This window comes from Lithobates pipiens, unplaced genomic scaffold (assembly GCF_037356315.1).
Source record: "Lithobates pipiens isolate NorthernLeopardFrog02 unplaced genomic scaffold, aLitPip1_a1.2 Scaffold_23, whole genome shotgun sequence".
Classification (NCBI taxonomy): Eukaryota; Metazoa; Chordata; class Amphibia; order Anura; family Ranidae; genus Lithobates; species Lithobates pipiens.
Window position 1 is genome coordinate 4,325,293 of NW_027507785.1, and position 133,784 is coordinate 4,459,076.

Genomic DNA, 133,784 nt, shown 5'->3' on the forward strand with positions numbered 1-133,784 from the left:
GCTGCCGAAAAGAAGGACAAGCGTGTCCCATGGCCACGTGCTGATGACAATGCACCGCGTCCACGACCAGCACTGTTGTCTCTAGACACAAAGCCTGCTTTCCCTCTTTTATCGGCTCGCGCCTGTCTGCCTCTCCTTGTTGGCCTTCCAGACATGGTAAAACAGCAGTGTAATGGAGTCACACAACACCCACTAAGCCCTGCAGATGGCTCTATTAGAGAACAGCAATAAAGGGTAGATACAGGTGTATATTGTGCTGGAGGCACAAAAAACCCACTAACTCCTGCAGATGCCTTTATTATAGAACACCAGAGATAAAGGGGTATATACAGATGTATACTGTGCTGTGCTGGAGGCACACACAACTTCCAATAACTCCTGCAGATGGCAAGTGGGCTCAAATAGAGAAGAGCTATGTAGGTGGATATAGCGGTATGTACTGGGTACAGAGCACGCAGACAGCACGCACTATCTCCTAACACTACTGACTGCAAGCTCTATTATAAAAGATAGATATACTAGCTATATAGGTGAGGTGAATATAGCGGTGTATACTGCGGTCAGGGCACACAGACAACAACCACTACAGAAGAGCAAGATCGAAAATCGGCCGATAACGATCGGTGTATACTGTGTTGAAGGTACACAGAACACCCACTAACTGCTTCAGACGCCAACACACTACACAAGGCCGCTGCGCTGGCGGCCTTATATAGTGTGGGGCGTGTACTACACAGCCTGAGCTATGATTGGCCACAAGCATCCTGCCTGTGGCCAATCATGGCTCTCCTCGCTGCTGGCGCTGTGATTGGCCAAGCATGCGGGGTCACAGTGCATGCTTGGCCAATCATGAGCCAGCAATGCACTGCAATGACACAGTGCATTGTGGGCCGTGAGCGCCACACGAATTTGGCGCGAACGGCCCATAATGTTCGGATTTCGCCGAACGGGCGAACAGCCGATGTTCGACTCGAACACGAAGCTCATCCCTAGTGTGTGTGATTTTTCTAGCAGAAAATACAGGATTTTTAACTTATAAGTAGGGATGAGCCGAACACCCCCCGGTTCGGTTCGCACCAGAACTTTCGAACGGACCCCGCGTTCGTTACGAACGTTAGAACCCCATTGAAGTCTATGGGACTCGAACGTTCGAAATGGAAAGTGCTAATTTTAACGGCTAATATGCAAGATATTGTCCTAAAAAGGGTTTGGGGACCTGGCTCCTGCCTCAGGGGACATGGGTCAATGCAAAATAAAGTTTTAAAAACGGCCGTTTTGGCGGGAGCACTGATTTTAATGAAGATTAAAGTGAAAAAAAAAAAAGTGAAATATTCCTTTAAATATGGTGCCTGGGGGGTGTCTGTAGTATGCCTGTGAAGTGCCACATGTTTCCCGTGTTTAGAACAGTCCCTGCACAAAATGACATTAAACGGAAATAACACCATTTAAAACTGCTTGCGGTTTTAATGTTATATCTGGTTCCTGCAATATGGTTGAAAATCATTCAGAAAAATGGCATGGGTAGCCCTCCCTGCCCATTACCAGCCTATTTGGGTCTTGTACGCATATTAAGGGGAACCCCGTACCCATATTAAAAAAAGGAAATGCGTGTGGCCCCCAGGCCCTATATACTCAGAACAGCAGTATACAGGCGGTGCAAACAAGACAGGGACTGTGTAGGTTTGTTGTGTTAAGTTGAATCTGTTTGTAATTTTCAACTGGTACATTTTTAAAGTGTAGCTCCAGTCAAACAAACTATTTTTAAGCTTTTTGGAAAACATAGGGAAGGGTTATCACCCCTGTATAATTTGTTTTGTCGTCCATCTTTTTTCATCTCACTTGCTGTTGTCTCCTTCCGTTTGCAAGTAGGAGATGTTTGTAAGTTGGATGTTTGAAAGTAGGGGCCTGCCCTATATGCTCTGCAGAAATGGCGGAACAAGGTGTTGGTTTTGCCACAACATTGTAAGCCCTCAAAGTGACTCTTGGTGGGCGCTGGAGCGCCCTGCTGTGAACGATTATATCAAGAATTGTAATTACATGCCATTGTTGAACAGTGGTAGAAAAATTGACCTTTGGTGGTTGTGGTGCTGGTGCCACAACACTATAAGTCCTCACCGTTACTCTGGGTGGGCACAGGAAGGGGCCCTCCTGTGAAATATTATATCAAGAATTGTAATTACATGTCCCTGTTAAACAGGGGCAGAAAAATTGGGCCTTAGGCACTGGTGCCATCACACTGCAACCTCTGCCATATACTCTAGTTTTATTGCAGGAATTAGCCCTGCTGCAAAGCATTGCATCAAAAATTGTACTTAAACGCCCCTGTTAAACAGGGGCAGAAAAATTGGGCCTTAGGCACTGGTGCTGGTGCCATCACACTGCAACCTCTGCCATATACTCTAGTTTTATTGCAGGAATTAGCCCTGCTGCAAAGCATTGCATCAAAAATTGTACTTAAACGCCCCTGTTAAACATGGGGCAGAAAAATTGGGCTGCTGGCATCACCCAGAACCAAAAATGTTCTTCCAACATATCAGCGGTGGAGGAAGAGGATAGACAATCAACATAACAGGACAGTCACTCAGCTTGAAGGGATGTGATATTTCAAAAAAAATTATTCGGTTACATCAGCTTCAGGTGCTTGGTAGCTGTGGGTGATCCAAGACTGATTCATCTTGATGAAGGTCAGTCGATCAACTGATTCGGTGGACAGGCGCACCCTGTGATCGGTAACAAAGCCACCAGCAGCACTGAAGGTGCGTTCCGAAAGAACGCTGGATGCAGGACAGGCCAGTGGCTCAATTGCATACTGTGCAAGCTCTGGCCAGTGATCCATCCTCAAGACCCAGTAAGCCAGAGGATTTTCGGTGGGAAAGGTGTCCAAGTCTGACCTTGCCCCTAGGTATTCCTGCACCATGTAAATTAGACGCTGGCGATGGGTGCTGGAACCAATCATACCTTGGGGCTGCGGACTAAAAAATTGTCTGAAAGCATCAGTCAGACGGCCACCTTCTCCACCGCTCCTTCTGACTGATGCCTCAGCAACACGTTGTCCAGGACCAGGAGTTTGTGACCTCCCAGTCTCTGGGAACGCGTTGCACAGAGCTTTCTGCAAGGCCTCCCGGAGATGTCTCATCCTCTGCTCCCTCTGCGATGGCAAGATAAGGTCGGCAACCTTACCCTTTTACCGTGGATCAAGGAGAGTGGCCAGTCAGTAATGGTCCCTCTCCTTGATCCGAAGAATACGAGGATCCTTCCGCAGGCTTTGCAGGATCAGGGAGGCCATGCAGCGTAGGTTAGCTGAGGCATTCGGTCCGGAGTCCTCTGGGTCACTAAGGACAACATGATCCGCAGCTACCTCCTCCCAGCCACGTACAAGTCCACGTGTTTCTTGGGACTGTAAATCATCCCTTTAAGACTGCTGCTGCTGATGCTGAGTGCCAGCCTCCACCTCCATGCTGACACAATCATCCTCCTCTTCCTCCTCCTCACCCTCTTCCTGTGTGATGGGTGGCACAGCAGGAACACTGTCTGGATAAAGGGGGCCTTGAGAGGCAAGGAAGTCCTCCTCTTCCTGCCTCTGTTCTGCCTCAAGTGCCCTGTCCATTATTCCACGCAGCGTATGCTCCAAGAGGTGGACAAGAGGTACAGTGTCACTGATGCATGCACTGTCACTGCTCACCATCCTTGTGGCCTCCTCAAACTGTGACAGGACAGTGCATGCATCCCTGATCATGCCCCACTGGCATGGTGAGAAAAAACCAAGCTCCCCTGACCCTGTCCTGGTGCCGTAGTCGCACAGGTACTCATTGATGGCCCTCTGCTGCGTGTGCAGCCGCTGCAGCATGGCCAATGTTGAGTTCCATCTGGTGGGCATGTCACATATAAGGCGGTTCTTGGGCAGGTTCAACTCCTTTTGGAGCTCAACCAGCCGAGCACAGGCATTAAATGATCGGCGGAAATGCACACAGACTTTCCTGGCCTGCTTCAGGACATCATGTAAGCCGGGGTACCTGCCCAAGAACCGCTGCACCACCAGGTTAAGGACGTGAGCTACACAGGGCACATGGGTCAGTTGTCCCTGTCGGAGGGCGGAGAGGAGGTTGGTGCCATTGTCGCAAACCACCATTCCTGGCTTAAGCTGGCGTGGCGTCAACCACCTCTCGGCCTGCCCCTGCAGAGCTGACAAAACATCCGCCCCAGTGTGGCTCCTGTCCCCCAAACAAACCAGCGCAAGCACGGCATGGCATTGTTTTGCCTGCGTACTTGCGTAGCCCCTGCAACGCCTACGGAGCACCGCTGGTTCTGAGGACAGAGCACTGGAAGAGGCCATGGAGGAAGAAGAAGAGGAGGGGGTTGAGGAGAGAGGCGTGTCACAACCAATAGTAGCATTTTGGAGGCGTGGTGGCGGAACAACCTCCAACACTACTGCACCTTGTCCTGCATCCTTCCCAGCAGCCAGAAGAGTGACCCAATGGGCCGTGAAAGACAGGTAACGTCCCTGTCCATGCCTGCTGGACCATGAGTCAGCGGTAATATGCACCTTACCGCTGACCGCCCTGTCCAGCGAGGCAAGGACATTGCCTTCCACATGTCGGTAGAGAGCCGGAATCGCCTTCCGTGAGAAAAAGTGGCGTTTGGGGACCTGCCACTGAGGAACCGCACATTGTACAAACTCACGGAAGGGGGCCGAGTCTACCAACTGAAAAGTCAGCAGTTGAAGTGCTAGCAATTTAGCCAAGCTAGCATTCAACCGCTGGGCATGTGGATGGCTGGGAGTAAACTTCTTTCGCCGGTCCAGCAGCTGGGGCAGGGACATTTGCTTGCTATAATCGGACGTGGATGTACCACTAGCAGAGTTCCCGGAAGCACTTGGCTGTGACACACCTAATTCTACACCTTCATTCCTCTCAGAGCAGGTTTCAGAGAGGACTTAAGGTCTAGTGGGGTTGGAGATGCCAGCTGATGAGGGGCAAGGAGAGGTCCGCTTTGTTCTTTGGTGTGGGTCTTTGAGGTACGCTTGCCAACGAGCTGCATGGCAGGTCAACATATGTCTGGTCAAGCATGTGGTGCCCAAGCGGCTGATGTTTTGGCCACGTGAGATACGTTTGAGACATATGTTGCAAATAGCAGCGGTGCGATCTGATGCACTCGTCTCAAAAAAGGCCCACACCAAAGAACTTTTAGAATAACGCGCAGAGGAAGCGCTCTGCGCAGGCGGAGCTCTGCGGTGTGATTCAGTCGGTGTGCTGCCCCTAAGCTGGCCCCCGGAGGGCATCCTGCCTCGTTGGACATGTGCCTCCTCCTCCTCCTCCTCCTCCTCCTCCCTCCTTCCAGGCACCCACGTGGAGTCAGTGCCCTCATCATCCCCTCCCTCTTCATCGCTGTAGCAAACCTGGCAGTATGCTGCAGCTTGTGGAACATGACTGCCAGATTGCTGTCCTTCTTGAGCATCCCCTCTCTCTGCGCTCACGCTACTGCCTTCCTCTAGCTGAGTGTCATCATCAGAGCCTACAAAACACTGGGCATCCTCCTGGAGCATGTACCCAACACTGTGCTCAAAGAGTTCAGGAGACTCCTCAGGAGGACATGGTGGGTCTAGGGAAGGAGTCACTGATGATGACATTGAGAGGAGGGAAGACGATGTGTTGGCAGCTGCTTTGCTACTACCCTGAGACTGGGTGAGAGAGGATGAGGAGGATGAAGAGGGCTTGGTCATCCACTCTACCAAGTCGTTGGCATGTTGCGGTTCAACATGTCCAGCTGCAGAAAAGAAGGACAAGCATGTCCCATGGCCACGTGCTGATGACAATGCACCGCGTCCACGACCAGCACTGTTGTCTCTAGATACAGAACCTGCTTTCCCTCTTTTATCGGCTCGCGCCTGTCTGCCTCTCCTTGCTGGCCTTCCAGACATGGTAATGGCCTGAAGGGAGTTGGGTAAAACAGTAGTTGGGTAGTTTATATTGTGCTGGAGGCACACAACACCCACTAACTCCTGCAGATGCCTTTTTTATAGAACAGCAGAGATAAACGGGTATATACAGATGTATACTGTGCTGTGCTGGAAGCACACACAACTTCCAATAACTCCTGCAGATGACAATTGGGCCCAAATAGAGAACAGCTATGTAGGTGGATTATAGTGGTGTGTACTGGGTACAGAGCACGCAGACAGCACGCACTATCTCCTAACACTACTGACTGCAAGCTCTATTATTAAAGCTAGATCACTAGCTATATAGGTGAGGTGAATATAGTGGTGTATACTGCGGTCAGGGCACAGACAACAACCACTACACAAGAGCAAGATAGGAAATCAGCCAAAAACGATTGGTGTGTAACTGTGTTGAAGGTACACAGAACACCCACTGCTTCAGATGCCAACACACTACACGAGGCCGCCTCAAAGGCAGCCTTATATAGTGTGGGGCGTGCACTACACAGCCTGAGCTATGATTGGCCATAGGCAGGATTTCTGTGGCCAATCATGGCTCTCCTCGCTGCTGGCGCTGCGATTGGCCAAGCATGCGGGGTCACAGTGCATGCTTGGCCAATCATGAGCCAGCAATGCACTGCGCCATCGCAGTGCATTGTGGTCCGCGCGCGCCATACGAATTTTGACGCGAACGGACCAAGAGTTCGGATTTCGCCGAACGCCCGAACAGCCAATGTTCGAGTCGAACGTACGTTCGACTCGAACACGAAGCTCATCCCTACTTATAAGCAATTAGTGTCAAAAGATTTGGTCTTTAACCACATTCAGCCCCGGACCATTTTGCTGGCTTAAGACCAGACCACTTTTTGCGATTCGGCACTGCGTCGCGTTAACTGACAATTGCGCGGTCGTGCGACCTGGCTCCCAAACAAAATGGGCGTTTTTGTTTTTTTTTGTCCCCCCCCCCCACAAATAGAGCTTTCTTTTGGTGGTATTTGATCACCTCTGTGGTTTTTATGTTTTGTGCTATAAACAAAAATAGAGCGACAATTTTGAAAAAAACACTTATTTTTATTTTTATTTTTTTTTTTGTTATAACAAATAACCCCCAAAAATATATAAAAAAAAATTTTTTCCCTCAGTTTAGGCCGATACGTATTCTTCTACATATTTTTGGTATAAAAAAAATCGCAGTAAGCGATTATTGATTGGTTTGTGCAAAAGTTATAGCGTTTACAAAATAGGGGATAGTTTTATGGCATTTTTATTAATAATTTATTTATTTTTTTACTAGTAAGGGCGGGCGATCACAGATTTTTTTTTTTATTTTTTTTTTATTTTTTTTATTGTGAGTGCGACATTATGGCGGACACTTTTGACAAATTTTTGGGACCATTGTCATTTATACAGCAATCAGTGCTATACAAATGCACTGATTCCTGTGTAAATGACACTGGCAGTGAAGGGGTTAACCAGGGGTGGCAGTGAAGTGGTTAAGTGTTCCTAGGGGTGTGTTACTAACTGTGGGGGGCTGGGCTTTGTGTTTGTGAACACCGATCTCTGCTCCAATCACATGGAGCAGAGATCAGCGTCACTTGTTGCTAGGCAGAACGGAGAGATGCTGTTTACAACGGCATCTCCCCGTTCAGCCGCTCCGTTAGACGATCGTGGGTATGCACGCGGCGATCGAGTCCGTGGGACCCGCAACTGGACTTTTAAAAAATGGACGTACCTGTACGCCAATATGCCTGCTCGTGCCATTCTGCTGACGTACATCGGCGTGCGCCGGTCGGGAACTGGTTAAATGGGTTAAACTGAGAACTCCTCCGAGTTCAGACCATTAAGAAGTATAAACATTGTATCTCTTGGCAGCCTGTCAAGTTCTGAGAAAAAGAAGCAAACGTCGCTCCAATGGAAAGACTTCAGGCAACTCGCATTGACTTCAGAAGTCATTTGTAAGTCGCACTGAAGTTTTAAATCCGCCTTTTTTTTTTTATCAGCACAATCGGCCGATGCCAATTAATTAAAAAAATACCAAATATCAGTTGACCTCTAGTGTTTTGTATACACTCTCTCTCCTCTACGTTTTTTTTTTTTTTTTTACCACTTGCCCGACCAGCGCACGCCGATGTACGTCGGCAGAATGGCACGGGCAGGCAAATGGGCGTACCTTTACGTCCCTTTTAAATTTGCTGCCCTGCCATCGGGAGCGTGCCGCCGGCTGCATGCTCCCGCGCTGGTCGGGACCCCCGTGAGTCCAGTCGCGGGACCCGCGGACTCGATTGCCGCGGGCATCCCCGCGATCGTCTCACGGAGCGGCCGAATGAAGAAATGCCATTGTAAACAGCATTTCTCCATTCTGCCTAGCAACTAGTGACACTGATCTCTGCTCCATGTGATTGGAGCAGAGATCAGTGTTCACTAAATTAGAGCCCAACCCCCACACAGTTAGTAACACGCCCCTAGGAACACTTAACCCCTACACTGCCACCCACTGGTTAACCCCTTCACTGCCAGTGTCATTTACACAGGAATCACTGCATTTATATAGCACTGATTGCTGTATAAATGACAATGGTGCCAAAAATGTTTCAAAGATGTCCGATGGGTCCCCCACAATGTCGCAGTCACAATAAAAATCGCTGATCGCCGCCATTACTAGTAAAAAAAAAAAAAATAATAAAAAATTTATAAAAATGCCATAAAACTATCCCTGTTTTGTAAACGCTATAACTTTTGCGCAAAGCAATCAATAATCGCTTATTGCGATTTTTTTTTTTTTTTTTTTACCAAAAATATGTAGAAGAATACGTATCGGCCTAAACTGAGGGAAAAAAATGTTTTTTTTATATATTTTTGGGCGATATTTATTACAAATATTTATTATTATTATTATTTATTATATTTATTAACAAAAAGTAAAAAAATAATGCGTTTTTTTTTCAAAATTGTCGCTCTATTTTTGTTTATACCGCAAAAAATAAAAACCGCAGAGGTGATCAAATACCACCAAAAGAAAGCTCTATTTGTGGGGGGGAAAAAAGGACGTCAATTTTGTTTGGGAGCCACGTTGCACGACCGCGCAATTGTCAGTTAAAGCGACGTAGTGCCGAATCTCAAAAAGTGGTCTGGTCTTTGACCAGCAAAATGGTCCGGTCTGTAAGTGGTTAAATGCAGCTCCCACAAGCACATATTATATAAGTAGAAAAAACACAACTCCCCCGAGCGCTCATCTTGTCTGCCGTTTTTATAGGGCTGTGAAGACATTGGCTAGCGTGGGAGTCAAACGGGAGAGGGAGAGAATATTGGACGGGTGATTGGTCTATTGAAGTGCCCAGACAAGGGGGGAGGGGCTGTATGTGACGGCGCGTGGCCGGGAACGCGCAGCGATTGAAATGAAAGCTGTGATCAAACAGGTGGCGGAGGCGGCTCTCCTCTCTCTTCCCTGCAATGGCTGGCTGCAAAATGGGGCACACGCTGGCTGCATTGATCTCCTGTACCATGTCTTCAGTCTGTCAATCTCCTGTATAAAAAAAATATTTTTTTTAAAGTTTCAGTTTTTCAGCCTAATGTATTTTTCATTTTCGGTATCGGTTTCGGCACCAAGAAACGATTCGGTGCACCCCTAGTAGCAATTATTATTTGCGCTTTTTGTACTATAACCACTTGCCGACCGCCGCAGGCCGATGTACGCCCTATTTTTGAAGAGGGATATCTCGGTAATGGGAGCAGCTGCTGCCACAACCGAGATATCCATCTCTTCAGGCGCCGGTCGGCTGTACGATAACGGTGGTCTCCACGGCGGATTTGCCGCGAGATCACCGCTACTGGCGACGGGAGAGGTGCCACCCCCCCTCCCGCACCATCCGCCGCTTACCGGAGCCGTCGGTAGCGTCAGAGGCGATCGGGTCCTTTTCCTAGCTGGGTATGGAGATGAGTGAGGCTAAGATGGCCCCCCCACTCGTCTCTATACCATAGTCGGGCGGAAGCGACGTCAAAACGTCACTTCCGCCCATACCTCTTAAAGGTATATTTTTTTTTTTAAATGTCATTTTATTTTTATTTATTTTTATTTTTTTGCATTTTAGCCCAAATATGAGATGTGAGGACTTTTTGACCCCCCAGATCTCATATTTAAGAGGACCTGTAATTTCTTTTTTTCTATTACAAGGGATGTTTACATTCCTTGCAATAGGAATAAAAGTGATTCTTCTTTTTTTTTTTTTTTTTTTTTTTTTTTAAACAGTGTAAAAATAAATAAAATCAATTAAAATAAATAAGAAAAAAAAAAAAGTTTTTTAAAAACACCCCGTCGCGACGAGCTTGCGCACAGAAGCGAGCGCATACGAGAGTGGCGACCCCACATATGAAAACGGTGGTCAAACCACACATGTGAGGTATCGCCGTGATCGGTAGAGCGAGAGCGATTAATTCTAGCCCTAGACCTCCTCTGTATCGCAAAAAATGCAACCTGTAGAATTTTTTTTTAAATGTCGCTTATGGAGATTTTTGAGGCTAAAAGTTTGACGCCATTCCACGAGCGGGCGCAATTTTGAAGCGTGACATGTTGGGTATCAATTTACTCGGCGTAACATTATCTTTCACAATATAAAAAAAAAAAATTGGGCTAATTTTACTGTGGTCTTATTTTTTTATTAAAAAAAAAAGATTTTTTTCCAAAAAAAGTGCGCTTGTAAGACCGCTGCACAAATACGGTGTGAAAAAAAGTATTTCAATGACCGCCATTTTATTCTCTAGGGTGTTAGAAAAAAATATATAAAGTGTTTGGGGGTTCTAAGTAATTTTCTAGCAAAAAAAAAACTGTTTTAAACATGTAAACACCAAGTCTGAAAAAGAGGCCTGGTCCTTAAGTGGTTATTAAAGGGCTAATTTTAGTTTTGTTAACCCCATTATGTTACTGGCCGATTAATTGATTATGAAAATAGTAATCGATTAGTTGTTTCAGCCCTAATATATATATATATATATATATATATATATATGTATATATGTATATATGTATGTGTGTGTGTGTGTGTATATACACACACATTTATATTTTATAAATAGTATGTAGCGGTCCCCCCCCCCCATGGGGGCTTTTGATTTTGTTCATTCACCTTTTGCCAGCCGGTTCCGATTCCTCGTGCAATTCTAGGACACAACACTCCACACTCTGAATTATTTAAGTTTCTCTATTTTGGGAATAGCAGTCATAGGGCTGTCCAATGAAGCATATGAGATGCCCTATTAACACCCAACTTTGAAGTGAAAGGGGTAAATAGCCGTGGCTTTGATAATTGGATTCCCTTCCAGCGATCCTTTATTTGGCTCCATTTCTCTATCTAATGCACTCTGAATATGGGTAGGTGAGCATCACTCTGAATAATGCTGTGGATGTTGAAACTCAAAGTCCCAGGCCTCGCCGCCTATCTCCGTGACTTGCGGTGTCCAAACCCCTTCCCTAATCCCAATAAGTGCTTGATACTGTGGTCCTTGGATACACAGCATACAGTTTTCTGAATAGATACACTGGGTTTGCACTCTCCCGAACAACAGTCTACGCTCTACTCACAGAAAGTTGTTTCCCAGTCTTCTTCTTCCTCTTGGTTCCTACTTCCTCCTCCTGTGCAATCCGGTACATCCCCGCATGGGACATCCGGTATTCCTCTAGTGCTACATGACTGCTGATCCAGGGGCCCGACTTTGGCCTCCCTGGAGCTACCTCCGGCTATCCGGCTCCGGGATCTCTGAACGCCCGGGCCTCAGCCTGAACCCGCACCAGCCCCTGAACTTGGGCCTCTGCTCCTCCTCCCGAGAGCATCCTCTCGTGACCACTCAAATTAACGATTGGTCAGCTCTCTCACATGGGGTTTCCTGCCACTCAGGTCTCAGTCCATCCTCTGTCCAGCACACCCAACGTCCAACAGAGGAGGCATCCCTGAGCCCAAGTGTAGGTGGCCATCCCTCCCTTTTTATGTGTCCTGACACTCCCAACACTGAATCCACAACCAGACCCAGTAAAATACATGGCCCTGGCCAAATTTACCTACCTCTATACCCTATTCTATCCAACAAAAAAAAACACCACTAGGGAGGGAGATATATAGATATATAAATTAAAAAGCCAAAATTTGTTTTTAGGCTAGTGTGGGTACAAATAACATAAATATATGTGGCATTGCTGCAATCTTCACGAGCAGAATTTATTTTGCGGTGTTCTTTGGTGATGGGTTACACTAGTGTAGCACTGACCCCCGAAGGAGCTGCTGGGTTTATTCGGGGTTACCATTTCCTTCTTGGCCTTGTCTCCATCTAGGGGTTTCCCGTGGTAGATGGCCCAAAGAACTGCAGAAACTGACACTGGATCCTCTTTTGGGGATATTTAGAAGATAACAGTCTATTAATGGAGAGTAGGGGGTTAGGAAGAAAGTTCAGGTACTTTTGAAACTGCAAATATATGAAGTCTCTCACAATAGAAATCCAGAGAATTACCGTTTCACAGCTGGATTCTCACCACCACCGGATAGACCTCCTCTCACTAGGCCTAGCAGCCGGTAGAGTGTTAAGGAAAACAAAGTCTCTGCCACAGACTTGGATGTAGAAAACTTGAGAAAAGTCTCTGCCTCAGACTTGGGTGTAGAGCTGAGGGATGTAGACAAATTTAGAACGCTATCATACGGTACCCAGTATCTCGCAGCCAGTCTGGCGATTACCGTATGAGTGTAGATCCATCTAGTGTCCTTCAACTGAGCCTCCAGGCTCTTTCAGAGAAGCCAGCCTTGTGCGCGGCCTTCTCCCGAAGAGTCCTCCCCTGGATGCTTCTCCAGTTGCTGGGCCTCTCCTTAGATGAGACGGCACCGGACCACCTTTTGAACCTTCAGGCCTGTCCCTGCGGTTACTTCGCCTCGGGCCATCCAGCCCCGAGACCCGGAATTGCATGGATACGCACTCCGGGCCACGAGGGCCATGGGGGCTGGTCTGAAGGACCTGGACTAAACAGACAGAAGATCTCTTGTGGGCTGGAACCCAGAAGCGCGTGACGTCAGTACCTTAAATACCAACTCTCAGAATGCACAGCAGGATTACACTCCCACGGGGCTGGTTCTGAGAAAGGGATGGGACTCAATACGCCCAGCTAAACTGCATTCTCACACTTGACAGCACCACCTGTGGTCAAGGAGAACCCAGTGCAATGCAGCTAGACTGGCACTGAAACCATAATTAGCCCTAAAACCCAATTATTTTTATTTTATTTTTTTTAACTTTTTTGGGCCAGTTTTTCTTTTAATATAGTAGGAGAGGAAAGGGTTTATAGACTCCAGATCTCTCCTTTTTTAAAGAGGGCCTGCCCTATTCCTATTGCAAGGGATGTTTACATTCCTTGTAATAGGAATAAAAGTGATCAAAAAATAAGGAAAAGTGTAAAAATAAACAAAACAATAATAATAATTAAAAAAAAAGTTTTAAAATGCCCTGTCCCCTCGTGCTAGCACGCAGAAACAAATGCATGTGTAAGTCATGTCCGCATATGTAAATGGTATTCGAACTACACGTGTGGTATCCCTACAATCATTAGTGAGAACAATGTTTATAGCACTAGATCTTCCCTGTAACCCTAAACTGGTAATCCTATAAAAAAAAATAAAAATAAAAAAATGACAGTTGCCTATGAAGTTTTTTTTTTTTTTTATGTATTTTGGCGCCATTCCAGGAGTGAACGCAATTTTCCATGTTTGGTATCTCTTTACTTGGTGTAACATCGTATTTCATGTTTGGGAGTTCTGAGTAATTTTCTAGTAAAAAAAAAATTATGATTTTTTTTTTCCCGTTTATATATTTGGAAAGAAGTGTCAGAATTGGCTTGGGTGGCAAGGGGTAAACAATTCAATCCAATACAGCAGCCTGGAGGTGTTTTGCACACAGTTGATGTATGAAACTGTCTGACAGCTCATCACCTGGTAAAAGGTTGGGATCGACCCTTTACTCCGATCTGTGATCAGCCGAGGACTTGGTGATCACAGGCTGTGCCACAGGGGGCACGCGGGCAGCCCAAGCACAGGAGGACATCCATGTACGCCCTCCTGGCAATTTAAGCTCATGCCGTAGCTGTCTTTCGCCTATAACGTGGGCTTCAAGTGGTTAAGGCATCCTCTGGAACAAAATTATTATTTAATTTTCAAAATTTAAAAGGATTTGTGACCTGTCCCAACCATGATTGTGCATTGGCGAGCCTCCATCCCTAGATCTGGGTAGAAAAAATTGCATTCAAATGAGGCTGGTCAATGATTGATAAGCTGTTTGTAATGCCTAGGTCAGTGATGGCGAACCTTGGCACCCCAGATGTTTTGGAACTACGTTTCCCATGATGCTCTTGCACTCTGCAGTGTAGCTGAGCATCATGGGAAATGTAGTTCCAAAACATCTGGGGTGCCAAGGTTCGCCATCACTGGCCTAGGTATTAGGGTCATATTGAACCATGTTCTAAAGAAACATAATCATATCAATAGATTCATATTACATATAATACCATAATCACGTGATTTACATAGTAATATTTGTATAAATTAATATAAGTAGTTATTGGACATAATGATACAGTCAATAAAAATAAGTCATACAAAAGGCATATAGTGTAATGAATACAGCCATATCCACATATAAATAATAAACAGGGCATTAGATTTGACAATATTATGAAACGATAAGTGCATCCATTAGATGTTAACTCTACGCGTTTCATGGTTTTATACCAATCGTCAGGAATCGGATGCATGTCAATATGAATAGGCAACCAAAAATCATCAAGGTTCCTGAGGTGAAATCACGTTGTTGTCTGGAATCCATTTAATCTCAACCGGGGTTGAGGTAGAGAACACTCCTCAAAAAAGAGTAAACCCCGGACCGGGGGACACCAACCGATATAGTCGCCGGAGCAGTACAGCGCACCATCGCTCGGGAATGTGCAAAAATAAGTGAGGGAGGAGTGGAATTAATGTGTGTGTATACTAGTGATGCCAAGAAGTTGTAGTAATTTATAATTGAGATCATTGAAAATAATAAAAGTGTTGGTGCTGAGAAGATGTATGTGTAATGGCAACAGAAACAGGGGTACAAAGAACCAAAATGTAGCAAGTAAAGTGTAAAAAGATCTAAATTTAACAGATGTACCGTATATACTCGAGTATAAGCCGAGATTTTCAGCCTCTTTTTTGAGGCTGAAAGTGCCCCCCTCGGGTTATACTCGAGTCATCGCCGTCTGCCTGCCCGATCAGCGTGTCGAGCAGACAGACGGCGGCCATTCTACTATTCAAAAGCCGCGCCTCCGTCTGTGATAGGCGGAACACTCAATTTCCCAGCAGTCAGTGGTCCGCCTATCATGGACATCCGCTCATCCTAATACTACGGACGAGGATGAGAGGATGTCCGTGATAGGCGGAACACAGACTGCTGGGAAATTGAGTGTTCCGCCTATCACAGACGGAGGCGCGGCTTTTGAACAGTGGAATGGCCGCCGAGGCGCCGACGCCGTCTGTCAGACGAGAAGAGCGGTGATCCTGGCATGGCAGAAGCACGGAGGCTCGGGACGGAGGCTCGGGACGGAGGCTCGGGACGCAGGCTCGGGACACAGGTAGGCTGGACACACAAGGCTGCACGGACACACACACACAGGGATGGATGGACACACACACAGGGATGGATGGACACACACACACAGGGATAGATGGATGGACACGCACACAGGGATGGATGGACACACACACAGGGATGAATGGATGGATGGACACACACACAGGGATGGATGGACGGACACACACACAGGGATGGACGGACACACAGGGATGGGCAGGCATGTCTCACCCTCGGCTTATACACGAGTCAATAAGTTTCCCAGTTTTTTTGGGGTAAATTGGGGGCCTCGGCTTATATTCGGGTCGGCCTATACTCGAGTATATACGGTAATTACCGGAGGTATTGTAATGTGTTGTGCAGGTTGAATTTTTATTTTTTATTTTTATTTGAGATATTCTCCAAATTTTTATCCATTCATAAGATGCCTACACTGGAAATTTCTATGTTTGATCACGACAAGTGCATCAGCTGAATAATAATGAAAGATTCACACTAATTCAGGTTCACTTTGCACATCAACATAGGCAAACAGCTTTTTCTTCCAATCGGAAAAAGGTAAGAATTTGCAACAAGGTTTGTAATAATTCCCAGTAATGTACATTGGTCACCCAGAGGGGATTGTTTGTTTTGTTTTTTTCTTTTTTGTTTTCAACAAAAGTGGAGTTACTCGTTAAATAACACTTTATTCATCCTTTTTTATATAGAATTCTGACTTATGGTTTTTTTTTTTTTTTTTTTGTATAGGTGGACTGAAGAATCAATTTATTTTGTCATGTTGGCCTTCATAAGTACAACTAAATCCCAAAGGTAACAAGCCATATGGGTGTTTTTAAGGGACTGAAAGTCTTTTATTACAGTTCACTGGAGGATCCCCACAGCACTCAAGCCATATTGGAGTTCTTAATGTCGTAAATGTTTTGGATGCTCTTCAACATCGATCCAGCTTCAGAGGACAACAGGAGAGAAGTTGATTTGGCGTTCTGGAGTTGACGATCGCTTTACAGCCCATTCATACATCAGAGAAATCATTTCAAAAGCTATTTCTTGTTTGGACAAAGTTTTTATCATGAAGGCAAAACGTATCGGACGCCAGACGTCTCACACTGGAGAGAAGCCGTTTCAGTGTTCAGAATGCGACAAAGCTTTTCCAGTGAAGTCCAGGCTTCTCGTACATGAAAGGCTTCACACGGGAGAGAAACCATTTCAGTGTTCCGAATGTGGCAAAGCTTTTAAAAACAAGTCGCATTTTATCACGCACAAGTTTCTCCATACTGGAGAGAAGTCCTATCGGTGTTCTGAATGTGACAAATCTTTTACGACCAATGGTAATCTTGCCAAACACAAAATGGTTCACACCGGTCAGAAGCCGTTTCGGTGTTCTGAATGTGACAAAGGTTTTATAGCGAAGGCAGATCTGATCAAACACCAGAGGGTTCACACGGGAGAGAAGCCATATCGGTGTTCTGAATGTGACAAAACGTTTAAATACGAGGAAGGCCTTAATGTACACAAGAGGATTCACACAGGAGAGAAACGTTTTCAGTGTTCCAATTGTGACAAATCTTTTCCACGGAAGGCACAGCTCATCTCGCACCAGTGGGTTCACACTGGAAAGAAGCCACATCAATGTTCTGAATGTGATAAAGCATTTACTACAAAAGCGGGTCTTATCATACATAAGATGATTCACACTGGAGAGAAGCCCTATGGGTGTTCTGAATGCGATAAAGCTTTTCATTTGAAGGCTATTCTTCTCTCCCACCAGAAGATTCACACCGGAGAAAAGCTCTATCAGTGTTCTGAATGTGATAAAGCTTTTTCACAAAAGGAAAGCCTTAAACACCACCAGAGGATTCACACTGGAGAGAAGTCGTATGAGTGTTCTGAATGTGGGAAAGCTTTTGCAATCAAGCAAAATCTTATCCGACACCAGAAGATTCACACTGGGGAGAAGCTGTATCGGTGTTCTGAATGTGACAAAGCTTTTACACTGAAGCCAACTCTCATCAGACATCAGAGGATTCACATTGGCGAGAAGCCATATCAATGTTCCGTATGTGATAAAGCTTTTCGACATAATGAAAGCCTGATCACACACCAGAAAGTACACACCGGAGCGAAGCCACATCAGTGTTCTGTATGTAACATGACCTTTGCATTGAACTCGGAGCTTCTCGTTCACCAGATACTTCACACTGGAGAGAAGCCATATCGCTGTTCTGAATGTGATAAAGCTTTTTCACACAAGTCGCAGCTTTTCAGACACCAGAAGATTCACACTGGAGAGAAGCCGTTTCAGTGTTCAGAATGTAAAAATGCTTTTACAGTGAAGTCAAGGCTTCTCGTACATGAGCGGATTCACACCGGAGAGAAGCCGTTTCAGTGTTCTGAATGTGACAAAGCTTTTCCCGGCAAAAAGGAGTATATCAGACACCGGAGGATTCACGCTGGGGAGAAGCCATATCAATGCTCCGAGTGTGACAAAGCTTTTACAATGCGGCCAGAGTTTATCAGACACAAGATGGTTCACACCGGAGAGAAGCCTTATCAATGTTCTGAGTGTGGCAAAGATTTTTCACGTAAGGAAAGCCTTGTCAGACACCAGAGAGTTCACTCTGGAGAGAAGCCATTTCAATGTTCAGAATGTGATAAAGCTTTTAAACACAAGGAAAGCTTTATTGTACACCAGAAGGCGCACAAGGGAGAGAAACCATATCGGTGTCCGGAATGTGGCAAAGCTTTTACAGTGAAAAAAGGTCTCATCAGACATCAAAGGACTCACACCGGAGAGAAGCCTTATGAGTGTACTGAATGTGATAAAGCTTTTAAATACAAGGAGAGCTTTATTGTACACCAGAAGGCGCACAAGGGAGAGAAACCATATCGGTGTCCGGAATGTGGCAAAGCTTTTACCATGAAAAAAGATCTCATCAGACATCAAAGGACTCACACCGGAGAGAAGCCTTATGAGTGTACTGAATGTGATAAAGCTTTTACTCAGAAGATGGGTCTTATCAGACACCAGAGGGTCCACACTGGAGAGAAGCCAGAATGAGACCAAGCTAGGGACAAGGGGTAAGCTAGGGACAAGGGGTAAGGTAGGGACAAGGGGTAAGCCCCAATGAAAGAGTTGTAGGTGTCTCGTTAGGTTCGCGCCCCATGTCATCCCACAAACTAGTGAAAAAGTATAACCCTACTTTAAAATCCAAACTAAAAACTGAGTAAATAAGAATGTAATGAATGGATTCTTTGGGATTAGTGCTCATCTCCATCTGCACACACCTATAACATTTTACCATTTTTGATAATTTTTCTCGGAAAAGCACCAATAACTGAACTGTTGCCTCACGATTCTCCTCTTACTGATCTCCTGTTTATGGAGATTTTGTTGAACATTTAATGCATTTTTATCCTTCACTAACTGAGCTGTGTTCCCAAGTGCCTTATCATTGCCAGATCCTGAGTTCATGCAATAACACTGGCACAGTACCAGAGACGAGTGGTCAAGTGGCATCTTTCCAAGCCTTTAGAGTGTTAGGGGAAAGTCCTTTCCGCATTCTCCTGACTGTTGAGGCATCATCAGTGATGCTTGAAGGTTCAAGCTAATTCCACCTTGTCTACAACATTTCAACATTCCACCCCCTCTCATTGACCTTTTTACAGGCAGGTCTCCAGCAGGGACATCAGCCAATGAGAATTCTTTGTTCAGTGAGAAAGCAACTTTCTAAGTTGCTGTAAGCTTTCCAATAGTGAGTTGCTGCTGTTTTTTTTTTAGAATGAGGTTGACAGTACAACTTAAACCCAGCTGGTCGCATGTCTTGCATCCAGTTTTTCTGCAAGTCTAAAGCCTCGTACACACTATCTGATTTTCCAACAACAAATGTGTGATGGCAGGGTTTTGTTGGGAAAATCCGACCATTTGTATGCTCCATCAGACAATTGTCGGATTTTCCAACAACAAATGTTTTATAGCATGCTTTAAAACTGTCCAACAACAAATGTCTTGTCGGATTATCCGATCGTGTGTACACAAGTCTGTCGGGAAAAAAATCCAAAGTACAAACACACATGCTCCGAACCAATGCTAACCGTTGCCCAAAGGGTGGCGCTAAAGAGCTGAAAAACCACATTGTTTTGTGTGCAGCAGCAGATCACTTCCAACCATGATCTATTGTTGGCTGCAGCAAGTATCTCTAGAGTGGATATGTTTTATACAGTAAACTATTCATAAATGGGATGGCATGGGTAAGGGGGAGTAAGATGACCCAGTATACTGGAGTTATGGATCAGATAACCAGTGAAACCATTGATGATATAGCAGATCTGACAGCAGAAGCGACTCAAACACTTAAGGCCAGCCATACACACTTTGAATCTCAGCCAGTTCCTGCTGAACCAACCTTTAAAGGGTAGGCGGAATGTACCAAGTTGATCAATTAACTTGGGTACAACCAACCTACCAGAGTCTTTAGCTATAGATGCTAGCAATTTCTCACTGTCTTCTACTGGCGACGACGGCTTCCCTGGGAGCAGACAATAGCTCGGCACGAGGGACTCCCCTGTCAGCACTGTCCGCGCTGATGGGGGGGAACCGTGCACATTTCTTTTCCTGCAACCCATGGTGTATGGTCTGCCTAAGAGGGTGTCACAGAACTACATGGCTGCTGACTAGCTCTCAGATACCCAAGGTGGAGTCTACCAAATGGTGTCCAGAGTGTTGTACATTCATTTCAGATCATGAGGATCTCATATGCGGTCATCTACACAAGATAAAGGAGTTCCAACCGGCAACTGATTTGGGATTAATTAGGATCCATTTTCTTGTATGGGCTGAGTTGGAACTTGATTGAATAATATGGTGGATTTGCTTCCAAATCCTTTAGTTGCTACTATAGTATTTTTCCACATTGCTTGTTTTTTTTAGAGGAGTTTGTCGTTTTATTTTTTATTTTTATTTTATTTTTTATTTTTTTTGAACAATGCACATTTTAGGCCTGAAGACCAGCTAAAACCCAAATCATTAATCTGGTTGTAGGAAGACACAAGTCCATCCAGTTCAACTCGCAGAAAAAAAAAAAAAATACCAAAACACACACAAATAGAAAACCTCCCATATATTTCCACAGTTGATAGCAAAAAAAAATCCCCAATAAAGCATGATCCAATTTGCTCCAGCAGGGGAACAATTCCTTCTTGATTCCCCCCCCACCGAAAGGCAATCGAATATTCTCTTGATCAACTTTACTTATAAAGGTTAGTACCCAGTTATATCATGTACATTTAGGAAAGAATCCCGGGCTTTTTTTTTTTTTTGTGTGTTAAAACCAGAACCAGCTCTCGACATTATGGTGGGAATTTTTTTCAGAACCAGAAGCTGGAGCAGCTTTGAATGGCTATCGATCAGCTTCCGTCTTCATCTCGTTCGGTTATGCTTTGAAAATTTAAAGATGGAAGCTAATTGGATGCCTTGCGTGCTTGATCCAGATTCTGGTTTTGATAAATCCCCCTCATATATATATATATATCTATATATATATTTTTTTTTTTTTCTGAAAGCAGAGACTGAAGATTAAAATGGTGGTAACTGCAATCGATTTATGTCCCATGATATCGGTGCAAATGTTTTCTCAAACCCACTAAGTTTAGTGTGCACAAACATGGTACGTTACCCATTTTTTTTTTTTTTTTTTGGTGGAATATAAAAGATGAGTTTAAGTCGAGTAAATGGATACCAAACATACCTTTAAAAGTTTACGTGCCCATGATATAGTGACAATCTTCAATACCCTAAAGTCTTCATAGCTCATTAGTTTAGAGTGAGTGGATTGCGGTTGTTGGGTTTTTGTAGGTAGCCACATGCCTTTTACATTTTGTATGTACATGGCAGCTTTAACATTTGTGTGTGTATGTTTTTGGTTTGGTTTGGTTTTGTTTTTATTAATTGAATACTTCTTTCTTTTTTTCTTTTCTTTCTTTCTTTCTTTCTTTCTTTCTTCTTTCTTTCTTTCTTTTTCTTTCTTTTTCTTTCTTTTTCTTTCTTTCTTTTTCTTTCTTTTTCTTTCTTTCCTTTCTTTTCTTTCTTTCTTTCTTTTTCTTTCTTCTTCTTTTTCTTTCTTTTTTTTCTTTCTTTTCTTTTTTCTTTCTTTCTTTTCTTTTTCTTTTCTTTCTTTCTTTTCTTTCTTTTTCTTTCTTTTTCTTTCCTTTCTTTCTTTTTCTTTCTTTTTATTTCTTTTTCTTTCTTTCTTTCTTTTTCTTTTTCTTTCTTTCTTTCTTTTCTTTCTTTTCTTTCTTTTTCTTTCTTTTTCTTTCTTTCTTTTCTTTCTTTTCTTTCTTTCTTTCTTTTTCTTTCTTTCTTTTTCTTTCTTTCTTTCTTTCTTTCTTTCTTTCTTTTTCTTTCTTTCTTTCTTTCTTTCTTTTTCTTTCTTTCTTTTTCTTTCTTTCTTTTCTTTCTTTTTCTTTCTTTTTCTTTCTTTCTTTTTCTTTCTTTTTCTTTCTTTCTTTCTTTTTCTTTCTTTCTTTTTCTTTCTTTCTTTCTTTCTTTCTTTCTTTCTTTCTTTCTTTCTTTCTTTCTTTCTTTCTTTTTCTTTCTTTCTTTTTCTTTCTTTCTTTCTTTTTCTTTCTTTCTTTCTTTCTTTCTTTCTTTCTTTCTTTCTTTTTCTTTCTTTCTTTCTTTCTTTCTTTTTCTTTCTTTCTTTTTCTTTCTTTCTTTCTTTCTTTCTTTCTTTTTCTTTCTTTCTTTCTTTCTTTCTTTCTTTCTTCTTTCTTTCTTTCTTTCTTTCTTTCTTTCTTTCTTTCTTTCTTTCTTTCTTTCTTTTCTTTCTTTCTTTCTTTCTTCTTTCTTTCTTTCTTTCTTTCTTTCTTTCTTTCTTTCTTTCTTTCTTTCTTTCTTTCTTTCTTTCTTCTTTCTTTCTTTCTTTCTTTCTTTCTTTCTTTCTTTCTTTCTCTTTCTTTCTTTCTTTCTTTCTTTCTTTCTTTCTTTCTTTCTTTCTTTTTCTTTCTTTCTTTCTTTCTTTCTTTTTCTTTCTTTCTTTCTTTCTTTCTTTCTTCAAAAATTTTTATTTTATGTTAAAATAAATTACATGTACAGAATATAAGACAAATTATGTGATACCAGAAATAAAAAGTAGACATATTGAAGTACGGATGATACAAAGCAAAGAAGAATTTCAAGATATTCTCGTGGGAATGACAATAAATGGCCTTATATATTTTAGAATTTGAAAACATTCTTATAGCTGAGTTTTAAACATTTTAATCCCAAGAAAATATAAATATGTCTAAAAGAAAATATATGATTTTAAAGTTTTGACCATAACTTCTAAAGTATGTTTATAGTAAGTATTATATAGTAAGGGAAGAACATAAAAGGTATATAGGAGGGGAAGGGGAGGGAATAATTCTCCGGAGGAGGTTTTATATATCATCTAATGTTGTAATTCTATAAAAAAAATCTTAATCACCATAACAATAAGACTCGGTTGTCAATATTTTCTGACGTATAATATTTAATCCAGGGTTTCCATATGATATCAAACTTTGTCATCTGGATTTTATCTATAGCGTCCATTTTAGCATGGATGAAAGATTGATTCATTCTACGTTTGGTTTCTGCAATATTCACCACGTCTGTTTTCCACGCATTGGCTATATTCTGCTTTGCGGCTATCAGGAGTGTAAGAACTAATTTGAATTGTTTCTGATTCAGAAAGGCTGGTTTTAAATTAAGGAGAGCTATAATTGGGTCTGGAAAAATTGGACGATCAAAAAATTTTGTAATTATCAGAAAGATCTTTTTCCAAAATGATTGTACAATTGAGCAATGCCACCAGGTATGTATATAGGTACCTTTTTCTGGACAGCCACGAAAGTAGAGGCCAGTGTTGTCTGTTGAGAATTTGGTGATTTTCGCAGGAACCAAATACCAGAGTGTGAGAACTTTATATGATGATTCAGACGCCAATATATTTATAGAGGAAGATTTTGTGAAAGACCATATGTTGGACCAAGACCTAGAATCGATCGTACAATCAAAATCTTTTTCCCACTTGGTCACATATTTAGGTATAACAGTATTAGAATTAGATATCATTTGTGTGTACAATGATGTAATACGACCTTTAGCATGTAGTTCCTTGAGACAAAATCTTTCAAATTGAGAAATATTATGTAAGTTTACATTTAAATTGAGAAGAGGAGTATAAAAATCTTTGATTTGGAGATATCTGAATATTTCTGATTGTGGAAGCTTATATAATTCACATAGATCTGTAAAAGATTTTATTGATGTAGTTGAAGTTAAATTATATAGACAAGTGATACCAGCCTTAGACCAAGCTTTAAAGGTTTTGGGATATTTCCAGGCTGGGTAAAAAGTCGGATTCTTGTGGAAAGATAATAGCGGATTTTGTGGAGATTGCAGACCATGTGAATTTCTATACCTATCCAATATAGATAGAGAGTGCTTAGAAATGGGGTTATTTATAGACTTACGATCCGCAGGTTGTAACCATAATATATTGTTTATAGGAAGAGGATCACAGTCTACAGCTTCAATGAGGACCCATAAAGGAATCTCTGTAGAAGAGTGATATTTTGTTAATTGAGATAATTGAGCTGCCTTATAATATATGTTAAAGTCTGGGAATCCCAAACCACCCAAAGCTTTGGGGAGAACAAGTGTTTTTTGTGAAGTCTGGGTTTTATTTTGCCCCAAGTAAATGTCGTTACTTTTAGTTGAATCAGCCTAAGAAAATATGCAGGAATATGATATCTCTCTCTCTCTCTCTCTCTCTCTCTCTCTCTCTCTCTCTCTCTCTCTCTCTCTCTCCCTTTCCCTTTCCCTTTCCCTTTCCCTTTCCCTTTCCCTTTCCCTTTCCCTTTCCCTTTCTCTTTCCCTTTCTCTTTCCCTTTCTCTTTCCCTTTCTCTTTCCCTTTCTCTCTTTCCCTTTCTCTCTTTCCCTTTCTCTCTCTCCCTTTCTCTCTCTCCCTTTCTCTCTCTCCCTTTCTCTCTCTCCCTTTCTCTCTCTCCCTTTCTCTCTCTCCCTTTCTCCCTTCTCCTTCTTTCTCTCTCTCTTTCTTTCTCTTCCTCGTCCCCCATATGCTAGAATATTGCTGACCACAGGTCCTCTTCCTCTTTCTCGTCCCCCATATGCTAGAATATTGCTGACCACAGGTCTTCTTTCTTCTTTCTTCTTTCTCGTCCCCCATATGCTGGAATATTGCTGACCACAGGTCTTCTCCCTCTTTCTCGTCCCCCATATGCTGGAATATTGCTGACCACAGGTCTTCTTCTTCTTTCTCGTTTTTCTCCTCCCTTTTTCTCCTCCCTTTTTCTCCCTCCATATGCTAGAATATTGCTGACCACAGGTCCTCTTTCAGGAGATATAATAGGTATATTGGACCCTTACTGTCGCCTCTGGACCCCCAAAAACTATGGTCAAGGACAGATTATGCTCCTTTCCTGGCCACAGCAGCTGGGGACTAATAAAGCTGAACCCAGAGTCATGTCCTAAATGGGTCTGGCTGGTAGTAATGAGGAGAGTGTCGTATGTTAATCAGTTTCTTAGCATAGATGATATAAATGCTATGAACATCCTTGAAACATATCCTGTTATTAAAATGCAATGTGTGTGTGTGTGTGTTTTTCAATAAACTTGGATTAAATTTTCACTGCACAACGGTGTTCTGGTTTCTTCTACAACACATCCATCCACAATGTCATATTTAAGTTAAAGAAGTCTGATGGAATGGATTGTAAGCTAATTGTATCACTTAAAAGCACTAAGATGCAATGCTACTTATTTAAATATTACCTCTGGTCTTCCCTTTTTTAGACCCCTTTCACAGTCTAGTCTTTCACAGTGGCGCTTTACTGTCGTCTTTTGGTTTTGACCCCTGCCAGCGACCGAAAAGGGGTTAAATCTGCCCACAAAACGCAGCTGCAGCGGCATTTTGTCGGCGGTATGACAGCGCTGCCCCATTGATTTCACCGCTCCTAAGAAGCTGCTGGCACGACTTTTTCTGATGCCCTTCCAGCGCAACACTCCAGTGTGAATGGAGCGGCTGTTTTAGGGCAGTTTGCGGGCACTATTTTTTTTTTTTTTTTTAACACTATAGCGCCTGCAAAATGCCCCAGTGTGAAAGGGGTCTAATGCCTTTTGCACATGGTCAGAAAGTCCGATGGAAAAAGTCAGATCGGATTATATTGTCGGGGAAAATCTGATCTTGTCTGACTTTTTCCGTCGGAAAAAAATTTGAGAGCAGGATCTCAAATTTTCCGGAAAAAAAATAAAATCAGATTGGACAAAGTGCCACACGTGCTCAGATCAAATTACGAGACCAAAGCTATTGGTTAGTAGCCTCAACATAGTCCCGTCGTAAAGAACGAATGGCATCACGTTCTGAACGATCAGATTTTCTGACAGTGTGTATGCAACACCAGTTTTGGAGAAAATCAGTCGGAAAAAAAATCTGACGGTTTTTGTGGTCGGAATGTCTGACCGTGTGTACAAGGCATTAGTCTTGCACAGCTGTACCAGCTCTTCTCTTGTACTGAAATGGCTTACTCTGATTTCACTGCACACCGAGCTTCTCCCACAATGTGCCCTAGAAGCTACAGCAAGTCAAATAGAGCCCCACCCTTATTTCCTGTCTGGAGTAAGTCCAGCATCATCTAGCCTCTTCCTCCCCAACCGGACTGTCCCTGGCACGCCCCTTTCATTAATTGGGTGTCAGTTCTTTTAATCACGGAGTCTCAGAATGACAAGTGGAGAGTGCCCCAGCCTTGGGTTGGCTAAATTTTAGTGTTATAGCTGAGCTGTACCCAGTTGACCTGCACTCTATTTTAAGGTCTGCTTGGACATGGTGGGGGTGGGGGGGGGTGTCAATTGTTCCTGTCTGCTGTTGGAAGAAGGTTCTAGCCATGGTGCAAGAGGACTAGTCACTGGGGTTGTGAATGTTTATTGGACCTTCGCTAATCCCTGAGAGACTGACGCAGAAGACACGGCTGGAGAGACTATAAATATTTGGGTGGATCTGATGAGTACTCTCTCTCCCCGGGGTCTTCTCCCCAGGAATGTGTGTATTTTAGAGAAACCACTACTAGACCTCCAGCAGGTGCTATGTGCTGGAGGCCTTGGGAAATGTACCTGTTGAAGCCGGGGGGCTGGAGAAGGAAACCTTCACAGAAGAATGTTGCAGGAGAACTTGGCAGAAACTGCTGAGAAAACATTGTGAGTAGGACCTTTTTTTTTTTTTTTCTATAGCTCCAGATGCTAAAGTACTCATCGAAAGTTAAACGCCAGGAGTTGTTACAGAAGAACTGTGACTGCTCTCATAGGGTCATTGATTTAGTTGGCTGTACCCTCTGCATCAGCATTGGTTTTAAACCTGCTACTAAAGGGCCAGATATTGCTGGAATAATATTTCTCATTAGAAGAAGCACACATACACGCTATTGGTATAATGTTCAATGCTAAACCATCTGATGATGAAGGTTTAAATGAGAGAGCATGAAGGTGCAACCATGTAAAAAAAATAAAAATAAAGTTCAGGGGGTTCAACCCCTAGAGTCTACAAGTGAAGTCTCGGAATGGGCGCTGCAAGGGGAGTGAGGATGCTTCAGGCACAGGCTGGGGTGACCAGATTACTATGAAAAGAGGAGAGAGATGCACCAAGCCAATCCTTAACCAATTAAGCCCTGGACCAATTTGCACCCAAAGGACCAGGCCCCTTTTTGTGATTCGGCACTGCGTCGCTTTAACTGACAATTGCACGGTCATGCGATGTGTCTCCTCTTTTCCCCACAAATAGAGCTTTCTTTTGGTGGTATTTGATCACCTCTGCGTTTTTTATTTTTTGCGCTATAAACAAAAATGGAGCGACCATTTTGAAAAAAATTCATTTTTTTTTACTTTTTGCTATAATAAATATCCCCCAAAAATATATATAAAAACATTTTTTTTCCTCAGTTTAGGCCCATACGTATTCTACGTATTTTTGCCAAAAATATGTAGAAGAATACGTATCGGCCTAAACTGAAGAAAAAAATGTTTATTTTTATATAATATATATATATATATATATATATATATATATATATATATATAAAAATTTGGGGGGGATATTTATTATAGCAAAAAGTAAAAAATATATTGCTTTTTTTTTTTTGATTGGTTTACGCAAAAGTTATAGTGTTTACAAAATAGGGGATATTTTTATAGCATTATTTATTATTATTATTTTTTTTTACTAGTAATGGCGGTGATCAGCAATTTTTATTGTGACTGACATTATGGTGGACATTTTTGACACATTTTTGGGACCATTGCCATTTATACAGCAATCACTGCTATTTAAATGCACTGATTCCTGTGTAAATGACACTGGCAGTGAAGAAGTTAACCACTAGGGGGCAGTGTAGGTGTTATGTATGACGTTATGTGTTTTTTTTTTATTGTAGGGGGCGTGGCCTGGCATGTGACGTCCATGATCGTCCTTCCCTATAAAAGGGAACAGGCGATTGGTGACAGCCACACAGGGAAGCACGGGGGAGAGGTTTGTTTACACAGTCCTCTCCTCATTCTTCAGCTCTGTAACCTGATTGTGTGACACCAGCGGCGATCGGGTCCGCTCGTCCTGCAGCCACGGTCACGGAGCTCAGGACCGGGTTGCGATCGCACCATCGGCGCGCTCCCGACGCACGGCTGGTCACTTAAAAAGCAATGTACAGGTACGTGCTTGTGCCCAGCCGTGCCATTCTGCCGACGTACGCCGGTGGGAGCCGGTCCTTAAGTGGTTAAGTAGTATAAAATGTATTCAGTAAAAACACTTGAACTTGTGTGAACAATATGGGGTGCACTGAGACACGTTATGAAGACCGTATAACGTAATAATGTTCCTGTTTATAAAACAAAAAGTTTGGTTTACTGGATGTTACTTGTTCTTACAATTCAATACTGTAGCAAAAAAAAAAAAGAAAAAACTGTGGTGATCAAATGGCACCAAAAGCTCTATTTGTGTGAAAAAAGATATACAATTCATTTGTGTACAGTGTTGCATGATGACGCATTTTCCGGGTTAAAGTATTACAGTGTCAAATAGAAAAAAAAATGGCCTGCTCATGAAGGGGTAAAACCTTCTGGAGTTCAGGGGGTTAATGCCACACAGGGGCTCAACAACAAAACGGTAGCCTGCAGAAGGTGTAAATTTGGGCTACAATTGGAGGCACTAAAGAGATTATCTTATGCCGCGTACACACGACCGGACTTTTCGAGGGACTAGGTCCGACGGTCTTTCCGACGGACTTTCGGCGGAGTTCTGGCGGACTTTCTGAATGAATGGACTTGGCCACACACAATCACACCAAAGTCTGACTGATTAGAACGTGATGATGTACGACCGGACTAGAATAAGGAAGTTCATAGCCAGTAGCCAATAGCTGCCCTAGCGTTGGTTTTTGTCCGTCGGACTAGCACACACACGAACGGATTTTTCGGTCCGGCGGAAAAATTTAAAACCTGTTCTATTTCTAAAGTCCGCTGGATTTTTGGCAAGCAAAGGTCCGATGGAGCCCACACAAGATCGAATTGTCCGACGGACTCGTTCCGTCGGACCTTTTGCTGTCAAAAAGTCCGGTCGTGTGTACGTGGCATTAGATAAGGACTTTAAAATATTACTATGTCATCTACAGAAGCTTTGAGGCAGGGCCCAGGATGAGGGACTGTCTACAAAATATTTTCTCCTATCATGTGCACCTATCTCTGAGATCTCCAACAGACTACAGGAGGCGCTAAAAATACAATAAAACCTGGTAGTATGACTCTCTTGTGGATTGAAGAAATGACTAATGCAAGGCATGCTTTGATTAGGTGAGGTGTAGATTGTGACACGAGCCACCACTCCACCTTGGACAATTAGAGTAAGCCTTGTATTCATAGAAAAAAAAATACGAGGCTCTTCCGGAATGGCCGAGGTACCATGTAAGTGACTTTTTTTTTCTTTTGTGGCAGCAGAGGGGAAGACTCTGATACCCATATACCTAGGGTAATGAGTCTAGTGGTTTATGTGGAGTTCTTACCAGGGGCAAATGCCACTTTTTTTTTTCTAGAGACTGGAAAGACCCAAAGAGGCTGCAAATCATGTCTGGGATGTCATACCCAAAAGTAAAGACTATTGTTCTAAATGTCTTGTTGTTACGATCCAGCTTTTTACAAGTTACCCAACTGTAATAACAGCCAGCTAGACAGTGGCATGTTGCCACCTACTGGAAGCCAATAATTCTTTCACAAACTTTTATTAGTACACAACAGAATGAGTACACGGTAACAATGTGGTAAACAACATAACAACATGAATACTACAGTTGTGAAGTATCGTCCGTGAATACTAATGCCTAGTCGGAAGGACTAGGTTATTGCGGGAGGGTCTGAACTTAGATGAGAGCACATTGTAAAATACACTGCGGAGGTCAGGGAGGGTTTCCGGAGTAGCCGGGACCAGATGCCTTTGGTACTCTCTAGATTGAGAGTTCAGTCTAACTTGGGAATACGGGTACTACGTAAGTAGTAGTTTTAAGTGTAGAAAGAAGGAGAGGAGGAATAAATTAAGAGCTAAGAGGAAAAGAGGAGAGGTGCGTGGTAAAGATTAAGGTTTGGGAAGGAGAGGAGGTCGGCTGGCCCGCCCGGGCCCAGGGCATTATGCGCTAAGGCGGGTCTGTTGGAGGGGGGGCATTCTCAAGGTTCCAAAAGAGTGGGATTGAGGTGGGGGGGTAAAAAGGGCCTAACCCACGGCTGCCATATCTTGCTATGTTGGGGAAGGCGGTCCAGAATTGTAGCTTCGATTTTGCTATGTATCATAGCTTGGGTAACCCTATTCTTAACTGGGGGTATGGATAATGTTGGCGTCTTCCAGGCTCTCGCTATTGTTTGCTTAGCCGCTGTGGTTGAGGAGCTAGAAATCCATATTTAAACTTTCACTTGGATGGTGAAGATAATCAATGCAGAACATACATTAGGTGAGCAGCTGATAAAAATACGGGGATGTTTTCTCTACTTATTGTAGTAATATGGCTGAACCGGAGTGACTCCACATTTTCCACAAGTTCATATAAGATTAATTTGGGTTAATCTGCTATTTATTTTAAGTTCTGTATTCAGACTGTAGCAGTTTTCTATAAAGCATACATGTAGCACTGACCCCCGAAGGAGCTGCTGGTTTTATTTGGGCTTCCTGTTACCTCCTTGTTTGCTTCTCCGTCTTGGGGTTCCTGTGGTAGATGGCCCAAAGAATGTAGAAACTGACCCTGAATCTTCTTTTGGATTATTTTATTTAGAACAGAAAACGGAGGCCATTCAATAAAGGGTAGAGGGTTAGGAGTGAGTTGAGGTACTTAGATTGCAAAAATGGAAGTCTTTAGAGAAAAATCCAGAGAATAGAAACTGTTTCCCAACTGGATTTAACAACCCCTCGGATAGACCTCCTCTCACTAGGTCTAGCAGCCGGTGGAGTGCTCGGTAAAGTCTCTGCCACAGACTTATGAGGTACACTTGAGTGTTACTGAGGGACGTAGATAAATTTAAAGAGCTAACATACGGTACTAGGTTCTTTCAGCCGCTCCGGTGATACCGTATGGGTGTTAATCCAGGCTGTGTCCTACAACTAAGCCTCCAGGCTCCTTCAGAGAAGCCAGCCTTGCGCACAGCCTTCTCCTGAAGAGTCCTCCTCTGGGGTTCTTCAGTTGCTGGGCCTCTCCCTTCATATGAGATGGCACGGACCAACCTTGGATCAGTAGGCCCAGAAATCCATTCAAGCCTGTGCCTGCAGTTGCGTTGCCTAGGGCCAGCCGGCCCGAGACTCGGGATGCATGGTTCCGCACCCTGGGTCAGAAAATACAACCCCCCCCCCAACCATGTGGCAGCCGTACCGTAAAGACCACCTCCCAGAATGCACAGCAGGAGAACACTGCCACTGGGCTGGTTCCGAGAGGATAGTGGTATTCAATGCACCCAGCTAGACTGCGCTTCTACTCTTGCTAGCAGTGACAGCGACACCTGTGGTCAAGGAGAACCCAGTGCAACCCAGCTAAGCTGGTACTGAGAACAGAAATTTAGAGAAATAGGTCCCAAAGCCCAATTGTGGCTTCAGGCAAATCAAGTTTTCAAAACTATAGTGCCTGCATGTCAGGAGCCAGCACTACATACATATAAGAAAATAGAGATTGCACAAGCAGTTTTTATCCTGTACTGTCTAAATAAAGAAATTGTGTCTCCATATGTCTGGGCCACCCTTCCTGTGTAATGACGTGACATGGAGAAGAAGGACTCGTGACTGAGTCCTGAAAGCAGATGGCATAATTAATGATATGTAATGTACACCTCTGTATTAACCCCGCCCATTTTACATGTTATGATTTTGCTAATGATAAAGTATATAAGTTGTATACCCGCCCAGAATTAAACCGGATAAGCTTTAACCACTTGCCGCCCGCCCTATAGAGAATTGATGGTGGCAAAGTGGTTGCATAATCTTGACCGGACGTCATATGACGTGATCAGGATTATGAGCCGCTGCACGCCCCCGGGGGCACGCATCGCGGCGATCGTTGCTGCGGGGTGTCAGTCTGACACTCGGCAACTACGATCTCGGTAAAGAGTCTCCGACGGAGACTCTTTACCACGTGATCAGCCGTGTCCAATCACGGCTGATCACAGTGTAAATAGGAAGAGCCGATGATCGGCTTTTCCTCACTCGCGTCTGTCAGACGCGAGTAGAGGAGAGCCGATCGGCTGCTCCTCTGACAGGGGGGGTCTGTGCTGATCGATTATCAGCACAGCCCCCCCCGAGGATGCCCACACTGGACCACCAGGGACACCACTAGACCACCAGTGATGTCCAACAAAAGGTAATCCTCCCTAGACCACCAGGGATGCCAGTCAGTGCCACAATGGATGCCAATCAGTGCCCATAATGCCAATCAGTGCCCACAATGGGCATCACTAATTGGCATGCATTATTGTTTGGCACTGATTGGCATCCATTAGTACAGTATAACAATACAATGCCGCCTATGAGTGCCCACCTGTGCCGCCTATGAGTGCCCACCTGTGCCGCCTATCAGTGCCCATCCGTGCCGCCTATCAGTGCCCACACATGCCCATCTGTGCCGCCTATCCATGCCCATCTGTGCCACCCTTCCATGCCAATCTGTGCCAGCTATCAGTGCCAATTTGTGCCACCTATCAGTGCCCATCCGTGTCGCCCATCAGTGCCCCCTATCAGTGCCACCTATCAGTGTCCATCAATGCCACCTCATCAGTGCCACTTCACTGGTGCCCACCAGTGCCGCCTTATCAGTGCCCATCAGTGTAGCCCCATCAGTGCCCATCAGTGAAGGAGAAAACGTACTTATTTACATATTTTTTTTTAAAAAAATTGGTATTTTTTTATTTGTAGCGCAAAAAATAAAAACCGTAGAGGTGATCAAATACCACCAAAAGAAAGCTCTATTTGTGGGAATAAAATGATAAAAATGTCATTTGGGTACAGTGTAGCATGACCGCGCAATTGTCATTCAAAGTGCGACAGCGCTGAAAGCTAAAAATTGGTCTGGGCAGGAAGGTGTTTAAGTGCCCCCTCGGTATTGAAGTGGTTAAACATCGACTTTGACTCAGCTTCTTTCCGAACGCAAGAAGAGATATCTCCTCAGTACTGCAATGCTAAGCGGGTCTTGTGAGTGTAATAATTGCTGTTATTATACCTAGCTGGTCTTGTCAGGTATATAGAAATACAGTTTCATTCCACTACAGTTTTGGAGGCACTGCTTGAAATTTTGGGATTTAGGACGACTGAATTTGGATAAGGCTTACCTGGGGTAAGGTTTTTCCTGCCTTAGCTCTGTTAACCGCTTAAGGACCGCCTCCTGCACATATACGTTGGAAGAATGGCACGGCTGGGCACAAGGACGTACCTTTACGTTGCTTTGTAAGTGCCCAGCCGTGGGTCGTGACCGTGGCCGCGGGACCAGCGGACAGATTGCCACTGGTGTCCCACGATTGGGTCACAGAGCTGAAGAACGAGGAGATGTGTAAACAAACCTCTCCCCCGTGCTTCCTACTGTGGCTGTCACCGATCGTCTCTTCCCTTTTTTATAGGGAAAGACGATCAGTGACGTCACATGCCAGGCCACGCCACCCTACAATAAAAAAAAAACACATACCGTCATACATAACACTACACTGCCCCCTAGTGGTTAACTCCTTCGCTGCCAGTGTCATTTACACAGGCATTTAAATAGCAGTGATTGCTATATAAATGACAATGGTCCCAAAAATGTGTCAAAAATGTCCAATGTGTCCGCCATAATGTTGCAGTCACAATAAAAATCGCTGATCGCCACCATTACTAGTAAAAAAAAATAATTATAAAAATGCTATAAAACTATCCCCTATTTTGTAAACGCTATAACTTTTGTGCAAACCAATCCATAATCGCTAATTGCGATTTTTTTTTTTTTTTTTTTACCAAAAATATGTAGAAGAATACGTATCGGCCTAAACTGAGGAAAAAAATGTTTTTATAGATTTTTGGGGGATATTTGTTATAGCAAAAAGTAAAAAATATTGCTTTTTTTTAGCAAAAAGTATTTTCAAAATTGTCGCTCTATTTTTATTTATAGCGCAAAAAATAAAAACCGCAGGGGTGATCAAATACCACCAAAAGAAAGCTCTATTTGTGGGGGTAAAAAAAAAAAAAAAAAAAGGACGCCGATTTTTGTTTGGGAGCCACGTCGCAGGACCGCGCAAATTGTCAGTTAAAGCGACCACAGTGCCGAATCGCAAAAAGAGAGCCTTGGTCCTTTTGGCTGCAAATTGTTCCGGGGCTTAAGTGGTTAAAACCTTTTTAGTCTTTTGAAGAATAAAAAAAAAAGACGGACCGTGCTATTAAGTGGCTTTTAGGTAAGCCTTTTATGAAGTCTTTTGGTAGGACTGTGAGAAGTTAAAAAAAAAATGTAATATTACGCTCCTTTTGGCAAGGAGAATAAGGTAAGGGTGTAATAAGGCAATTATTACCGGAACCCACCAACTTTTTTTTTTTTTTTTTTTTCTCTCTGGCTTTTCTCGTCTATCTCATTGGCATAAAAAGAGATCTTTTGTTCTGCTGTGTGAAACACGGCTGCGAGGGAAGGCAATCCTGTGTGTCACTGTGTTATATGATATCCCAAAGGAGGAAAATTAGATTGGAGTGAAGTAGATTTCCCTTGTTATGTTCAGGTGTGGTGGAAGGGGTGAGTACTGTTATATGTCTCTTCATATACGTTTATTATGGTTTTTCTTTGAAAAGACAATTTTATAGAATGTATAAAGTATAGTATATGAATAATATGACTTCTCCCCTTTGCTGGTATGTTGGTTATAGAGCTTTAGAATGATAAGTGCTTGAAAAGTGCATCATTTTGTTAATAATTAACAACTTTCAGCCCCCGGACCATTTTGCTGGTCAAAGACCAGACCACTTTTTGCGATTCAGCACTGCGTCGATTTAACTGACAATTGGCGCGGGTTGTGTGCGACGTGGCTCCCAAACAAAATTGACGTCCTTTTTTTGTTTCCCACAAATAGAGATTTCTTTTGGTGGTATTTGATCACCTCTGCGGTTTTTATTTTTTGCGCTATAAACAAAAATAGAGCGACAATTTTGAATAAAACGCATTATTTTTTTACTTTTTGTTATAATAAATATCCCCCAAAAATATATATATAAAAAAAACATTTTTTTTCCCCTCAGTTTAGGCCGATACGTATTCTTCTACATATTTTTGGTACAAAAAAAATCGCAATAAGCGATTATTGATTGGTTTGCACAAAAGTTATAGTGTTTACAAAATAGGGGATTGTTTTATGGCATTTTTATTAATATTTTTTTTTTTTTTTTTACTAGTAATGGCGGCGATCAGCGATTTTTATTTTATTTTTATTTATTTTATTTTTTTTATTCTGATATTCTACAGGTTGCACGTTTTGCGTTACAGAGGAGGTCTAGGGCTAGAATTATTGCTCTCGCTCTATCGATCACGGCGATACCTCACATGTGTGGTTTGACTACCATTTTTATATGCAGGTGCTACTCGCGTATGCTTCCGTGTGCGAGCTCGTTGGGACGGGGTATTTTAAAAAAAACAAGAAAAAAAAATTTTCTTATTTATTTTACTTGATTTTATTTATTTTTACATTGTTTAAAAAAAAAAAATGGATCACTTTTATTCCTATTACAAGGAATGTAAACATCCCTTGTAATAGAAAAAAGCATGACAGGTCCTCTTATATATGAGATCCGGGGGGGGTCAAAAAGTCCTCACGTCTCATATTTGGACTTAAATGCCATAAAACAAAAAAAAAAGTAATTTTAAAAAAATGACACTGAAAAAATGTTCCTTTAAAGTGGAGGCCCACCCTGAAAAACAAAAGTACATTAACATTTTGCAAAAAATCTGAAAAAAAAAAAAAATAGAATTTTTTTTTTTTAAAACTTACCAGAAATGCCTGTTGCTAGGCACATCGTCCTAATCTGCCTCTTCCTCCTCCGCGGAGATCTTCGGTCTTCTCTCCTCCGTGCGGCGTCTTCTGGGTAATGGGTGGCGCTGTGTGTTCTGGGAACTGTGTGTCCCAGAATACAGCGCGCCCCATTCACAAAGCGCTGCGTGACTCGCGCATGCGCAGTAGGAAACAGGCAGTGAAGCCGCAAGGCTCCGCTGCCTGTTTCCCTTAGTTGGAATGGTGGCGCCGGGACCCGAAAGCCAAGGGAAGGGACGGGTCGGCCTCGGGCGGCCGACATCGCGGGCGCCCTGGACAGGTAAGTCTGCTTATTAAGTCAGCAGCTACAGTGTTTGCAGCTGCTGACTTTTTAAAAAATTATTTATTTATTTTTTTTAAGCTGGCCCTCCCCTTTAAGAGGTATGGGCAGAAGTGAGGTTTTGATGCCGCTTCCGTCCTCCTATGGTAAAGAGACCAGTGGGGGCCATCTTAGCCTCACTCGTCTCCATACCCAGCAACAAGAAGGACCAGATCGCCTCCGAGGGGGGGGGGGTTGGCACCTCTCCCGCCGCTGATGACGGTGATCTCGTGGCGAACCCCCCCCCCCCCCCCCGCGGAGACCATCATGATCGTAAATAGGGATATCTCAGTTGTGGCAGCAGCTGCCGCCATTGCCGAGCTATCCCACTTCAAAGTACCGACGTGTATATATACAGGAGGCGATCCTTAACTGCTAGAGATCCGCGCTATAGCCGAATGACGGCTACAGCGCGGACCTGCTTTGCCAGGACGACGTCTATTGACATCGTCCCGTGCACGAGCGGCCTGTGCGCCCCCCTCCCTGTGATCAGCGAGTCTATGAGACTCCTCTGATCACAGATCGGAGTAAGGGGTCGATCCCGACCCCTTACCACGTGATCAGCTGTCAGTCAATGCCAGGGCCATTGCCCCCTGCCAGTGCCACCTAAGGAAAGGCAAAAGTGCCACCCATTAGTGCCCACAGTGCCACCCATCAGTGCCCACAATCTGCCTCAACAGTGCTGCACCTCAGTGCCACATATCTGTGCCCATCAGTGTCATCTACCAGTGTCCAGCAGTGCCACCTATCAGAGCCACCTATCAGTGCCCATCAGTCCCATCTATCAGTGGTACCTATCAGTGCCCATTAGTGCCACCCATCCGTGCCATCTTATCTGTGCCCATCTTTGCCCATCAGTGCCGCCTTATCTGTGCCCATCAGTGCTGCCTTATCTGTGCCTATCGGTGCCACCTTATCTGTGCCTATCAGTGCCCACCAGTGCCACCTCATCAGCACATTTCAATGAAGAGAAAAATGACCTGTTTGCAAAATGTTATAACAAACTTATAAACATGATTTTTTTTTATTTTTTTTATTTTGCATCTTTTTTTGTTTTAACAAAAAATAAAACTCCGAGCTGTAATTAAATACCACCAAAAGAAGCTCTATTTGTGGGGAAAAAAATAAAAATTTCATTTGGGTACAGTGTTATATGACGGCGTAATTGTCATTCAAAGTGCGTCAGCACTGAAAGCTGAAAATTGGTCTGGGCAGGAGGGGGGGTTTAAGTGCCCAGTAAGCAAGAGGTTTAGTAAGAAGGTTTGCATTTTTTGAAGGTTTTTCAATGCATTGTTGTTTTTAGACGAGACGATTGCAAAGCTGTTTTAAAACTGACATATAGAGAAAGGAGGGAAAAAACTGAAGGAAAATATTTTAAAAAAAACAGGAAGTTATCAGTCAGAATTGTTTTCTGATTTAAAGGGGACATTTTACCGGCATGGCACACCGAGCTTGAAGGATGGATCCTTTCATGATCTGGTGTAGTAAGTGCGAGAGATATTCGTGGTCCTGTATTTATTGATCATGAAGTATCTTTTGAGGAAAGGACCTTAACCACTTCCCGCCCGCCCTATAGCCGAATGACGGCCTTAGAGCGGGCGGCTTCCTTCGCCTGGCCGTCCCTGGACGGCCTGTTGTTTACTTCCGCAATGCGCGCCGCCGCGGGCGCGCATCGCGGAAGTTCTGTGTTCGCCGTGTCCCCCGGGGACAGGCAAACACAGATCGCTGTAAACGGCCAATCACAGCGGCCGTTTACAGCGTGATCGGCGTGTCCAATGGGAGATGATCTCATATGTAAACATATGAGATCATCTCTCAGCGCCGCTCTCCCTCCTCGCACAGACAGTGTGAGAGGGGAGAGATGAACGGCTGCAGTGGCAGCCGTTCTACCTGTAGTGAAAAAAAAAAAAGTAAAAAAATAAAATAAATAGTGCCATCCTCCCCCAGCAGTGCCATCCTCGCCCAGCAGTGCCATCCACCCCAGTGCCATCCACCCCAGTGCTACCTGCCCCAGTGCCATCCACCCCAGTGCTACCTGCCCCAGTGCCATCCACCCCAGTGCTACCTGCCCCCAGTGCCATCCACCCCAGTGCTACCTGCCCCCAGTGCCATCCACCCCAGTGCCACCTGTCGTCAGTGCCACCTGTCGTCAGTGCCACGTGTCATCAGTGCCACATAGTGCCATCTGTCATCAGTGCCACGTATCAGTGCCATTTGTCATCAGTGCCACCTGTCAGTGTCACGTGCCATCTGTTGTCAGTGTCACGTGTCATCAATGCCACTTATCAGTGCCATCTGTCATCAGTGTCACGCGTCATCGTTGCCATGTATTAGTGCCACCTGTCATCGGTGGCACGTATTAGTGCCACGTATTAGTGCCATCTGTCATCAGTGCCACGTATTAGTGCCACGTGTCATCAGTGCCACGTATAAGTGCCATGTGTCATCAGTGCCACATATTAGTGCCATCTGTCATCAGTGCCACATATTAGTGCCATCTGTCATCAGTGCCACCTGTCATCAGTGCCACGTATAAGTGTCATCATTGCCACGTATCAGTGCCATCTGTCATCAGTGTCACGTGTCATTGTCCTGGTACTTCAAAAGTGTAATAAATAGTCAACAATTTAGATGTGTAATTTATGTTCCTAGAACACATGATGGCGCTACCTGCATATTGGGCCTCTCTATGTGGCCAGGCTGTGAAAAAGTCCCACACATGTGGTATTGTAATACTCAGGAGGAATAGCAGAATTTTTTGGGGGGTGTCATTTGTGGTATACACATGCCACGTGAGAGAAATAACCTATTACAATGACAATTTTGTGGAGAAAAAAAAAAATGAAAAATCTTAATTTTGCAAAGAATTGTGGGAAAAAAATGACAACATCAAAAAGCTCACCATGCCTCTTACTAAATACCTTGGAATGTCTACTTTCCAAAAAGGGGTCATTTGGGGGGTATTTGTACTTTCCTGGCTTGTTCGGGTCACAAGAAGCGACATAGGCCACCAGTACATCAGATGTGATCAATTTTGTGCGATTCGCACCACAGCTTGTAGACTCTCTAACTTTCACAAAGACCAAATAATATCCACTAATTTGGGTTATTTTTACCAAAGATATGTAGCCGTATAAATTGTGGCCAAAATTTATGAAGAAAAATGAATAATTTGCGTAATTCTGTCACAGAAACAAAGAAATATGCGTTTTTTTCAGAATTTTCGGTCTTTTTTCATTTATAGCGCAAAAAATAAAAACCCCAGAGGTGATCAAATACCACCAAAAGAAAGCTCTATTTGTGGGAAAAAAAAGGACAAAAAACTCATTTGTGTACAGTGTTGCATGACTGAGTAATTGTCATTCAAAGTGTGAGAGCACCGAAAGCTGAAAATTGGTCTGGTCAGGAAGGGTGTTTAAGTGCCCAGTAAGCAAGTGGTTAAAGGACAGCCGAGATGGGAGGTTTTGGGCAGTTAAGGAAATTTCACGCAGAGTTTTGTTTAAGGATTTTAGAGTGTCACAGCTCGTTTCATTTGGATTATCCGATAAAAGGTGTTGTTAAAATAAGGAATTTTTTTTTTGTGTAGACTTACCCTGTTTTGTCTGTTTTGTTCATTTGTTTGAAGTTTTATAATGAGTCGGCACAGGTGGGTCGGTAGAATGTGCAGATCACTGTTCGGAAACCGGCACAGGAAAAGGTTCAACCAAGGGAAAAAAGAGAGAGAGAGCTGGTGGGGAGGCTGGGACCCTTGTTGAAAGCCCCCCGCCTCGTGCAATGAGCAGCCCCTGATGCTGGGGTCTCGTGAGACTTTTGTGGGATTACGGGACCAGAGATTCACAGAAACACCGAGATGTCAGTTTATTGGGCAGTGACTAAATTGCTGCTGGATGCACTGACCGGGGGGGACATGGTTACTGTTTTGGGAGGTCTGAATGAGGTCGAGGGAGGTTAAAAATCTTCCTCCTTCCCCCCTCAGATTCCCTCTTCGCTCCCCGATTCTCCACCTCTTCGCTGGTGGGTTTGGGGGGGTGTGAATTCTGACGCAGATCTCCAGTGAAGCGATGGGGTCGTGGTTTCATGGACTGGCTGTTTCTGTGTCAATCGGTGGTGTTTTCATACTTCTCAGCCCTTGTACACACGGTCGGATCATTCCAACGGAAAATGTCCGATCGGACCAAGTTGTCGGATAATCCGACCATGTGTGGGCTCCATCGAACTGTTTCTGTCGGAATATCCGACGGACCAAGTTTTCCAGCTTGGCTATAAAATTTTCCGACATGATCCGATCGGACTTTGTCCGATTGTGTGTAGAGAATTCCGATTGGACAAAGTGCCACACATGCTCAGGTCAAATTCCTAGACCAAAGCTATTGGCTACTAGCCTGAACATAGTCCCGTGGTAATGAAATAACGTTGTGACGTTACGTATGATCGGCTTTTCCGACAACTTTGTCTGACCGTGTGTATGCAACACAAGTTTCGCACAAAATCCGTCAGACAAAAGCCGACGGATTTTGTTGTGGGAATGTCCGACCCGTGCGTACAAGGGCTCAGTGATCGTCGGAGGGAGAACATGTTTAAACACTTCTCCCGCGATTGTCTCTGTTTCATGGACTGTTTGTGAATTGTGTTCGGTGGCAATCCTCGGGGTCGCCGCTGTTTGTAGTTTCATAGGACGGACACCTAGGTAAGGGAAAGTTGTTAATGGAGAGAAATGCTTAATTTTATGTGTATGTGAATTTTTGTCTTGTCTTGGAATTCCAATTTAGAGTAGAAGTTGTTTTTGTCTTCTGAATGCAGATAAATCGTTGGGTAGTTGATATAGATGTCCTATGATCCTGCCAAGACGGAGAGTGTTGCTAAAGTAGGCAGGTGAGAGGGACAGAGTAGGGTACTCATCTGTGTGTGGTGCTTTAAGAGGATTGAATCGCGGATTTGGACAAACACAGATTACTACTAGCCCTTGTACACACGGGTCGGACATTCCGACAACAAAATCCATCGTATTTTTTTCGACGGATTTTGTCCAAAACTGGTGTTGCATACACACGGTCGGACAAAGTTGTTGGAAAATCTGATCGTACGTAATGTAATGACATTATTTCGTTACGACGGGACTACGTTGAGGCTAGTAGCCAATAGCTTTGGTCTAGGAATTTGATCTGAGCATGCGTGGCACTTTGTCCAATCAGAATTCTCTACAAAGTCCGATCGGATCATGTTTTCAGAATTTTTTTATATCCAGCTCTCAAACTTTGTTGGTCGGACATTCCAACGGAACAAGTCAGATGAAGCCCCCACACGACTGGATTATCCGACAACATTTTCCGTCGGAATGTCTGACCGTGTGTACAAGGGCTTTGAGTATTTTTTTTTTTTCCTGTCGAAAGTCCTATTTAGCACAATGCACGGAGGTACATATCCGCGCTCAGAGATCTGCTATTTTGCTTCAGGTGGAAGAGGGGAATCAACCCACCAACCAGGCCTTCACCACCGCTGTTGTGGGGAGCCGTATACTGCTATATTTGTATTCCATAGTCAGGGAGACTTGCTGAGGTGGAGAATGAATGTTAACCACTTGCTTACTGGGCACTTAAACCCCCCTCAGTCCCAGACCAATTTTCAGCTTTCAGCGCTGATGCACTTTGAATGACAATTGCGCGGGCATACAACACTGTACCCAAATGACATTTTTATCATTTTTTTCCCACAAATAGAGCTTTCTTTTGGTGGTATTTCGTTACAGCTCGGAGTTTTATTTTTTGCTAAACAAACAAAAAAAGATGCAAAAAAAAAAAAAAATCATGTTTTAATAGTTTTTTATAAAATTTTGCAAACGGGTCATTTTTCTCCTTCATTGAAGTGCGCTGATTAGGCGGCACTGATAGGCTGCATTGGTGGGCACTGATAGGCTGCACTGGTGGGCACTGATAGGCATAGTTAAGGCGGCACTAATAGGCACAGATAAGGCGGCACTGATGGGCACAGATAAGGCGGCACTGATGGGCAAAGATGGGCACAGATAAGATGGCACGGATGGGTGGCACGGATAAGTGGCACGGATGGGCACTGATAGGTACCACAGATAGATGGGACTGATGGGCACTGATAGGTGGCACTGATAGGTGGCTCTGATAGGTGGCACTGCTGGGCACTGATGGGCGGCACTGCTGGGCACTGATGGGCGGCACTGCTGGGCACTGATGGGCGGCACTGGGGTGCAGCACCTTTGAGGCAGATTGTGGGCACTGTGGGTGGCACTGTGGGTGGCACTGTGGGTGGCACTGTGGGGTGGCACTGTGGGTGGCACTGTGGGCACTATGGGCACTGACGGGGGGCACTTACTTTTACTTTACTTTTACTTCAGGATGGCACTGCGGGAGGCAGGTGGGCACTGGCAGGTGGCAGGTAGTCCCTTGTATTGATGGCCGTGATCGGGACTGATGTCCCGATCACGGCCGCCGGTGATCGGCTTTTTTTTTTTCTCCTCGTGCTGTCAGCGCGAGGAGGAATATTAGCCGATTACCGGCTCCGTTCTATCACATGATCAGCTGTCATTGGCTGACAGCTGATCACGTGATAAGGGGTCGGGATCGACCCCTTGCACGGATCGGTGATCAGGCGAGTCTCATGGACTCGCCGATCACAGAGCGCGCAGGCCGCTCGTACACGGGACGACGTCAATAGACGTCGTCCCGGAAATGTAGGTCCGCGCTAATGCCGTCATTTGGCAATAGCGCGGATCCCAAGTGGTTAAAGAAGGATTTGATTCAGAAAAGTTATCTATAAATGTACGTGTTTATTGTTAAAATGTTGTAACTCGTGTCAGTCTATTCATGAAATGTGTTGGGCACATATTAAGCCCATGTCCACTTCATAGTAAATTGGGGACATTAACCAGTTGCCGACCGCCGCACGACGATGTACGTCGATAGCATGGCACGGGCAGGCATATTGGCGTACATGTACGTCCCTTGCCTCCCGCGGGTCGGGGGCCCGATCGGGCCCCCGCCCGGTGCCTGCGGCGGTCGGTATTCGTGCGGGAGCGATCCCGGACGAGGGGACGGCCATTCGTTCATGGCCACCCCCTCGCGATCGCTCCCGACGAATAGGAATCCCCCGTGACATCACTTCCTCTCCTGTAATGTAAACACAGGAGAGGAAGTGATGTATTCTCTCCTCCGTGTCGGTATTTTTCGTTCCGACACGGAGGAGAGCGGATCGGTGAGTTGCACCAACACTCTACACACACAGTAGAACATGCCAGGCACACTCACACCCCCCCTTTACCCCCCGATCACCCCCCCAATTACCCCTGCCCCCCAGTCACAGTGACACCAATGTCATTTTTTTTTTTTTTTTTGCATTGGTGTCATTTGTGACTGTAATAACTGTTAGGGCAGTTAGAGTTAGCCCCCTTTAGTTCTAATGTACCCCCCTAACCCCCCCAATAAAGGTTTAACCCCGTGATCACCCCCCGTCGCCAGTGTCACTAAGGCTGGGTTCACATTGCAGCGGTTTATGAGAACGAATGTGATTCGCACCGCACTGCAGTGCAAATCACATCCGATCTCTGTGCGATTCGAGTTCAGCCATTCGCCGCACCCGCCACACCCGCCACACCCGCCGCACCCACCGCAAATTCGCACGGGACCCTTTTTTTGGCCCGCAGCAGAATCGGATCGCATGGGTGTTCACACCATGCGATCCGAGTTTGCAGATCGCACTGCGATATGCGAACTGATCTGGGGGTGTCAGTAACATTTCACTGACACTCCCAGCAGTTCGCATAGGGCAGTGTGAACTGCCGCCGGGAGGCATGCGATGCGGGAACCCGCCGCGCATTCGTGGCGTTCCCGCATCGCTCCAGTGTGAACCCAGCCTAATAAGCGATCGTTTTTCTGATCGCTGTATTAGTGTCACAGGTGACGCTAGTTAGGCAGGTAGGTATTTAGGTTCGCCGCAGCTTTTTATAGCGCCAGGGACCCCCATATACTACCGCATAAAGCCCCCTGATTGCCCCCTAGTTAACCCTTTCACCAGTGATCACCATATAACTGTTACAGGTGACGCTGGTTGGTTAGTTATTTTTTTATAGTTTCAGGGCACCCGCCATTTATTACCTAGTCTCACTAGTGTACCCCTAAATTTAGGGGTGTCTACTTTCCAAAATGGGGTCATTTGGGGGGGGTTTGTGCCATCTTGGCATTTTATGGCCTTCAAAACTGTAACGCCCTTAGAAAGCCTGAAGGCGGTGCTTGGTTTTCGGGGCCCCGTACGCGGCTAGGCTCCCAAAAAGTCCCACATATGTGGTATCCCCGTACTCAGGAGAAGCAGCAGAATTTATTTTGGGGTGTCATTTCACATATGCCCATGGCATGCGTGAGCAATATATCATTTAGTGACAACTTTGTGAAAAAAAAAAAAAAAAAGTTTGTAATTTTCCCGCAACTTGTGGCAAAATATAAAATATTCCATGGACTCAACATGCCTCTCAGCAAATAGCTTGGGGTGTCTACTTTCTAAAATGGGGTCATTTGTGGGGGTTTTGTGCCATCTTGGCATTTTATGGCCTTCAAAACTGTAATAGGTAGTGAGAAGTGAACTCAAAAATTTACGCCCTTAGAAAGCCTGAAGGCGGTGCTTGGTTTTCGGGGCCCCGTACGCGGCTAGGCTCCAAAAAAGTCCCACATATGTGGTATCCCCGTACTCAGGAGAAGCAGCAGAATTTATTTTGGGGTGTTATTTCACATACGCCCATAGCATGTGTGAGCAATATATCATTTAGTGACAACTTTGTGTAAAAAAAAAAAAAAATTTTTTTTTTGTCATTATTCAATCGCTTGAGGCAAAAAAATAAAATATTCAATGGGCTCAACATGCCTCTTATCAATTTCCTTAGGGGGTCTACTTTCCAAAATGGGGTCATTTGGGGGGGTTTTGTACTGCCCTGCCATTTTAGCACCTCAAGAAATGAGATAGGCAGTCGTAAACTAAAAGCTGCGTAAATTGCAGAAAACGTACCTTAGTTTGTAGATGTGACAACTTTTGCGCAAACCAATAAATATACAATTATTGACTTTTTTTTTACCAAAGACATGTGGCTGAATACATTTTGGCCTAAATGTATGACTAAAATTGAGTTTATTGGATTTTTCTAATAACAAAAAGTAGAAAATATCATTTTTTTTCAAAATTTGCGGTCTTTTTACGTTTATATCGCAAAAAATAAAAATCGCAGAGGCAATCAAATACCATCAAAAGAAAGCTCTATTTGTGGGAAGAAAAGGACGCAAATTTTGTTTGGGTACAACATTGCATGACCGCGCAATTACCAGTTAAAGCAGCGCAGTGCCAAAGTGTAAAAAGACCTCTGGTCATTTACCAGCAAAATGGTCCGGTCTGAAAGTGGTTAAAAGGGGAATGTGACACGTCACTGATAAATGATATGTATGCGCTGGTACCAAATGTTTTTGTGTTTTTTTTTTTTTTGTTTTGTTTTTTTGGAGGAAACGGATCAGATACACATTTTTTAAAAGTATTATTTCAGTTTTATGTATAGGATATTCTGATTATTTCTGGTAGAGTCTGACTCCACGGACTGTTTTGGTTGTAGTTGCCTATCCTTACATTATTGAAGTTAAAGGGTGTTTTTTTTTCTGATAACAGCAAATGTACTATATTTGTGCAAATTGTTTTAATTTGTGTTTAAGCTGTATTAACAATGATTGGAGATTTTTTTATTTTTATTTTTTTGGTAACAGAAGGGTGAAATTTGGAAAAAAAAAATATTTGAAGAAGTTAATGAAATGAAATAACTGGGGTGGAAATACATTGCTGCGTACATTGACTCCAGGGGGTAGTAAAATGTGATGGGAAGGATTTGTATGAAATAAACAATCGGAATGAGTATTCTGGATATTTACCTTCTGAATCCCCAGAGTGTCAGTCATGAAGTGTTGGTGATGAAATGTTGTCTATCCATCAATGTTTTGTTTGTTGCTGATGATCAGACATATTTGCAAAGTCGGGAGACTTCTGAGTCAGAACATGTGTTTGGGTAAAATGTTCTGTCCTAAGTCTCTCGGGTCCACTTGGGTCTCGGGAATAGAAGAAACTAAAGGGGTTTAAGTTTTGTTGAAGTTCTGCTGTAATACTGGATTTGGAAAACTGTTTAGTTAAATATATTGGATCTATATAAAGAAAACACTTGCTGAGAAACATTTTTTCATTCCTGCATGTTTTACTTATGTTTGAGTCAATGAAGAATTTTCTATTTTCAATACCTCCAATGGTTAAGGCCTGAATTGATCCTGTAGATTCTGTGACTACTCATGTCGGATGAGGAGTATCTGCCCCAGCCAGCCTGCATTCCCCCACAGCTCCATACACATGAAGAAATGCCCACCCCAGTCATACCCTACACCCCATTCATACCCTGCTTTATACCCTATCCAGATGAAGTGATGACTACCGCTCTTACGTGAAAATCTTCGTTGTTCATCTTTGTTGTTCAAATACCATAGGAGGTGCTCAGATGACTAAAGGCGGACTCCGGCTGGAAAGTGTTCCTGGGAATGACACCTTGAGGGGGGAGACAAACGATGCAAACCCGGGGTACGAAATTCCCGTGAGCACCACATGAGAGAGATCCAGATGTGCCAGCCTGAAGACCCCGGTCTCTCCCAACGCATCAGTTCCAGTCTGTCTGTGGATATCATGTTCTGTCCTTACAAAGAGGCAGTGTTTTGGGGTACAGAATTCATGTCTGTACATATGAGTGATCACAGAATTGAACCAAAGGGTTTTGTGAAAATTAGAGGAGAATGAGAGTTATAAGGAGGACGTTTTTACTTTTTCCCTTTTTTGCGAATTTAATGGACATTCAGAAGCCATCCAATAACACCTTTTTTCTGACACCTTTTAAACTGTTTTTTTTTTTTTTCCTTGCTTCCTTCAACCTACTAATTAAGGGGAGTGGTTAATAGACACACTGAAATATTTCGTTTCGGAATTCAGTTTTTGAAAAATGTATTTACTCCCGAAATTTGTTTTATTTTTGTTTTGTTAAAAAATGCATTTGTCTGAAAATCTGAAATAATTAAGGTGGAATCTGTCATTGAAGGCTTATGGTGTCTGTCAAATGTTCTAAGAAGATTCGATGGAGCAGCTAAACTGTGCAACGCCGCAATCGTACATTCGAATGTTCCGCCTACAAGCTATAGCAGAATTCTAATGTTGTATGACATTAGTAATTATATTTTTTATTATTATTAGTAAACCAACATTAGAATTCTTCTATAGCTTATGGGCGGAGCATTTGACCATAAATCTCCGCTCGCGGCGACTGCTTCATCGATTCTTCATGTCAAATCTTTTCTCTCTATGTCGATTAATCTTGGACTAATAGTTAGGTTAGGCACATTCAAACCTTTCTTGCTATTGTCTCTATAATGTCAAATCTTTTCTCTTTGTAGAATAATCTTGGACTGATAGAGCTATAAGGTTAGGCACATTCTACCACAGGTTTGATGGACACCGATCGCTATTGTCAGCGTCATGTCGAATCTCCTTTCTATATCGAACTGTTGTCACAATGAAAACGAAAATAAAGCATTTGTTTATGTTTGATCTTTCGGTTTTCGGATTCTGCACATTCATTATCGTTTGTTAAAACTATAACGAAAATACCTGAAATTCGGACAAAAATGCATTCGGACGAAAACATGTCTAGTGGTTAATTGGTCACAGGTGCTCGAGGTCTATATAACCTTGTGTAGAGCATCTGTGAAATGGCCAAACTGCTGGTTGGAAGCTAAACAGTGGAGACCTTGAGTGGAGAGTGAACAAGTCTTGCTTTTGACTGCCGGTGATTGCTGGTTTGCATTTTTAGGTTATTTTTGGGGCTGTTCCTTGCAGCTTTTTAACACTTTTTTTCTGACGCCTTTTAAACATTTTTTTTTTTTTCATTGCTTCTGTAGCGGCCATAACCCGTTGCAGGGCGGCCTTGACTTAATGGGCTTACCGGTTACCTTCTCTTGGCCTGCTCTTCCACTTCTAGGGGTTCCCAGTGTTGATACTCAACGACTTGTACACTGACACAGATAAAGTCCTTTTCAAAAAGGTTTTATTTTGCAGTAGAATGTCCAATTAACACAGTCTCTTAAGGAACAGAGGGCACGGATGAAGAACTCGGGCACCTTGAACTGCAGGTCTAGCAAAGTCTCTATTTCCACCCAGAGAGTAGCCACTCGCAGCTGGGTACTTCAAGGCTGAACAGATCTCTAGCCAGAGATCATGGCAGTCAGCACGTTGACTCAAACTTGAACAAATAACTAAGGGCAAACGGGAACCTTTTCCCCCCGTACCTGGAACGTTTCCCATCTCCTTTGTGGTACTGGAAAAGTGTAACTCAGTAACCAGGCACTTCTCAGGATGCCACTTGCCGGTCCTTCTCCGAAGAGTCCTCCCCCAGTCACTTCCATGAGCTGCGGTGTCCCTCCAAGCCAAGAGCACACCCGGACACTTTGAATCCTCCCTCAGTTACTGTGCCTCGGACCAGCAGGTTCCGAGACTCGGGAACAGACAGGATCCCTACCCCAGACCAGGCAGGTCTATCACCACCGACAGGAACATGTTGCTGGGTGTCTAACACCCCGTGACCGGGACCCCTAACGGTGCTACCCCGTCCTGGAACCAGACCAGACCACTCGGGTCTCTCAAACAACTCCGGAACCTCGAACGCATGACCCACAGCCGTTTTAAGTACCCCTTCCCAGAATCCTCAGTGGGCCCGGCACTCCCACAGATTTGACTTCAAGAAGGCAGATACCCAAACATCCAACCAGACTTGGTTCTAGCCTGTCATGTGCACCTCACCGTCCACATGACCAGGCCAAACTTCCAAACACAACCTGGCCAGACTGGTGTTAAGGCCAACCTACACAATTAACCCTCAGAACTTTTAGTGTTCTAAGGCCAAAAACTAAATTTACAGGCGTGTGACATTTGATCCCAAATGTCAACCCGCTACACTTCCTTCAGCCTACTAATTAAGGGGAGTGGTTAATTGGTCACAACTGCTTGAGCCCTATATAACCTTTTGTAGAACTCCATTGTGAGCCTGCTCATCTTTGAGTCTCCTAGAACTCTGTCCAAGTGGAACGAGTCGTCGCTTATTCTGGAGTCACTTATTTGCAGACTCGGCACTCGACTAGACCTCAAGATTGCATAAAGTTGCATCAAAATCACGCAACTTTCAGGTCGCACACGTGTGAAAGGAGCCTAAGTCACTGTGCTGAGTACTATTATACCTAGAATATAAAATAGTCCCACCATCAAACACTAGTAAGCGTATGTTCTCAGTATAATTGTGCTCAAATGGCTGAAAATCACAGATGATATCATTTACTGAAAGCTTGCATTAGACTCAGCAGCATATGCTGAAAAGAAGCGAATGCCTATTAGCCAATGCCACATCAGCATGAGTATGGTTGTTACTATAATATTAATGCCTGAAATGCAAAACATTATTGTATAAAATCAAACATTTAGTAAATGTATTTTCTCTGTAGGTATGTGCTCAGCTCTGTAGGATAGCGGTATGCCCTGCTGCCCTCAAAGGTTCAAGCCATGAGTTCAAATCCCACTGACAGCATCACCTCCTGAAAGCGTGCATTGTACTCAGCAGCATAATTAGCCAATGCACATCTGTTTGGTTTATTCCATATTTTAACACTTCAAATGCATGCAATGGTATGTACTTATTCGATAATATTATGGTGTGGAATTCCAAAAATCAAGAAAAAAAAAGTAAAAAAAAAGCCCTTCAGGTCTGGTATGGACTTTAAGGTGAACCCCACATCAAAATATAAAATAAAATTGACGTGGGGCCCCCTAAATCCATACCAGACCCTTATCAGAGCATGCAGCCTAGAGGTCAGGATGGGGGGGGACGAGCGAGCACCATCCCCTTCTGAACCATACCAGGCCACATGCCCCAAAACACCTTGTCCCCATGTTGATGGTGGACAAGGGCCTCTTCCCAACAACCCTGGTAGATGGTTGTCGGTCTGCAGGCAGGGGGTTTATCAGAATCTGGAAGCCCCTTTTAACAAGGGGGCTCCCAGATCCTGCGCCCCTATGCGAATAGGTATGGGGTACCCCTACCCGTTCACCAAAAAAAGCAGTGAAATGTAAAAAAATCAATAGCCGGTTTTTGAGTCCTTTATTGTAAAATTGCTCCGAGCTGTCTTCTTTCCTGAGCCGTCTTCTGCAGACGCTGTCTCTCCTTCCTCCATCTTCTCCCCGAGCCGTCTCTCCTGTAATATGTTTGTAATAAATTGTATTTTATAAGACGATGTAATGTTCCATTTCTGGTACCGTTAAAGTCCGCTCAAATGGTCCTATACTCTTAAAACAGTCTATATATGGATGTGGTACCCCCTTAGCTATTTTGTCTTTAAATACCCTCCACTGGCTAATATTCCGTACCAGAATCCGATGATGGGAGCTCCCCGCTGCTCTCATAATCCGTCATGGTAAGGATGTTTATATTATTCTTTATAAACTCTTTGAGACATGATGGTGGTACTATTGGTGGGCCTGTGTGACGGAACTGGTGGTGCTACTGACAGCTCACTGATGGGGCCTGTGTGACGTTACTGATGGCCTGTTTGATGGTACTTATGGCGGGACTGTGCGGCGGTAGTGATGGCGGTACTGATGGCGTGCCTGTGTGACAGATGGGTTGTGACTGATGGGCTGTCAGATCCAGATGGTACCGATGCCGGTACTGATATCGGTACTGTTAGTGGTACTGATGGCGGCCTGTGTGACAGATGGTACTGATGGCGGCCTTTGTGACAGATGGGCTGTCAGATCCAGATGGTACCGATGAAGGTGCTGATGGCGGCCGCTGTGACATGTTCTCTTTATTGGGGGGAGGGGGGTTTGTGTTGTGCAGACAATAAATGGAATGTAATAAAATGTTTCACTCAGATCCCTCCTTCTCTCTCCTCACATGATCAGTGTGTGAGGAGAGAGAAGGAGAGATCCCTGGAAACAGCCGCAATGTTTATACTTGTGACCGGCTGTGATTGGACACGGCCGATCACGTGGGTAAACGGCCATTTCATTGGCTGTTTACCCTGATCGGGGATTCGCTGTGTCCGAGGGACAAGTGCCATCCCCGATCGCAGTGTCAGGATATTCAAACCATTTTTCCGCCGTCGTTTTGTAATAGGGCAGGCGGCAAGTGGTTAAAAACAAGTATTGGTACTCGTACTCTGTGTTTAAAAAAAAATGGTATCAGTGCATCCCTAGTGTGAGATATCCCAGGATGCACTGGGAAACCATGAAGCAAATCTTTCCGTCCAGATTTAAAGTTAATAGAGCCATTGGTGGACTTTTCATTTCAAAATCTGTGTAGGAAAATATTATATTGGAAACAAATGAAATATTTCTATATATCATCTAAAAAGGCTCTTTTGACAGTGTACAGTAATATCACTGATCTCTGTATTAGTGTCACTGGTGATGTCAGTCAGTTCTCCCCAGCGTCAGTTAATGTCAGATTGTCCGCCACACTTTCACAGTCCCACTATAAGTTACTGATCACTGCTATTACCAGTATAAAAAAAAATTAAATTCCAGTTTATATCCCATAGTTTGTAGAAGCTATAACTTTCACACAAACCAATTAACCACTTGCCGACCGCATGGGCAGGCAAAGTAACGTATGGGTACGTTACTACTTACCTCCCACGGGCGATGGGGCGCATCGCGCCCCCCGTTGCTCGAGGCAGTCGGCATCCCTCCAGGAGCGATCGGTGCTGAGGGGGAGGCCACCAATTCATGGCCACCCCCTCGTGATCGCTCCAGGCAAATGAGAATCTTCCTCTGTTGCTGTAATGTAAACAGTGGCAGAGGAAGTGATGTCATCTCTTTTGGCGCCGGTCTTTTCGTTGCGGCAACAAGGAGAGAAGACATCAAGTCATTTTGCACCAACACTACACTAACAGTAGAACACGCAGGCACACATTTCACCCCCCGATTACCCCACCCCGATCACCCCCCCCCTGCACCCCCTGTCACAGTGACACCAATAGCAGTTTTTTTTATACTGATTATTGCATTGTGTCATTTGTGACTGTTAGAAGTGTTAGGGCAGTTAGTGGTCAGCCCCTATAGGTGTAGGGTATCTACTTAACCCCCCTAATAAAGGTTTAACCCCTTGATCAACCCCCCCTTGCCAGTGTCACTAAGCGATCGTTTTTCTGATCGCTGTGTTAGTGTCGCAGGTGACGCTAGTTAGGCAGGTAAGTATTTAGGTTCACCGTCAGCTTTTTATAGCGTCAGGGACCCCCATATACTACCACATAAAGGTTTTTAACCCCCTGATTGCCCCCTAAGTTAACCCTTTCACCAATGATCACTGTATAACTGTTATGGGTGATGCTGGTTAGTTTGTTTTTGTTTTTTTTATAGTTTCAGGGCACCCGCCGTTTATTACCTAATAAAGGTTTAACCCCCTGATCGTCCGGCGGGTGATATAAGTTAGGTTTTAGGGTCAGATGGGGTCTGCGTCACCCCAGGCAGCGTCAGGTTAGTGCCAGTACCGCTAACACCCACGCACGCAGCATACACCTCCCTTAGTGGTATAGTATCTGAACAGATCAATATCTGATCTGATCAGATCTATACTAGCGTCCCCAGCAGTTTAGTGTTCCCATAAATGTAGTGTTAGCGGGATCAGTCCAGATACCTGCTAGCACCTGCGTTTTTCCCCCCCGAACCCAAGCCCAGCCCACCCAAGTGCAGTATCGATCGATCACTGTCACTTACAAAACACTAAGCACATAATTGCAGCATTCGCTGAGTCAGGCCTGATCCCTGCGATCGCTAACAGTTTTTTCTGGTAGCATTTTTATACAGTCGCTAACAGTCAGGAGCTTTTTTTACCAGTGAGTCTCACTAGTTGTACCACTAAATTTAGAGCCCAAAATAGCAAATGGAAGGTACAGTAGTGAAGAGGCCTACACGTTTCTGAGCATGACAAATAGTGAAGAGGAAGTCACTCATCTGTCCCATTCAGGCTCAGAATACGGATCCTGTAGACAACATCGGCTCCATGACGGATAGCTCTGACGATGGAGTTGTGGTCCCTGCCAAGGTCAGCCTTACCAGACCCTGAACCCACCACTTCTGCAGCACCCGTACTCCCCCCCCCCCCCCCCCCAATTTACTGCCCAACCCGGCATTCAGGTGGAAACTGTTGATTTTCCGTCACTTGATTTTTATTCGCTGTTTTTTACTGAAGATCTCTATAGTGGACCAAAGCAATTTGTACTCTGGTCAACACATCGCCACTATTCCCCGGTCCCCCCTTGCCAGAGATTGGAGACCAATTACGGTTTCTGAATTTAAGCTCTTTCTGGGCCTATCTCTCAACATGGGCATAACTAAAAGAGTGAGTTGCGGCCATATTGGTTCGCTGACCCAATTCACCATATGTCCTTGTTCTCTGCCTCCATGACCAGGGCACGATACGAGCAGATCTTCATTTCTTTTTTTTAACCAACAGTTTTTATTAAGTTTTGCATGGTACATGTATGAAACATAAGACATGGAGACAGGTAGCATTGTTGTACACAATTAAAACAACGGTCCGCATACTTATAAGGAATGAAACTACAGTATCCTATTAGAGCTATTATAGGATTAAAACCTCAAATGGCCTTCTAGGAGGCCAAGCCTGTCACCCCATATGGGTTCACACTGTGAGCAGGCTTAACACTGGAGTAGGATTAACAAAAAAGTAGTACCCCTTGACCTTACTGAGGGTCAAGGGCGATGACTCAAGCAAGTATGCATCTCAATAGATTCATTACTTATTACAGCAAAACTTGTTCAAAGTGCATAGGGAAAACAGTAAACAAGAAACTTCAATACAACAAAGATACAGATTCATCATTGGGTACTACCCCTGGCTGAGAATGAGAGAGGTTACCTCTACTTACACTGCAACTGGATGTAACGTGCACCGAATTATGGCAACTTAGTTCCAAAATTTGGTTCAATACATACATCTTTGACCTAGGTCACAAATGCGGAGAGGCGTATTTGGAAGAATCCCAGGTCTCCCAGTATTTATGGAAACCCGGAGTTCTTCCGTCTTTGTATGCTAACAGTTTTTCCATGAGATATAGATTATTTACTCTGGCTATAACCACCTCTAAGGAAGGGGGTGTGGGGGACCTCCATTGTTTTGTTAGTGAAATTCTGGCAGCATAAAGGATATTAATCACTATTTTTCGTAGCAGTGGGGGGAACTGTTCTATGGAGAGGCTGAGGAGTGCCTACCCTGGGTCGAGATTACACCTGGATTGCGTGATTTCTCTGACCAAGGATTCAACTTTCTTCCAATATGGGGTGATAATTTCACAGCTCCATAATGTATGGAGAAGGTTCCCAGTGTGCTGGCAATTCCTCCAGCACAGAGGGGTTGTGTCTGTGTGCATTTTATGGATACGTAGGGGAGTTAGATACCATCGGTGGAGTGTTTTCTGGGCATTACCCCAATGATCTATACAGGCAGAGGATTTCCCATTATATTTTAGCGCCATATGCCATTGCGAGAATGAGTATTCCTTGCCCAGTTCTCTTTCCCATTGCAACATGCAGGGCAATTTGGAGTTCAGGTACAGAGGGTTTGTTAGTCTATAAAAGAGCGAAATCCCTTTTTTGCAGTTAGAGCGTTTGTTTAGAAGGAAATCCCACAATGCTTGCGGAATTTCTACAGGATTAGTTGCATTGGACATATTATGATGCTTAATTTGGTATAGCCTGTATAGATCTGCTAAATCTCTTTGCCCATCGAGGGGTGCAAGAAAGTGATTGCCTGATTGTTTCCAGTGATGAGTTGAGAAATTGGGTATGAGGTATTGGTAACTTGCTAAGGGAATTTGTAGTTTGCTCATCGGTATGTCAGTGATTTTCCTTTGAGTTAGCTCCGGCCATGCCTTAAGTGTGGCTTGTACAGTGGGGTAGTTGGGGGTAGCTGGTTTGTGGTGAATACCAGCCGCCATAGCTAGAGCTGGAAAATCGTGCCCAGGGGTTATGGAACGTTCTATATCTGACCATTTATTGTCGGATTGACAGGAGAACCAGTATTTCATTTGGTCCAAGATAACTGCTTGATAGTAAGCATGTGCGTCAGGGAGTCCCATTCAACCAAGGTATTTAGGTTTGTAAAGTTTCGCTAAAGCTATTCTAGGTTTTTTACCTGCCCATATAAACTTGTTTAAATTTTTGGCTAGTTGAGCAAAGAACTTGCAGGGTATAGGGATTGGCAACGTCCTGAAATGGTATAGTAGTTTAGGCAATATTTGCATTTGATAGGCCGCTATTCTCCCCACCCAGGAGAGATGTAATTTAGCTATGTGGTTCATTTCATCAGTTAGTTTATTCAGCGGGGGGGGGGGGGGGGTAGTTGTGAAGGTATGTGTCAAAAGCGGAGGGAGAAAGCTGTACCCCTAAATATGTGATCGAGGGAGGGTTCCAGTTACACAGGAAAATATTTTTTAGATTGTTTTGGGTATCCGCTGATAAGTGCAGCCCTAATGCATAACATTTATTAGTATTAACCTTATAAAAGGATACTTTCCCAAAGTTACTTATCAGATTTTGAACTTCAGTAAGGGATGTGACAGGGTCTGTGACAGTGAGGATGACATCATCAGCAAATAGTCCTATTTTATGGGTTTCTGCACCTATCTTAATTCCATTTACAGTTGCAGCGCTCCTGATACTCTCCGCTAACGGTTCTATGACAAGCGAGAAAATGATGGGGGACAATGGACACCCTTGTCTGGTGCCATTAGTGAGATTGAAAGGGTCAGAGAGAAGGCCTGAGTTATAAACTCTTACTGATGGATGGGAGTACAAGGACATGATAGCTGTGTGTATTTGACTCGACAGTCCGAATTTCTGTAGGGTCTTAGATAGATATGGCCAGTTTACCCTATCGAAGGCCTTTTCTGCGTCTAAGGCTAGAAATACGCTAGGGAGGTTGTTAATTTCGGTGTATCGTAGGAGGTTGATCATCCGTCTCGTCCCATCTGGTGCCTGCCTGCCTTTAACAAAGCCCACTTGATCTAAACCTAGGAGGGTAGGGGTAACATTCATCAGTCTATTTGCTAGTACTTTAGCATATATTTTTAAATCGGAGTTCAAGAGTGAGATTGGCCTAAAGTTCTGGGGGTGGGAGTTGTCTTTGCCTGGTTTCGGGATCGTAACTATGATGGATTGTAGCATTTCCTTGGGAAAGGAACCTGTGGACATAGCAGAGTTGAAGACAGTCGTTAGCTTGGGGGTCAGAGTCGTCGTAAGTGCTTTGTAGTATTCGGCCGAGAAGCCGTCCGCCTCTGGAGATTTATGCATGGGTAACATTTTGATTACTGCGGTCACTTCCTCACAGGTAATGGGGGAGTTTAAAGCAAGCAATGTGGGGGTATCTATTTTTGGCAATTTCAGATTATGAAGGAAATGATCAATGTCCGTGTCAGAGGGCTGGTGAGTGTCAGGGTCCTGGTCGAGGTTATATAATGAGTGGTAGTAATCTTTAAAAGCGTTCGCTATGTCTTTAGGGTTGCGAAAAATCTGTTGTGAGTTATGGTGCCTGATGAATGGCAGATTAGATTTAGCCTGTTGCTTTTTAATTTGAGAAGCCAGTAGCTTACTTGCCTTGTTATTCTGTGAATAATAGGATAGTTTCAGTCTTTTAAAGTATAAGTCGCGGTCAGCTTCAATCTCTCGTCTTAGATCCTCACGACATTGGGTGAGCTGTTGGAGCAGGGTGGAGGAAGTGAGAGTCGGGTTTTTGTGTAGACTCTCCAGTTCAGCAATTTTATTATGGAGCTGTGTTATGCGGTGGGTTTTCTTTTTGCGTTCCCTCTAAGCTATCTGTATGAGGACACCTCGAGTGAAGGCCTTGTGAGCGCACCATACCATGGCGGGGGAGGACTCCTCAGTATCATTAATTTGGAAGAACTCCTTAACTTTTGCTTCTATCTCGTCCCTAATAATGGGGCGAGACAGAAGAAAGGTATTGTTACGCCAGAGTGGTCTGCTAGTAGTCTTATTAAAGTCCACAACCTCAAGTGTCACAGGTGCATGGTCTGACCAGGTGATGCTGTGGACATCCGATCTAACCACATTTTGTAATACATGCATATCCGTGAGGAAGTAATCAATCCTTGAGTAGCTGTTATGCATTGCAGAATAATACGTGTAGTCCCTCTCCGTAGCCCTGGTGCAGCGCCAAGGGTCAAACAGTCTTTCTTCATGGCAAAAGCTGTCCAGACAGGGATGCTGCCTGAGGGCCACAGAGGAGGAGTCAAGATCAGCATTCAGTACCATATTAAAATCACCACATATGATTAGGCTACCCTTTTGCATAGATTTCGCCTTTCGCACGACTTTGCGGACAAAGCGTGCAGATCTTACATTTGGTGCGTATAGATTTACCAGCGTATATACAGAGTGATTAATTTCAGCAATCAATATAATATATCGACCACGGGGGTCAATGTATTCTTGCAACAGAGAAAAAGAGACAGTGTCCTTCACAGCGATCAAAACACCAGTTTTTTTCTTCAGATCATTAGCAGTAAATACATAGGGGAATTTGCCATGAGTGCATCTAGGTGGGTTAGCACTGGGGAAGTGAGTTTCTTGTATGCAAAGGATATCACAGTGCATGTCAATAGCAGATTTCCAGAGTGTTCGCCGTTTATGGGGACTGTTAAGGCCTCTCACATTGTGAGACATAATTTTAATGTTCATTCCAATGCAGTTGGGCTATTCGTTGCCATCCAAGTGTAAATAGTAGGAGTAGAGCCAGGGATTCGTTAGGAACGCTCAGAGGAGTAGTACGTGTCAATGTCACTGGCAGATATTGTTGGGGAATGTGGAACAGGGAATCGGACCTCATGCGGTCAACAAGTAACTTGGGTAGAACAAACATAGGAAGGTCCAGTGAACTGGATAAAGGATTCATCCTGCAATAATAGAAGGGGGGAAAGAAACGAACACTAGTAGCCGTTCAGCGGGTGCTTATGTGAACCGATGCCAGACAAGGTAACTGCAACATCGCAGGCACTTGGGTGATAGCCTGTATACGGGGCAAGAAAGTGGAGCGAGAAGGAGTCTCAACAGCATAACACTATGGTGCCAAACTTGTACTTATCTGTTTCTTCTATTAATTCGATGATAGTTCCTTCTGTCATGAAGGGGATCCGGGTCCGCCGCTTCTCCATTGGTTGGGAGGAGACGCCATTTTCTGAAAAGATCCATACCTTTCTCTATGGAAGCAATCACATATGTTTCATTATGCATTTCCAAAATAAGTTTAGCTGGAAAGCCCCACTTGTATAAAATTTTGTGATTACCCAAAATCTTGGTGATGGGGACCAGGTTGTGCCTAGCCGCGAGTGTAGCTTGCGATAGATCTGCATAAAGAGCAATCCCTGTAAAGGGGTCCAGGAGGGATGGATGTTGCCTGGCGAATCGCATCAGTTGATCCTTTACATGGAAGAAGTGGATACGTGCGATTACATCTCTGGGGACCTGCTCGGATAAAAAAGAGGGCTTGGGCAGTCTATGCGCTCGGTCAATAATAAGATCTGCCGGCCCTAACTCTGGTAGGGCGGCAGACAAAAGCTTTTGGAGATAGGCAGTAAGATCAGATGGTTTAACAGTCTCTGGGACTCCTCTGAATTTCACGTTGTTTCTGCGTGCCCGGTCTTCAATATCCGCCATTTTGAGGCGTATAGCCTTAATTTCATTCTCAACATCAAAGTGAGCATCAACCAGTTCGTTGTGTGCTAATGTGAATTCCTCCATTTTACATTCCACATATGTTACTCTCTCTTTGACTGCTGTTAGTTCTGTTTTAGTGGAACGTACGAACGCAGACATATCATGTTGCAGGGCCCCCCTTAGAATCTGTAACATCTCTTTCATAGTGGTGTCCAAGATGGGCTGCCCTGATGTGGGGAAGGCATCTAATTGCTGTGTAGCTAGAGATGATTCCTCCATATCTTCCCCTTCATCTACTGCATCTGCCTGGGTGTCCCCCTTCTCCCCTAGCCTGCGTTTTTGCTTCACTGGGCTTATGGATGGGGTGGGGGGCATCGGGGAGAGCGAGGGATGAGACTCACCCAGGTCCGGTCACTCTGCGTGGGCAGCATGTCCCGGGGAGGCCGCTGCACCGTGTGCTTCGCGAGTGCCATCTTGGGCCTCTCTGCTCGTCGCCGGCGGGAAGAAGTCGGTCAGCCTACGTGGCCCCTCTCGCTCCTTTTGTTTATTCATGGCTACCGGTGTGTGCCTGAGGTATTCCCCTACCAGAGGGTACCGAATTTGGGCATGCAGGTTCGCTGTGAGCCGCTGTGTAATGTCCGCTGTGACGGAGCTCTCCTCTCACACCACCATGCGCTCCGGCTGCCGGCTCCGCCCCCTCAGCAGATCTTCATTTCAACAACAATGAACTCTGTCGTCCTCGTGGAGACCCTGCATATGATCGGCTCTACAAAATTCGGCCCCTCGTAAACCACTTCAACCAAAGTTTTTGCAGACTTGTTTACTCCCCATCAAGTTGTCTGCGTTGATGATTCCCCGATTACGCTTTCTGGCCTCTTGTCATTAAAACAGTACCTTCCCAGCAAGCGTGCCAGATACAGGTTCAAGATGTATAAGCTCTGTGACAGGCCCACAAGGCTATAAATGTAGTTTTATTGTTTACGAGGGCAAAGATGGTCACGTAGAGCTGACAAACTGCCCTGACTACATAGGAAGTGCTGGCAAGATTGTGTGGGGCTTGGTGTCACCCTTATTCGGAAAGGGGTACCACTTGTACGTGGACAATTATTACACGAGCGTGACACTTTTTAGGTATCATCATGGTATCATTCTTTTCAGCCAGCGGTCAGCTTTCATGTAAAATCAATCCTAGTGGCTAATTAGCCTCTAGACTGCTTTTACAAGCAGTGGGAGGGAATGTACCCCCCCCCCCCCCACCATCTTCCATAGTTTTTTCTGGCTCTTCTGTCCCAACAGGGAACCTGAGAATGCAGCCGGTGGTTCTGCCAGCTGACCATAGAGATGATCAGAGACCAGAACGGCTCCAATCCTCTCTATGGCCTAAGAAACCGGAAGCTACGAGCATTTCATGACTTAGATTTCTCCTGATATAGACAGCGCCATTGGGAAAGCATTTTATCACACTGATCTTGGTGTGGTCAGATGCTTTGAGGGCTGAGGAGAGATCTAGGGTCTAATAGACCCCAATGTTTTAAAAAAAAGAGTACCCTGGGAGGTATTTGTTGGAATTTTGCATATGTTGAATTTTGTTTTTATATACACAGGTCATGGTGAAGACCAATTGTATTATTAACGGATAGGGTTGGACATATGGCGTGAAGGATAAGAGGGAGGTGGGCGGCGGGCTCCAGCCCCATAGATACAGCGAGATCCCAGTAGGGGTATCGGTGGGGTAGGGAGTGGGCGCCTATCTTCCTCGGGAATAGATAAGTTCTATACGAGGTTCATTGCCATTGTAGGATCATCTCCTAGTTTCGAAAACAATAATCATTTGGAGGATCATTTATTGGTATTGTTTATTGATTACCTATTACCAATAATAATGATACTAATAACAGTAACAGCACTATGCATCAAAAACAGTTTTTGTATTGTTAAATCTTACTGTGTACTTTGATATATGTTGAAACTTAATAAAAGTTATTTAAAAAAAAAAGAGTAACTGTCACTATCTATGCTATCATAGGGGATATTTACATTCCCTGAGATAACAATAAAAATGATTAAAAAAAATACATAAATGAAAGGAACAGTTTAAAAATAAAATTAAAAAGCAAAATAAATAATAAGGAAAAAAAAGGCACCCATGTCCCCCCCCCCCCCCCCAAGCGTTGGTCTGGCGTCATATGTAAACAGCAATTGCACCATGCATGTGAGGAATCGACCACAAAGGTCAGATCGAGGGCAGTAATTTTAGCAGTAGACCTCCTCCGTAAATCTAAAGTGGTAACCTGTAAAGGCGTTTAAATGCTTTTAAAAATGTATGTAGTTTGTTGCCGCTGCACATTTCTGCGCAATTTTAAAGCATGTTGTGTTTGATATCCATGTACATCTTTTTTATTTCATCAAACATTTGGGCAATATAGTGTGTTTTAGTGCATTAAAATTTAAAAAGTTGTGTTTTTTTTCCCAAAAAATGCATTTGAAAAATCACTTGACGTGGCTCCCAAACAAAATTGACGTCCTTTTTTTTCCCCCTAAATAGAGCTTTCTTTTGGTGGTATTTGATCATCCCTGCGTTTTTTATTTTTTGCGCTATAAACAAAAATAGAGTGACAATTTTGAAAAAAACACATTATTTTTTAATTTTTGTTATAATAAATATCCCCCAAAAATACATATATAAAAAAAAAACATTTTTTTTCCCTCAGTTTAGGCCGGTACGTATTCTTCTACATATTTTTGGTAAAAAAATCATAATAAGCGATTGGTTGGCGCAAAAGTTTACAAAATAGGGGATAGTTTTATGGCATTTTTATTAATATATTTTTTTTTTTACTAGTAATGGCGGCGATCAGCGATTTTTATTGTGACTGCGACATTATGGCGGACACATCGGACATTTTTGACACATTTTTTGGGACCATTGTCATTTATACAGCAATCACTGCTATATAAATGCATTTATTCCTGTGTAAATGACACTGGCAGGTTAAGTGTTCCTAGGGGCCTGTTAAACTGTGAACACTGATCTCTGCTCCAATCACATGGCGCAAAGATCAGCATCACTTGTTGCTAGGCAGAACGGGGAGATGCTGTTTACAACGGCATCTCTTCGTTCAGCCGCCCTGTGAGACGATCGCGGTTATCCCCATGGTGATCGAGTCTGCGGGACCTGCAACCGGACTCACGGGGGTTCCCGACTGGTCGGCGGCGTGCACACCATGGCAGAGTGGCATATTAAAATGGACGTACCTGTACGCCAATATGCCTGCCCGTGCCATTCTGCCGACGTACATAGGCGTGCGCCGGTCAGGAAGTGGTTAAATGTTCCATGGACTCAACATGCCTCTCAGTAAATAGCTTGGGGTGTCTACTTTCCAAAATGGGGTCATTTGGCTGGGTTTTGTGCCATCTTGGCATTTTATGGCCTTCAATAGGTGGTGAGGAGTGAAATCCAAAATTTACGCCTTTAGAAACCTAGAAACCCTGAAGGCGGTGATTGGTTTTCGGGGCCCCGTACACGGCTAGACTCCCAAAAAATCTCACACATGTGGTATCCCCGTACTCAGGAGAAGCAGCCAAATGTATTTTGGGGTGCAATTCCACATATAACCATAGCATGTGTGAGCAATATATCATTTTTATGTCATTATTTAATCACTTGGGACAAAAAAATTTAATATACAATGACTCAACATGCCTCTCAGCATTGGGTGTCTAATTTCCAAAATGGAGTCATTTGGGGGGGTTGTACTGCCCTGTCATTTTAGCACCTCAAGAAATGAGATGGGCAGTCATAAACTAAAAGCTGTGTAAATTCCAGAAAATGTACTCTAGTTTGTAGACGTTATAATTTTTTGCGCAAACGAATAAATATACGCTTATTGACATTTTATTTTACCAAAGACATGTGGCTGAATACATTTTGTCCTAAATGTATGACTAAAATTGAGTTTATTGGATTTTTTTATAACAAAAAGTAGAAAATATATAATTTTTTTCAAAATTTTCAGTCTTTTTCCGTTTTTATAGCGCAAAAAATAAACTGCAGAGGTGATCAAATACCATCATAGAAAAGCTATAATTGTGGGAAAAAAAGGACCCACATTTTGTTTGGGTACAGCATTGCATGACCACGCAAATTACCGTTTAAAGCAACGCAGTGCCAAATTGTAAAAAGTGCTCTGGTCAGGAAGGGGGTAAATCCTTCCGGGGTTGAGGTGGTTAAGGACGCAGCAGCTGGCTTCCCGGCCCGCTGCTTAACAACCAGCTATTCTTCATGCATAATTTGAATTGGCCGATCATTTTTTAACCGATTCGGATCGTTCCGGGAAATTATTAAACATAATGAAATTGAATGAAAACTAAACTAAGCTAATTAAGGCAAGGGAGGCAACAATACAAGGCTGAGATCTCTCCATTTCCTTCTAATTGATCTCCCTCTACACAAAGCAATAGAGATTAGACATGTGCAATTCTTTCATTTCCGAATTCATTTTTGAACTAATTTAGACAAATTCGCTAATTTGGAAATATCCAGATTTCCAAATTCCCTAATTTTCCAAATTTTCCAAATTTCGAAAATCCAAAAATAAGAACAAAAAGCTAAAAATTCGAAGATCTGAAATAATAACTAACTAATAATAACATAACTATTACTAACTATTAAAATATAGGTATTGGAATTTCCTTTCAAATTCGACTGTTAGTGAACGTAACTAATACACGTTTTTCCTTAGAGTTATGAATTATCCAAAATAACGAATGTAGTATTGAAACAAATGGAACGTAACAAACTAATAATAATAAATAACCTATAAGTGCCCCCACCTACTCACAGTTTGAGCCCAATAGGGGTGTTTGGGTGTTATGGGGCAGACCCGGTCTCTCTGTAAGCTCATCATATAGTCCCTCTTATGTTCAACTTACTACCTTTTGGGTCCGACCCATTGGACCATTTAATTAAAAGCTCTACCTTGTTTACTAGGATATTGCTAAAGTTATCTTCATCTTAATTGTGAATTTAACATTTATGTACAATTGTAACATGCTCTTTATTATTATTCGTATGCATTGAAAAATCTTAATATGAACATTGAAACAAATAATAATAAAGAATAAAAATGTATTATTATTATTATTATTATTATTTCATTCTGTTCCACTTGGTTAGATATTTGTCATTTTGGATGTTTTGTAACTTTGGATACGTTTTGTATTTGTTACGTTCACTAACAGAGAAATATTAAGGAAATTCCAATACCTATAATTTAATTGTTATTAGTTATTTTCGGATTTTCGTTCTTTTGAATTTTCAGATTTTATTTCTTATTTTTGGATTTTCGAATTTCCAAATTCAGAATTTTCTCATTTTCAAATTTCCAGAAAAAAACAAAAAATGAATGAAATGAAAACAAACAAATTTTTCGGCAGTACACATGTCTATCACATGAGATCCAGGAGATGCTAATCTCCTATCCTAATCCAATTACTGCTCCTGGATCTCCATTTCAGGTCTTCTGAGTTGCACAAAATTTACAGGCTGAATATTTAGGAGACCCAGTTATTTTAGCTAGATTATCTCCCCTGCTGGAAAAGGGTCTTGACAAACCCCCTACACCTAGTGGTTCAACAAGGGCCTGTATAGGGAACATAATTTTATTAAGGGGATGAGGCTAGTGGGTGCTACTTACCTACTGAATACATTTCTACATGGCTCAGGCAGAATTGTTTTTCGCTGGACCATATCTTACACAACCTACATGGATTATTGAAGAGGACCACAGGTGTGTGTGTTACGACAGATTTTGAATACTGGTGTGTGTTTCCGGGGCTCTAGGGCCATGATGGCCAACCTTGGCACCCCAGATGTATGTGAACTACATTTCCCATGATGCTCAACTACACTGCAGGAGAGTGCATGAGCATCATGGGAAATGTAGTTCCAAAACACCTGGGGTGTCCAGGTTCACCATCGCTGCTCTAAGGGAACCATTTTTGCATTCTATATCCAAATAATAAATTCTCCTAATAGACTATCACAATGTTAAGCAGTGAAAAAAAAATATTTTCTCTAGATGATGATACCTGTCAAAAATATTACCCAACTCTTCCCTCAATTGCTCCGGACAGTGTGGCCAAAAGAGGGATATGTTATGGTGGAAACACCAAAAGATAAAATAATTTTGGACCCAGGTTTTCAGCGTTATCTATACAGTCAAGGGTATAACTGTACCAAAAAGACTTTAGACTGCTCTACCAAATAAACCTGTTCCAGATATCTCAGATTTCTCTCCGAGAGAGAGACACGTGGAGAACGGAAACATTTGCTTTGTTTCATTTTGGATAGATTTGTTATATTACTAATAGGGATGAGCTTCGAGTTCGAGTCGAACTCATGTTCTACTCGAACATTGCCTGTTCGCCTGTTCAGCAAACAGTGAACAATTTTGGCTGTTCGCAGCAAATTCGAAAAGCCGGAACACCCTATACAAGTCTATGGGAGAAATCTAAAGTGCTCATTTTAAAGGGTAATATGCAAGTTACTGTCCTAAAAAGTGTTTGGGGACCTGGGTCCTGCCCCAGGGGACATGGATCAATGCAAAAAAAAGTTTTAAAAACGGCCGTTTTTTCAGGAGCAGTGATTTTAATAATGATTAAAGTGAAACAATAAAAGTGTAATATTCCTTTAAATTTCGTAGCTGGGGGGTATCTATAGTATGCCTGTGAAGGGGCGCATGTTTCTGCTGCTTAGAACTGTCGCTGCACAAAGTGTCATTTGTGCAGGAAAAAAAGTCTTTTAAAATCACTTGCGGCTAAATTGTCGGGTCTCCGTAATACAGAGAACACTCAATGAGTGTTCTCTGTATTAGCCGACAATTCATTCATTCATTGATTAAAAAAAAAAAAAGCGTGGGGGTTCCCCTAAATTCAATTACCAGGCCCTTCAGGTCTGACATGGATATTAAGGGGAACCCCGTGTCAAATTTAAAAAAAAAATTGACGTGGGGGTCCCCCTAAATATCCATAACCAGACCCTTCAGGTCTGATATGGATATTAGGGGAACCCCGCATTAAATAAAAAAAAAAATTGATGTGGGGTCCCCCTAAAAATCCATATCAGACCCTTTATCCGAGTACGCAACCTGGCAGGCCGCAGGAAAAGAGGGGGGGACGAGAGAGCGCCCCCCCTCCCTCCTGAACCGTACCAGGCCACATACCCTCAACATTGGGAGGATGTTTTGGGGGTCTGTGACCCCTCAAAGCACCTTGTCCCCATGTTGATAAGGACAAGGGCCTCATCCTCACAACCCTGGCCGTTGGTTGTGAGGGTCTGCGGGCGGGGGGCTTATGAGAATCTGGAAGCCCCCTTTAACAAGGGGACCCCCAGATCCCGCCCCCCCCCCTGTTTGAAATGGTAAGGGGGTACAAAAGTACCCCTACCATTTCACAAAGAAAGTGTCAAAATGGTTAAATAAAACAAACACAATTTTGAAAAATTCCTTTATTAAAAATAAAAAAAATAAAAAAAAGATTCCAGCGGTGCTAATCCACTCTTGCTATCCAGCGATCTCCGGGGTCCAGCGATGGATGATCATATCCAGAAACGGGGGATCTCTCAGTCCAGCGCTGTCCATACATCCTTCTTCTGTCTCCACTCCGGAGACACTGCAGAAAGCACAGCGCTGACGTTTCTTATATTAGGAGGGCGGGGCCACCCGTCACCTGACCCCGCCCCTCTGACGCTGGAGAGGGAAGCCAGGGGTTCCCTCTTTATTTCTAATAAATTCATAACTTATATATAGATAGATATTTTAATTTGTTACATTCCATTTGTTTAGATGCGGTATTCATCGTTTTTTTAATCAATAGTTTTTATTAAAGTTTACATTTTTATCAAGACAAATGACAGAAATTAACAGATCAGTTACAGTATTTAGATACATAGATAATAGTATCCAAAAATAATAAAAAATATAATATAAAGAAAACCATATTAATTATCTCAATTATAATCGTATTCATCATTTTTGATCATTCATAACGTGGGATAAATTTGGATTTGTTATGTTCCATTCATTTAGATGCGCTATTCCTTATTTCGATAATTCTTAATAATTAGAACGAAAAATTTGGAAATTCAAAAATCTTAAAATCATATCGAAAATCTGAAAATAAGTAGACGTGCATGATGAAAAAATGTGTTTTTGTTTGTTTTAATTTTCATTAATCTGGTTATTTTGTTTAGTGCAATTCCTATTCGGAATTTTTTCATTTCTTCTAATTCCCCGATTATTATTTTTTTTTTTTTGATTTGATACATTTCCAAATCGGATCAAAACGAAAATGTTAGATTTGTTTTTGATTTGAATGCAGCAAAGTGAACAAACAAAAAAATCTTAATCAAAATGATTGCAATGACTCTTTAACCGCTTCCCGACCGGCGCACGCCAATGTTCATTGACAGAATGGCACGGCTGGGCAAATGGGCATACCTGTACGTCCCTTTTAAATTTGCCGCTGTGCCATCGCTTGCGCGTCACATGCATGCTGGCCGGGACCTCCGTGAGTCGGGTCCCGGGGACTCGATCGCCTTGGGGATACCCGCGATCGTCTCACAGAGAGGAAGAACGGGGAGATGCTAATGTAAAACATTCCCCAGGGCCCACTTAACCCTTACACTGCCCCCTAGTGGTTAATCCATTCACTGCCAGTGTCATTTACACAGGAATCGGTCCATTTGTATAGCACTGATTGCTGTATAAATGACAATGGTCCCAAAAATGTGTCAAAAATGTCCAGTGTGTCCGCCATAATGTCGCAGTCATGATAAAAATCACCGCCATTACTAGTAAAAAAAATAAATTAATAAAAATGCCATAAAACTATCTCCTATTTTGTAAACGCTATAACTTTTGCACAAAACCAATCAATAAGCGCTTATTGCGTTTTTTGTTTTTTTTTTTCTTCAAAAAATATGTAGAATACGTATAGGCCTAAACTGAGGGGAAAAAAATAAATTTTTAGACATTTTTGGGGGATATTTATTATAGCAAAATGTAAAAAATAATGCGTTTTTTTTTTGTTCAAAGATACGCTCCTTTTTTTTAATAGCGCAAAAAATAAAACACGCAGGGTTGATTAAATACCACCAAAAGAACGCTCTATTTGTGGGAAAAAAAGGACGTCAATTTTGTTGGGGAGCGCGCAATTGTCAGTTGAAATCATCTTTGACTTAACAAAAACAGCATTATTTCCAAATGGTACTCTAATAACACGCACAATCTTTGATTTCAGCAGTATGTGTAGTTCAAATTCAATTGGACTTCAATCTAAAATTCGATTTGAATTTCAGTTCGAATTTCCGAAATTCGGACAAATTTCGTTACGTTATTTGGAGCATTCGGTAAAATTTGTTTATATTGTAATTTGGATATATCTATTTGTTTTATAATTCACCATATGTGTTGTCTGCTATGTAGGACTTTACCTGCAACGGTGGTGTTCCTGTATTTGACTTATTTTGCACACTTTGTAAAACGTTAATAAAAATACAATAATGTAAATATGAATGAAAATTTGAAAGAATGAAAATCCAAAAATTAGAAAATCCGAAAGAACAAAAAACATTCAAATAATTTATATTATAATTCAAATATTAAGCTTATTAACCATTATTATACTTTTTTTAATTAATAATAATAATAATAAAACTATAATAATAGTGCTAAATCTTATAAATTATAGGTATTGGAAGCTCCTTTGAAATTTGGCTGTTAGTGAACGTAATGAATATTAATTTATCGGAAGTTACAAATTATCCGAAATAACGAATGCTGGACAGCTCGTAACTTTGGATAAATTTGTATTCATTACGTTCACTAACAGCCAAATTAGTTTATAACTATTATTATAGTTTTTATGAATATTATTTATTACGTTCCATTCGTTTTGATGCGGCATTCGTTATTTCAGATAATTCATAACTTCGGAAAAATTTGTTTTTGTTAAAGAGGAGGGCCAGTTATAAAAAAAAAAAAAAAAAAGTCAGCAGCTGCAAACACTGCAGCTGCTGACTTAATAAAATCACTTACCTGTCCAGGGCGCCCGCGATGTCGGCCGCCCGAGGCCGAGCCGTCCCTCGGCTCTCGGGTCCCGTCGCCGCCATTCCCTGTAAGGGAAACAGGCAGCGGAGCCTTACGGCTTCACTGCCCGTTTCCTACTGCGCATGCGCGAGTCCCGCAGCTACTGCGCATGCGCGAGTCCCGCAGCGCTTTCTGAATGGGACGTGCTGTGTTCTGGAACACACAGTTCCCAGAACACAGCACGACCCCATTACCCAGAAGACGCCGCGACGAAGACAGAAGACAGAAGATCTCCGCGGAGGAGGAAGAGGAAGATTAGGAGAAAGTGCCTAGCAACAGGCATTTCTGGTAAGTAAAAAAAAAAAAATTTTTTTCATTTTATTTTTTTTATATTTTTTTGTGATTATTAACATTTTTTGGTTTTCAGGGTGGCCCTCCACTTTAAGTTCACTAAAAGGAAAGGAAATTCCAATACCTATAATTCATAACTATTATAGGTTTTACTAATATTAACTTTATTAACTAATATTATTAATAAATAACCACTTCAATACCGGGGGGGGGGGGGCACTTAAACACCTTCCTGCCCAGACCAATTTTGAGCTTTCAGCACTGTCACAGTTTGAATGACAATTGCGCGGTCATGCTACACTGTACCCAAAATACATTTTTATCATTTTTTTCCCACAAATAGAGCTTTCTTTTGGTGGTATTTGATCACCTCTATGGTTTTTATTTTTTGCTAAACAAAATAAAATAAGACCGAAAATTTAGAATTTTTTTTTTTGTTTAAGTTTCAAAACTTTGTAAATAGGTATGTTTTCTCCTTCACTGATGGGCACTGATGAGCTGGCACCAATGAAGTGGCACTGATGAGGTCGTATTGATGGGCACTGATAGGCGGCACTGATAGGTGGCACTGGGCGACACGGATGGACACTGATAGGTGGCACAAATTGGCACTGATAGCTGGCACGGATTGGCATGGATAGGCGGCACAGATGGGCGTGGATAGGCGGCACAGATGGGCATGGATAGGCGGCACAGACTGGCATGAATAGGCGGCACGGATAGGCGGCACGGATGGGCACTGATAAGCGACATTGTATTGCATTGTTTTGTACTTATGGATACCAATCAGTGCCAAACAATAATGCATGCCAATCAGTGATGCCAATTGTAAGCACTGATTGGCATCCATTGTGGGCACTGACTGGCATCCCTGGTGGTCTAGGGTGGCATACCTGGTGCTGGGCATCCCTGGTGGTCTGGTGGTCCAGTGTGGGCATCCTCGGGGGGGGCTGCGCTGATAATCGATCAGCACAGACCCCCCCGTCAGAGGAGCAGCTGATCGGCTCTCCTCTACTCACGTCTGACAGACGCGAGTGAGGAAAAGCCGATCACAGGCTCTTCCTATTTACATTGTGATCAGCCGTGATTGGACACAGCTGATCATGTGGTAAAGAGTCTCCATCGGAGACTCTTTACTGAGATCGTAGTTTCAGGGGGTCAGACTGACACCCCGCAACAACGATCGCCGCGATGCGTGCCCCTGGGGGCGCGCAGTGGCTCGAAATCCTGAGGACGTTCTATGGCGCCCAGTCAGGATTTTGAAACCACTTTGGAGCCGTCATTTGACAATTGGCGGCGGCAAGTGGTTAAACTATAATAATGGTTGATAAACTTATTAGAATAGGAATTATCCAAATATTTTTTTTTTTTTGTTCTTTTAGATTTTCATTCTTATTTTTGGTCTTTCGATCTTTCTGATTTAGGGATTTGATCAAATGCTACCAAAAGAAATCTCTATTTGTGGGAAAAAAAAAAGACCTCAATTTTATTTGGTTACAGCACCGCACGACCGCACAATTGTCAGTTACAGTAACGCAGTGCCGTATCGCAAAAAAAATTGCCTGGTCATGATGGGGAGTAAATCTTCTGGAGGTCAAGTGGTTAATACTATGTCAGCGCATGCTTCATCGTTTCTTTCTGTAATAATTTCCCTGTAACAAAATATATTGCTGTTTTGTTAGATCTAGTCATTTTACTATTTACTAATACATTTTGTTGTTGTGCTGATACTTTCACTCATCATAATACAGATATTAGATTTTTTTTATACAGGATTTATATAGCATTATAAGTTAGTGCAGCACTTTACAATATAAAGGGACACAATACAATTACAATACAGTTCAATACACAAGGAATATTGAGGCCCTGCTTGTGGAACTTCCAATCTCAGGAGAGGGGAGGTGGTACAAAAGGTGTGGGGGATGATCTAGCCCAAGTACAGCTAAAGGTGGGGTAGACTTCCGTGAAATTAGTTTTGTTAGTTTTTAAGGATTACTTAAAGGCAGACATGGTAGGAGCTAACTGGACTTACTGGGGTAAGGACTTCCAGTGGATGGGAGAGGTTCTGGGGAAGTTGAGCATGGGAGGAGGTAACAAGGGAGCTAGAGAGCAAGATGTCCTAAGAGGAGTGATTTGAGCGATGTTTTCCAGATGAGGTTGGTAAAGTAGCTGGGGGGCGATGTTGTGGGTAGCTTTGTATGTTGTGATTAGTATTTTGAGTTTTATATGATGGGGTAGGGGAAGCCAGTGAAGGGAGGGATGGCAGTCACTCATTGGTTAGTGAGGTGTATTACTTTGGTAGCAGCATTCATAATAGACTGAAGGGGGGGATAGGTGTAAAGGTCGGCCAGTGAGGAGACAGTTGCAGTAGACAAGGTGGGATATAACCAAAGAGTAAATATATTGTTTTGTGGTGTCATTATTAAGGAAGGGGCCAGGGCAGGACTTGGGGTGGTGGAGGCCCCTAGGCTTGAGTCACTTTTTTAGGGGCCCTACCTTCTATACATTATCATATTTATCGGTGTATAACATGTGCCAGCATATAACGCGCACCCCAGGTTTAGGAGGGAATTTTAAGGTAAAAAACGTACATTTAAATGCCTATCAATGCCTTATCAGTGTCCATCTGCAGCCTTGCCCATTCATCTGCAGCCTTATCCAGTGTCATTGCAGCCTTGTCAGTGTAGCCTTGTCATTTGCAGCCTTTCCCCAGTGTCAGTTGCAGCCTTGTCATTGCAGTCTTGAAGTTTAAAAATGGCGCCACCAAGATACAGAGTCCTGTGTATCACGACAGCTCTGGGTTCCTCTCGGCGGCTCTCCGGTCCTCTCGCAGTCCCGAGCAGAGAGTAGCCGAGTGTACTCGGCTTGGCTCATGGTCATCCCCAGTCCCTGTGTTTTGTCCATCATAGGGCGGGACTGGGCGTGACTGTGAGCAGAGCCGAGCCGAGTACACTCGGCTATGTATCTCGGCGGGCCCCCTATTGGGCCCATGGGCTTGAGCCCAGTGAAGCTCAATGGTAAGTCCTGCCCAGGAAGGGGCACATTCTGGAAATGTCACGGAGGTTAAAGTGGATGTAAACCCTCACATATACCCAGTGAAGTGAACAGCCTCAGATGATACACAGAGATTAATCAAATTTCCCTACATAATTTTTACTTGTATATCTGCTGTCTTCAACTTTATATAGTCTTTAAAAAGTTCAGATCGTGTTAGAGATTTTCTCTCTCTGTTCTGCACTGAGTGTGAAGTGTGGGCATACAGCCAAGACAGCTGATTGGAGGAAAGGCACACACCCCCACTCCACATAGGCAGAGACTTGCAGAGCTTTGCTGTGACACAGGAAGCTCTCTGCTAATCTATTTATAGCAACCTCCCCGACGCTAATTTCAGACTGGTTTTATCTCAGTTGACAGAGAACTTGTCAGAAGTTTTCATACTGAAAACAGAAGAACGGAGCAGGATGGGATTTATTGCTTTGAAGAGAGATAAAACACTGCATATATATGTGCCCAGCTCAAATTTCATGAATCGGGTTTACATCTACTTTAAGGTGGCAATATTTAGCCAGTGATTGGATGTGGGGCCCAAAAGAGAAGCCAGAGTCTAGAATTACACCCAGCACCCTGGCATGTGCGGAGGGACCATTGGTTGTGCTGTTGATCCTAATGGTAAAGTCATGAGGGGAGGATCGGGGAGGAGGAAATATTACAAGATCAGTTTTAGCACGACATCCCTACTGATATGTCGCTCAGTAAATTTGTGAAATGTGAGGAGATCAAGGTGGTGGACTGGGGAGTATAGAAATAGATGTGGGTTTTGTTGGTGTAGAGGTGGAATTGGAAGATGTGGGAGACTTCAGTGAAGAGGATTAGATGTAGAATTGGAGGCCCATAAACTTGCCCAGGAAGGAAGATTAGATGTAGAATAGGAGGGGCCCACTGACAGAGCCTTGTGATACCCCAATATAAAGAGAAGTGGAGGAGATAGTTGTAGGTGACTATGAAGGTACGCTGAGATAAGTAGGAGGGGGGCCATGAAAGAGCAGAGTCGTGGAGGCTAAGCGAGTAGAGTTTATTAAGTGGGTGGCTGACTGTGTCAAAGGCAGCAGAAAGGTCTAATGCCACGTACACACGAGTGGATTTTCCGTCTGAAAAAATCTTGGATGTTTTTTCCAATGGAATCCCACTCAAGCTTGGCTTGCATACACACGGTCGCAAAAAATTTCGCTGAACTTTAGACCATCAAAAACGCGGTGATGTACAACACTACGACGAGCCGAGAAAATTTAGTTTAGTGCTTCCAAGCATGCGTCAAATTGTTTCTGAGCATGCGTAGCAATTTTGCACATCGGAATTTCCGATCAAAACCTTTTCCATCTGAAAAATTGAGAACCTGTTCTTAATCTTTTGCTGGCAGAAATTGGGCCAGCAAAAGACCGATGCATAGACATTTTCCGACCAAAAGCTCTTATCTGTCTTTTGATAGCCGAATTTCCATTCGTGTGTATGCAGCATGAGAGTATGGGTATGGAGTAACATCTGTTGGTTTTAGCAGTTAGTAGGTATTTAGTGAGTTTTAGTAGAGCAGTTTCAGTGGAATGTTGTGGGTGGAAGCCAGACTGTAGGGTGTGGAGAAGGTTGTTGTCATTGAGGCAGAAACTTATATGGTTGTGAAGAAGGCATTCGAGAAGCTTGGAGTCCCCAGGAGCAGAGAGGGGGGTCTTAATTTATTCAAACAGTTGGGGTTCAGTGAAGGTTTTCTCAAGTGTGGGGGGTTACCAGTGCATGTTTGAGCGAGGTAAGAAAGGTGGAGAGATTGAAAATGTGAGTTACAAAGAGTGGGATAGAACAGGAAAGGGGCTGTTGTAGTTGTGGGGGGAGAGAGTCCAGGAGACAGAGCAGTGGTAGCTGGTGCTCAAAATTTGTGGGGGGCACAAACAAACTTCTAAAAAAAAAAAACATCAATTGCAGCCTCACTGTCCCCATCAAACGCTGCCATTGTCCCCATCAAACGCTGCCATTGTGGCCATCACAGCCACTTTATCCATCAAACGCTGCCACTGTGCCCCAAACATTGCCACTGTGCATATTAAATACTGACACTGTCTGCCCGGCACCTACCTTGTCTCAGGTGGGCAGCGGGTGACGGCGGCAGGCGGTGAGTAGTGTCCGGTGTCCTCAATTTCTTCCCTGACCCCAATGTCTTCTCCCGCCCGCTCCTCCTCTCGTCCTCTGCTATGATTGGACGCCTGATAGGCGTCCAATCACAGCGACTGTCATTTCAGCCAATCAGGCGACAGGTAACACAGACCCGGCAACCTGATTGGCTGAGCGACAGTTCAATGTTAGCAAAGCAAATTTCTTCACTTTGCTAACATACAGCTGAGTGAGAAGCAAACGCACAGCATTTCGCCGGCTTATAACATTTTTGGGCGCCTATTAGAGCCTATGGCTTCAAAAAACACCCCGCCCGGTGTAATTTAGATGCCCGGTGCCAGAAAATGAGCTGGGCACCTGAATAGGGGTTATCAGCAGCAACCATAGGTAGATTCATGCAATGCATGAATCTATGGTGATTTGAGTGGTGCAGGAGGGGGGTGCAGTGCTATGGACGCACCGTCACTGGTAGAGAGATGAGCCTCAGAAAGGAGTTCGGCAACTTCCTCCGGGTAAGAGGAGTGAAGGAGGAAAGTATTGAATGTGTTGAACCTGTTATGTTGGATGGAGGAGACACTAATCAATACTGATCAATGTGGTCTGATGGCAGGGAAGGCTTCCCCTCATAAAACACAATAGCACAGCGGGAGTGCCCCTCCCCCCCCCCCCCCATACTCCTCAAATCTGCATTATGTACTGCACCTTATAGGGGCAAAAGACACAAAAGCAGCAATATTTGGATGTTCAACACCAACAGCAAACTAGGAGCACAATACAGTATACACATTGAACATCACTTTACAATTATTTAATAATTCTAGTTATAATATTATTATTATTAATGTTAATATTATTATTATTATTATTTTTATTTGTATCTAATTCCTAGTCACATAAACTAGGTGGTGAATGAATAGGTGAAGTGAAGGAGACATAGTAAGACTTGTATGATGGGAGTTTGTATTGGAATAGTGAGGAGTAAATTCGGCGTCTGTTTCCTGGGGAATCCGGCAGAAACTTTCATCCAGTAAAATATCACATTTTGTTCTTTGGTGACTTAGTTCTTGTTTTGTTGTATTGTGAATGGAGCGGTCCCACCACTGTAATTATGTGCCACTCTTGTGGTGTCTCTAGCGGGCACTCAGGCGTCGGTAGTCCTGGGAGAATGGCACACAGAAGGTTTACAATCGCTCTAATAATGGAGATCGATGTCTCCGGATTTACTATTCTCTGCAATGTTAGAAATATCAGCAGCATATGGTGACCGGCCTCCGGAATATCACCTATCAGGGGAATCCAACACAACACCGAGAATAAAGATATTACTGTATAAGACACAAGAAATACAAACTTCTAAATGTGTCTCTAAACTGACTTCAGTCATCAGATGAAGAATAATAATTTACTAAAGAAATGCTTTCCAGTATCAGCAATGCCCAGAGAAATAATCACTATAAAGTTCAGGCTTTTTTTTATATATTCTGAATATATTGTAGATAAAAAAATGACAAAATAATATAATTGTTATTAGTATGTCAAATATTAATAAAATGTATATGATAATTAAAGATAAAATGTACTGTTCAATAAAATGATGATAATAATAATAAATATAATAATAATAATAATAATAAAATATAATAACGGACTTGTGATGTGTGAAATGTGATGTAATATATATGGAAGTTTTGTTGCTATTATCTTCTTATCCTCTGCAGTCCCCCCCCCCCCCTGTACACCTCCTATGGCCCCGAGCAATGCTCACATTTCTCTATCAACCTTTTGATTCAGCAATAACTTTGTAATAAAAGTAATACAAATAATTTTTCGTAGGACAAATATATATATAATACTTTTTTTTTGTTGATATTGCCTTGCAAAATTATTTTATTTTATTTCAATCATTCAATCAATCAATCAAAAAAAAAAAGTAGCCAAACTTAAAGCCCAACTCCAGGATAAATTTACAGAGGGGGCTTCGGGGACACTCAGAACAGTTTGGAGCTGTTTGGAAATACTCGGAATGACTTGGAAATACTCCGTTCTCGAGTGTTTCCAAGCTTTTCTGAGGCTTCCAAGTTCAGCCGAGCTGTCCCCGAGTATTTCCAAGGCTCTCCGGTGACCCCCCCCACCTCTGGCCACATGCGGTATTGCATGTAATAGATGTCAATGCAGAACAAATTATCTTTGTTTCCAATGACTTTTATGGGGAAACTCGCTTTGATATGCAAGTGCTTTGGATTACAAGCATACTCCTGGAACGGATTAGGCTCGTGATCCAAGGTTCCAATGTACTGCACTGGGACCACTACCAGGCAGATGATGACCTGCACCATACATAGTGCACCATGGTGAACAATGGACATGGCCAGTGGGAGAGGCTTAACCACTTCAGCCCTGGAAGGATTTACCCCCTTCCTGATCTGGCCATTTTTTGCGATTCGGCACTGCGTCGCTTTAACTGACAATTGCGCGGTCATGCGATGTTGTACCCAAACAAAATTTATGCCCTTTTTTTCCCACAAATAGAGCTTTCTTTTGGTAGTATCTGAACCTCTGCGGCCTCACCACTGGGGATGAGCTTTGAGTTTGTGTAAAACTCATGTTCGACTCGAACATTGCCTGTTTTCCAAACAGCGAACAATTTGGGGTGTTCGCGGCAAATTCAAAAGTCTATGGGAGAAATCTAAAGTGCTAATTTTAAAGGCTAAAGTGTTTGGGGACCCGGATCCTGCCCCAGGGGACATGTATCAATGCAAAAAAAGTTTTAAAAACGGCTGTTTTTTCGGGACCAGTGATTTTAATAATGCTTAAAGTGAAACAATAAAAGTGTAATATTCCTTTAAATTTCCTACCTGGGGGGTGTCTATAGTATGCCTGTGAAGGGGCGCATGTTTCCAGTGCTTAGAACTGTCCCTGCATAAAGTGTCATTTCTGCAGGAAAAAAAAGTAATTTAAAATCACTTGCGGCTATAATGAGTTGTCGGCTCCCCCTAATACAGAGAACAGTCATTGAAAGTCATTGATAAAAAAAAAAAAGCGTGGGGTTCCCGCCAAATTAAATTACCAGACCCTTCAGGTCTGGTATGGATTATAAGGGGAGCTCCACGCCAAATTTTTAAAAAAAAATGCCGTGGAATTCCCCCCAAAAATCCATACCAGACAAGTACGCAACCTGACAGGCCGCAGGAGAAAAGGGGGGGACGAGAGAGGGCCCCCCCCTCCAAAACCGTACCAGGCCACATGCCCTCAACATTGGGAAGATGCTTTGGGGGTCTGTGACCCCCTCAAAGCACCATGTCTCCATGTTGATGGGGAAAAGGGCCTCCTCCCCACAACCCTGGCCAGTGGTTGTGGGGGGCTTATCAGAATCTGAAAGCCCCCTTTGACAAGGGGATCCCCAGATCCCGGCCCCCCCATTTGAAATGGTAAGGGGGTACAAAAGTACCCCTACTATTTCACAAAGGAAGTGTAAAAAAATTGTTAAACACAGACACCGTTGGGAAAAGTCCTTTATTAAAAATAAAAAAAAATTCCAGTGGTGGTAATCCACTCTTGCTATCCAGCGATGGCTGATCTCTTCTCTGGGGTCCAGTGATGGATGATCTCTCCTGATGGTCCAGCATAGCGCATCCAGTCTCCACCGGAGACACTGTGGGAATCCTGGCAGCCTGACAGGTCTTACCTGAGGAGGACGGGACCACCCGTCACCTGACCCCGCCCCCCTCTGACGCAAGGGGAAACCGGGCTTTCCCAGTGACGTGCGGGTTTCCCCACCCCCCTCTGATCTAATGGAAACCTGCATTACATCAGAGGGGGGCAGGGTCTCCCATACCATACCCAGGTCCCAAAACACTTTAGGACAATAACTTGCATATTAGCCTTTAAAATGAGCACTTTTGATTTTGAATGTTTGAGTCCCATAGACTTTAATAGGGTTCTAAAGTTCACTTGAATTTTAGGTCTGTTCACAGATTCTGATGCGAACGAAACCAGGGGGGTGTTTGGCTCATCCTTACCACGTTTTTCCAAATACTTGTGGATAAAAACGACTCATTATGCCTTACAGAATATATGTTGGGGTGTTTTCTTCTCAAAATGGGGTCATTTTGTGGGCATTTCCATTGTTCTGGTGCTCCAGGGCCATCAAAAGTGTGATAGGTAGTCAAGAAATTAGATGTGTAATTATGTCCCTAGAACATCTGATGGTGCTTCTTGCTTTTTGGGCCTCTCTATCTAGCTAGGCCGTGAAAAGATCTCACACATTTGGTATCTCCATACTCAGGAGGAGTATCAGAATGCGTTTTGTGGTGTAGTTGCAAGTATGCCTGTGCCGTGTTAGAGAAATGACCTGTTATGACAATGTACTGTAGGAACAGTGGATTACCGTTGCTTTACTATGCAGACAACCCCCTGTATTCTCCGTCTATTCTAGTGTTCCCCTAGTGCTGGGCTCTAGTAATTGTCATCATATCAGTGAGCTAAACTGAATGATTGTGGGACTAGTAGTCTTTTGGATTATCTATTTGCATGTTGTGATATTACCCTTGGACTACACATCCCAGAGATCCTACTTCCACACAAAGAGACCACTGGGAGGGACTACCAAAGGCCTGGCAGATCCGCTCCGTGCCCTCTCTTCCCTGGGTCTGATGGTATAAGCACCTCTCTGCTGCTGAGAGAGAGGGCTGCGGCCTACCACACGGTGATCGAGTGACTCCAGCCCAGCCCTGGATTGCCCAACTCTGCTTCAGGGGACCTTACTGAAGGAGCTAGTTGAGTGTCCCGGAGGAAAACTGCGCTCCAGAGCTAGGAAAGGATCAAAGAAAAGGGGAAAAATAAGTCATCTGCTACCCCTTCCCCTCCCTTGCCTGTTAAAAAGAAAAATGCCCCCCCCCCCCAGGGAAGGGAAGACTGACATGGGAAATCAATGCACACCTTTCTGATCGAGTTGTTAAACAGACTCCACCGCCACCAAGGAAGCTGATCAGGGCCATGACTATAGACTCATCAGATGGAAATCTGCCAAGGAACTTTGTAGGGCCTTCTCCAATAGTTTTTTTACAAATGTAGTGGATGGCATTTTGGACAAAATGTCATACGCATTTAAATTTAGTTTTTGCCTCAGAATAGGAGGGGTTCTGAGGGTTAATTACATTAATTGGCCTTAACATCAGTCTGGCCGGGCTGTGTCAGAAGTTCCGCCTAATCATGTGAATGGTGAGGTGCACATGACAGGCCAGAACCAGGCCTGGTTGGATATTTTAGGTATCAGCCTTCTCGGAACCAATCAGTGGGAGTGCCGGGGCCAGCTGAGGAGTCTGGGAAGGAGTACTTAAGAGGTGTGGTTCAGGGGGAGGAGTATGTGAGACCGGTGTGGTCTGTTCTGGTTCCAGGACCGGGGTAGCCCCATGCGGGGTCTCGGTCACGGGGTGTTCGACATCCCCCAACATGTTCCTGTTAGAGGCCCCTAATAGACCTGCCTGATCTGGGGTAGGGATCCGTCTGTTCCCGAGTCTCGGAGCCTACTGGTCCGAGGCGCAGTAACTGAGGGAGGATTCAAGGTGTCCGGGTGTGCACCTCGGCTTGGAGAGGCACCACAGCTTGTGGAAGTGACCGGGAGAGGATTCTTGGGAGGAGGGCCGGCAAGTGGCATCCTGAGAAGTGCGTGGTTACTGAGTTGGGAAGGACATTGACGAGTCCGCGCTTTTTCCAGTTCAGTATTAAGGGACTGCAACTTTAGGACCCCAATTGCAAATTGGACCAGGATCAGAAGAAACTGTTCCAATGACAATGACTTCTATTCCCAGGCAAATATAATTAAAGAAAAATTCTTGGAAAAAGGTTATTGTGATAAACAATTGGATAAAGTGATTGAAGGAGTAGCATCCACATCAAGAGATATCCTCTTGAATAACAATAAGGTTAATCACATTTCCAATAGTCATGAATGGAATTTCATCTCAGGATATCATTCACAATACAGAGAGGTGGAGAATATATTCCTTACACACTGGCATATCCTTTTGATGGATAAAACACTACAACCAGTGCTACCTACAAAACCTGGGTTTATTTATAGAAGGGCTCCTAACTATGCTGACAAGATAGTCAAAAAAGTGATAGACCCTCCCACCCATCCACCTACTTTTTGGGAGAAAGAAGGGTTTTTTGCCTGTAGACGGTGTAGGGCTTGTAAAGAAGTAAATGCACCAATAAGAGCAATGGAACGGTTCATAACAACTGGTAACAATAAAGAATTCACAATCAAAGGGTTTATTACCTGCAATACATCGTATGTTGTGTACGCTTTACAATGCCCATGTGGGTTAATATATATAGGCCGCACTAAAAGACTCTTAAGGATAAGAATAGCGGAACATGTGGCTAATATTAAATTGGGTTTTAAGGACCATAATGTGTCCCTACATTTTAAGATTTGCCATAATCAAGATCCATCTGGACTCAAATTTTGGGGAGTAGAGCATATGAAACCCTCCTGGAGAGGGTCCAACTTGGTACGAGAGTTATCCAAACGCGAAACGGAATGGATATATTTGGTTGACACTTTAACACCAAAGGGGTTAAATGTCGACCTAGATATTAATTGTTTTATCAGTGACTATTAAATATTAAATTTTGGATTGAGCCTTCTGTTTAAATGTTGTAATATTTTAATGTAATTTTTTTAGCAATATCTAGTGGGCTGGTAGGGTATTAGGTATAACGAATGGAGTAACAAAGACATCCATGATATGGAGGTTAGTGCATGCACTGCGACATTACCTCTATAAAGTGTTTATACTTACCCATACCTACTCTTACATACTATTATCACATACATAGATAGGTCTACTGACATCGGTTGGTGTCTTGCTACTGTATTTACCCCATGGCCGACACATTATGCAGCATTCAATTTTTGGATATGAGCTGATGATTATGGGTATTGGGAGTAGCATAGAATGATTACCTCCGTTAGAGGGAAATGTATAATATTTACAGTAGTTTTTAATATTTGTAATATTTGGAATATTTTTAACATTTTTAATATGTTGAATATTTTAAATATTTGTAGTTTCTATGTTTCCTTTTCCGTCTGCGATTTTGTCTGTGATTTTTTCTGCGATTTTTCTTTTTGAGTGAAATGAGTACAACTAGTAGGAAGCCCCTTAAAATGCCACCCCATAGTGAGAATAAAAACCCTGGGGATGGTGGCTCCTTATAATGCAATTAGGATTCCAGTTTTACTGGGACGCATGTCTCAGGGTGATATGAGATGCAGTTTTTTATATATGCAGTAATTGTTGTATATATATATATATATACATATATTTTGGATGATGCATAAAACATTTATATCATTCTGGCTCTGAGATGGCCTATTTTTTAGAGAGACAATCTGGAAACCTTAATGTATATAGAAAGTTCCTGTCTGTGCACTATATACACATATAGGGATTAAATGATTACTTTAGGTCTTTTTTATCCTCTTCCTATGCTATCCATATTTATTGTGAGTTTTATAGTTGTTTATAAATTGAGGATATTTTTAATTGTAATTTTATATCTTTAGGGATATTTTTTTTTTCTGTCATGTGCTGCTCGTGTCATAATGTTCGTCTTGCCTCTGCAATTAATAGGTCGCGATGTAGGCGGCGATCGTTTTTGCTTATGGATACATTTCCTCCCGTATTTTATTATCAGACTGCTTGCGTCCGGTCTCCACGACGATGTGCAGCGTCGTGTGGGCCGGACATTGCTTTGTTGTCTGATTGGCTGGCGGAGAGAGGGAGGGCTGTACATATATTGGCCGGTTGCGTCGTGTAGCCATGCCCTCGGTTGAAGTCGGAAGTGACGAAACGCGTCAGGGCGTGGCCTACACGACGCTACCGCAAGTGAGGTGTGCGCTCCACCGCTGACCACGGACCAGGAAGTGATACCCAGTGCATACAGGGGAACACTGGTGAATGGTTCTGGGATCGAAAATTCGGTGAAGTACACGTTTTTAACGCTGATGTTACTCTTTGTTAATGTACGCATATATCGAAGTGGGTGATTTTGTTGATGTGTGTCAAACTTTTTAAAAATAAAACAGTATTATGCTATGTACACACTCTGTTTCATTTTTATGATAAACTTGGAGGACTGCTTGGGACTGCACCACTAAAGGGGGATATATATGAATATTACTATATCCAATGAAGTGACTACTCCTTAAGGCTTACCTTATCAGCAGTGTCTGGTGAGTTTAACCCCCGAGGGGGGTATGCATCGCATGTGGTGAAGCACTCCCGGTTTATGGTGGAAGAAAGTTTGGCAGCACTTTGATCACCTTACAACGCTGATTAGATCACTATAGGCACTTTATCTGCACATTTGGAACTGTCTAGTGATTTTTTTCGTATATTACGACTTCTACAAAGGACTTTTTTTTTATAAAAAGCGCTGTTTTTATACTGATATTCTCATATATATTGACGAATTGTTTGTATAACTTTTTTTATATATTTAGGATGTATCTGGTCAATAAACCAGAGGCTCTGGGTGGACAGTTGGATGAATGGTTCTATATTTAGGATTTATCTGGTCTATAAATCAGAGGCTCTGGATGGGCAGTTGGATAAATGGCTCTATATTTAGGATGTATCCGGTCTATAAACCAGAAGCTCTGGATGGACAGTAGGGATGAGCCGAACACCCCCTAGTCCGGTTTGCACCAGAACATGCAAACAGACAAAAAATTTGTGCGAACATCGTTAAAGTCTATGGGTGTCAGGGCTGGGCTCTGCCCTTCCTTCTCTGGGCTGATGGCTTAGCTGTTGGCTAATTGCCATATCCTATCTCTCCTCTTTTGAAGCAAAGTAGGTTTCATGATATCTTTGCTTTATGAGAGAGCCTTGACCTGGGAAAACCCTCTATGGTAGATGCAAAAACCTGTTGTCTTAAGTAACCCTGCGTTTGTGGCTTCCTTTAAAAGGGTATTTGACATTCCCGCATGCTCTGCTTCTGCTGCTAAGTGCCTCATGACCATCAGATTACAAGAACTGTTGCTGATAACGCCATTGAATTCTGCACTCTGGCAGCAGAGGTTGCTTGGAACAATGAGGCCCTCATGGCTGCTTTTTCTCATGGTCTCTCGTATACCATCAAAGATGAGATAGCAGCCCAAGATATACCCACTGATTAGCCCGAGATATACCCACTGAAACGATGATCACGTTTACCATCCTCCTTGACTTCAGACTCAGAGAAAGACTCTCTTTTAAGGAGCGATTGCGGAAGCCTCCTGAACATTTGTCTAGGAGCTTTGCAGTCCCACCCATGCCTCCCTCACCTCCCATGCCTCCTGGTACCCAGTCAGTCAGTGAAGGTGAACCCATGCACTTGGGTTTCACGCATTTCTCTGTGGATGAGAGAACCTTTGGGAGGAGGGAGAGATTGTGCCTTTTATTGTGGGCAGGCAGGTCACTTTTTGAAGTCTTGTCCTAACCATCCAGGGAACGCACGAACCTTAAAGGTCTTGTCACGGACAGACCTTAGGTGGCGTTGTTTTGTCCCCAATTATCCAGAAGGATAAGCCCCTGGTTTCGGTCACCCTTTCTTGGGCTGAGTCGTCCGTCGAGATACAGGCTCTAATCCACTCTGGGGCTGCAGGCCTGTTCATTGATGCTGCCTAAGGCCGCGTACACACGGGCGGACTGTTCGCCCAACTTTGTCCGTCCAACAGTTTCGGCGGACAGTCCGCTCAAACTTAGCATGGGCGGACATGCCCACACACGACGAACGAACAGTTTGCTGAAACCGTGCGCGATGACGTTTCGACACGTACGACGGATCGAAAAATTCGACGTCCAATACACTTCAATGCAACTTTCCGACGTGTAATTCCTTTCTGAGCATGCGCGGAACTTAGTTTGTCGAACAAGCCTACACACGAGCGGACTGTTCGCTCAAACAAGGTTTCAGCGGACAGTTTTTCGGAATTTCCGAAAAACCTTGTTCGTCCAACTGTCCGCTGAAACTGTCCGCTGAAGCCCCACACACGAGCGGACTGTCCGCACAAACACTGTTCAGCGGACAAAGTTGGGCGAACAGTCCGCCCGTGTGTACGCGGCCTTAGTATCGAAACACTCAATTCTGCTGCAGCTGCGTGACACTCCACTTGCCATTGAGGCTCTTGATAGGAGACCTCTACAGCCTGCCCTTGAGACTCATGAGACCATTGTTCAATTGTCCATGGCCATAGGGGCTCTTCACCATGAGATAATCCAATTCCAAGTTATTTCTACACCTAAGTTTCTGCTGGTTATTGGTTATCCTTGGTTACAGAGGCCCAACCCCTCTTTTGATTGGCTCTGTTGGCTCTGTGCTGAGGTTCTCTCCTGGTTGCCACAATGCAGTAAGACATGCTTCCAGAAGGCAGCCAAGAACCTGTGCACCTCTTCACTCTCTTCCCTGCTGGAGGAGTACTGCAATATTAGAGATGTCTTTGACAAAGGTCAAGCCGCTAGTTTGTATAATTGTGCTATTGACCATCAACCTGGTGCCATATCCCCCCCCCCCCCCCCCATGGCCGTGTTTACCCTTTTTTCAGTCTTGGAGGATAGGGCCATGGAGGAGTATGTTGCAGATGCACTTTCTAGAGGTTTCATCCACAAATGCTTGTTTCCTACTGGCGCTGGTTTCTTCCTTGTGAGGAAGAAGAGTGAACTGAGAACTTGTATTGATTATAGGGGTCTCAATCGTTTCACGATTAAGAATGCCTATCCGATTCCATTGATTACTGAGTTATTTGACCACCTCAAGGGAGCAACAGTTTTCACAAAGCTTGATTTGAGAGGGGCATACAATCCTGTGAGGATTAAGGAGGGCGATGAGTGGAAAGCTGCATTTAATACCAAAACAGAACTTTATGAGTACCTCGTAATGCCTTTTGGCCTTTATAACACCCCGGCAGTTTTCCAGGAATTTATTAACGATGTCCTTCGAGATTTGTTGTAGTTATGTGTGGTGGTTTATCGTGACGATATCCTCATATTTTCCAAGTCCACCGAGAGCCACCACACAGATGCCTGTCGTGTGCTTCAGAAACTGAGAGAGAACAATCTCTATTGTAAATTGGAGAACTGTGAATTCCATCGTGAACAGGTTAATTTCCTGGGTTATGTCATTTCCACTGCTGTTTTTTTCGATGGACCCAGAGAAACTTTCAGCAGTCCTACAGTGGCCCTAAACCATGACTTCTCATCTCTAATCAAGCCCCAGACTGATATGACCAGAAAGGACAGTAACCCATGGAGTTGGTCTTCGGTGTCCATTAAGAGTCTCAAGGCTGCCTTTGTTTCTGCTCCTGTGTTGGCACATCATGGTCCTACGTTACCTTTTATCCTTGAGGTTGATGCTTCTGAGACTGGTGTTGGCGCCCTTCTGTCTCAACGTCCTACCTCTGAGAGCGCTATGCATCCTTGTGGCTACTTTCCAAGAAATTGTTACCGGATTGGATTGTTGCGGATTGCAATTATGAGATTGGTGACAGAGAGCTGTTGGTGATTATTTTAGCCCTGAAAGAATTGAGACATCTCCTCGAAGGTACCACTGTGCTGGTTCTCATTCTTACTGACCATAAGAATCTCACTTGTCTGAGGCTAAACTCCTCTCTCCCAGAAGGGCGTGATGGGGTCTTTTCTTGTCAAGTTTCAATAACATTGTCTCATTCCTACCCGGTAATAAGAATGTAAGGGCCTACACTCTGTCAAAACAATTTTCCTCCACCGTATCAGGTGACAAAATTCTTGCTGCTCAAGCCGATGCACCTCCTGGGAAACCTTGTGACCACTGCTTTGTCCCAGAGAGTCTCTGTACTACCGGGCTCCAGACTTGTCATTCTTCGGGCACCCTCTGAAGAATCAACTCTTTTTAGCCATTTCCCTGCAATTCTAGTGGCCTAGTCTATGTGCTTATGGTACCGCCTTAGTTTGCTGCATGTTCCGAGTGTGCTCAGATTAAGACTCTATGAAATCTTCCAGTGGGCATCCTACAACCCATACCCAATGGAGAGAGGCCCTGGACCCACCTGTCTATTGATTTAGCTGTGGATTTACCCAACTCCCAGAGCAACACAGTTATCCTTATGGTGATTGAAGGGTTCTCAAAATGTCTCATTGTATTCCACTTAAGAAGTTGCCCAGAGGGCGTGGCCTGGACAGAGACCGAGATGGCCGCCTAACTTGAGAGCTCCGGTGACCTAGGGAGGAATATCCTGCCTACACGGCAGCCTACCTTCCACTCCTGCTATGCACAGGTCCACCAGAAGCTCATCCACTTCCCGCACCCCTAAGGATTCTCACACCCATCTGGGTAGAAATATACCAGAGATATTCTGGTCTCAAAAACTGCAAGCACACGTGGCCCAAGCTCCGATCTTGCCTGACAGACCGCTGACCGCACGTATGCTGGAGATATCCTCTCCTACACCCAGCAGGGCGCTTCCACCCAGCCTGCTTGATTTGGAGAAGGTGGCACTAGACATCAAACAGCAGTGATTGCAGATCAGAAATTGGATCTACAAGCCGTTGCCCACCGCACTGATAATGTGGAGCAGACAACCCAGACGCACGCTGCTGCCATTCACCAGGTACAATCAGCATATGACTCGCAACTCGCCCAGGTCTTTGAGATTCACAGGCATGTGGAAGATCTCGATAATCAGGGACGGAGGCACAATATCAGGGTTCGGGGAGTCCCTGAGACCATCGACCCAGGAACAGTACCATCTTCAATGATCTCATTGAACGCCCTGCTGATTCTCCCATTGATATGGAAAGGGCCCACCGTGCCCTCCGTCCCCCTACCCCGAGACAATGAGCCGCCTAGAGACATCATATGCTGTGTCGTTAACTTTGCCCTCAAGGAGGAGATTCTACGAAAGTCTAGAGAAAGGGGACGTATTAATGGCACGGAGGTGAAATTATTTCAAGATCTGTCCCAGATAACCCTCCAGAATAGGAGAGCCCTGCGACCACTGGTGGATGCACTTCGCTCCAGAAATATTCAGTATCGCTGGAAGTTTCCTTTTGGACTATCCGCATCCAATAGAAGGCGCTCTGCCCTCCTCCGTACCCCAGAAGACCTTCAAGGCTTTTGTGATCAGCTTGATCTCCCTACCGTCGAGCTTCCGGAATGGTATGCCCTTTATTTCCCTGCGGAACCTTGGCTTCCGGTTTCCCTCAACCCCTCGCCAAAAGCTTCCCGACAGAGATCCCGCAGACGGAGACCCGGACCTATAAAGCCGAACGCCCATTCATCGCGCCGCAACCTGCACCAACTCAGCCCGGACTTTCCATCACCTCCACCTGCGAGATGAGAAGTGCTGGAGGACTGAGAGAACCCCACCTCTAGAGAAAGCAGCTACATGTGAGTAACCCCCCTGCACACCAACCTCTCTACCTGCCACTCCTTACGAGACACCCGGGCCTCCCTATTCCCCACCTGACCTTCCCCTCCTCGACTTCAGGTCCACTCTGATCACCCACCCATGATAATGCTTGATGAGGGAGTGTCTCTGGCCCCAGGTTATCAGTGCAGTGCAGGTATAGCTGGACTTATGCACGTACGCCGCAAATGCAGCGGAACTACCTCTTTCTCTCCGGCTGTGCCGGCATCACTCTCCTGGCTCATGTCAGCTTTCTGCCTGGAAGCCCTCATCCATTCCATTCTTGAAGGATCCGGCCTGCGACAGCCACTGCGCGATGGAACAGCCCCGCCCCCCCTTATCATTTGGCCCGATCCCATTGCATAGTCCCCCTTCTGCTGGATGTGCACCTTGGACCCCTTGCTGCTATTTTAGCTTTGCCTTGGCTTCTGCCATGAGTGTTGGGACCATACCGCGGGCGCACCACAGGACTTGAGGTATGGAGACTGCTACCCCTAACAACACTCAACGCCCCGAGTGGGGCACCTCCGAGACTTTCCTGGTACTCGGTATCCCCTTGTGGCCCAGCTGCTGTTACCGGAAAGGTGATCTTTCTCCTGCCACACGCTTGCGTTAGCGACCCCCTTTGCTGTGGCCCTCTCCACCATGGCCTATTATATCTTATTTATTTTACCTCACTATTACTCTTATTTTGTCTAGCCTACTTATTGTGTTTACAATTTATTTTTATTTATTTTCTGGCAGTGTTCTACCTTATCCTATGGTATCTTATTTCTATGGACTGTATTTTGCTATTACACATGCTAGAATGATAGCCTATACATGCATATCCTGTACATGTTATAACCTGTCATAGGGGCTAGATGTTCTTACTCTTCTTCCATAGAGGACCCAGGTTTACCAATCCCTAAACTTTCCTATCCCAGGCTACCCTTCCCTACCCGTATCCTCTCCCCCCTTCCCCTTACCCTGCCCCATGCTCCCCTCTCCCTTCCCTATTCCTCCCCTCCATACCCCTTTCTCCCCAGACCCAAAGCACATCCCATAAAGGGTTTACTTTCTTCCTTACTGTGGAGTTGGGTTCGGGTTGCTCAACATGCTAATGTTACCTGTCTTAATATGTTATTGATGAAGGTTTGAATACGGGTTAACTTGTTTCTAGGAAACGGCTTTTGACACACATGCCATATGCAACTAACTATAAACTATAAATTTCTCTCTGTTTATCCTCCTGTTTGAATACTAGTTTATATTTGTCCCCTCCCGAAGGTAGGCTCCCTACTCAGCCACGGTCTGCCTCACCGATGGTGTGGTTTCCCTGTTCTTCTTAAGTTCCCTAGACCGTGACCATTCTTTGGTTTCTGGTTTCTCTAATACCCCCACAGAGCTGTCTCCCTGAGACAACGCTGACATTCCAGAGTTCTTTACTCTCCCTGTCAGGTGGATAGCTAAGCTAAATCCACCTCTGGTATACTACCCTCCTTGTAGATCTGTCTCCACCCCCCTCCTTTTTGTTCTTTTTCCCTCTCGAATGCTTACCCCACTCCCCCTGAATACCCCTATCCCCCTCTTTTCTTATCCCCCTGTTCCCCTTTCCCTGCTTCCCCCCTTGGCCTTACTGAGGGGTGTCCCTCGCCCTCCCCCATGATGAATCCATTATCCCATCTGCTCAAGCGTCCAACTTAATACCATGCAGCCTAAACCCCAAGCAAGCACCCCACTAACACTGAAATGTGTATCTCTTAACGTGAAAGGCCTTAATTTGCCTGAAAAGAGATCCCAAGTTCTCTCATCTCTTACCAAATTTAAAGCTCACTTCCTCTTCTTGCAGGAGACCCATTTTCGATCCGATGCCATCCCTAAACTCTCCAATCACATGTATAGCTCTGCATTCCATGCCACTAACCCAAATCGACAAATCGAAGTGTCTATCCTTATGTCCAAACATGCAAATTTCCACCTGACTGACTCTCTGCTAGATCCTGAGGGAAGGTTTATTTTCCTCAAAGGTAAGTATGCCTCAAAACCGATAACATTGGCCAATATCTACTGTGCCAATGCTCACCAGGTCACCTTTTATCGCAAAACAAGCGCTCTTCTGTCCTCTTTTCGGAGTTCTCCTGGGTCTTGACTTCAATGTTCCCTTGAATCCCCTGCTGGATACGTCCACGGGGACGTCCTCCTTAACCTACAAGGCTCTATGCCAGATCAAATCCCAACTCCAAGCGCTGACCCTCCACGATGCCTGGTGCACTCTGTCTCCCTCGATCAAAGACTACACCTACTATTCGGCCCCCCACCAAAAATACTCCAGGATTGACTTCTTTTTATCCCAGACAGACCTCTCCCTTTTACAACAATCCACTATCGAACCGATGTTCCTCTCCGACCATCACCCCATTACGGTAACGTTATCTTTTCCCAAAACGAGCCCCAAAACAAAAGTTTGGCGCTATAACCCTTCTCTGCTTAAGGACCCAACTGCTTTAGAGCACATACGCTCGCGTATCCAGCTGTACTTCCTGGAGAACTTGAATCCTGAGATTTCACCTATTTCTCTCTGGGAAGCGCATAAATGCGTTATCCGAGGAGAACTACTGACCTTGAACACGCAGGCCAAGAGACTCCATCAGGAACATGTGAATACCCTCCTGCAGACATTAAAAAAGCTAGAGTTATCTCACAAACAGACCCAAGTGCAAAGTACTCTACAAGATCTAATCCTTACTCTTACCCTCCTTACGGAGGAACTGGGTAAACGCACCAAAAAACGCTACATTCTTCGCCAAAGGATCTTCTGTGAGCATGGCAATAAATGCGGTCGCCTCTTGGCACGCTCGGTCCAATCTGCCAAATAAGCAACCACTATTCATAACATACGTAGCCCCAATGGATCTCTATTGGCCAAGAGTGAAGACATTGCCAAAGAATTTGAAAATTTCTATTCCAAGCTTTATAATCTCCACCCAAATCAACCTTACTACACGCAAGACCCTCATCACCAATTTCCTGTCCCAATATGGCCTGAAACCCATCTCCCTCCAACAATCGCAATCCTTAGAAACACTAATTTCCCTTACAGGATTGGAAACTGCAATAAATCAGATGAAATTAGGTAAAAGCCCAGGGCCTGATGGCTGCACCCTCCAATATTATAAAACCTTCTTAAATGTTTTCTCCCCAATCTTTTAAACACTTTCAATGCCCTTTCGGATCCACTGCTTAAACCAGACAGGATGTTGACAGCGCATATTACAGTAATCCCCAAGGAAGGCAAGGACCTTCTGCTAGTAGCAAATTACAGACCAATATCTCTGCTAAACGTGGACATTAAAGTTTACGCCAAGATCCTTGCCAATAGGTTGCTGCCCCTGATGTCTGGCCTTATCTCCCATGATCAGGGGGGCTTTGTCCCATGCAGGGAAGCCAGGGACAACACCATCCGTATGCTGAACCTGCATCACTGGCTCACTTCATCCAAACCACAAGGATTCCTTCTCTCACTTGATACCGAGAAGGCGCTCGACAGGGTGGCCTGGGACTACATGCGAGCAGACCTTGAAGCGATCGGTCTGGAGGACCGTATGCTCGCCTCAATCATGGCACTATACTCTGGCCCCTCAGCGGCTGTGAGGGTCAATGGCCACCTGTCGAATGTCTTCCTCATCAGCAACGGTACACGACAGGGCTGTCCTATATCCCCCCTGATTTACATCCTAATGTTAGAACCTCTTCTAAATAAACTTAGAGATAATCTGGATATTAAGGGGGTGACGGAGAAAGGCAGAGACTTCAAGGTCGCAGCCTTTGCGGACGATATTTTGCTTTCCCTAACATCCCCGAACACCTCCTTGCCTTCCCTCCTCAAGGCTCTGGAGGCCTTTGGGAATCTCTCGAACCTCAAAATTAATTATTATTATTATTATTATTATATTTATATTAAATTATATATTATTATTAATTATATGAAATCTCATGCCTTAAATTAATCCCCCCCCCCCCCAGGAAGTTTCTCACTGCCAAGATTTTTTCCTGTTCCACTGGGAAAAGACCGCAATAACTTACCTTGGAATTTGGATCCCACCCGGCCTCTCAGACCTCTACTCAATTAACTTTCACACTGCATTACTTAAGGATCAAAACCATCTTAAGGAATGGTCGAACCAAAATGTTTCTTGGTTTGGCCATTCTGCCCTGATCAAAATGATTCTCCTGCCCCGGCTCATTTATTTGATTCAAACTATTCCTATAACCCTCCCTGCAGGATTTTTTTCTGCCTACCGGAAGGCCTGCTCTTCCTTTATCTGGAAGGATTCCCCTCCACGGATCAAATACTCCTGCCTTATGTTACCCAAATCCAAAGGAGGCATCGCACTCCCGGATTTATACAAATACTACATTGCCTGCCACCTCACGAGAATTGCGGATTGGAATATCCACCCCCTCAAGAAAGTATGGGTATCCCTTGAAAACACCATATCTCCCATACCTCTGCACCTCCTCCCATGGCAACCCCCGAAACAATGGCCACAAACGTTGGCCACACATCCACTTATCTACACGTCCTTGACGATGTTTAGGAAGGCCTCATCAGGTAGCTCTCTCGCCCCAACTCCGGGCCAGTTAACCAGGCTAAGAGGCAATCCCGATTTTCCTCCTGGAGACTCTCCTAATTTCCTCAAACAAGAATGGCCTTTTGATGATGTCCTAACCTCACATTTCTATCCAGATGGCAAGGTTATCTCCCTGGATAGATTTCGGAATATTTCGAAAATCGCCGCTTTCTCCTTCTGGACACATAGACAAATATGCCACTTCCTATCCACTCACGCCACCCAGGGCAACTGGACGAGACAACTTACCCCTTTTGAGGCCCTTTGTAATCGAAAGACACTCCAAAGACATCTAATTTTCCTCCTGTATGCCTTGCAACTTGAACCTCCCGACCTGACTCTCTCACCATCACAAATCACATGGAACAGGGACTTACAAACCCCCTTAACACCTGCAGATTGGACGAGAGTCCATGACTATGCACATAGAGGCTCTTTGAATGTCACCATCCAGGAGAACGGATACAAGGTGATTACTAGGTGGTATAGAACCCCCTCCCTCCTGCATCAATTCTCACCCACCATACCCAATATTTGCTGAAGATGTAACTCGGAAGTGGGAACTGTGCTACACATATGGTGGGATTGTCTAAACATCCAACCCTTTTGGAAGGAGGTCCATAATTTTATATCATTGATCACCAATTTCACTCTGGACTACACACCAGTGTAGTTCCTTCTACATCACTATCCAAGAAAACCTACTACAAATCCCTGGCTATGCATATGGTCAATGCAGCCAGATTGTGCATTCCCAAACATTGGCTTACAAAACACACCCCAACACTCCGAAAATGGTTCACAAGCATCTCTAGAATTAGAGACATGGAAGAGCTGATTCACATTGCACAGGAGAGAATGGATACATTTTCACTTAAAGCGGGAGTTCGGACGTTTATTTTTTTAAAAAGTCAGCGGCTACAAATACTGCAGCTGCTGACTTTTAAAATAATGACACTTACCCGCCCAGCGCGCCCGCGATGTCGGCACCCGAAGCCGATCTCTCGATCGTCTCTCGTGTGCTGCCGCCGCCATCTTGGGTATGGGAATCAGGAAGTGGAGCCTTGCCGCTTCACCTCCCGGTTCCCTACTACACATGCGCGAATCGCGCTGTGCAATAAGGATGGTCCCTGGGATCCGTGTGTTTACCAGCGGACAGCGGGGGACCCGCAGGAAGTGGCGTAAATATCCGCAGATTATGTGGATATTTATGCCGGAAGTGGGTGCAAATACCTGTACTGTACAGGTATCTGCACCCCCTCCCCCCTGAAAGGTACCAATTGTGGCGCTGATGAGCGGAAGTTCAACTTTAGGGTGGAGCCCCGCTTTAATTGGGCTCGCTGGATTCATTTTACGACTACCCACGGCTACAGGCTACACATTCCCCCTGATTAAGACATATCCGCCACATGCAGACGTGAAATCCCACCCCCTTCTGCGGGGGCAGGGCGAGGAGCCCCACGTCCGCCCCCCCCTTCCATCTCTCACCTCTTTAGTTCTCTCACTCTTTCTCTCCTGACCTACCCCCCCTTCCTGAGCCCCCCCCCATTCCTCTTCCCACCCTGTCCCGACTCCCCCCCCTCCTACTCTCTTCCTCTCCTTATTCCTACGCTGTCTTTTCTATGGAGCAGGTGCCCTCCTGTGGACATCTGCCACACTTTATCAAACAACAATACTCTTAAACCCTTGAAACAAGACTAATGCCGGCCATACACGGTTCAAATTTTCAAAAGAATTTTCTTTTGAAAATCGTATCTAAGAATTTTCGTATGAATTTCGCACCATTAGAGGGGCTGCAGCAACAGCCGATTTTCGTGCAGAAATAAAATTTGAGGAATCGGACATGTTGGAAATTTTTTGAAAGACGAACGATTTTCTAATCAATGATGGGAGAATCGTGCGAGAAACTTAATAAGAAAAGAAAATGTACGGAGATAAAAGAAAATTTACAGAGAGAAAAGAAGATTCCCGGCCAAGAAATATATTTTCTGTAGCAACATGGAGGTGAAATTGAAGGCTTGGTCAGCCGAATTTCGAAAATCAATGGTGACGCCATCGGATCACAAAAAAATAGAATTTTCTGATTTTGAAAAGAAAATTCGTTCGAAATTCGACCATGTATGGCCTGCATAAAAGACCAAAATGATTCCGGTCTTAAACCACCGCCCTGTTGGTCAGGGTACGCTTATGAACCCCCCCCCCGCCCTTTTTTTTTTAGTTTGCCTCTTCCTTTTGTCTTGTAACCGTTATCTGTTCTGGATGATATATTGTACCATTCTGACTGTACTAACCTGTATCTGTTTCTAATACTTACTAAATAAAATCTTTATGGAAAAAAAAAAGAAGTTGCCCACTTCTAAGGAACTGGCTTCCATTTTTGCTCGAGAGATCTTTCGTTTACATGGGCTGTCCAAGGTAATTGTCTCAGACAGGGGTAGTCAGTTTTTTTTAAAATGTCATTGGCAGTGAAGGAGTTAACACTAGGGGGCAGTGAAGGGGTTAATATGTATCCTAGGGAGTGTTCTAACTGAAGGGGGGGAAGGCACTGTGCAGGGAAACTAACAGATCGCTGTTCGTACTCTGTATGAACAGACGATATGTCAGTTCACTGCTCAGAGAACTGGAAACTCTGTTTACACACACAGCTCCCGGTTCTCCGTGTGCCCCCGAAAGAATCCGTGTGCCCCGATTCGCGCAACCGAGTCACGTTGCCGCAGTACAACTGCGGCGGCTGGATGGCCGGCGGCTAACCTGCCTGCCTAATCTAGTTCAATCTATCTTCATCCACACACTATAAACGGCTACTATGTAGGCAGCCTTATATAGTATGGGGTGTGGAAGTCATCATATTATTACAGGAAAATTGAATCCCTGGGCTACAAGAAAATGGAGGGCAGCCCCTCCCCCTCTCTGAGCTACATGAAAATGGAGGATAGACCCTCCCCCTTTCTGAGCTACATGGAAATGGAGGACACCTCTCCCCCTCTCTAAGCTACAAGAAAATGGAGGACACCCCCTCTCTGAGCTACAAGAAAATGGAGGACACCCCATCGGAGGACACTCCACCCCCCCCCCCCCCCCCCTGAGCTACATGAAAATGTAGGACACCTCTTCCCCTCTCTGAGCTACAAGAAAATGGAGGATAGACCCTCCCCCTTTCTGAGCTACAAGAAAATGGAGGATAGACCCTCCCCCTTTCTGAGCTACAAGAAAATGGAGGACACCCCTCCCCCTCTCTGAGCTACAAGAAAATTGAGGACACCCCTTCCCCCTCTCTGAGCTACAAGAAAATGGAGGACACCCCTTCCCCCTCTCTGAGCTACAAGAAAATGGAGGACATCCCCTCCTCCTCTCTGAACTACAAGAAAATGGAGGACACCCCTCCCACTCTCTAAGCTACAAGAAAATGGAGGGCACCCCTTCCCCCTCTGTGATCTACAAGAAAATGGAGGACACCCCCTCTCCCTGTTAGACATGTGTGCCGTCAATAAATTTGTTTTGTTTCGCTCCATTTTGTACCAAAATTAATTCGTAATTCGTGTCAGAAATTCAATTCAGATTCATACGAAATACGAATTTTCGTTAGAGTCGTAAACTTTTCATAAAATAACGAAAGTTTGTTATGATGAATTTATCATTATGAGGGGTTCCCACCATCCCTGTGCTGAGTTCCCGGGTCTGTACACCCGCTGTGCCCGTTATGAGGGGTTCCCACCATCCCTGTGCTGAGTTCCCGGGTCTGTACACCTGCTGTGCCATTATGAGGAGTTCCCACCATCCCTGTGCTGAGTTCCCAGGTCTGTACACCCGCTGTGCCCATTATGAGGGGTTCCCACCATCCCTGTGCTGAGTTCCCGGGTCTGTACACCCTCTGTGCCCATTATGAGGGGTTCCCACCATCCCTATGCTGAGTTCCCGGGTCTGTACACCTGCTGTGCCCATTATGAGGGGTTCCCACCATCCCTGTGCTGAGTTCCCGGGTATGTACACCTGCTGTGCCATTATGAGGAGTTCCCACCATCCCTGTGCTGAGTTCCTGGGTCTGTACACTCGCAGTGCCCATTATGAGGGGTTCCCACCATCCCTGTGCTGAGTTCCTGGGTCTGTACACTCGCAGTGCCCATTATGAGGGGTTCCCACCATCCCTGTGCTGAGTTCCCGGGTCTGTACACCCGCTGTGCCCATTATGAGGGGTTCTCACCATCCCTGTGCTGAGTTCCCGGGTCTGTACACCCGCTGTGCCCATTATGAGGGGTTCCCACCATCCCTGTGCTGAGTTCCTGGGTCTGTACACCCGCTGTGCCCATTATGAGGGGTTCCCACCATCCCTGTGCTGAGTTCCCGGGTCTGTACACCCGCTGTGCCCATTATGAGGGGCTCCCACCATCCCTGTGCTGAGTTCCTGATTTTTAACTAGTTTTGTTACTTTTTCATAATAATTACAAATTTTCGTTATGAATTTGGATCCAAAATTCGTAAACGAAAATTTGTATTTTGTACAGAGTTCGTATGCATAAAAATTTGTATTTCCGATTCATACGAATGTGTGAATTTTTCGGAAATTCATACGAATTTTCAATTCCTATGAACATGTCTACTCCCTGTTTGAGCTCCAAAAAAATGGAGGCTACCCATCCCCCCATGGAGACAGCCGGTTTGATTTACAAATCCACTGTGCACTACAAGTAATTGCAGTTGCTGTAGATCTGTGGGGGACATGCCAGTAAAATAAACTGCATTTTTGCTTCCACATGATTGGATGATAGAAATCAGCAGCGCTTCCCCTCATTTCATATCTTCCCCTGAGATCTAAAGTGACTTGTAGTGCACTAAGTCAACCCCAATGTATATAAAGGAGGAAGATCTTCATCGATGGACATATTTCATCTAAACAATGAGGAGTCATTGTTTCATTACAGGAAGACTGAATCCCTAAGCTACAAGAAAATGGAGGACACCCCTCCCCCTCTCTGAGCTACAAGAAAATGGAGGACAGCCCTCCCCCTCTCTGATCTACAGGAAAATGGAGGACACCCCTCCCCCTCTCTGAGCTACAAGAAAATGGAGGACATCCCTCCCCCTCTCTGAGCTACAAGAAAATGGAGGACAGCCCTCCCCCTCTCTGAGCTACAAGAAAATGGAGGACATCCCTCCCCCTCTCTGAGCTACAAGAAAATGGAGGACTCCCCTCCTCTCACATGGTGCTGCAGTCAGAGACAGACAAGACTTTGAAGGAGATACTTTCGGAGAGATCAGGTAATACGGAGGACCATAGAGGGGAGTACAGGGGGGGACACTGGGATGGGGGAGGGGAGTAAGAAACCTGGGTGGGGGCAGTACAGGAAAGACTGACATCAATCGGATGGTGGAGAACTTTTCATACAGAAACATTACCCTCCATCCTATCCCCCCCCCCCCCCTTGTAAATTGTATGTCCCCCCAGTATATAGCATGGACCCCCCCACTGTAAATTGTATGTCCCCCCAGTATATAGCATGACCACCCCTGTATATAGTGTGACCCCCCCCCCTCTCCCCCTGCAGTATATAGCATGACCCCCCCCCCTGTATATAGTATGATCCCCCTCATCCTCCCCCCGTAAATTCTATGACCTCCCCCCTCTATCCCCTAGTATATAGCATGACCCCCCCAGTATATAGTATGACCCCCCCCCTGTAAATTGTATGGCCCCCCTGTATATAGTATGACCCCCCTCTCCTCCTCCCCCCCCCCCCGTAAATTGTGTGGCCACCCCCCCCCCTGTCCCGTATATTGTATGACAACCCCTCTCCCACCCTCCCCCCCCCCCTCCGTACATTGTATGAATCCCCTCTCCTCCTCCCCCTGTACATTGTATGACCCCCCCCCTCGGTTACTGCAATTGCCATATCCTGTAATATTGGAAAAGAGAGAGTTTTTCCGCACTCTGTGAGGTCACCTCCCCCCATATACTCACACATGCCCCCCCCCCCCACTCACGGGGCACCTACCTCCTCCCTCCTTCTCCTCCCCCTTCCCTCCACACATTCCATACGGGGGACCCCCGGGGGGAGGCTAACTACCGATCTGTCGCTATCGTTCTTCCCACCACAACCTCATTTCCTTCATACACACAACTTACTGATATTCACACACTTCCATTTTATGTTGTCTGTTCTCCAGTCACCTGCCCCCCCCCCCCCCCCACCGATCTCTTCTCTTCTTTATGTTTCTTTTGGTTTTGGTGGTTCCCCAACAGTCATGTATGAAGAACAGAAGAACACGGATCCCCAGCGTGTCCTTTTTATTGTCGTTGTTTCACATTTCATGTCGTCTTTTTTTTATGCTTTTCCATTTGGAGTGGCACCATCTAGTGTCTCCTCCCTTTTTTATTTTTTATTTTATCAAAAGAGAACATAACAATTAAGATTGTTGCAAATGGTACATATAATTGTAATAAACATTGTAAAGGCATATAAAATAGGCTTTGTTCAAATCTTGATGGCCATCTTGGTGATAGTGCCTGCTCTCTATACTGCACCCTCTGTTTTAATTGGTCCCGTGTCACTTCCTGTCCCGTGTCACTTCCTGTCCCGTGAACAATTTTCCTGTTTCTGCCCATTTTAGATCCGATTCCAGAAGGCTGAACAGCTTCAGTCTCCATCCTGAAGACACGGCCACCATAGGGACTGCATGGGATTGTCTCCATATCAGACCACACAGGTAAGTCAGGTGGGTGTCCTATTCGTGGTACAGGGCTCCTGTCCCCTCTATAGACATATCAATCATCTGTGACCGACACTTCCTCCTTGTGATTAATGATATATATATATATATATATATATGTGTGTGTGTGTGTGTGTGTGTGTGTGTGTGTGTGTGTGTGCGCGCGTGTGTGTATACAGTATCTATCTTAGAATCTACTTCTCAGCAGTGGCGGCTGATGCTCAAAATTTTTCGGGGGGAGCAAACAAACTGAAAGGAAAAAAAAAAAACATCAGATGCCGCCAGACACTTGCCTGTCTCGCAGTGGGTCAGCGACGGTCTCCTGCACGTCCTCAATGTCTTCTTCCGTCCTCTCTCAGGCGTCCAATCACATCGCCTGAGGTTTCAGCCAATCAGGTGACCGGTAACAGACCTGGCAACCTGATTGGCTGAGAGGCTGATTCGGTGTTGGCAAAGTGAATTCCTTTGCTTTGCTAACACACAGCTGAGTGACCAGCGAATGCACAGTATTGCGCCCGCTTTTCACATTTTTGGGCACCTATTAGAGCCTATGGATCTAATTGAGTGCTTCAAAAAAAAAAACACCCCCCAGCTGGTGTAATTCAGATGCCCCGCTCCTGAAAATGGGCCAGTGCACCTGAATAGGGGGTGTCGGAAGTGACCATAGATAGATTCATGCATTGCATGAATCTATCTATGGTGATTGGAGCGGTGCAGGAGAGGGGGGGGGGGCGGTGCTCCTGCGCCCTTTAAGGGAGCACCGCCACTGCTTCTCGATGTTGGTTTCCTTTCATTGCCGGCTATTTAATGGGCTTTAGAATGGTTCCGGTATTCCCTCCCTGGAAGGACATTCAGGCTTATTTCCAACCGTGTTCCTCTGATGTGGCTGAGACAGAATACGGTATACAATTGTACAGTCAGGTCCATAAATATTGGGACAGCGACACAATTTGAATCTTTTTGTCTCTCCATACACCACCACAATGGATTTGAAAGGATGGTGTACTTTAACTGCAGACTTTCAGCTTTAATTTGAGGGTCTTTACATCCAAATCAAGTGAACGGTGTAGAAATTACAACAGATTGTATATGTGCCTCCCACATTTTAAGGGACCAAAAGTAATGGGACAATTGGCTGCTCAGCTGTTCCGTGTGTGTTATTCCCTCATTATCCCATTTACAAGGAGCAGATAAAAAGGTCCAGAGTTCATTTCAAGTGTGCTGTTTGCATTTGGAATCTGTTGCTGTCAACTCTCAATATGAGATCCAAAGAGCTGTCACTATCGGTGAAGCAAGCCATCATTGGGTTTGTTTTTGTTTTTTCAGCCTATCAGAGAGATAGCAAAAACATTAGGTGTGGCCAAATCAACTGTTTTGGAACATACTTAAAAAAAAAAGAACGCATCGGTGAGCTCAGCAACACCAAAAGACCCGGAAGACCATAGAAAACAACTGTGGTGGATGACCGAAGAATTCTTTCCCTGGTGAAGAAAACACCCTTCACAACAGTTGGCCAGATCAAGAACACCCTCCAGGAGGTAGGTGTATGTGTGTCAAAGTCAACAATCAAGAGAAGACTTCACCAGAGTGACTACAGAGGGGTCACCACAAGATGTAAACCATTGGTGAGCCTCAAAAACAGGAAGGCCAGATTAGAGTTTGCCAAACAACATCTAAAAAAGCCTTCACAGTTCTGGAACAACATCCTATGGACAGATGAGACCAACATCAACTTGTACCGGAGTGATGAGAAGAGAAGAGTATGGAGAAGGAAAGGAACTGCTCATGATCCAAAGCATACCACCTCATCAGTGAAGCATGGTGGTGGTAGTGTCATGGCGTGGGCATGTATGGCTGCCAATGGAACTGGTTCTCTTGTATTTATTGATGTGACTGCTGACAAAAGCAGTAGGATGAATTCTGAAGTGTTTCGGGAAATATTATCTGCTCATATTCAGAACTCATTGGACGGAGCTTCACAGTGCAGATGGACAATGACCCGAAGCATACTGCTAAAGCAACCAACGTTTTTTTTTGAGGGAAAGAAGTGGAATGTTATGTAATGGCCAAGTCAATCACCTGACCTGAATCCGATAGAGCATGCATTTCACTCACTGAAGGGAAAATGCCCCAAGAACAAGCACGAACTGAAGGCAGTTGTAGTAGACGCCTGGCAGAGCATCACCAGGGATGAAACCCAGCGTCTGGTGATGTCTACGCGTTCCAAACTTCAGGCTGTGATTGACTGCAAAGGATTTGCAACCAAGTATTAAAAAGTGAAAGTTTGATGGATGGTGGTTAATCTGTCCCATTACTTTTGGTGCCTTTTAAAAAGTGGGAGGCACATATACATGCACCGTGTCAAGGAAAATCTAAGCTTCTCCCTATAAGCAAATTCTTTCTTTGCTCTTAAAAGCACAAATACAGCTCTCTGTATGCCGGGAAATCCGCTCGCTAATGCTGGGAAATCACGCTCGTTTATCGCAAACAGATGCTGGCATCACCTCCAAGCTCAGTATCAATCCTGAACCAGGTAGCCAAGTGGCTTTTATTTATACTAAAACGCATCGATAACAAAAGAGGCTGCAGATTTCAGAATCGGCCAATCAGACACTTGTATTCATTCAAAAGAACCAATGGCTCACGTGTATATATTCAAATAGAAATGCAGTAGTGACGTGTGCAGGTGGTGGTGCACAAAACCATGCGGCAAGCACATTGTTCCGAACACGACCGTGTGTACGTTCCCACTGCTACCAGCGATGCGAGCCGTACTACATCATGGCCCAGTGGGGCACCATTTTGTATGGTTATACTATGGTTCCCAAGTACACAGATCTGTTTACTTAGGAGTTTGAATGCGGTTGCTATGGAGTGGCCAGTTCCCTGGTGGGGCCTTAACAAACAACCTTAAAAAAGCAAAACTGATCCGCCGTGTCCACGGGAAGGTTTCTGCATCCAATGGTCTTCCACCAGAGTCTGTATGTGTGCGAATACCCTCACATGAGCGTATTACAGAAAAACTCACACTGGGTGGCATCTGACAATCTACATCAATAAGAATTTTCACAACAACCGTTCACCTGATTTGGATGTAAATGCCCTCAAATTTAAAGATGAAAGTCTGCAGTTAAAGTACATCTTGTTCCTTTCATTTCAAATCCATTGTGGTGGTGTATAGAGCCAAAAAGATTACAATTGTGTCGCTGTCTCCATATTTATGGACCTGACTAGGTTTATGGTGGGGCATAGACCCATGCTCAGCATACTCCTCACCAGGTCCATTGTTTTGACTCCACTTGTGCGTCTTCCTTTGGATTAATAAGGTAGACGAGCAAGAGTGTACGATGTTCCTCTCCTGTATAGTGGGGGAGGGGAACTGGCTCACAATGGTGATTGGAGTCTTCCCAGATCTGTAGTGCAGGCACAGAACGTTCCTCACACCTCTCAGCCAGGACAAGAAGCCTCCATCTTCCATCGGGGACACGGAGGAGAGACAGAGAAGATCCTCACACAGGTCAGAGCAGAATCAGCTTCATGTCTGCACATTGCAGGCCTAGGACCCCCCCCCCACAATCCACAATGGAATGACACTTTAAGGGGAACTTCCCCTGATTGTGGACACTTGTGAGCAGGAGGAAGAGTATGGGTGATTTCTGGTTTTATATACAACAGATGGAGGTACCCCAGGTGTCTGACCCCCCAATACCAAATGCCCCTCTACTCTATATATTGTGTTGTACATTACAATGTGCTGCCCCAACAATTACTATATTACTATAGTTTCTATTGTAATCACTTTTCCACCCCCAGCAGTACAATTGCTGCGCTTGGTTTGTGCCCTGTACCGGGTGACAGCTGCAGGCCTATCGCAGCATCACAATAGTAATCAATGTCTCAGTGAAAGCCAATCGTCACCGTTCAAATTTATTCCTTTTTTACTGTGATCATCCCTGTACCCAGCAATCCCTAAACACCCCATCACCCATAGTACAATATCACTTTTGTGACACCAAACGACCGTATTTTTCCATGTATAAGGCGTTCCGCCACCCCCCCCCCCACACTTTTCCAACCCAAAATGAAGAAATCAATAATTTTAACCACTTCTGGACCGCCCGCCGTCATTGTACATCTGTACTTTGAAGAGGAATATCGTTGTTCTGGGAGCAGCTAGCTGCCATAACCCGAGTACTTCCTTCTCCCCTTCTCTTCTTCCTTCTCCCCTTCTCTTCTTCCTTCTCCCCTTCTCCTCTTCTTCTTCCTTCTCCCCTTCTCCTCTTCTTCCTTCTCCCCTTCTCCTCTTCTTCCTTCTCCCCTTCTCCTCTTCTTCCTTCTCCCCTTCTCCTCTTCTTCCTTCTCCCCTGCTCCTCTTCTTCCTTCTCCCCTGCTCCTCTTCTTCCTTCTCCCCTGCTCCTCTTCTTCCTTCTCCCCTGCTCCTCTTCTTCCTTCTCCCCTTCTCCTATTCTTCCTTCTCCTCTTCTCCTCCTCTTCTCCCCTTCTCCTCCTCTTCTTCCTTCTCCCCTTCTCCTCCTTCTCCCCTTCTCCTCCTCTTCTTCTTCCTTCTCCCCTTCTCCTCCCCTTCTCCTCCTCTTCTTCTTCCTTCTCCCCTTCTCCTCCTCTTCTTCTTTCTTCTCCCCTTCTCCTCCTCTTCTTCCTTTCTCCTCTTCTCCTCCTCTTCTTCCTTTCTCCTCCTCTTCTTCCTTCTCCCCTTCTCCTCCTCTTCTTCTTTCTTCTCCCCTTCTCCTCCTCTTCTTCCTTTCTCCTCTTCTCCTCCTCTTCTTCCTTTCTCCTCCTCTTCTTCCTTCTCCCCTTCTCCTCCTCTTCTTCCTTCTCCCCTTCTCCCCTTCTCCTCTTCTTTCTCCTTCTCCTCTTCTTTCTTCTTTCTCCTCCTCCTCTTCTTTCTTCTTTCTCCTCCTCCTCTTCTTTCTTCTTTCTCCTCCTCCTCTTCTTTCTTCTTTCTCCTCCTCCTCTTCTTTCTTCTTTCTCCTCCTCCTCTTCTTTCTTCTTTCTCCTCCTCCTCTTCTTTCTTCTTTCTCCTCCTCCTCTTCTTTCTTCTTTCTCCTCCTCCTCTTCTTTCTTCTTTCTCCTCCTCCTCCTCTTTCTTCTTTCTCCTCCTCCCTCCTCCTCCTCCTCCTCCTCCTCCTCCTCCTCCTTTCTCCTCCTCCTCCTTTCTCCTCCTCCTCTTCTTCTTTCTTCTTCTTTCTCCTCCTCTTCTTCTTTCTTCTTCTTCTTTCTCCTCCTCCTCTTCTTTCTTCTTCTTCTTTCTCCTCCTCCTCTTCTTTCTTCTTCTTTCTCCTCCTCCTCTTCTTTCTTCTTCTTCTTTCTTCTTCTTCTTTCTTCATCGGCGTTGGGAGAGACCCCCCCCCCCCCCGCCATTCTCCAGTGCCCTCCGCCGCTTACTAGAGCTGTCGGGCGGTGATCGGATGTTGTCTCTTTCCGGGTATGTAGACGAGTGAGGCGAAGATATGGGGGGCCCCCACCCGTCTCTCTCTCTCTCTATATATATATATATATATATATATATATATATAATTATAATAATCATTGCAGGGTGTCGCTTCCGCCCAAAGCTCTTAACCACTTGCTGCCCGCCATATAGCAAAATGATGGCAGCAAAGTGGTTTCACTATCCTGACCGGACATCCTATGATGTCCAGCAAAATATCGTTTTTGTGGCGTGTGTCAGTCTGCTACACCAATCTATGTAAAGAGTCTGACGGAGACTCTTTACCATGTGATAAGCCGTGTCCAATCACAGTGTAAACAGGAAGAGCCGGTGATCGGCTTTTCCTCACTCGTGTCTGTCAGACATGAGTAGAGGAGAGCCAATCGGCTGCTCCTCTGACGGGGGGGTCTGTGCTGATCGATTATCAGTCCAGTCCCCCGAGGATGCCGACACTGGACCACCAGGGATGCCCCTAGGACCACTAGGGATGTCACCACTGGGTATGCCACCCTAGACCACCAGGGATAACAATCAGTGCCCTAAATGGGCATCACTGGTTGGCAGGCATTGTTTGGCACTGATTGGCATCCATCAGTACCATAAATTACAGTACATCAGTTCCCATCTGTGCCACCTATTAGTGCCCATCAATGACACCTCATTGGTGCCTGTCAGTGAAGTAGAAAACATACTTATTTACAAAGTTGTGTAACTGAAACAAAAGTTTTTTTTTTTTAATAAAAATAAAAATAGTTTAGCAGAAAATTAAAAACTGCATTGGTGATCAAATACCGCCAAAAGAAAGCTCTGTGGGAAGAAAAATTATTAAAAAAAAATAAATTCATTTGGGTACAGTGTAGCATGACTGCGCAGTTGTCATTCAAAGTGCGACAGCGCTGAAAGAGGAAAATTGTCCTGGGCAGGAAGGTGTCTAAGTGCCCCCCTTGTGGTATTGAGGTGGTTAAAGGGACTTTTTATTTTTATTTTTTATTTATTTTTTTATTTATTTTTTTTTATTTTAAATTGCATTTTAGTGTAATATACAAGGACCTGTCATGTATAAATTTTTGTATTTTTATTTATTTATTTTTTTCCTATTACAAGGAATGTTTACAAATTAAGGCTTCATGCACAGGAGACGCTGTTAAACGCGTGTTCAGAGGCGGTTGGACACTTTTTTTATTTTTTTATTTTTTCCCCCAACTGCTCCTGAACTCATTCAGTGTTATCCTATGTGTCCTTGTACACAGTCTAGTTTTTTGCCATTTTTTTATGCAGTTGTGTTTAACCTCGTTTTTCCAGAAGCAAAAAAATGGGTTCAGACGCCAAAAGTTTCCACGTTTCAGACGTAAAACACCGCTACCGCCGTTTTGCCGCGTTTTAATTTATAAGCGTTTTTAAAGATGACCTATTTTTTTGACATTAAAAATCTCAAATGATTTCAAATGATGAAAAACCATTAAAAAAAATATTTTAAATTGCAAGTGGACAATCCACAACTGGTGGCAAGTGGACAATCCACAACTGGTGGCAAGTGGACAATCCACAACTTGAGGCAGGTGCCGCGGCAAGTGACACGCTAAATACAAGTACACTGCCGCTCTCACAGCTGCTGCTACTCACTCTGGTCTCACAAAATTTCTGAAATAGTTAATAATACTGTTTTTTGAGCTGGGGAGGGTCTATGATGTTCGCTTAACTAAACGCTTCTAGACACAAACTCGGTAAAATGCCGCTAAATCGCGGCAAAACGGGCGTTTCTAAACGCCGGTTTCAGCTTTTAATAATGCATGTCCAGCAGAGTTTGCATCTGCGTCTCGTGTGCATGAAGCCTAACACTTCAGTAAGTACATTTGGCACATGTTTCAAACCGGATGGGGAGAAAAGGGCAAAACAATGAAAGGTGAAAAAACGTTTTTGGAAAAATAATTTTTACATTTTGTGAATGAGAGGACAATGGGGATATTGCCCGCTATTGCTGCTATTATTTTTTCTTTTTTTTGCTTACTATTTTTTTTTTTTTTTTGTTTTGTTTTTCATTTATTGCATATAATTTATTTTTTTTTTTTTTTCGCCTCCCCATCCCGTTTGAAACATGTGCCAAATTTTACTGCGTTGAAGGGTTTAATTTGTCTCCCTGTGTTGAAAGTTGAATGGAAGTGAGCATTTATGACATCTAGTGACCAGGGCAAGGTATTGCAGCCAATTATTTGGCTATTTATTTGCTTCCCGACTGGCGCACGACGAATGGCATGGACAGGCACTTTTTTTAAACGTCGGGACCTCCGTGAGTCCAATCGCAGGCTTGATAGCCACGGGGACACCCGCGATCGCCTCACGGAGAGGAAGAACGGGGAGATTCTAATGTAAACGAGCATCTCCCCGTTCTGTTTAGTGACAGTGTCACTGATCACAGCTCTCTATAATCGGGAGCAGAGATCAGTGATGTGTCACACGTAGCCACGCCCCACACAGTTAGAAATGCTCTCCAGGACACACTTAACCCCTACACTGCCACCTAGTGGTTAATCCATTCACTGCCAGTTTCAATTACACAGCTCCTTAGCAGGAAAGCACTCGGGCTTTCACATTGGCATTGCAGATGAAGCTAAAACTAGCGCCTGCAAAGTTCCCTGAAACAGCCGCTGCTGTCTCTCCAGTGTGAGACCCCCGAGGGCTTTCACACTGGAGCGGTGCGCTGGCAGGATGGTGAAACAAGTCCTGCAAGCCGCATCTTTTGGAGCGCTGTAGGAGTGGTGTATTCACCACTCCTAAAGCGCCCTTTCCTATAGAAAACAATGGGGCAGCGCTGCAAAGCACCGCTTTTTCGGCTGCTAGCGCTGCTAAATATAGTGACGTAATGAATAGGCGCACCTGTTAGTGTGTGAAACGCGTTGTCTACCATTTTAACTGTCTGTAACGCTTGGGATGTTCGTTTTTATTAAATAAGAATTTTGATGGATCTCAGAGTGCAGCCATTTCTTCGGTGTTATAGCGCTGCTTTACCGCTGGTGCCCGCAATGCCCCAGTGTGAAAGTAGCCTAAAACGCCTGGAAAAACTACCCCAGTGTGAAAGGGGCCTTAAGAAGTTTTACCCCCCGCAACCTTGCTTATTGGACACTGCAGCCTTTACAAGTAAGACACCTGTGCCTCCAACAGACACATGAGAACCCCTAATCTTAGGTGCCATGGCTGAAATTTGTGTACTAATTGCTTAGGATCGCCCGTGCTATACCCACTTGTTTGTTCATGAGCCTCCACCCCTCAATCAGATTACAGATACATACCCTGTTTGGGATGAACACAAATCCACTGCTTTAATTATGAAGGAGGACGATCGTAAATGCAATATATTGCGTGGACTGCGCCATGTTGTTGATACAACGTGGTGAAAAGGGTGAAGAAATTATGAATATTTATTATTTAAATAGTTCTATACTAATAGTGCAGTAGATCCAGGAACCACAATATATTTTTATTTTTGTTTTACCCAAGACTCTCTCATTTCCTTATACAAGGTAATTGGGTAAACGGACATGGAGGAAATATGTGGAGAGAGAGAGAGAGAGAGAGAGATGGGAGATGATTTTGACCTTCCGTACCTCTCGTCTTCCTGTCCTCTCCACAAAACTGTAAGGTGTGTGTGTGTGTGTGTGTGTGTGTGTGTGTGTGGGACAGGAAAGATTCCCCTTCCCCCTTCATGCCCCAGATGTAAAGGTGATTGTAGGGCAGGGCTCACAATTTCAAATCCTGAGCTACTAGCCACTGCCAGGCCTCAAGGGTTACTTGCCACCAGTTGCCCCACCCTCATAAATTATCTCATGAAGTGACACTTAAAGGTTTTATGCAGAATTAAGTTACAAAAAGAAATATTAACAACAACTTTTTGGGTGCAGGCTCGTCTGTGCCCCTCAATGCAGCCTCGCCTGTGCCCACCATTGGAGCCTCGCCTGGGTGGAGGAATGCATGACTGGAGGAAGAGGAGAGCCGCGGGATCAGAGCAGAATAGCATGCTGTTATAGCTTACATTACAATTGTCTCTGCTCAACACAGCCTCGCCTCCTCCTAACCCCGTGCCTGTGATGGACAGAATGCATCCCAGCATTGGACCAACGTTCTGTCTATCATAGGCACAGGTCAGGAATAGGTGACGCTGATGTGTTGAGCAGAGTGGAGACGATTGTAATGTAAGCTGTAACCGCGTGCTATCCTGCTCTGATCCCGCGGCTCTCCCCTTCCTCCATGCTCTCTTTCCCCCTCCCAGGGCGATCGCTGGGAGAATGCCTCCCGATTGACCATGCCTGCTGCCAGTACTCGCCCCCTTCCCTCCCCCACTCCTAGGCAGCCCAACTTGCAAGCCCTCATTTTTCCACTTATAAAATATGAGTAGGCAAGTGGAAAATTTGAGGGACTGCATTTTGGAGATGTCCAAAATGATTCAGATCCTGGAGAGGTATTAGCAGTATTATATTGTTGGTGTTCAATATTCCTGGTCCTCAGGATCCGGTAGTGGGTCTCCTTGGTCTCTGTAGATGAGGAATATTTTACACCTCCGAGTCGTATAGCAAAGCTGCTTTATATTGCCCATAAACTAGTAGCCTGATTCTGGTTAACGCCTCATACTCCCACCAGTGGCTGGAGCAGCTGAACTCCACTTTAATATGTGAAAAACTAACTTGCCGACATTGTAATTCCCCGAGGTAATGTAGGTCTCTCTCTCACTGAACTGACTGGATAATCCAGGTCTTGCGCGCCCCCCCCCCCCCCCACCCCAGGTAATTCCTCATAGGCTTTTACAGGTCTATCATTTTTCACCCCCTAAAAAGGGACTGAGCCATTGTATTCTACTAAATGGACTATGCTAAAAAAAATAGAGAAGCGCTAGACTCAATATTCCACCACAAATTTAAAGTGGCAAGTGCAATAAAACAAGTGCCTCAAAAGAATCCCCCCCCCCCTCCCATACAACACAATCTGTAGAGAAAAAAATGTACCAGTCTACCCTTACCAATAAATGGGTAAGAAAAAAAATTGTCTACAATAACATCAAAATGGATGAATGCTGTGACTACAAGAAACAAGTGATTAAAGTGCAAGTAACTAGCTGAGCCTATGAGGAACAATACACCAGAGGGGAGAATTGGGGGGAATTCCCTACTGCTGCACAGCTTGTTGGTAATTTAACCACTTCCCGACCGGCACACGCCAATGTACGTTGGCAGAATGGCACGGGAGTCAGAGCGCAAAAGAAGCCAGTTCCAAGGATTTAGTATACAGCAATTAATGTATTAATCTGCGCCAGATGGAAAAAAACGATCTTCACCCAAAGGGATGGTCCAGGTGAGAAGCTTGATTAGATCATCAATATAGCCAGGCTTAAGGATAGATGAAAGTTTGCAACAAACAAAGGAGACAAATCATTGCGAAGAGCTCACTGATATAGAGCGGCAGGCATGTACTGGCCATTGGGACTACAGGGAGTTTCCCGGTGGGCCGATGGCTCAGTGGGACACTTTGATGTAAGGGGGCTGGTGATGGGACACTCTGATGTAAGGGGGCTGGTGATGGGACACTCTGATGTAAGGGGGCTGGTGCTGGGACGCTCTGATGTAAGGGGGCCGATGATGGGACGCTCTGATGTAAGGGGGCCGGTGATGGGACGCTCTGATGTAAGGGGGCCGGTGATGGGACGCTCTGATGTAAGGGGGCCGGTGATGGGACGCTCTGATGTAAGGGGGCCGGTGATGGGACGCTCTGATGTAAGGGGGCCGGTGATGGGACGCTCTGATGTAAGGGGGCCGGTGATGGGACGCTCTGATGTAAGGGGGCCGGTGATGGGACGCTCTGATGTAAGGGGGCCGGTGATGGGACGCTCTGATGTAAGGGGGCCGGTGATGGGACGCTCTGATGTAAGGGGGCCGGTGATGGGACGCTCTGATGTAAGGGGGCCGGTGATGGGACGCTCTGATGTAAGGGGGCCGGTGATGGGACGCTCTGATGTAAGGGGGCCGGTGATGGGACGCTCTGATGTAAGGGGGCCGGTCTGGATGAAGTCCAGGGCCAAATTTCTTTCCCAGTCCAGCCCTGTAGAGCGGTAAAGATTGTATCCACTCACATGATCATTGTAACAAATGGCGCTCTTCAAACAAAAGGAGGTGGTCAGACACCGCCATTTGTTCATTACAAATTCTGCTGATGCTTAGATGCGTCTATGCCAGGCTTCCGCCTCCCTACATGTTACGTCACTGTCACGTGACTTTATCAAGGGTTAATGGAAACTATATTGGAGATGCATACTTGGTGTACGATCCTGTAGACACGGGGATAATAGAACAGCGCCGGCTATCTATGTATGTACTGGGGAGAGACTTGCCGTGTGCAGATTAATTGTTTTTTATTATTTTATTTATTTATTTATTTTCCTCTGTTTATTTTCATTTTTACCTTTTATAAATAAAATGTAGACAAAGCAAGTTATTGTTCTGTAACAACAATGTCACAACTGCTTATGTTACATGTATGACTCCATTGTCTGTGCTGAATGTTGGAAATACTGTCTGCACAAAAAACTTTTAGTAAATACTATTTGCTTAAAAAGATGATTTTAGAAGTGTGTGTGTGTGTGTGTGTGTGTGTGTGTGTGTGTGTGTGTGTGTGTGTGTGTGTATACACAGTGGGGATCGAAAGTTTGGACACCCCAGGTAAAAATGTGTATTAATGTGCATAACGAAGCCCAGGAAAGATGGAAAAATCTCCAAATGGCTTCAAATTACAGATTAGGCATTCATATAATATGTCAAAAAAAAGTTAGATTTTATTTCCATCATTTACACTTTCAAAATTACAGAAAACAAAAAAATGGCGTCTGCAAAAGTTTGGGCACCCTGCAGAATTTATAGCATGCACTGCCGCCTTTGCAAAGCTGAGACCTGCCAGTGTCATGGATTGTTCTCAATCATCGTCTAGGAAGACCAGGTGATGTCAATCTCAAAGGTTTTAAATGGCCAGACTCATCTGACCTTGCCCCAACAATCGGCACCATGGGTTCTTCTAAGCAGTTGTCTAGAAAACTGAAAATAGTTGACACTCACAAAGCTGGAGAAGGCTAGAAGAAGATAGCAAAGCGTTTTCAGATGTCAATATCCTCTGTTTGGAATGTAATTAAGAAATGGCAGTCATCAGGAACAGTGGAAGTTAAAGCAAGATCTGGAAGACCAAGAAAAATATCAGACAGAACAGCTCGCAGGATTGTGAGAAAAGCAATTCAAAACCCACGTTTGACTGCACGATCCCTCCAGAAAGATCTGGCAGACACTGGAGTTGTGGTCCACTATAAAGAGATACGTGTACAAATATGGTCTTCATGGAAGAGTCATCAGAAGAAAACCTCTTCTACGTCCTCACCACAAAAATCAGCATTTGAACTTTGCAAATGAACATATAGACAAGCCTGAGGCATTTTGGAAACAAGTTCTGTGGATCGATGAGGTTAAAATATAACTTTTTGGCCGGAGTGAACAAAGGTACGTTTGGAGAAGAAAGGGCACAGAATTTAATGAAAAGAACCTCAGGCCAACTGTTAAGCATGGGGGTGGATCAATCATGCTTTGGGGTTGTTTTGCAGCCAGTGGCACAGGGAACATTTCACGAGTAGAAGGAAAAATGGATTCAATACAATTTCAGCAAATTTTGGATGGTAACTTGATGCCATCTGTGAAAAAGCTGAAGTTAAAGAGAGGATGGCTTCTACAAATGGATAATGATCCTAAACACACCTCAAAATCCACGGGGGATTACATCAAGAGGCGTAAACTGAAGGTTTTGCCATGGCCTTCACAATCTCCTGACCTCAACATTATTGAAAATCTATGGATAGACCTTTAAAAGAGCAGTGCGTGACAGACAGCCCAGAAATCTCAAAGAACTGGAACACTTTTGTAAGGAAGAATGGGCAAATATACCTCAAACAAGAATTGAAAGACTCTTGGCTGGCTACAAAAAGCGTTTACAAGCTGTGATACTTGCCAAAGGGGGCAGTACAAGATATTAACTCTGCAGGGTGCCCAAACTTTTGCAGACGCCATTTTTTTGTTTTCTGTAATTTTGAAAGTGTAAATGATGGAAATTTAACTTTTTTTTTGATATATTATAAGAATGTTTCCTTGGCTTTATTATGCACATTAATACACATTTTTTTTACCTGGGGTGCCCAAACTTTCGATCCCCACTGTGTGTGGGGATCACACACACACACACACACACACACACACACACACTAATTTAAAATAGAAAGCGACTTGACTTAGCCTTTCATATAGAATTCTGACTTTGTTTTTTCTATATATAGGTAGATTGAAGAGCCAAGTTGTTGGTCTTTTTAAAAGCACAGCTCTGTCACATGGAAAACCAAGATATTTGGGTGTCTTATGTGCCTGAAAGTCTTTACTGCAAGTCACTGGAGGAGTCGCACACGGGACACCAGCCATATCCGTGTTCTAAAAAGTCATAAACGTCTTGGATCTTCACCATTGACCCAGCCTCGGAGGACAACGGGAGAGATATGATTTTCGGTGTTCTGGAAGTGACAATCGCTTTACAGTGAAGTTCAACCCCCATGTATACATAAGGAGTCATTTTGGAAAAGATTTCTTGTTTGGAATGTGATTAAAAAAAGGTTTTTTTACAAATGGAGGCAAAACCTCTCGCACACCAGAAGGTTCACGCCGGAGAGAAGCCATACCCGTGTTCTGAGTGTGGCAAAGCTTTTACAACTAAGAGAGAGCTTATCCTACACCAGATGGTTCACACCGGAGAGACGTCGTATCAGTGTTCTGAGTGTGGCAAAATTTTAACCACTAAAACGGGGCTTATCATACACGAGAGGGGTCACGCTGCAAAGAAACCATATCAGTGTTCTGAATGCGACAAAGATTTTACAATGAAGTCGACTCTTATCATACACCAGAGGGTCCACACTGGAGAGAAGCCATATCAGTGTTCTGAATGCGACAAGACGTTTGTATCGAAGAAAGCTCTGATCATACACCAGCGGGTCCACACTGGGGTGAAGCCGTATCAGTGTTCTGAATGCGACAAGACGTTTGTATCGAAGAAAGCTCTGATCATACACCAGCGGGTCCACACTGGGGTGAAGCCGTATCAGTGTTCTAAATGTGACAAAGCCTTTACACAGAAGTCAAATCTTAGCACACACCAGAGGGTTCACACCGGAAAGAAGCCATATCAGTGTTCTGAATGTGACAAAGCTTTTACAATTAAGTCAGATCTTATCAGACACCAGAGGGTTCACAATGGAAAGAAGACATTTTAACGTTCTGAATGTGACAAAGCTTTTACAGTTTAACGTCGAGCTAATCTTTCACCAGATTATTCACAATCTTTAGCTATAGAGAGGAAACTCTGGACGAAGAGGGTGTATATTGGTTTCATAGCCGCAATGTATGCCACAAACTAAGGACGAAGTGAATAATAAAAAACAAAACAAAACAAAAAAAAAAAAAACCTAAAATCTGTAAGCAAACTGGAATGCAATGGATGCATTTTCATAATTCACCAACTGAGATGTGCTTTTCTTTATTGCCCCATCCTGGGCTAATACATGACCAACACTGCCTCGGTACTAGAGACTAGGATGGGGGTCAAGTGGCATTTTTCCAAGCCACTAAAGCCTCATTAGGAGAGTCCATGCCAGGTTCTACTTACTGTTGATCCTTCATCAGCCAGGCTTGAGGGCTTTAGCTAAGCCCACCTTTGTCCAAACCTCCCATTACATGTTCCACCTCTTCTCCCATGATCAATGTCTCTCCTTTCCATGTTTCATCTCCACTCATGGATGACAACTTTGCAGGCAGGTCTGTAGCTGGGCACACTAGCCCGAAAGAAGTCTCTGTTCAGTGAGAAGTCAACTTCCTAATCTGGGGTAGGGATTCAAACATGGAGTTGCTTCTGTTTTATGGGATGTATTGAGCTGTACAACTTTAGCCCAATTGGCCCCTGGTGTTCTATTTGGTTCTGTGGTTCTGCCAAAAGGGATTCCATCAGGTGAAGAATGGATATCCTTTATATATAGATATATATAGATAGATAGATAGAGATATATATATATATATATATATATATATATATATATATATATATATATATATATATATATATATATATATATATATATTATAAATTTTTTTTTTTTTTTTTTTTTTTCCGTCTGTCCAGCTATTACTCCTCTCCCATAGACTATTCACACAGCACAACTTCAAGAGATTTGAGCTTACCAAGTGCTGAGTGTGTGGTTGTATTCCTACAACTTCTGGGGACTGAAATTCCTTTTTAATGGGGTTCTCTTTAACCACTTGCCGACCGCCGCATGTACATTTACGTCAGCAGAATGGCACGGACAGGTAAATTGGCGTACAGTTATGTCCCTTTAAATTTACAGCCGCAAGCTCCGTGGGTGGGATTGCGGATCCCGCAGACTCCGTGTCCGCGGGGATCCCTGTGCTCGCCTCGCGGTGACGAAGAATGGGGAAATGCTGATGTAAACAAGCATCTCCCCGTTCTGCCTAGAGACAGAACACTGATCATAGCTCCCTGTAAATGGGAGCGGTTTATCAGTGTCATGTCACATGGAGCGCCCCCACAGTTAGAACAAATGCCTAGGACACACTTAACCCCTGCAGCGCCCCCTCCTGGTTAACCCTTCATTGCCAGTCACATTTACACAGTAATCAATGCATTTTTAATTGGACTGATCGCTGTATAAATGTGAATGGTCCCAAAAAAGCGCCAAAAGTGTCCAATATATAATGTTGCAGTCACGATAAAACTTGCTGATAGCCGCCATTACTAGTAAAAAAAATAAATAATTAATAAAAATGCTATAAAACTATCCCCTATTTTGTAGACGCGATAACTTTTGCACAAACCAATCAATAAAGGCTTATTGTGATATTTTTGGTAAAAAAAAAAAAAAAATGTAGAAGAATACATATCAGCCTAAACTGAGGAAATATACCGTATTTTCTGGCGTATAAGACTACCTTTTACAGTAAAAAAAAAAATGGGCAAAAAGCGGTAGTCATCTTGTACGCCAGGTACTAAGCTGGGGTTATCACATGCCAGCCGCCCGCTGGATGTTAAGCCCTCCGGAGTGTGCGGTAATACTGTATACACCGCTGAGTCAATCCCAGCGAGCGATGTATTCTATTAATGAATACAGCGCCTGCTCGGATTGGAGTAACAACCTCTGCCAATCCAAGCAGGCTACATACAGTAGCCTGCACGGATTGGCTGTGAGAGTCAGATGATGTAACAGCCTCTGCCAATCCGAGCAGGCATTGCATTCAATAATAGAATGCATAGCTCGCCGTGATTGGCTCAGGGCGGCATACTGTATGTATACTGTGAGACGGCATGTTACCCGGCACCAACTTCGTTTCTGAACATACAGTATTACCGCACAAGGGGGTCATCTTGTACAATGAGCACAAAACCAAAGTTTTAAATTGAAAAGTAGGGTGTCGTCTTATATGCCGGTAAATACTGTGTGTGTATGTGTAATTTTACCTTAAAAAAAAAAACTGTTGCTGTAACGGCTTTAGAAGCATTATCTGAAGTTTGATTTTACTTGCGTGTCTTACTTAAAATCTATCTAATGCCTCAGACACACGGTCTGAAATTCAGACGGAAAAAGTCCGATCGGATTATGTTGTCGGAAAATCCCATCGTGTGTGGACTCTATCGGACTTTTTCTGACGGAAAAAGTTTGAGAGCTGGATCTAAAATTTTTCAGACAACAAAATCCGATCGCGCTTAGAGAATTCCAACGCACAATGTGCCACGCATGCTCAGAAAAATTTTTTTTGTAGAGGAAAGCTATTGGCCTCTACATAGTCCCGTTGTACATCACCTCGTTCCGAATGAACGGATTCTCTGACAGCTTTGTGCGACCGTGCGTATGCAAGACGAGTTTCGGACATAATCCAATGGATTTTGTTGTCGGAATGTCTGACCATGTATGTGGGGCATAAGACTTCCCTGTACAGGGTGATAACACTGCTGTGTAATGTCACTGCAGAGTAATGAGGGTTGTCATCCTGTTACAGAAGGTGGGAAAATAACATCTGCAGACAGGATAACAGGTGATAAAACGATGTTGCGGAGGGAACTCTGGGAATTCTAATGATGGATTACATTACACATTAAGTTCGAAGACTTCCTTCCTTCTTATGTTTGAATTGTCTTCTGATATTTACTGTCCTGGTGTAAATGATTGCCCACATGCTTCCTGTAGTAGCGTGGACTACAAACTAGTATGGGTACCTACCCAAGGGGGGTCACCTTTTTGGATTTGGGAGAAACATTTCACATGGTTTCTTAAATCACATTAATGACACCGACAAGGGAATCTCTCTTCACCTAACAATAGGAGAGCAAATCACAGGCCAGTAACATTTCATGGTTACTCAATGTAATAGCAGAATGTTTAATCCCCATTGGTCCAATGGATTCTTAGTCCTTCCGGATAACCTTTCCTTCTTGTGTGGAAGGAGCACCCTAAAATGTCTTCCCTTCAATCCCACCCATAGATGTACTTTAGGTGATGCCCCCCCCCCCCCCACCCCCATATCTGTAAGGGAAAAGCTCAATCTCTCCCAATACTCCCCTGGCCTTCCAGTGAGAAGAAACATTTTCTCTGGAGTGGATATGTTTTATGCAGTGAGCCCTTCATAGACGGGATGGGGAATTTAAGTCATCTAAGATGAACCCGTGTACTGGAGTCATGGATCAGATAACCAATGAGACCATTGATGTTATAAGAGAGCTGACAGCAGAAGTTCTCCATCACCTAAGGTGGTGTCACAGAACTGCATGGCTGCTGACTATCTCTTGGAAGCTCAAGGTGGAGTCTCCAAACTGGAGTCACATCGAGAGTGTTTGTTGTACATTTATTTTATATCACGAGGATCTCAGCAGGGGATATCTAAACAAGGCAAAGGAGTTCCAACAGGCACCTGGGTGGGAGAAAGTGGGGTCCATTTTCTTGGATGGGTTTAGTAGGAACTTGGTGGCTTTGCTTCCTAAGCCATTAGTTGTAACTATATAGTTTTGAGAAAAATGTTATACATTGCCGATTTGTTTCTTTCACTGACTGTTTTCATGCACATGGATAAATTCACATTTTAGACCAGATGATTATTTAAGACCCCCCCAAACATTTTTATTTTCTCAAATGGAGACCCTGGAGAATAAAATGGTGGTATTTGCTCTTATTATGTCAGAATATATTAGCGCAGTTGTTTATCAAATGCATATTTTTCTGGAGAAAACACTAAAGATAATTTTAGGTCACACAAAAACACAATCTATTACCCAATTTCTTTGGTGAAATATAAAATATGAGGCTTGTGTCTTGTATATAGATACTTTCAATCCTTTTTCGATGTTTGGTAACTAAGACATTCTCTCAAAAAAGGCGGAATTTGTGGGCACAACATGAGGCAGTATTTTAAAAAAAAAATATATACTTTAGAACAGGGCTCGACAAAACCCGGGCGCCCGGTCGCATTTGCGACTAGAATTCCAGACCTGGCGCCTGGGGCAGCACAGCTGGGGGTATGCTGTCTCCGTGGCCCCCCCCCGGCGCGATCGCGTCGGGCCGCGCCGCCGCCGGCCGGTAATTTAGCCCCCGGCTTTGAGGCCTTCTACGATCCTATGGTTCCTTCTGTAATCTGGCGCCCTCTTGTGGTGGCCGTTGGAATTACAACCAGCAATGCTAATGGATGTAATGATAATTTTCCCTGCCTGCCAGCCTATCTTTCTTCCCTTTACTCAGAACCCCTAAAAATTATATATATATTTTATTCTAACACCCTAGAGAATAAAATGGTGGTCGTTGCAATACTGTCTGTCACACCGTATTTGCACAGCGGACTTACAAGCGCACTTTTTTGGGGAAAATGTATTTAATAAAAAAAAAAAAATAAGACAGTAAAGTTAGCCCAATTTTTTTTAATATTGTGAAAGATAATGTTGCGTCGAGTAAATCGATACCAAACATGTCATGCTTCAAAATTGCGCCCGCTCATCGAATGGCGACAAACTTTTACCCTTTAAAATCTCCATAGGCGACATTTAAAAAATTCTACAGGTTGCACTTTTTAAGTTACAGAGGAGGTCTGGGGCTAGAATTATTGCTCTCACTCTACCGATCGCAGCGATACCTCACATGTGTGGTTTGAACACCGCTTTCATATATGCGTTCGCTTCTGCACGCAAGCTTGGCGGGACAGGGCGCGTTTAAAATAATTTTTTTTTTTATTTTAACTTTTATTTTTATTTTTTTCACTGTTCTTTAAAAAAAAAAAAAAAAAAAAAATGTGTGTCACTTTTGTTCCTATTACAAGGAATGTAAAAATCCCTTGTAATAGAAAAAAGCATGACAGGTCCTCTTGTATATGAGATCTGGGGTCAGAGAGACCTCACATCTCATATTTACACTAAAATGCAATTTAAAAAAAAAATTGTCATTTGAAAAAAAAAAAAAAAAATGTCCCTCTAAGAGCTATGGGGGGCAATGACTTGGAGACAGGTGGGGGGCTTGGGGCTATCTTCCCCTCACTTGTCTCCATGTCAGGCCAGGGACAGGTCCGGATCGCCGTCACGGACCCGGCTCCTAACTTTTTTAGCTGGCTCCTAGATTCCAAGCAAATTTGTCAACCCCTGCTTTAGAAATACTGCCACGTGTTGTGCCCAAAAAGTCCGCCTTTGAGACAGTCTTAACTACTCTTTCATTCATTTTTCTATAACAATTGGATGGTGGCATGGTGGGGGTCCTCCCGTCTTATAGATACCAAACATGTCCAGCTCTAAAAATTGGATGGACTTTGTGAAATGGTGAAAAACATCCGTACCAAAAATTGCCCATATTTGATGCTTTAGAAGCCTTTACAGGTCATCAGTTTAAAGTGGAGGGCCACCCTAACAAAAAACGCATTAATATAATTAAAATTTAAAAAAAAATTTGAAAAAAAAAATACCTTACCAGAAACCCTGTTACTAGGCAGTCTTCCTAATCTGCATCTTCCTACTCCGCGGTGATCTTCGGTCTTCTCTCCTCCTCATGTTGTCTTCTGGGTAATGGGGCACGCTGTGTTCTGGGAACTGTGTATTTCCTAACGCAGCACGTCCCATTCACAATGGGCAGAGCGACTTGCGCATGCGCAGTAGGAAACTTTCACCACTGCCATTCGCCATGCCTGTCTTGGGCTTGGAGGAGAGGCAGCTGAGCCCAGTATACATGGGGAGGGGGGGAGAGAATGCCTTCAGGTCAGCCAAATCATTTCCACCAGAAAGCCGTCAGTTGGCGTAACAAATGTACACAGATGCCTTGGTAATATAGTTATAAGCCTATGCTGCTGATGTAAACCTTCCATTGGCCAGAGTGAAAGGGTTCCACTAATGTACATCTGCCAAATCTGTATGTGAGGAGACCATAAAAGTAGCATTAGGAAGAAATGTGAGCATGGCTTCAGTCAGGTGATGGTCCTGGTGGTCATAGTATTGTTCTCCTTCAGGTCCTCTAACCTTGTAGATGGTGACATGGACTTGTTGGGAGTGAATGAGCAGGAGGGCCTCTGGGTTATCTTGTACCCAATGAGCTTGTTATGGATAAAAGATTAAAGTGTTTTCTGGGAATTTACAGGGATTTTGAAGTTTAGAAGGTTACATAAGTAGATGTGGCTGGTATTAATGAGGGGTGTTTCATATGGTAATCAGTTTCTTAGCATAGATGATGATATAAATGTATTCTTGAAATGTAAACTATTGCTTTTACTTCTGTGGTTAAATTGTCACATATATATGATTAATAAAGTTGGATTATATTTTCTCCATACAATACCGTGGTCTGGGTTCTTCTACAACGCATCCACCCAAAAATTGAATCTTCCAGTTCTAGGAGTCTGGTGGAATGGGTGACAAGGTCTTAGGTCTTGTACATGGGGGGGGGGGGGGGTCCAGCCCCTGTGTGTGCAATGCTGGCATTATAATACACTTAGTAGGCACAGGTACAGTGTCCAGCTCCACTGCCTGCAGCCTGTCAAAGTCTACACTACAGCTGGACTGGGCTAAATGCTGCACAACGTTTACCTCGTGTTTAGGACACTCTGCTTTCAGGGAGAAATCGCCACACCCTGCAGGACCATTTTAAACCTGTTAGTCTACAGCTGTGACGGCTCGTAGACACCTACTTTCCCGCAGTGCCACCATTACCAAATTCCAGCCCCCTTGCTGGAATCCACCAGAGGGGCTGATCTGAGATGAGCCCCCCCACTCCATTTTCATCACATACGTTTCCTGCCACCATCCGAGACCAACCAGCAACACCGCCACAGCCCGAAAGGGTGACTACCTTACTCTTGAGGGCGCCTTCCCAACATCAGAGCCCTTTGAATGCCATCCTGCAATCCCATTGACCATAGGTCAATCCCAACATCGGAAAGATGAACTCCATCCTTCCTCAAGTAAAGTCCGACATTTTTCTCCAACTCCACATGTCTGATTACCAATCCTCCGTGCTTGAACATGAACTGCCCCACCACTTTGTTTACCCAAATCCTGGTCTTCTGAATGCTCGTTACTGACCTGGCCCATCTCCAAACTGTCCATACCACAATATCCGACCACAGCAACACTGTATTCAGAAAAGTTTCTTTCAACAGCAAAAAAACCGTCTTGATGCCGGCGATCAGATCCCTGACCGGGTGACACCCCAAGTCATTGCCCCACGGATATAATACCAAAACATCCCGTGAAGTACCCAACCCAGTGTACCTCATCACATCCTTCACTACTCTCTCCCATTTTATTCCAGGTACCCCCAGCCATACGCTTGCCTTCGGGATATGCCTAATTGACTCCCATTGGGCCTAGCATCTCCTCTCCTCGCCCCCCAACACACATAAGAGTGCCCAACGAGGGGCGTGGACAAGCGACAGAGTGGAATGGCGGCTTAATCACTTCACGCCAATGAACAGGGCTGCTTCTTTAGCGATCATCAGCGGAGATACGCACAGAGCGGAGCAGAGAGATGGCGGGGAGAAGCTCCTCTCTCAACCGCACACAGGCAGACCCGTCCTCGCAGCTTAGCCGCACTATATCGGCGATATTCAGGACGCAGCAGACGGACACACAGGCCTCCAAGCAGCCTGCCAGCGGACATGCAGGAATCCAGGCAGAGCCACAGCAGGCCAATACAGGCACCTTTGGAGCGTTCCAACCTCCGTTCCTCAGCCTGGCAGATCTTCAGCTTGTAGCAGCTGACATCAAAAATACACTGGCAGTGACAATAGCAGACCTTAAAACGGACATTAAAGCGGTCGCCTCACGCCTGTAACAGGTGGAGGCGACTACCTCAACCCACAGCGCAGCCTTGGAACAGGTTCAGCAAGATACCAGTGTCCACATGCAGCACCTACTGGAAATGCACCGCCATATCGAGGATCTCGATAATAGGGGAAGGAGGAGGAATCTCAGGTTCAGAGGTGTCCCTGAGATGGTAGAAGGGCCTCAGCTACAACAGGTAATATGGGCCTTATGCAACACTCTACTGGGCAGACCTCCAGATGCTCCTGTTGACATGGAGCGATGCCACAGAGCCCTGAAACCTAGAGGCCGAGAGACAGACCCGCCCAGAGATGTGGTATGTTGCTTTGTTAGCTTTACGCAATAGGAGGACATTTTACATCAAGCACGCATTCAGGGGCAGCTACAGCACGATGGCCAGCCTATTCAGATCTACCAGGACCTTTCACCCATCACACTGCAACATAAGAGAGCTTTACGCCCACTGCTCAATGTCCTTGGAGAAAGACGGATCATTTACCGCTGGAAATTCCCATTTTGCCTGACAGCCACAGTGGGCAACCGCACAGCCTCCCTGTGAATGCCAGCGGACCTATATGAATTCTGCGACACTCTCGGCATCCCCAGAGTTGCGGTTCCAGATTGGCTGAGCTCTTTCAGGCAGCCTGAACCCTGGATATCTGTTCACCATGACGCGACTCTGCGATCAAGACAACATAGGCAGAGACGCAGAAGATCCTCCTCTGTTTCGTCCCAAAGAGGCCCTGATGCCATGATCACCGAATGGGGTCCGAGAGCATCACCAACATCCTCACGCCGAAGAACCAATGGCTAGGCTGTACCTGGCCCTCTGATTCTATTCCTTTTTCCCTCTCTCCTCCCCTCCCCTCCCCTGTTTTTTTAATTGAGCCTCCTTTTATAGGGGGTTCTTGTTGTTGAGAGACCTCCTGGCTCCATGCAGCTACCAAGGCAAGGACACGGCTTTAACGGACAACTTGATGATCCGAGACCTACCCCTTCAAGGGATGGCAACAGACTTGCAACGGTAAGGTTGAGGGTGTTAAACCCATGACTGCTGTTTCCAAAAGACCTGCCAGCCAACACAAAGGGGGGAAAAAAATAAGAAAAAAAGAAAAAAGACTAAAACACGTTGATTGTCCCTCAAAATGTGCTTATATAGAGACGCTCGGATGAGTGCTCAGGCTTCAGATATATATGTGCCACTGTTATGAATAGTTATCAATTTAATAGGCGTAGATTCGGGTTTTCTGTTTAAGGCTTTCTACTTGTAGACCTGCACGCTTCGTAATGGAACTGTAGTTAGCTAGGAGGGGTACGTAATCTTCCTCAAGCCTTCGGGCCGGACGCTGGAAGGGCGCGCATCACTATATGGGGACTTGCTACAACATGAGGCAACACAAGAAGCCAACCTCGTGGCCCAAGGGCGCCCATGGAGCTGTTAGATGAGCTGTTAACAATTCTGCGCCCCCCACCGTCTGGTCAGGGGACTAAATGGAAGAGGAGGAATCCAAGGGTTGATCCGCCCACCCCCAAGGGATATCAACATATACAAATGTATTGTTTTTTTGTGCAAATCCTCCCTAGCCGGTGTTCTTAGTTTATAACCCCTCCCAGAATCGCTGCAGACAACTACACCTGACAGTAAGGTAATAGGTTTTTAAAGACAGTCTTTCATCCTATTTTGGGACAGGGGCCTTGTATCTACAGATCCCTGAATGGTTTAATATTACTTAAGGTACGCAATCTTCCCACAACCGATATTCAGGAGCAATCCTCCGTCATGGGAGGGGTGGGGGTGGTGGCCGGCCCCCGAAAGAGTCCGGGGGACCCCCGCAGCCCCTATCCCACTCAAGGTGGTAATTCTCCCCTAAGGGCATACTTTTCCTAGGAAGCAGCCCTAAGTAGTCAACAACATCACCAAGCTCCCTCATTGGACCCTTCTCCCGCCTCAGAGTGGCTGGTCCCCTTTGAACAAATCTGGTACTTCCAATTTCCCCACCCTTAGGACCATTGGGTCCAGGTGAGCCGGTGGGGCTGTGCACACCACCGGAACTTTCTCAAGTAAATCCCCTTGATCCGCTCCTTCCATCCCAGTGGATTGAAGGGAAGACCACAGGCTCACAGGCAGCACCTTTGCCTCCCCCCCCCCTCCCCCCTCTTTTTTTTTTTCTTGTTTCCTCCCTACCCATCCCTAACCCACCCTAGGAGTAAGGCGCATATACTAAGTTTTTGTTTTTGAGGCAAAATAGTAAGGATGACACAATCTATGGCTCTATCAGCTCCTCTGTCCCTTAAAGTGTACTCGCTCAATGTAAGAGGTCTAAATGTCCCTGAAAAACACAGTTGTGTCCTCACGGAGGCACATAGACAGCCCAAATTCTTTATTTCCAAGAAACGCATTTCAAAACCGGGGCCACCCCGCGTTTTCAAAATAATCCCTATCCCACAGCATTTCATGCGACATGCCCTGGCTCCAAATCCACATTGAAATCACTAACCAGATGCTAGACCCAGCCAGTAGGTTCCTGTTCCTAAAAGGCAAGTGGAACAATAGACCGATCACTTTGGCGAATGTGTACTGCCCCAATAACAAACAGGTAACCTTCCTATGAGAAACTATAGCAAAGCTCTCCTTGTTTCAGTCAGGGCTCCTAATTTTAGGGGGAGATTTTAACCTCCCGCTAGACCCATTGTTAGACACCTCCATGGAAACATCCCCTCTCCCTTATTCCGCATTGCGACAAATCAAACAGCAACTAGCCTCATTAACACTACACGACACCTGGAGGACATTACATCCTCAAGAAAGAGATTATACATTCTACTCCACGCCAAGAGAGCATTATGCAAGAATAGATTACCTTTTTGTCTCTCAGGCAGACCTCTCCTACCTACAAAGTGCTACCATAGAGGGCATGGTTCTCTCGGACCACCACCCAGTAACAACCACCCTGACGTTTCCGACCCGAGTTACCTCCACCAAAATCTGGAGGCTAGATGCTTCACTCTTGTCAAAGCCAGAAACGATTGCAAATCTAAACCGGGAGCTTGTTGACTACTTTTATACGTAATGACACCCCAGACACTTCTCCTATGATCCAATGGGAGGCCCATAAATGCTTTATTAGGGGGCAATTGCTGGCCATCTCTGCCAAAAAGAAAAAAGAGAGACAGGAATTAATCCTCTCCCTTTTCTTCAGAATCCGGAGTTTTGAGACACAGCATAAACTATCATTAGCTACCGGAGTGGCCCAGGACTTGCAGGATGCACACACGCAGTTGGCAGAGGAACTATTCAAAAAAGCACGCCGACACAAGATCTTGTCCCAGAAACTATTCTATGAGCAGGAGAACAAGCCGGGTAGATTGCTGGCCAGGGCGACACAGCAACGTACGCTGAACTCCACAATCCATCATATTACTGATTCTTCAGGTCACACGGTTTCCAAAAACTGAAGAAATTGATTTGCAATTTCAGAAATACTACAGCCAACTTTATAACCTACAGGTAGGGAACGCGGCCCCTCTGGTCCCTCCAAGAGACTTGCCCAAATCCGGGAATTCCTAAATCAACATAGCCCTCCAGCACTGTCGGAAGATGAAGCCCAGGCCTTAGAGGCCCCAATAGCGCTGGAAGAACTTTTGGCAGCATTAAAAGCCATGAAACCAGGCAAGAGTACGGGTCCAGACGGGCTCACGGCCCAGTATTACAAATGTTTCTCACAAACCTTAGCACCTAAATTTCTAAAGGCATTTAATTCACTTTCCACCAAGCCTAGCGGTTCGGCGAGATTGCTGGAAGCATACATCACGGTGATCCCTAAACAAGGCAAAGATCCCTCGAATGTAGCCAGCTATCGCCTGATTTCGCCACTCAACGTGGATGTAAAATTATTTTCCAAAATTATAGCATCGTGACTAGCAACACACATACCCCATTGGGTGGACTTGGATCAAGTGGGTTTTGTCCCAGGCCGAGGCTAGGGACAATACAATAAAAGCATTAAATCTACATCACTGGCTAACATCTACTCGGCAGGAGGGTTTTTTTCTTTCAATGGATGCTGAGAAGGCATTCAACAGGGTTGCGTGGGATTACATGGAAGCCGTCCGGGTAGCTATAGGACTGGGACCTAGCATTAGAGCTTTCATTATGTCCCTATATGCTAATCCGAACACTAGAGTCAGGGCAAACGGATACCTGTCAGACGCCTTCTCCATCCACAATGGGACAAGACAAGGCTGCCCTCTCTCCCCACTGCTTTACATACTCACCCTTGAACCTCTCCTAAGGTGCATTCAAATGCATCAGAGTCCGAGACAGAGAATACAAGATAGCGGCGTTCGCCGATGATGACCTCCTTTTTCTGTCCTCGCCACTGACAACTCTGCCCAACCTCCTTCAAGTCCTGGATCAGTTTAAAAACCTGGCAAGCCTAAAAATCAATTACTCCAAGTCATACGCCATGAACATATCTCTGGGGCAAGAGGTGGTCCAGCAATACCAACAGCAATTTCCCTTCAAGTGGAAACCAGATGTGATAAAGTATCTGGGTATCCACCTTCCTGCAAATTTCAAATCACAAAAAAAACTGTGCTATCTAAACAAAAAAAACCTGCAAAACTCTTGGAGCTTTACACAAGGAACTTCACGGCCGAACTTCAAACTATACAACAGGACCTTCAGAGATGGGACAGTTCTTCCATCTCCTGGTTCGGACACGAGTCCATTATCAAAATGACAATTTTGCCACGTCTGTTATACAAATTCCAAACCATACCGATTAGTCTACCACCTGCCTTTTTCACTCAATGCAAAGCGATATGACGATTCTTCTTATGGGGGGGAAAAAAGTCCCCCGAATAAGATGGACTAAACTAGTGCTCCCAAAACTGAAGGGTGGAATTGGATTTTCTGATATGCAACGTTACTACTGGTCGGTCCATTTGGCTCGGATCGTGGACTGGAAAATTCACACTAAATACAAAGGGTGGGTGGTCCTAGAGAACCTGATCTCAGACTCTAACTTGCAATATATGCCATGGTTACCTAAAAGTAAGAGACCAACACAGATACTGGTGCATCCCCTCATTAATGCTACTTTACACGCGTTTGACAATGTGCTTCCTACTCGATCTCAAACAAAGAATGTTCTATCTCTCCAAATAGAGGAAACCCAGATTTCCCTCCGGGTACGTAGGGAGCATTTGCACAAGCGGAATGGCCTTATGAGGAGATGCTAGCTAAACAATTCTTTCACGGAGGCCGTTTTAAGAAACAAACAGAATTGGCTGAAATATCCAAAACAGGATCCTTCCCTTTCTGGTCGTGTATGCAACTTAAATTATAAAGGTAATAATAAAAATCGCAAAGATATAAATGCCTAGAGATAAAAGTCCAACATTAGGCGCTCATTCCACTATGTTGCTGGCATAGAAGTAACCAAGCCGTCACGAAGAAGGAAAATGGTGCACTAGGCGAAATGTATCCATGTGGGTCTACTCGATTGAAAACATCAGAGAAAAGTAGATAAATACTTCTTACCGGAACAGTTGGACCCACACAGTCATATGACGGTTGGATCTAAAAGGCTTGAGGTCACAGTCTGGGACCAAGGAGTATGAGGAGAGAGGTCTGTTGAGCTGATAGAAGAGCTCCAGGTGGTTGAGGGCTCAATGCTGGATCCTTTCAGGTGGAACGTCAAAGTAATCAAGCTCAAACGCAGCCCGTTGTACCAATACTCCAACCTCCCCCGGATGGGGAGAGGGGTGTTGTGAAGTATTAAACCAAAAAAATGGAGAAAAAGAAAGAAAAGCTCCACATGGTGCGGGTCAAACGATATAAAAAATATTGGTTTATTGAAGTTGGCACCCCACATTGCTTTTAATTTTATTTTGTTTTTTATGTGATCACTAAGTCATTAATTACCTTTTGACTTCAATAAACCAATATTTTTTATATCGTTTGACCCGCACCATGTGGAGCTTTTCTTTCTTTTTCTCCATTTTTTTGGTTTAATACTTCACAACACCCCTCTCCCCATCCGGGGGAGGTTGGAGTATTGGTACAACGGGCTGCGTTTGAGCTTGATTACTTTGACGTTCCACCTGAAAGGATCCAGCATTGAGCCCTCAACCACCTGGAGCTCTTCTATCAGCTCAACAGACCTCTCTCCTCATACTCCTTGGTCCCAGACTGTGACCTCAAGCCTTTTAGATCCAACCGTCATATGACTGTGTGGGTCCAACTGTTCCGGTAAGAAGTATTTATCTACTTTTCTCTGATGTTTTCAATCGAGTAGACCCACATGGATACATTTCGCCTAGTGCACCATTTTCCTTCTTCGTGACGGCTTGGTTACTTCTATGCCAGCAACATAGTGGAATGAGCGCCTAATGTTGGACTTTTATCTCTAGGCATTTATATCTTTGCGATTTTTATTATTACCTTTATAATTTATGTTTATCACATTTATTATTTTTGAAGCGCTACACCGTTTTTATTATTTTACCTGTTGAACTTTGTTTGTTTTTGGTGTTGGCTGCTGTTGTGGCCGTTGTGGCCATTTCTTCACAAACTATAGCGCAGTGTTTTTCCCCCTTTTTGTGTATGCAACTTAAGCATTTCCTTGATGCCCCAGCCAGGAGAGGTAAATTCACCAAGCCCGCAACTGTGTTTGAATCTCTTTGCTCTCGTACTGATCCCCAGACTCATGTCATCTCTGGCATTTACGCCTCCCTATCCTCTGGGACTGTGAAATCATAATGGGCAGGGACATCATCCGGCGATGTCCCTATATAAGTCGCCGCGTGCCTGTAATTGTGACCAGAGACAGCGACGAGGCAACAGCTCAAGAAAAGAAGAAGAGAAGAGAAGAACAGAAGGCGGCGGTGGCGACAGAAGAATCAAAGGGGGGGACAAAACCCCTGAAGTAGGAAGAAGACCCCCGGGTACTGAGGAAGAAGAAAGCCGGGCTCCTCCGCTAGTAAAAAAGCAGAAGATAGCGGAGGAGTCTGGCGAGAAGACCCCCTAAGACTGAAGACCCCCGGAGCAGTGCAATAAATTATTTTTAAACCCTGTGTGTTGTGTTTTTTTTACATTTTTCTTCACAGGTGAATGGGTAGGGGTACATTGTACCCCATACTCATTTACATAGGGTGGGGGGCCGGGATTAGTAAAATATATAATTATATTATTAAAGGGGGCTCCTGGATTCCGATAAGCCCCCCGCCCGCAGACCCCGACAAATAACGGCCAGGGTTGTTGGGAAGAGGCCTTTGTCCTCATCAACATGGGGACAAGGTGCTTTGGGGTGGGTGGCCGCGCGGCCCCCCTTCCCCAAAGAACCCCCTCATGTTGAGGGCACGCGGCCTGGTACGGCTCAGGGAGCGTGCTCGGATAAGGGTCTGATATGGACCTTGGGGGGGACCCCCACGCCGTTTTTTCGGCATATGGATTCCCCTTTAAGTCCATACCAGGTGACGGGGCCAGCGACGCCTTCTTCGCTGGTCCCGGCTACCTGGAGCCGCGCTCAAAATTAGCGGACTTTTCTCCGGGTGGGAAAAGTCCGTTCATTTCAAAAGTACGGCGGACTAGCACACACACAGCCATATTGTCCGCTGAAATGCGAGTCCGGCGGACACATTGGTGTGCAAAACTACTTTCTTAGTCCGCCGGACTTTTGGGTAAAAAAAGTCCGCCAGAGCCCACACACGAGCGGATTGTCCGGCAGACTTGAGTCTGCCAGACTTTTCCACCGGATTGTTTGATCGCGTGTACGGAACTTAAGCTATGCTCACGCTGATATAGACCCCTGACTTACTTCATAAATACCTCCCCGCAGTGTCTGGTCAATGCTGGCGATGCAGCAGGGAAACGGGCACGTTCCTACATATCTGGTGGGACTGTCCGGACCTGCAACCATATTGGTTGAAAGTCCATAAAATCATAGGGAAAGTTTCCAGCCTACAAATAGATTTCTCACCAGCGCAGTATCTCTTACACCTGACCAAACTACCTATGAAGCGCTACTTTAAGTCAGTGGTAATGCACCTAGTTAATGCAGCTAGGATGTGCGTGCCAGTTCATTGGAGGTCGACCTCCCCTCCGTCGATAGCAGAGTGGATACAGCGAGTAAACCGAATAGCTGAGATGGAGGAGCTGATCTACACTACCTTAGATAAAATCGAGAGGTACTCTGAAATCTGGGAGCCCTGGATGACATTCAAGAAGTCTCAGCTCTTTAAGGAGCTAACACTGAGGACAACGTGATCGGATCAATCACAAACAAGAACTGAGGCATGTCGGTAGAGATGGACGAACTTCCGACGGGACGTTTCGCGAACGCGGCCAAAATTTGCGAACCGCAAAGTTTGCAGCAGGCCCCATTGACTTCAATGGCGGGAGATTTTTAAAAACCTATAGGTCATATTTTCAGCCACAAAATAATTACTAGCTGTGCACACATAGTCCCACCACATGGCCACTGACGTAACACATGTATGAAGTAAATCTGGGATCGACAACGACATGCATTTTTTTTTATATGTGACATTTTGACAATTCAGGACTCAGGAGCGCATGAAGGCAATGGAGGAGAGGAAAGGTCAAGGTAGGCTATGAAGAGGGTGCGGGAGGTAATCACCAGCACCGTGATACAGAGCACTGACACTAGCACTGTGAGAGCACTGACACCAGCACCGTGATATAGAGCACTGACACCAGCACCGTGATATAGAGCACTGACACCAGCACCGTGATAGAGTGCACTAACACCAGCACCGTGATAGAGTGCACTGACACCAGCACCGTGATATAGAGCACTGACACCAGCACCGTGATAGAGTGCACTGACACTAGCACCATGATATAGAACACTAACACCAGCATCGTGATAGAGAGCACTGACACCAGCACCGTAATATAGAGCACTGACACCAGCACCGTGATAGAGTGCACTGACACCAGCACCGTGAGAGCATTGACACCAGCACCGTGATAGAGAGCACTGACACCAGAACCATGATATAGAGAACTGACACCGGCACTGTGATATAGTGCACTGACACCAGCACTGTGAGAGCACTGACACCAGCACCATGATACAGTGGTGTGAAAAAGTGTTTGCCTCCTTCCTCATTTCCTGTTCCTTTGCATGTTTGTCACACTTAAGTGTTTCGGAACATCAAACCAATTTAAACAATAGTCAAGGACAACACAAGTAAACACAAAATGCAATTTGTAAATGAAGGTGTTTATTATTAAAGGTGAAAAAAAATCCAAACCATCATGGCCCTGTGTGAAAAAGTGATTGCCCCCTAAACCTAATAACTGGTTGGGCCACCCTTAGCAGCAACAACTGCAACCAAGCGTTTGTGATAACGTGCAATGAGGCTTTTACAGCGTCCTGGAGGAATTTTGGCCCACTCATCTTTGCAGAATTGTCCTAATTCAGTTACATTAGAGGGTTTTCGAGCATGAACGGCCTTTTTAAGGTCATACCACAACATCTCAATAGGATTCAGGTCAGGACTTTGGCTAGGCCACTCCAAAGTCTTCATTTTGTTTTTCTTCAGCCATTCGGTGGTGGACTTGCTGGTGTGTTTAGGATCATTGTCCTGCTGCAGAACCCAAGTTCGTTTCAGCTTGAGTACACGAACAGATGGTCGGACATTCTCCTTCAGGATATCTTGGTAGACAGCAGAATTCATAGTTCCTTTTATCACGGCAAGTCTTCCAGGTCCTGAAGCAGCAAAACAGCCCCAGACCATCACACTACCACCACCAAATTTTACTGTTGGTATAATGTTCTTTTTATGAAATGCAGTGTTCCTTCTACGCCAGATATACTTGGACACACACCTTCCAAAGAGTTCCACTTTTGTCTCATCGGTCCACAGAATGTTGTCCCAAAAGTCTTGGGGATCATCAAGATGTGTTGTGGAGAAATTGAGACGAGCTTTGATGTTCTTTTTACTCAGCAGTGGTTTTCTCCTTGGAACTCTGCCATGCAGGCCATTTTTGCCCAGTCTTTTCCTGATGGTGGAGGCATGAACGCTGACCTTAACTGAGGCAAGTGAGGCCTGCAGTTCCTTGGACGTTGTTGTGGGGTCTTTTGTGACTTCTTGGATGAGTTGTCGCTGCGCTCTTGGGGTAATTTTGGGCGGCCGGCCACTCCTGGGAAGGTTCACCACTGTTCCATGTCTTCGCCATTTGTGGATAATGGCTCTCACTGTGGTTCGCTGGATTCCCAAAGCTTTGGAAATGGCTTTATAACCCTTTCCAGACTAATAGATCTCAATTACTTTCTTTCTCAATTGTTCCTGAATTTCTTTGGGTCTCGGCATGATGTGTAGCTTTTAAAGATCTTCTGGTGGACCTTACTGTGTCAAGCAGCTCCTATTTAAGTGATGCCTTGATTGTGAACAGGTGTGGCAATAATCAGGCCTGGGTGTGGCTAGAGAAATTGAACTCAGGTGTGGACAACCACAGTTATAGTATGTTTTAACAAGGGGGGCAATCACTTTTTCACACAGGGCCATGCAGGTTTGGATTTTTTTTCACCTTTAATAATAAACACCTTCATTTACAAATTGCATTTTGTGTTTACTTGTGTTGTCCTTGACTATTGTTTAAATTGGTTTGATGTTCCGAAACACTTAAGTGTGACAAACATGCAAAGGAACAGGAAATGAAGAAGGGGGCAAACACTTTTTCACACCACTGTAGAGTGCACTGACAGCAGTACTGATACCAGCAACTCGCTGCGGGACCCAAAAATATGACACCGCTCAACCTCTTCAAACAGGAGGGTACGTGCATATAGTACAGTGTGCTTTTTTTGTACAAGGAAGTGAGCCAAACGTAGAAAAAAGGTCTGTGTGCTCGATTAAATAAATCGTTTATAGAGATATACATATACATGGTCTACTGGTCACATGTGTTGAATTCCTCCGAGATCCATGCCTCATTAATTTTTATAAATGTGAGGTAGTCAACACTGTCGTGCGCTAGGCGAGTGCGCTTATGGGTCACGACCCCCCCCCTGCTGCGCTGAACGTCCTTTCGGACAGGACACTGGACGAGGGGCAAGCCAACAGTTCCATTGCAAATTGGGAAAGCTCTGGCCAGAGGTCAAGCCTGCCCACCCTGTAGTCCAGGGGTTCATCACTCCTCAGAGCATCCACATCGGTCATTAACCCGATGTAGTCGGACACCTGTCGGTCTAGGCGTTCCCTGATGCTGGATCCGGATGAGACCTGTCGATGGGTCGGCTGAAAGAATGACCTCTATCAGAAGTCA

General features: G+C 44.4%; 1 protein-coding gene and 1 long non-coding RNA gene across 2 annotated transcripts; both read left to right on the plus strand.

Annotated features, from left to right (window-relative positions):
* Positions 1–16,382: 16,382 nt before the first annotated feature.
* LOC143927164 (uncharacterized) lies at positions 16,383–114,982 on the plus strand. Its single transcript, XM_077451114.1, has 2 exons — positions 16,383–18,599; positions 113,796–114,982. The coding sequence occupies exons 1-2, from the start codon at positions 16,638–16,640 to the stop codon at positions 114,408–114,410; spliced, it is 2,577 nt and encodes an 858-aa protein (XP_077307240.1). The 5' UTR covers positions 16,383–16,637; the 3' UTR covers positions 114,411–114,982.
* Positions 22,962–25,248, plus strand: LOC143927165 (uncharacterized). Its single transcript, XR_013262240.1, has 2 exons — positions 22,962–24,802; positions 24,854–25,248. It is a non-coding gene; the product is annotated as an uncharacterized LOC143927165 (long non-coding RNA).
* Positions 114,983–133,784: the final 18,802 nt, after the last annotated feature.

Coding starts and splice junctions, on each gene's coding strand:
- LOC143927164 (XM_077451114.1), top strand. CDS start 16,638: ATGAAGGCAAAACGTATCGGACGCCAGACGTCTCACACTGGAGAGAAG. Junction 18,600..113,795: donor GTCTTATCAGACACCAGAGG/GTCCACACTGGA, acceptor GCACACCAGAAG/GTTCACGCCGGAGAGAAGCC.